The sequence below is a fragment of the Aotus nancymaae genome, unplaced genomic scaffold (assembly GCF_030222135.1).
Source record: "Aotus nancymaae isolate 86718 unplaced genomic scaffold, 86718_ANA_hifiasm-v0.15.2.pri h1tg000041l, whole genome shotgun sequence".
Classification (NCBI taxonomy): Eukaryota; Metazoa; Chordata; class Mammalia; order Primates; family Aotidae; genus Aotus; species Aotus nancymaae.
In genome coordinates this window covers 38,797,978-38,942,156 of record NW_026988455.1, presented here as the reverse complement: position 1 = coordinate 38,942,156, position 144,179 = coordinate 38,797,978, and the positions used below count along the sequence as shown (strand labels likewise).

At 35.3% G+C, this 144,179-nt stretch overlaps 1 pseudogene; it reads left to right on the top strand.

The window, feature by feature from the left end:
- Positions 1-50,060: 50,060 nt before the first annotated feature.
- LOC105718638 (kunitz-type protease inhibitor 2-like) lies at positions 50,061-138,271 on the top strand (annotated as a pseudogene).
- The last annotated feature ends 5,908 nt before the right edge of the window (positions 138,272-144,179 follow it).

Here is a 144,179-nt window from a genome sequence, read left to right as displayed (position 1 = left end):
ATTCAATGCTAATCTCATTTAAAACACCTTCATACACACATCCAGAATAATATTTGAGAAAAAAAAATATGAGTAGTCCATTGCCCAGTCAAATTGACTCATAAAATTAACTATCATGTCATCTGAACTCATAGATGATAGGAAATCCCTTGTCAAATCCAGATGCTCTTTGGTCAATCTGTGCCTAATTCTCCAAGTAGAGTGTGGCCTGTCCTAATCAATGAAGGTAATTTAAGACTTAGTTAACTGATCCCAAAGCATTAAGATTAGGAACCAAGTAGATGGACAATTTCACAGGGTTCAGTACAAAATGCTTCTGTTGGAACAACAGTTAGGTTGAAGGTTTTTAGGCTGCATCTGTCTCCATTTGTCCTGAATCTTCTACACTATGGCTTCTCTAACTTTGGAACCTGTACCAATTCCCTTTCCTTTGCTAAATTCATTGACTAGAGGGTGAGAACATTAGCTGGATTCTGCCCAGTCCTCTTCTTCTGCCATGACTTACATTGCCTCACTTCCCCCTCCCCTTCAGCTTGCAAATTAATTCAACTCTGCTTCCCACTTGCCTACAAACTTCTGCTCAAACTATACTGATCTAGCTTGGGTATTTTGTCTCTTTCACTGCATATCATTTAAGTTTACCTTAGATTTTCTGAGGGAATCACACTCAGAATTTGCACTCTATCAAAGGAATTTATCCAGATACAACATGTAGCATCAGAAATAACAGAAATTTACAGATTTAACCAATAGCAAATTTATAATCTAGCATCCCATGATTGAGTTGAATTAAAGCAAAGAATGAGCAACAGTTGTATTGTAGATGCTGCCAAAGTTACCAATTAGGTGTACTAAAGGATCTCTTAGGACAAGTTTTGTCATTACCAACAAAACTACTGATTGTAAAATTCGAATTATGCTAATATTCTGACAAGTTAAAAAGCTAGGCTAGAGTGTAGGAGTCTCATTATGATATAGAGTCTTGTTTCAAAGTCTTTGGAAAAGAGATCTGCAGCACGAAGCTGTCAGTTTCTCACTCCGGTTTGCAGTTTGAATGCTTCTGGTTATAGCACCAGGAAGTTTGGTGGACTTTCTTGTGTATCCCATACAATAGGCATGACAATCATCACTTAAAATTCATCCAAGTTCAGCCTATAAAATTCTAGAAACAAACAAGTTTCTGTTTTTAATACTTCTATGAAAGAAAGTTGTGTTAGAGAAACCTAGTAATCCAGGATCTAGCCTAGTTTACAAATAGACAATAAAAACTCAAAAACAATGTATAAGGCTACAATCTAATAACAACTATAGTACAGTTTTATTTCAGAAACCTAACTTTTTCTCCATAGTCAATCCAATTTTTACCAAAGAAAATCAGAAAAATACACATTTGTTCATGAAATAAGTTTAATTCTATTTTTTAATTTTTAATTTTTGTTGGTACTTTGTAAGTGTATATATCTATGGGGTACATGAAATGTTTTGATACAGGCATGCAATGCATAATAATGACATCAAGGAGAATGATGTATCTATGTCTTCAAGTATTTATCCATTGTGCTACAATTAATCCAATTATACTATTTTGGTTATTTTTAAATGTAAAATTAAATTATTATTGACCATAGTCACTCTGTTACACTTTCAAATACTAAGTCTTATTCATTCTTTCTATTTTTTTGTACCCATTAACCATCTCTACCTCCCCACCAACATTCCCACTACTCTTTCCAGCCGCTGGTAACTCTCCTTCTACTCTTTATGTCAATGAGTTCAATTGTTTTAGCTTTGAGATTCCACAAATAAGTGGGAACATACAATGTTTGTCTTTCCGTGCCTGACTGATTTCACTTAATATAATGACCTCTAGTTTCATCCATGTTGTTGAAAATGACTGGATCTCATTCTGTTTTATGACTGAATAGTACTCCATTGGGTATATGTACCAAATTTTCTTTCTCCATTCATCTGTTGATGAACACTTAAATTGCTACTAAATCTTGGCTATTGTAAACAGTACTGCAACAAACATGGGAGTGAAGATATCTCTTTGATACATTGATTTTCTTTATTTGGGTTATACATGAAGCCGTAGGAGTGCTGGATCATATGTTAGCTCTATTTTTAGTTTTTAAGGATGCTCTAAACTGTTCTCTACAGTGGTTGTACTAATTTGCCTTCCCACCAACAGTGTAGGACTCACAGTACTCTTTGCAGATACTCCCCAGTATGAATTTGGAGACCAGCAGCTCCACTGGGTGGCTAGATCCAGAAAAGAAATAATAATCACTGCAGTACAGCACTCAGGAAGGAGGAGCTAGGGAGGAATTCCGTAGGACAAAAGTACTCAGGAAGCCCTATTCATCAAGGGAGCATTCCATAGGACAAAAGAATCTGAACAGTAGCCCTTGAGCCCCAAATTTTTCCTCTGACATAGCCTACCCAAATAAGAAAGAACCAGAAAAACAATACTTGCAATAGAAAAAAATAAGGTTTTATAACAACCCAAACAGATCACACTAGGCCACCAGCAATGAATCCAAACCAAGAAGAAATTTCTAACTTACCAGAAAAAATAATTCAGAAGGTCAATTATTAAGCTACATAAGGAGGCACCAGAGAAAGGTAACACCAACTTACAAAATTTTTTTAAGTGGTATGGGATATGGATGAAAAACTTTAGAGAATAGACACCATAAATAAAAAACAATCACACTTCTGGAGATGAAGGACACACTTAGAGAAATGCAAATTACACTGTAAAGTCTCAGCAGTGGAATAGAACAAGTAGAAAAAAGGAATTTCAGAGCTTGAAGACAATGCTTTCGAATTAACCCAATCTGACAAAGACAAAGAAAAGAGAATTTTAAAAAATGAACAAAGCCTCCAAGAAGTTTGTGATTGTGTTAAACAACCAAACCTAAAACAATTTGTGTTCTCAAGGAAGAAGAGATAGCTAAAAGTCTGGAAAACATATTTGAGGAAATAATCAAGGAAAATTCTTCTGGCCTTGCTAGAGATCTAGACATCCAAATACAAGAAGCTCAAAGAACACTTGGAAAATTCATTGCAAAAAGATCACAGCCTAAGCACCTATTCATCAGCATGTGGAACATTTTACAAGATAGGCCACATGATAGGCCACAAAACAAGTATCAAGAAATTTAAGAAAATCAAAATTATATCAAGTATTCTCTCAGATCACAGTGGGATAAAATTAGAAATCAACTCCAAAAAGAATCCTCAAAACCCTGCTAATACATGGAAATTAAATAATCTACTCTTGAATGATTATTGGATCAACAATGAAATCAAGATGGAAATTTTTAAATTCTTTGAACTGAACAGTATTAGTGACACAAACTGTTGAAACCTCTGAGATACAGTGAAAGTGGTGCTAAGAGGAAAGTTTATAGCATTAAATGCCTACAACAAAAAGTCTGAAAGAGCACAAATAGACACCTCAAGAAACTAGAGAAACAAGAACAAACCATACCAAACCCAACAGAAGAAAAATAACAAAGACCAGAGAAGAACTAAATGAAATTGAAACAAACAAAAAAAGCAATACAAAAAATAAATGAAAAAAACTGATTGTAGCAAGATTAACCAAGAATAGGAGAGAGAAGATCCAAATAAGCTCAGTTAGAAACAAAATGGGAGATATTACAACGAATATCACAGAAATACCAAAAGAGCACTCAAGGCTGCTATGAATCCTTTAAGCTCAACAACTGGAAAACCTAGAGGAGATGGATAAATTCCTGGAGATGTATAACCCTCCAAGATTAAATCAGGAAGTAGAAACTCTGAACAGTCCAATAACAAGCAGCAAGACTGAGATTATAATTTTTAAAGTTGCCAACTAATAAAAGTCCAGGAACAGATGGATTCATATCTGAATTATATTAGACATTCAAAAAAGAATTGGTACCAATCCTGTTGACACTATTCCATATGATAGAGAAAAAGGAATTCTCCCTAAATCATTATGTGAAACCAGTATCGCCCTAGTACCAAAACTAGGAAAGGACATGACAAAACAAAAACTACAGACCAGTATTCCTAATGAACATAGATGCAAAAATCCTCAACAAAGTACTAGCTAACTGAATCCAACAGCATATCAAAAAGAGAATCTACCATGATCAAGTGAGTTTCATACAAGGGATACCAGCATGGTTTAACATACCGAGTCAATAAATGCAATACACACATAAACATAAATAAAAACAAAGCATGTGATTATCTCAATAGATGAAGAAAAAGCATTTAACAAAATCCAGCATTGTTCTAGTATTAAAACCCTCAGCAAAGCTGGCATAGAAGGGACCTCCAGTATTTTATACCTCTAGTTAATAAAAGCCTTCTATGACAAACTCACAGCCAATATTATACTGAATGGGGAAAAGTTGAAAATGTTCCCCGTGACAACTGGAACAAGAGAAGGATGCCTATTTTTACCACTGCTATTCTACATAGTAATGGAAGTCCTACACAGAGCAATCGGACAAGAGAAAGAAATAAGTTGCATCCAGACAGGCAAAGAAAATACCAAACTGTTGTTGTTCACTGATGACACAATTGTACACCTAGAAAACCCTAAGGATGAATCCAAAAAGCTCCTAGAACTGATTTTAAAATTCGGCAAACTTTCAAGATACAAAATCAATGTACAAAAATCAGTAGCACTGCTATGCACCAACAGCAACCAAGCAGAGAATCAAATCGAGAACTCAACCCCTTTTACAATGGCTGCAAAAAAAAAAATAATAATCAAATACTTAGGTACATACCAAACTAAGGAAGTGAAAGACCTCTCTAAGGAAACCACAATACAATGCTGAAAAAAATTATAGAAGAAAACCAAATGGAAACACATCCCATGCTCATGGATGGATAGAATCAATGTTGTCAAAATAACCATACTGCCAAAAGCAATCTATGAATTCAATGCAATTCCCATCAAAATACTATCATTATCCTTCTGAGAACTAGAAAAAACAATTCAAAAATTTATATGGAATCAGAAAAGGGCCCGCATAGCCAAAGCAAGATGAGGCAAAAAGAACAAATCTGGAGGCATCACATTACCCAACTTCAAACTACACTACAAGGCTATAGTTACCAAAACAGCATGGTATTGGCATAAAAATAGACACAGAGTCCAATGAAACAGAATAGAGAACCCAGAAATAAAGTCAAATACTTACAGCTAACTGATCTTCAACAAAGCAAACAAAAACATAAAATGGGGAAAGGACACCCTATTAAACAAATGGTGCTAGGATAATTGGCAAGCCACATATAGAAGAATAAAACCAGATCCTCATCTCTCACCTTATATAAAATGTACTCAAGATAGATCAAATACTTAAATCTTAGATCTGAAATTATTAAAATTCTAGAATATAACATTGGAAAAAACCTTCTAGACATTGTCTTAGGCAAAGATTTCATGACTAAGAACCTAAAAGTAAATCTATTATATCTATATCTATATCTGTATCTATATCTATATAAATATAAGGGAATACTATTCAGCCATAAAAAGGAATGAAATAATGGCATTTGTAGCAACCTGGATGGAATTAGAGACCATTTTTCTAAGTAAAGTAACTCAGGAATGGAAACCCAAACATTGTATGTTCTCACTTACAAATGGGAGCTAAGCTATGAGGACACAAAGGTATAGAATGATACAATGGACTTTGGGGACTCAGGGGGAAGTTGGGAGGTTGGGAGGGATAAAAGACTATACACTGGGCACAGTTTACACTGCTTGGGTGATGGGTGCACCAAAATCTCAGAAATCACACCTAAAGAATGTATCCATGTAACCAAACACCACCTGTTTCCCTAAAAACCTATTAAAATACAATTGTTAAATCATTTTTTAAAAAACTGGTGGAAATTTGTTATAATCAGCAACTGACATGAAAATTTGGTTATTTGAGGCATACTGCATAAGAACTAGAATTATGACTGATGACATAAAATTTCAAAGAATTTTGTACAATTTTGGAACATTTATTGTCAATAACATACCCATAAATGTAACAGAAAGATCCAGCATCACTTATCTTTTGATGATGCTTTTTTTACAATTTACCAAATAAGCCTAATTATTTAGTATTTCTACAAGATGAGAGACATATCCCTTGGGGTTTCCAGGGGACCAACTGAACAATCTCCAAGTTAATTCTATCTCAAAATGACTTAATTTAAAATTTTAATTCTAGGAACCTAGTAAAAGACGGCAAAATATTTAAAACACCCAATCAAAACAAAATCATAAGTCACTGTGAAACGATAGCCATTTTTCAAGAGTAACAAAAAAAGATTTTAAAAGCAGTACAGAAAGTTATATAGGCTAAAAAAAATTCTAACTCTTTCAAAGCTCGGTTTTCCTAAGTAATCTAAAAATCTAATAAAGTCAACATGAAACATAGGAAACGACCTTGATAAAATATAAAATCTTTGTTTCTTACACCAGTTACCAAAAGATGAACACACAAACACACATACACGCAAACAACAAAAAAGCGTCTCTTAGAGTATAATTGTGTCCCTTTATGGGAAGCCTGTTTTGACTTCAGGTTTGTATACAAAGCATAACAAAAGTGTAGGTGTGACTTTCGTAAAAATTGTAAACACAAATATATGTTCTTTATTTTTTAAATTGGCTAAATTTAGAGATTATTTCATGTTGTGTAAAATGTGCAAGAGGTTTTGAAGTCAAACCTGATGGAAAGGTACTTGAATTTAATCAGAAAGAAGAAAAGTCTGTGTCCAAGATTTGATTGTACACCATACTGTAAAAGAACATAAACAAGAAAGCCAGGATCTTGAGCAGGAAAGCACATGGCTATTAGTAAAAACATGGGAAATTGCCTTGCTAGTTACCTGGCACAATTCAGACCCATGAATAAAAGCTAAAAGTACAGAATCAAATTATACTGTAGAGAAACATTGTTCTAAACTGGAAGCTGCAGTTCTGATGGTGGATGAAAATTTTTAAAACAGATTTCCAAATAAATCAAAACCTCTTGCACATTTTACACAACTTTTAATAACCTCTAAATTTAGCCAATCTAAAAAATAACATATTTTTGATATTGTTTTTATAATTTTACCAAATATACATGTACTTTTTTAATGCTTTGTATATGAAGTTATATATGAGAATTTTAAACTCTCAGTAACATTAATTTTTAGTGAAAACCTAGAAAGCAAGAAATTTTGAACAGTTTGTCACATATCATTATGTTATAGATGATAACCATTTTATAATTAAAACATGTTTTTCCATTATTTAATTTGTATATGTATTAACAGTCCCAATATAGCCTTTGTACAAAATTTAAGAAACCAAGAACAAACTTATGTTTATTTTTTACCAATTTATGTTTTAGTAATTTACCTCTCAACTCTAGGTCATCTGAGAATGACCTATAACTTCAACGAGTTTTATTGTTGAATTTAACATAAATAACTTAAATTTCAAATTGCATAAATAATTATTAACAAAGGTTTATCCTATATACACGCACTGAATTTATTGATTTTAACAATTATACCTAGATTGCTTATAAAAACTGATATATTAAGCAAAACTAGTCATTATTTCAAGTTATTTTCTGTTAATCATTTTTATAGCCTAAGAATATCAGGTGTTTACCTAAGTAACAGCCTTAAAATTAAATACTTGAGTATTTTGCTGATCATTAAGAAGATACAGTTGTCATCAAAACAACAAGATTAAGTTAGTTTTACTTATCAAAGTATTACATAAACAAAGATTATTCTGGTTTTAATGTGATTTAATAGATTCATAATTTTAAAATATCTACCAGAAATAATAATCCTCTCTGACCAGAAGACCCAGGCAAAAATGTATGTTGACAATTCTGAAGACATTTTTATTCCTATTTTATCAACAAATTTAAAGCCAGCTTATTTATCAAAGATTTACTTAAGTTATGTAAACTAAAAGGTGTCTGAGTTAATTAGCATATGTTTGAACAATTTATATGAGTGCTCACTATTTAAGCTAATCTGAATAGAAATCCTCAAGGAATTCTGGCCCACTATACCAAATTTTATTATGTAGATACAACATACAACATAATACATGTTCATATGTGTGAATACACACTGAAATACATATATACACACACAAAGAATTTGTAATTTTTATTTATACAATTTTAATCATGATACAGTAAAACACAGTAAGATAGAATCACTAGCTTATAAAAATCAGTTGGATTCAAATTATATTTCTGACAAAATGAGACCTGTTGACATGGCTAAATATTTTTTGCCTCGATAGGTAATCTGATGAAGGCTATGGACTGAAATTTTGGATAAAGCAGTTTGGTTTTTATAGAATATATTTTACACTCTTTTTCCTCCTTTTTCAGTTTTAAATGAATTTATGGGTAAATTTTTAAATGTTTGCATTTTAGTTAGAAGTGACTGAATTATAAAGAGAAACAAAAATCTACAAGCAGGCTTGAATTTTAGTAACAAATTTTTCTTTTGTTTGCTGTTTTGATTTGCTTGACTAGTTAACGTGGGCAGGGAAGCATTTTAGAAAAAGTTATTTGTAGCTTTTTAGGGATTTTAGGTTTTTTTTCTTTTTTTTGGCTTTTTCTGGCCATGCATGGCAGACAAAGAAATTTTTGCACTGGACAAAGATGTCATATTATTTCCCTGAGCTCAAAGGTTTGACCTGTTTGACTTGAAAGCCTAACTTCTTAAAAATTTTATTTCATTCTTCTTTTAGAGTATCAATCCTTCAATTAACTGTTTCATCACCCTAAGCAACTGCTAGCTACAGAAACCAAAATTTACATTTTCAAAAAAGATGACCCAGATGACCCAGATGTCTGGATTGCTGGTTATCATGAAGCTGTTGTAATCTGTAAAGCCATTAATATTGTTTCTAGTAGATGTTTTAAAATTATGAAGTTAAGAAATCACATTAAAACCAGAATAATCTTTATGTTAAGCTTACCATGAAGCTATTGTAATCTATAAAGCCACTAATTTGAAAATCTTTTGAGATTTTTTTTTTTAACTTTTGCTGAAATGTCATAAAGTGTGAGTGCATATTAATACCAGCAGAGAAGTCAGCAGATTCAAAGAAAGCAGAAAGAAACAAACAAACGAAAACATAGAAAGAGAACTTAGAAGGCTCCACATGTAATTCTATAGTTGGTTACAGTTTTTAATTCAGTTCTAAGAAAAACGGGCTTGCAGAGTTTGAATGATCCCCTTTAAGGGCAATAAATTAGACTTGGTGTAATTTTTCCATTGATTAAAAATGTATGCAAGAGTAAACCCAAAAATTTGAATGTATAACTGGCAGGAGTCCCAGAGAGGTTTGAATGATTTGGAATTTTGAAGATTTCATTCCATGTCAAATAAAATTCTATGAATCATTTCAAGGAATGTCAGAAATTTGGACCAGTGTTTTGTATGGTAGCCTCCATAGTGGCTTTAATTGACAATTTGGCAGTCACCATTCAGAATGTTTAATTTTTGTTTTTAGAAGATGTTTAGAAACAAGCAAGGGGGGAAAATGTTAAAAAAAAAAAGCCAAATTATTTACAGATGTGCATAATCAAATCAAAATAAACCAAAATAAGACTGCTTGTAAAAATTTCAAGCCAAGAGTGTAAACCAAACACTAAATTAGTTGCATAGAAAGTGAATTCACCAGAAAAGATATGCCTCAGAAGCAGAATATAAATTGTGTGGAAACCAGAGTACTCTCCAAAAGGATACTAACCAGAAAGGGTTGTAAAGTCCCAAGTGGGATGTGAAGTCTGCCAATTAAGGTGGACTTATAAACAAATAAGATCCTGAATAAAATCAAAAAGAAGGAGTTTGAAAATTTGAGAGAAGATTAACCAGGGAAGAAGATTAACAACAGGAACAAAGAGCATAAAAGACTCTGTCGATATCAAATTTGATTCAAGGGTCCACACTTGGTCCAAGACAAGCTTCCTTCAGTCCCACTTCTGACACCATCAACTCAACCTAAATAACAGACAAAGAGAAACTTTCTAAAAGAAAACAATATTTATTCAGAAATGGACATTGCAATGACAGTGTGCATGCTATAGTAAACTATGTCCATATTCAGGCAGGTAAAGGAAGACAAATGTTTTTTTTAAAAAAAATAAGGATTAAATAATTATTTTTAAATAATTATTCTTGGATATAAGGATCGGTAACAAGGGTGGCATCAGTTTGAGTTTAAACAGGTGGTTGTTGGGAAGATATCCTCACAAAAATATTTTGTTTTTGACTGTGTGTATGTGTAAGGTTATGATAGCCTTTGTGCAAGGTTGTGGGTTTTGTAGTCTACTGTGATAGTTTTTGTTATCAGACATTCATATATGAGAACCACCCCACTGCATGGCCTTCCCCAGCTCCATTTGTCAAGATTTTTAACACAAGCAACTCCATTTTGATTCCAACAACTTTAGCAAAACAATACAAATTTATACTACAGTTTCTAGATCAGAAGCTCTATATGATTCTCATTGGCCTAAAATCAAGGTATTGGCAGAACTGCATTCTGGAGGTTGTAAAAGTCAATTTGTTTTCTTAGCTTTTCCAGATTCTAGAGCCTCGTTCCATTCCCTAGTTCATGGCCCCTTCATCCATCTTCAAAGCCAGCAGTAGTATTTCTCTATTCCTTCTTCTAGCCTCACATTTTCTGTGCCCACAGTTGAGAAAATGTTCTTCATTCCAGGAACTCATGTGATTAGATGGATCTCACCCAAATAATCCAAGATAATCTCCCTATCTCAAGTTCCTTAGCCATATTTACATCTGCAAACTTTCTTTTGCCTTGTAAGGTATCATATTTACAAGTTCTTGGAGTGAAATATGAACACTTTTGATGGTCATTATTCTACCCACCAGATGGTGCAAAATAACTCTCGAAATAACTCTAAAAATATAAAAGTACTTTCATATTTTCTTCTGTGCAGAGTAGTTTTTACAATATTAGTTCCTTCAATCAGAAAGAAATTGAAAAACTCTTTATGCTTTCATATAAAACTTGGAACCAAGAATATATTTAAGAAAAAAAAAACACCAAGGTTACAGTATTAACTATATATCCTAATTAATATCCCTTCATAATTACTAATAAAGCCATATTAATTGCAATTGAGATCAATTTGTCTTCTTTTTAAAAATATTTTCTGCACAGTTGTGATAATAAAAACATTTGTGTCCAGGGACTACATCCTTCTAAATCAGAATCATTATTGTCTGGTGAAGTCATTAACATGGATTAATTGGGTAAAAGTGGCATAATAATCTGCAGATGACTTACAGCTTTTAGGAGAGCTCTTAGATGAAAAACAGTTTAGAAACTATTTCTGTTATCTTTAGAGTAATATATAAACTTAAGCTTCAGGAAGTCAGGTGTATCTCCTTTTATTCACTCCTAGGTCAATGTCTATCACAAAGTAGATGTTGAATAAATATTTTTGAAAGAATGCTGTGCAATTGGATGAGTCTATATATTGACCAAGAGGTATTAAAGTATAAGAGAACCTAGAGAAAGCCAAGAAAAAACATGATATGATTTGAATGTTTCACATTATGTTGCCTTTTGTATGTCCCATACGTAAAAGCATGGTGGCCAGTTGGGAACATTTAGTTTGCAACAGATTTTTATCTGCTGTGCATATAGGACTTCTATTGTAGGTCAGTAATGCTTTCTATGTTTACTGACTGCTAATCAGATACATACTAAGTAAAATATTAGGATATCTTAAAAGGCTTCAGAAATAATAAAGCTAACAAATATAATCAGGTCAAATCAAAAGCTATTCTGGTGCTCTTGTGGAAGTTATAAGAAATACAGTTTGCCTTTTTTGAAATGAACAGTTCCCTGTAAGGGAAAGAAAGTTATCTCAAATTCACTGAAGTCAAATGGTTGCTGATTTAGCACTGACGAGCAGAGTAGACTGATAATACTCTTAATAACAGGCTTTCCAATTCCCAAATTTGGCATTACTCTTAACTTACACCACCACCTATCCCTTCCTCTGGAGCAGATCTCATCAAGAGCACAGTCTATCAAGGTCTACAAGAGAACGTGAGGTAGAAATGCCCTGCAAAGCATTTGTTTGCTCCCTGCTTATTCTGCAGCAGCAGTTGCAATGATGTAGCCTTTCTCTTACTCAATAAGATGTGTGTTTATTTTTTATTTTCTTATTCACATTTTGACTGTGAGTGAATCACCTTTTGACTGAATAACATACTTTAGCATTGCATTGTCTGCAAAATTAATATGAATATTTAACACTAAATTCCAGCATGATTAATTTGTACCCTCATTTAAAGTGAAATCCCATTAAAAGAGTAAGCACTTGTTGAAACGTAGAAGCACTCATTCTCCTGTTTTTTGCCACAGTTAAATTATTATTATGTCAAAAATAAGGGAATAGTTGACAAGCAGTGACATAAGTTTTGGTCAAGAAGATGCAGCAATCAGGAACAAATTCAAGTTTGAGGCCATTTCCTTCTTTAACCAAACTATAGGTCCCCAGAAAAGAGGTTGGAAAAGGAATATTACAGAGAAGAGGAAGGAGAGTTGCCTAAGATGAGCACAGGCATGATTTGTCCCATGTGCTTAATGCATTTGGAATCCATAGACTCTTCATTATACTAAATGTCAATAGTAATTCACACAAAAAAGAACTGAAATCCATTTTCCACTGCATGCAGATTTCAGGAAAAGCAGACAATTTTTTTTAACTTTGCCTTACTGAGACTCTTGTATTTCCATATTGATTAAACCATAAGAAGCCCAGAGTGCAAAAATACAAATACTTTTTAAATATTTTTTTGTGTTTTTCTACCAGATGGAAAAACTGCTATTGTCAGCAAAGTAAGTCTTTAGTTTCACTCTATTCTATAAACTTATAGAGACAGAAATCTAACGACGAAGAAAACATGGTAGATATATTGAAATGGATGTAAAGAGACATGAAGGCATGAAAATAATTACCCATTTATGGCTTTTTTCTGTGTTGTTTTACCCATTTCTCTGTGATTTTTCTCTCTGATATGCTGCTTCTGATAACTCACTAACACTAGAGATGAATGTGTTTTGCAAATATAGCTTCCTTTATTCTTAATGCTTCAATATAAAGTACTTGGAAAACTCAAGAGTCAGTTTCCATCAGAAATATTTAGAATGTTTATGTGGTAGAACAACTCCATACTTCAGATTTTAGCATCATTATACATTTTACCTCTTCTAAATCAAATAGTACTCTACATATGCACTCTTAAAAAAAAGTAATAGATATGTATTGAAGTTTGGATTTGGGCAATACCTTGAGTATGTTATTTACACAAGTGTGTATATAGATAATATGACTCAGTAGAAGAAAAGATAAAAGTATAGTATTTTTAAATTTGCTTCTTTCTCCTGTAACCAACCTAGCTGATCGTATTTACATCAAATTTTTTTATTAACAAAAATTCTTTCCAGTGTCTAGGATAATGCTTCACATTTAGAAGTTGCTAAATATACTTAAGTAACTAAAATGCTATTTCTACTCAAACAGAATTGTCTTTTGCTGTCCAATGGGTTTAGTATTTTAGAAATATATTTTGATACATTTTTCATCTCAGAGTCTTTTTTTCTCTCTATCATTCTGCAATTAATAGCAAGCTGGATATCTTATTGTTCCAATAAAGGAGAGAACTAGAATAGACAAAAGTAATTCTGTATGAAGATGCTAGTTTTGCAAACAACCCAATTAAAATGCAGGCAAATGACTTCAACAGATATTTCTCCAAAAAAAGACATATAACTGGCCAATAAGCCCATGAAAAGATGCACAACATCATTAATCATTAGGAAACTGCAAATCAAAACCACAATGAGATGTCTCTTCACACCCATTAGAATGGCTCTTTAAAAACAAACAACAACAATAAACAGAAAATAACTACTGCCAGAAAAGATGCAGAGAAGACTGGAACCCTTGTACATTGTTACTGGGAATGTACACCAGGGTACCCACTGTGAAAAACAGTATAGTGGTTCCTCAAAAATTTAAAAATAAAATTATCTTATGGTCCAGTAATTTAACTTCTAGTTTATACTCAAAGGATTGAAAGCAAAGACTTGAACAGCTAAGCGTACACCAACATTTGCAAATAGCAGCATTATCCACAATAGCCATATGGTGAAAATAATCCAAATGTCAATCAACAAATGCAGTAGTTGGTTTTCTGTCCCTGTGTTAATTCACTTATGATTACAGCCTCCAGTTTCATACATGTTGCTGCAAAGGACATGATTTCATTCTTTTTTATGGTTGTGAGGAATTCCATGGTATATATGTATGTATCACATTTTCTTTATCCAATCCACCATTGACGGTCACCAAGGTTGATTCTATAATATGTCTTTGTAAATGAATAGATTTTAAACTATGGTCTATACATACAATAAAATATTTTTCAGCCTTAATAAAAAGAAATGAAATTCTGATATGTGCTACAACATGAATAAACCTTGAAAGCATTAAGTGAACTAAGCCAGATACAAAGGAATAAATATTTGATGATTCCACTTATAGGAGGTACCCATAGCAGTTAAATTCATAAAGACAAAATAGAATAGTGGTTAGTAGGAGATTGGAGAAGGAGCGAATAGAAAGTTAGTTTTTGATGGGTACAATGTTTCAGTCTGCCATAATGACGAAATTCAAAAATAAGTAAAAATGCAAGTGTTTGTGTGTGTGTGTGTGTGTGTGTGTGTACATCTTTCCTATCCTTGTCCAATGAGAGGGCCTAGAAAGTGTGACATCCCAATACACGAGCAGAACTAGCATCTTGGTTTCTACAAGTCACTCTCCACTGAAAGGGACCAGGATTCTTTGGAGAAATAGCTTCTTCCAGTTCTGGGGCAGGAGAATATAACAGGAGCCTTGTATATCTTACTGTGCCAGACAGTACAGAAGTATTCCGATAACAGCCAAAAAAAAAAGATTGATCAATGAAATTAATAAATAATAAAAGCAGACAGCAGCTTGAAACAGCTCCCAGAATTCAGGCACCACTTTAACATGAAACTGAACAAAGATAATAGGAGTTTATGACACATTTTAAAAGATAGAAATCCATGAGTCCCTGCTGATAGAAATAAATTAATTAAAAGTTTCACAAATGACATGATATTTATATAGTCTCAAAGTGCCTTGCCACAAAAATTATTAATTACAAAGAGAAAAAGTATAACTACATGATGGAGAAGGCTGGCAGACACCACTTTGAACAAGGGATCAAATTTAATATCACTAGAACAAATGAGAATCATGTACCACATGATAGAATGGAATGAGGAAATATCAGACAAACCCAACCTTAGGGTTGTCCTACAAAATAACTCAGCTCTAACCTTCAAAAGTCTTAACATATGAAAGTTATGGTAGGTTGAATAATGTCCCTAAACATGCCTCCTATATCCTAATCCCTGGAACTTTATATGGCAAAGGGACTTTGCAGATGATACCAAGTTGAGGATATTAAAAAAGGAATATTTCCCTGGATTATCCCATGGGTTCAATGCAATCACAACAGTTTTTATAAGAGATACCTAAGAGATTGCAGAGGCAGAGGTGAGGACAATGTGATAACAGAAGCAGAGATTGGGGTGATGCACTTGGAAGAGGTAGCCAAGGAATACAGGCCACCACACAAAGCTGAAAAAGTGAAGGAAACAGATTCTCCCCACAGAACCTCCAGCCCTGCCAGCAGCTTGATTTGTCCCCTTTGAAACTGATTTCAGGATGCTGAATTCTAGAATCATAACAGACTAAATTCATATTTTTTAAGTCACTCAGTTTGTGGTAATTTGTTCTGACAGCAGTAAGAAACTAATATGAAAAGCAAGAAATGACTGAGCAACTAGGTCCTTTTCTATAAAAGACATTATTGAGACAACTATAAAACTAGAATGGCATCGAAAGAATACTGTTAATGTGAATTTCTTAATTTTGATGATTATATATTATGGTTACATGGGAGAACAGGCTTATTTATAGGAAATAGACAAAGTTTTTGTGAGTAATGGAGCATCAGATTGGCAACATACGTTAAAATGGTTCCGAAAAATAACATTAGATTTTTAAAATAAGGAAATAGAGTTTGGTGTTTTGCCAGATAAGGTTCCCACAAAAAATAAGGCAAAACATTTGAGGATATATCCAAAGGAGGGCCTAAAATGAATGACTATGCAAGTAAAAGTGGCTAAGAGAGTAAATGAAGATTGAACGGTGAGAGGCGGTGGTAAGGAGAATGACAGAGTGGAAAACCGACGTAGAGAGGGAGCTGAAAAACAATGTATGGTGGTAGAGAGGCATGTTTTAAGCTGAGATGAGGTGGGGAGCGTTACTGGTAATGACATGATCTAGAGTCTCCCATGAGAATAATTACTAAATGAAATAAGGTAGAGCACAAATTGTAGAACAATTAAAAGAATTGAAAGAGAAGATTGTGAAGAGATTCTACATGGACATTGATATAAGTGAAAATCAAAACCAGAGTGGTATTGGAGACAATGACCATAAAACTAGCCAAATCTTCAACAATGAGAGGAAATGACTTGGGAATTGGTAGATGACCACAACAAGACAAAATAGGGTCATATATTCTAATGATGTGAGATTTTAAATTGTGGTGGATTTGGGGAGTGTTTTTTGGAAGAAAGTGAAGTAGAATGATCTAAAAGTAGGAATAGAGGTTCTAGGTTCTTTTACTGATATTGGTCCAGTCCAACAAAAGGAGATGAAGAGAAAACAGGCTCTACTAAAGATTGTTAGAAGAGAATGATGTCCTCTATGAAAAGTCAAGTTTCACATAGAGAAAATATAAACAAATAAAGCAATATTCAGAGGAGAGTTTGAGTCTACAAAAATTTTTGATATTTAAGAGATACCAGTTCCAGTGGACACTGCAGAACAATTTTAAACACTGATAAGGGGTGAGAGAGGCTATCAGAAAAAGGGAGGTCATGAGCCATATATGGAGGAGAGCCTGGGGTGTAAGAATTGCCTTCAATGGAAATCACCAGCATGAGAAAATTATTTTCATATAATATGGAGATACAGTAAGTGAAAAGAGCAGGGTAATGAATTATAGGTATATAATACCAGCTGTTTATACGTGTATATGAGTATGAATTTCAGTATGTGTACAGAAATATTATAACCAACATATCTAAATCAAATGTGTGGGAAATTGAATCTTAATTTTGCTATCAGAAATCAATTCCTGGCCTGGCACAGTGGCTCACATATGTAATCCCAGCACTTTAGGAAGGCAAGGAGGATGGATCACTCGAGGTCAGGAGTTCGAGACCAGCCTGGTCAACATGGTGAAACCCCGTCTCTACTAAAAATGCAAAAATTAGCTAGGCATGGTGAAGCGCCTGTAATCCCAGCTACTCAGGAGGCTGAGGTAGGAAAATGGCTTGAACCCGGGAGGCCAAGGTTGCAGTGAGCCAACATCATACCTGGGTGAAAGAGTGAGATGCTGCTTCAGAAAAATGAAATCAATTCTGATATTGTTATCACTCCTAGTTTAAAATGTTGTCTCTTTCAAATAAATCTTTATTATAACTCGGCTATTGTTATCTCAGTTATTATTTGGCACTCCTTCTCTAACCTTCCTCCCACTGCCAATGATATCCTTCCTCAATGTGTCTGAGACTTTTTTCCAACATAATGACATATAATTTGAATAATCAAAACAAATGTTAAACAGATCGGAATACTTGCCCTAATTATCTTACTAAATTGTTATAGGGAATACAAAATGTGATGAAGGTTAAAACTTTGGAAAACTGTAATGCGTGCTAAAAATGTATTCTCATACTAAACAGTTGTTTCAATTTTGAATTATATTTTAAAGACTGTGTTGATCAATACAGTATGTGTTTGGCTCTATGTGTGGAAATCTGCTTTTGCAAAGAAAAGTACATCACTCTGTATGACCAGTTGGAAAAATGTGAAATTTGCCTCATGGAATGGCTAAATCAAAAATTCTCTGGAGAAAGGAGACAGGATCTTATGCATAGTTTGGAAATGATTACAAGGTAATACTGATATATGTCTCATCTCCCCTATCCACCTAGATTATGAGTCACTTCTCTCTGTTATGTACATTTTATTATTGTATCAAATTAGATCACCAGAAAGAAACATGATTGAACTGTATTATCTCATCTTTGTAGACGTGTCTTTACTACTTATGATTTCATCTCATATGACTGTTTGCGCTAATATAGAGATATTTCTGCAACTGGTGCAAAACCGCTAAATACCTTGCCCATGACTTTACTCAATGCCTTTTACTATAAAAGTACAAATGGTAGTCTTTTTCCCCTAGAATTTAACACCAAAAACGTTTATCTTTGCTGAAGAGCCAGCCCTCTTCCATTTATCAGACATTGTTAGCTAGGTAATCTATCATTTTTCCCTCTTTACTTTGACTTCCAGAGGTCAGATTAAATTTCAGGCTCGATTACAGAAGTGTCTCATGATTCCTTTTTCTCTCTCTGTATATGTTTCCCCTTAGATATTTTATATCATTTTTAACTTTTTAATTTTCATTTAGCTAACTAGTGTGATGAGCATTTTTCAAGAGACTTTTGCAGTAGATACAGTATTAATTATAACTGAAAATTAGGAAAGATTGAGGCAAAGAAAATCTTGGTCAAATAAGTGAAGTAAGAGAGAAGCAAAACGGAGCCTGAGTCCTGGCAACAGCAGATGAGGGGCCACCTGAGGAGCGAGGCAGGGATGAGGACTAGATCCTTTCATCAATAGAGGGCAAGGAGGAAAGGAGAGAAAGTGAGCAAAGATTGAAAATGGAATTTATAGGATAAATTTTGACTCAGTAACATAGACAACTTAATTCCCAATAAACTATAAATGAAAGCAGAGTGCAAGAGGATAGTTAATTCAGAAATAATGTTGAAATTTTCCACCAGGCGCGGTGGCTCACGCCTGTAATCCCAGCACTTTGGGAGGCCGAGGCGGGTGGATCACGAGGTCAAGAGATCGAGACCATCCTGGTCAACATGGTGAAACCCCGTCTCTACTAAAAATACAAAAAAATTAGCTGGGCATGGTGGCACGTGCCTGTAATCCCAGCTACTCAGGAGGCTGAGGCAGGAGAATTGCCTGAACCCAGGAGGCAGAGGTTGCGGTAAGCCGAGATCACGCCATTGCACTCCAGCCTGGGTAACAAGAGCGAAACTCCGTCTCAAAAAAAAAAAAAAAAGAAAAAGAAATTTTCCTAGAGAGAAAAGTTATTTCAGTAAAGACAGCAGTTTTCATCTGCAACTCAATACATTGCAGGCAGTGTTCCTTGGAGGATAAGGGAGTCTGTCTATTATACAGAGACCTCTCCCAAACAACCCATATTGCTTACATACTTAGAATAATAAAGGACTTTACAAGCAAGTTGCTTCTTAGTTGAGCTATATGAAACTATCAGTCTGGTAACAAATAACTGTGGAAGTCCATTTAAAGAACTCAGAAATGTGTAGAAAAGAAGTAGACTCCTTTCTGTGTAATCAGAAGTCTGTTTGCTCTTTCTTAAATCCTAGAGTAATTGTAAATTTTTAAAGGCTGAATAAGTCCGTTTTATATATGCCAAAGTTTCTTTATCGTTTTATCCATTGATAGACACAAGGCTTTTTCTATATCTTAGCTATTGTGAATAATGCTGCAATGAACATGGAAATGCAGATAGCTTTACAAAGTGGTTATTTTATGTCCTTTGGGTGTATAGCCAGAAGAAGAATTTCCAGGTCAGATACTAATTCTATTTTGAGTTTCTTTAGAAACCCCCATACTGTCTTCCACAATGGGTGTAACCAATCTACATTCCCATTAACAATCTTCAAGGTTTTCCTTTCCTTCACAGCTTTGCCAACACTTGTTATCTCTTATCTTTTTCATATTAGCTATTTTAGCAGATGTAAGCTGTTATCTCACAGAGTTTTTGATTTTGATTTCCATTTTCCTGATGATTAGTGGTATTGAGCACCCTTTTATGTACCTGTTTGCCATTTTTATGTCATCTTTGAAGAACCATTTATTCAAGTTATTTGCTCACATTTTAAATAAGGCTATATGTTTTCTTGCTATTGAATTGTATGAGTTCTTTATAAATGTTGAATAATAACTTTTATCTGATATATGGTTTGCAAATATTTCTTTCCAATCTGTAGGGTGCCCTTCCATTTTGTGGATTGTTTCCTTTACTGTGTGAAAGCTTTTAGGCTTGATGAAGTGTCGTTTAATTATTTTTGCTTTTATAGCCTGAGTTTTGGTATGACAAACAAAAAATATCATTGCCAAAGCCAGTATCCAGGAGCTTTTCCCCTATGTTTTTTCTAGGAGTTGTATAGTTTCAGGTTTTACATTTGGGTGTTTTATTCATTTTGATTTTAATCTCATGTACAGTATAAGATAAGGGTCCAATTTCATTTTTCTTTAATGTGGAAACAGTTTTTCCAGCATCATTTATTGAAAAGACTATACTTTTCCCATTGTGTCTTCCTGGCGGTCTTGTCAAAAATTAGTTGACCATATATGTTTGGATTTATTTCTGAGGTCTATATTCTGTCCCATTGGTCTGGCTGTCTGCTTTTATGCCAGTATCATACAGTTTTGATCACTATAGCTTTGTAATAAATGAGGAAGTGTGATGCTTCCAGCTTTTTTTCCCCTCAGAATTGCTTTGGCTATTTGGAGAGTTTTCCGATTCCATATAAATTTTGCTATTGCTTTTTCTATTTCTGTGAAAAATGCCACTGGAGTTTTGATAGTAATTACACTGAATCTTCACACTGCTTTAGGTACTATGGATAGTTTAACAATATTGATTCTTGTAATCCTGAGCACAAAATACATTACCATTTATGTGTGTCCACTTTTTAAATAAATATTCCATAGTTTTCAGTGTACATGTCCTCCATATACTTGGTTAAATTTATTCTTAAGTATGTTTTTATGCTATAGTAAGATTTATTTTTATTTCTTTTTCAACTAGGTCATTATTTGTGTATAGAAATCCTATGAATTTTTGTATGCTGAATTTATATTCTGTAACTTAATTCATTTATTAGACCTACCCATCTTTAGGTGGCATCTTTTACATATAGGATCATGCTATCTGAAAATAGAGATAACTTTACTTCTTCCTTTCTGAGTTTGATAACTTTTGCTTTATTTTCTCATATGAATGCTCTTCTAGTATTTCCAGTACTATGTAGAATACAAGTGGCAAAAGTGGTTATCCTTGTTTTGTATCTTAGAGAAAAAACTTCCAGATTCTCCTCATTGCTTAAGACATTAGTTATGGAGTTTTCATAAATGGACCCTATTATGTTGAAGAACATTCCTTCTATACCTACATTGTTAAGAGTTTTTAATCAAGAAAGAATCTTGAACTTTATTGAATGCTTTTTGTTTTTTAATTGATATCATTTCATTTTCAGTCTGCTAATGTGATCTATCACACTGATTGATTTGCATGTATTAAACCAACCTTGCATGGCAGGGATAAATCACACTTGATGATAATACATAATGTTCTTGATATGTTGTTGAATTCCATTTGCCAATATTTTATTGAAGATTTTTGCATCAATATTTTTCAGAAATGTTGTCCTGTAGTTTTTTTCTCTTGGGGTATCTTTGTCTGGCTTTAGTATCAAGGTAATATTGGCCTTGTAAAATGTATTAGGAAATATTCTCTCCAGTTCTATTTTTTTGAAGACTTTAAGAAGTTTTGATATTAATTCTTCTTTGAAAGTTTGGTAGAATTCAACTTTAAAGGCATCAGGTTTGAGACTTTGCTCTGTTGGGAGGTTTTCAGTTACCACTTTAGTTTCTTTGTTTTTGGTCTGTTTAGGCTTTCTATTTCTTCCTGATCCCACCTTGTAGGTTGTATTTTTCTAGAAATTTATGCATTCTTTAGGTTGTCAGATTTGTTGGCATTAAATTGTTCGTAATAGTCCCTTATGATCCTTTTTGTTCCTGAGTCATCTGTCGTCATTTCTCCACTTTTGTTTCCTGATTTTTTTGATACCACAGTTTCCTTTGGGTTGGTTTAATAGTGCTCTGAATTTGGCAGATCTCTCTGACTAACCTTAATGATTTATTTTTGTCTACAATACCTGTGGCCTTAATATGGAAATAATTATTAAATGATTATTAGTTTTCATTACCTGTATTTCTTAAAAGAGATTGAATAACTATTAGGAGATGATAGATATGCAATGCTCACAAGTACTCAATTCCTGAGAGTGAACTCTAAAATACCATGAAAGTTTTATACAAAACTCTAGCAATAAATAGATTTATAATGACCTCTCACTATGCTACCTTGTTCACTTTAGACAGAGCTTCTCGTTTCAAAAATTCTCATTGTCATTTCCTGTAACTCTAGACCACCAAAAAGTCCTCTGAGCATTATACTTGTTTTATTAATTTTTATTTTTTAAAATAAATAAAACTTTGTACATTAATATGCTCCTAAAATTATTTGTATAGCATGCTTTGCCTTAAGCAAGAGAAAGTTTCTTATTTTGTAGCCAAGACCATTGACAAAGAGGAAACCAAGGCAGTGATACACAATATATATTTAGAAATTGACCAGAAATAATGACAAGTTTTAGAGGTGGCAGGGACACTGCCTTTCTTAGCATTTTTTGGATATGTCTTATTGTTAGTAAATAAAAGCAAAAAAGAGAGAGAGAAGTAGCTGTGCTAAAACACAAACAAATATTTGCTTTAAAAACACAAAACTAACAACACAAAAAAATAGATTTTATAATTTTAGGTACATGCATATCTGGTTTTGTTTTAAAGTTTGGTAGGACTATTGTTGCAATTACGGAATGCAGATATAACTCAATGAAACTGCATAGGAAACCCTTATTCAACACTTTGCTTTGCTCTCCCCTTTCTTTGAGTAAATCTGACATTATAAGCATAACTGGTTCTCTGTGGACCTCTTAAATAATTTAAAGATGCTGAGCTTCATATTCTACAGCCCAAAGATGCTGACATTATTTTAAATTAGGTTTTTACACTTAAAATGTATTGAAGTACATTTGGGGGAGATGAAGTTTTGCTACCTGTGCTCTTTTTCTGTAAGAACAGCGTTCAGCAGACAGAGTCAGAATAAAATAATATCTCCATGGTTTGTTTTTAAATCTTCAATCAAATGACATGAGCTATGATAACACATACATGACAACCTGGTAATTTCTGAATAAATTCTGAATGCAAAGTGACTTGTTCATATCAAGTGAAAATAGAAATTCTTAAATATTTTCTAAAAAGAGCAACAGACTGCTCTTATGATGCACCTCCCTGTTCAATAGATTTGAGGGATGTTTGTGGTACTCTAAGCTACATGAAAGAGATTTTTGAAAAGCCAAAATTTGGCCATTACCTAACTCTGTGTCACCAATATTAACAGATTCCAGCTCTACTTGAATAATATGAAAGCTAAGAGACGTGCTCTTCTTTGTCGGCACCTTCATCTCTTTCTGCACTTAGGCAGAAAGTCAGTTTCATCCCATTTCCACATATAACTGCCACATGTGGTTTTTAAGTCCCTGGGTTGAACGTATCTGGGTCAGAGGCAAAGCTCAAAGTTGAACTAGGACTTAGTACATTGCTTGGCCTCAATCAGAATTTTCTTTTTGTGATCAGGCATGTTCCCAGTTGCCATGCAATTCAAGTTGGCAAGGGAGAAGGGGAGCAAAAAAAAAAAAAAATCAGGAATTGGGCTCCTTGCCAAGTTTTCATAGAGTAAAAAATTGGAGCCCTCAGAGAAGCAAATGTTTGGAACTGCTAACCCTTCTGCCCTATCACATTCCAAGTCAGTCAGATGGTCATAGCCATCTCTGCCAGAATACACCATGTTATTGAGCACGAAGACAGGTTTCTAACCTCACAAGATATGGTATTGTGTGCTGGCGATTCATGAGTTTATATGAAAGATTCTTTTTCACTTGTACCTTATTCTTAGGTTTATAAAACTTCCATTTTCCTTTTTCTTGTCCTGTCTCTCTTGTAGATTTCATTTTCCTCTGGAATCCTATATTCTGTGCTTTTCTTTTTCTAGTAATTATATTTTCCTTGTGAGTAAAATTCATAGTCACTAATCATAGTTTAATATCCAAGGTGCAAAATTGTTCAAGTATAGAAAAGAGAGATATTTCTTTCAATAGGAAGGAAAAAAATACAGAAAAAGATCTCAGACATGCTCAATTTCTATGTTTTCACCTTGGTGGATGCGGCTGGCAATCACTTTGGAAAAAATCTAAGTCAGCCAGAAGTGGTGGAAGAACATTGAATTAAGATTTTTTTATTTAAATGAAATTAGCACATCAAAGAGATATACTCTTATATTTATTACACCGTTATTCACAATAGCCATGATACACACTCAAGCTAAGTGTCCATCAATGAATGAATGAATTTTTAAAAATGGTATATACAAATAATGGAATACTATTCAGCCTTAAAAAAAGAAATTATTTTATTTGCAATAACATGGATAAACCTGGAGGAAACTATGTTAAGTGAAATAAAGCAGGTGCATGAAAACAAATACCACATGATCTCACTTATATGTAGCTTCTAATAAAGTAGAATTCATAAAAGCAGAGAGTAAAATGGTGATTACCAGGAACTAAGGAGAGGGGTAACACTTGGGGAGGTGTTGATCAAAGGAAACAGAATTTCACTTAAAAAGAATAAGTTGAAGAGATCTATTGTACAACATAAAATTAGTGAAAATATATTGTATTCTTGAAAATTGCTAAGAGAGTAGATTTTAAGTATTAATATCACCAAAACATATAAGGTAATTCATGTGTTAATTAGACCCATTTAGCCATTTCACAAAGTATACATATCTCAAAAACATTATGTTGTAGAAGAGCTGGTACCATTCCTACTGAAACTATTCCAAAAAATGGAAGAGGGACTCCTCCCTAACTGATCCTATGAAGCCAGCATCATTTTGATACCAAAACCTTGCAGAGATACAACAACAACAAAAAAAAATGAAAACTTCAGGTCGGCCAGCTGCAGTGGCTCATGCCTATAATCCCAGCACTTTGGGAGTCCGAGGTGGGTGGATCACGAGGTCAAGAGATCGAGACCATCCTGGTCAACAAGGTGAAACCCCGTCTCTACTAAAAATACAAAAATTAGCTGGGCATGGTGGCGTGTGCCTGTAATCCCAGCTACTAGGGAGGCTGAGGCAGGAGAATTGCTTGAACCCAGGAGGCGGAGGTTGCGGTGAGCCGAGATCACGCCATTGCACTCCAGTCTGGGTAACAACAGCAAAAACTCCGTCTCAAAAAAAAAAAAAGAAAACTTCAGGTCAATATCCTCAATAAACATTGATTTCAAAAACCCTCAACAAAATACTAGCAAACCGAATTCTGCAGCATGTCAAAAAGCTTATCTGCCATGATCAAGTAGGCTTCATCCCCAGGATGCAAGGCTTGTTCAACACATGCAAATCAACAAATGTGATTCATCACATAGACAGAACTGAAAAAAAAAAATCACATGATTATCTCAACAAATGCAGAAAAGACTTTCAATAAAATTCAACACCCCTTCATGTTAAAAAGTCTCAGTAAACTAGGTATTAAAGGAACATACCTCAAAATAATAAAAAAGATATATGACAAACACACAGACATCATTATACTGAAAGGGCAAAAACTGAAAGCATTCCCTTGAAAGCCTGCACAAGATAAGGATGTCCTCTCTCACCACTCCTATTCAATATAGTGTTGGAAGTTCTAGCCAGGGCAATCAGGCAAGAGAAAGAAATAAAAGGCATTCAAATAGAAAGAAAGAAAGTTCTAGTATCCCTGTTTGCAGATGACGTGATCCTCTATCTAGAAAACCCCATCATCTCAGCCTCAAAACTTAAGTTAGTAAACAAATTCAGCAAGGTCTCTGGATACAAAATCAATGCACAAAATTGCTAGCATTCCTGTACAACAGCAACAGGCAAGCCAAGAGCTAAATCACAAATAAACTCCCATTCACAATTCCTACAAAAAGAATAAAATATCTAGGAATACAACTAACAAGGGAAGTGAAAGGTTTCTATAAAAAGAACTACAAACCACTGCTCAAAGAAATCAGAGATGACAAAAACAAAAGAAAAAACATTCCATGCTCATGGGTAGGAAGAATCACTATTCATGACTGATTAAAATGGCCATACTTTCCAAAGCTATTTACATATTAAATGCTATTCCTATTAAACTACCATTGAGATTCTTCACGGAACTAGGAAAAAAAAAACTATTTTAAAATTCATATGAAACCAAAAAAAGCCTGAAGAATCAAGTCAATTCTAAGCAAAAGAACAAGGCTGGAGGCATTATGCTACCTGACTTCAAACTATATTACAGGGCTGCAGTAACCAAAACAGCATGGTACAAAAACAGACACATAGACTAATGGAACAGAATAGAGAACCCAGAAATAAGACTGCACACCTGAAATCATGTGACCTTCAACAAAACCTGGCAATAAACAAGCAATTGGGAAAGGATTCCCTATTCAATAAATGGTACTGAGATAACTGGCAAGCTGTATGCAGAAAATTGAAACTGGACCTCTTCCTTACATCATATACAAAAGTTAACTCAAGATGAATTAGAGACTTAAATGTAAAACCCAAAACTTTAAAAACATCAGAAGACAACCTAGGCAATACCACCCAGGATGTAGGCAAGGACAAGGATTTCATGACAAATCCTTGAAAAAGCAATTACAACAAAAGCAAAAATTGACAAATGGGATGTAATTAAACTAAAGAGTTCCTGCACAGCAAAAGAAATATCAACAGAGTAAACAGACAACCTACAGAGTGGGACAAAATATTTATTTGCAAATCATTCATCTAACAAAAGTCTAATATCTAGCATCTAAAAGGAACTTAAACAAATTTACAAGTAAAAAACAAACCCCATTAAAAAGTGGGCAAAGGACATGAACAGACATTACTCAAAAGAAAACATACATGCAGCCAACAATCACATGAAAAAAAACTACAACATCAATGATCATTGGAGAAATGCAAATCAAAACCACGATGGGATATCATCTCATACTAGTCAGAATGGCTATAATTAAAAAGTAAAAAATTACAGATGCTAGCAAGGATGTGGAGAAAAAGCAACATTATATACTGTTGATGGGTGTAAATTAGTTGAACCATTGTGGAAGACAGCATAGTGTTTCCTCAAAGACCTAAAGACAGAAATACCATTTGACCCAGCAATCCCATATCTGGGCATGTACCCAAGGGAATACAAATCATTCTACTATTAAGACGCATACACATGTAGGTCCATTGCAGCACTATTCACAATAGCAAAGACATGGAATCAACCTAAATGCCCATCAACAAAAGCCTGGATAAAGAAAATGTACAGATACACCACGGAAAATTATATAGCCATAAAAAAGAACGTGATCATATCCTTTGCAGGAACATGGATGAAGCTGGAGGCATTATCCTCAGTAAACTAATGCAGGAACAGAAAACTTAACACTGCATGTTCTTACTTAAAAGTGGAAGCTAAATGATGAGACTACATGGACATATAGAAGGGAACAACACACACTGGGGCCTAGCAGAGGGTGGAAGGTAGGAGGAGGGAGAGAATCGGGAAAAATAACTAATGAGCACTAGGCTTAATACCTGGGTGACAAAATAAACTGTACAACAAACCCCCATGACACAAGTTTACCTATGTAACAAACCTACACATGTACCCCTGAAATTAAAAGTTAAATGAAAAAAAATTATGTTGTATGCAATAAATATACACAATTTTTATTTGTTCATTTAAAATATTAATTAAAAATAAAGTATGCATTCTATAGGAAGCAGAAAATAATGATTTTCTATTTGATAGGAATATGAATTTGGCAAAACCAGTTACTCTATCAGGACCTATTTATCTGCTGTTCTGTATTTTAATGGTTGATGTGTTTATATTACAAGATTGTTAGAAGGATCTACTGAGATGGCCTATATAAGAAAGCATATTTTGGAAATATCAAACAATGTTTGAAGGTAAAGGATTATCATCTGCTTTTTCCAATGGGCCCTCAAAAGGTGTGGAATTGCCATTCCTTTCAGGGGCAATTATCCACAGACTAGTACATCAGATGTTTGACTTAAAACCTGCAACAATAAGTAATCTGTGGTGTTTTAAAGATTATATTTTAATAATTTTATTGACATATAATTCACATACCATTGAAATAACCCACTTAGAAGGTATAAATGAATATTTTTTCACATATTCATAGGGTTGTATAACCATCACCACAATTTAATTTTAGGATATTTTTGTCCACTGTAAAGAAAAAAAATGTAATCATGCATCATTGCCTCCCAACAATCCCCTACCATCCAGACCTAGGCAACCCAATTTGTCTCTTTTGGACATTTCATATAGACAGAAGCATACAATATGTGGCCCTTTAAGACTGGCTGCTTTCACTTAATGCTTTCAAGGTTCCAAGGTATAGTGTGTATGAATTCTTGATTCCTTTTTATGGCTTGATAATATTCCACTGCATGGATATACCACTTGCATTTATCCATTCATCAGTTGATGGGCATTTGGGTTATTTCATCATTTTGGTTATTATGAATAATGTTGCTATGAATATTGATGCACAACTTTTTGTGTGGACATATGCTTTTATTTCTCTTCAGTATATACCTAGGTGCAAAGGTGCTGAGCCACATAGTAACTTTATATTTAAGGCTCTGAGGAACTTTCAGACTTTTCTAATCAGCTACATTTGTTTTAAATTCCCACCAGCAAAATACAAGCATTCCAATTTTTACATATCCTCTGAGCACTTATGATTATCTGGCTTTTTAATTATAGCCATCCTAGTAGGTGTAAAATACTGTTATCAGGATTTTGATTTGTATTTTTCCTAATAATGTTTGGCATCTTTTTATTTGTTTATTGACAATTTGCATATCTTTTTTGGAGAAATTTCTATTCAGACTATCCAGTCAATTATTAATTGGGTTATTTGCCATTTTAAAAATTTTTGTTGTAACAGTTCTTTATATATTTTGGATAAAGTCCCTTATCAGATATTATTAATAAATATTATCTCCCATTTCATCGATTGCTCTGTTTCTTTCTTCATAATATTTATAGCAAAAACATTTGTTAATTCTGATGTAGTTCAAATTATTTTTTCTTTTGTTTCCTGTGCTTTTGAAGTTGAATCTAAGAAACCAGTACCTAATTCAAGATCAAGAATATTTACCCTTGGGTGGTTTTATTCTAATAGTTTTATAGTTCTAGCCTTTACATTTAGGTCTGTGATACATTTTGAGTTATTTTTTATTTAAGATTTGAGAAAGGCATTCAATTTTATTATTTTGCACATGGATATCCAATTCTTCCTGCCTATTTGTTGAAAAGATTATTTTTTCTATTTTTATTAATATTTCTTCCTTGAATTGTCTTGGCACCTTTGCGAAAAATCAATTGATCATTAACTTGTGGATTTATTTCTAGACTCTTAATTCTATCATATAAGTCTATGCGTACATTTTTTGCCATTACTACACCGTCTTGATTACTGTAGATTTGTAGTAAGTCTTGAAATTGGAACTGTAAATCCTCTAACATTGTTTTTCTTTTTAAAAATTATTTGAACTATTCTGGCTTCTTTAAATTTCTATGTGAATTTTAGGATCAGCGTGTCAATTTTTGCAAGAAAGGTGGGATATTTTTAGAATTTGTATTGAATCTGTAGATCAATTTGGAGACGTTGCCATCTTAACAATATTAAATCTTCCAATTCCTGAACATGAAATGAAATGTCTGTTTGTTTATTTATAACTTTAATTATTTCAACAATGTTTGATAGTTTTTAGCGTACAACGCTTGCACTTTTTTGTTAAATTTATACCTAAGCATTTAAATCTTTTAATGCTATCATAAGTGGAATTGTTTGCTCAGTCTCATTTTTGGAGTTTTTAGTGATAGTACACAGAAGTACAATTTTTTTTTTATGTTCATCTTGCATACTAAACTGGAATGAATCTATTTATAGCTTAAATAGATTCCTTAGGATATTCTGTATATAAGATCATGTCATCTACAAATGGAGATAAAATTATTTTTTCATTTCCAATCTCAAATGTTTTTTATTTCTTTGCTTCCATAATTGCCCTGGCTAGAACCTCCAACAACTGGTGTTTAATATAAGTCAGAGGCTATATAGCTTCAACTGGCTACTTTTGGAAAAGAAAATAGGCCAAAAGAAATAACAGTAATGACAAACACATCGTAATAAGTATATTAATTTATTTTTGCATCTGTTTTGTTATGATTTTTTCAATGAATTGCAGATTTCAGTTGTCTCATTGTTAATTTGTATTCATTTAAAATATGAAATCTTCTTGTAATTTATTTGTAGGGTTTCTTGTTGTTTTAGAAAGTTGTTTTTTTATTTGCACCTGACTTTATTTCCATATAGATTTTGGGGGGCCTAATTAGCTAACTATAGAAGCGAGGGAAGCAATGCTGCAGCCCTTATCTGACTTTCAGTTTGTTTGGGTTGTCAAAACTGTCCAGGGCCACTCTTGTTTTATAGCTGCTTTAATTAAATGGTCCACCAAAATCTGTTGCCTGGAAAAATAAGTGTATTTTTCAACACAGAATATTTCTTCAACTAAATGAGGAAAACTGGATCCCAATAATTTCACAAGTTTATAGAAATACTAATAAGCAGAAAAAATATTTTTTCAATAAGTAAAAATTGAAAATGCCATGTTTTAATCATTAATTAATATTTTGTCACATACTTCATGTTGTGGGTTTTCACTTGGCTTTCACTAGTTCAGCTCTGTAGATAAATCACTGTTGATAACTGCACGTTTTGCTCAAAAAAAGTCCTAAAATTTGTCTTAATTGTAAACTCAGTTTATTTGCAGATAACTGATCAAATATCTCTAGAGTAACGGTCTCCATTTACTTTATTTTTCTTTAATAAATGTATATTCAGAATAGAAATATATGATCATTGTAATAAGTTGGACAAAATTAACACTAAGGAATAAAATTATTCTCACCCACCTCGCCCTTCCAATTACTGACCTTCTTCTCCTGCCCCGTGACAAGTAATTTCTGACAGTAGCCTAGTATGAAACTTTATGCAGTCATATAAACTCTTACCAATATATATGCACATACAGCAGTCTTTGTTTACACATTTGGGTTTTTATAAACAAAACTGGAATAATCAAATGCACATATTTCAAATTGCATTTGTATTTGAGTAGTATAACATGAACATTCTACAGTCCAAAACAGCTAACTTTAACTCATTCTTTTCTCTCCTTTTGTCAGAAACAGTTGTATATTTAATAGCCTACCATTCCCCAATGATGAATGTTCAGCTTGCTACCAATGTTTTAGCCACTTCAAATAATACTGCAAAAATCACCTTCAAAGAACATCACAAAAATCATTTTTATACATGCATCTCTTTTGAATTTTTTTTCTAAAATTGTCTTGTCATATATTTTGTCTATCATTTTGGTTTTTTCCCTACAATTATTACTTTGCAGTAATTATTTATATAATGAAGATATTTACAATGTGCCTGTCACATACATTTCATTTCTCCTCAGTATATTCATTGGTTAGCTTTTGGCATTTTAAAATTACATCTTCACCCAGGCAATTTTTAATAATTGTTTACATATTCAATTGTATTTTCTCTTTTATGCTTTCTGTGTTTCTTGCTTAATATAAAAATATAGATAAATAAATGATAGAGGTAGATAGATGGATGAATACACATTTATGCTGATGAAGCATAGAATCTTTTTGGAAGGTACTATGGATTTAATGTTTGTATCTCCTTCTAATTCATGTGTTGATCTCCTCATCCCCAATGTAATAATATTAATATATTAATTATATTTTATTAATATAATATTCTAATTATACCAATTATATTATATTGTATTAATAATATAATAATATTAGGACTTAGGACCTTTAGGAGGTTAAAAAAAAAAAGGGAGGATATACAAAATCTCTCTCCCTTGGGATAAAACCAAGTAGAAGGCCCTCACCAGACATTGAAACTGCTGGCACCTTGATCTTGGACTTCTCAGCCTGCAACTGTGAGAAATAAACATCTGTTTTCAAAATATCATCTGGTCTGTGGTATTTTTTTAATAGCAGCCCAAACTGAAAAAGACCAAAAAAAAAAAAAAAAAACCTAAAACCCTGGAATTTGGAATCCGTGGTTGCTCTGCGGAGAGGAGCTAGAAGGAAGCTAATTTTCCCTGTGTGCCTCCTTTTGCCATGTGAATTCCTAGCATACTTAAATTGTGTTATATAATGGCAAAGGGCATAATCTACAGAGCCAGTGTTCAAATCTCTGGCGTGGGTTCAAATCTCTGTTCTGACACTTAGTAGCTATGGGACATTGATCAGCATCCATTTATCTTCATATCTTTGTAAATGGATTTAATAATAGCATGAACATTAGAATGTTATTAGTACTGAAATAAATATATGTAAAGCACTTAGAATATCAAGAGGCATATTATGAGCACTATTATGTTAGCTATTTTTGTGTTTTCAAATCAATACATTTTTAAATGAATACTAAAATGAGAATAAAGACATAGCTACACATTCGAAAAAGATCTTTTAATTGTGTTTTTATATATTAATTATATGGATTATGGGTCAGTGTATGAGAAATTCTAGAGTGCACTGAATTCTAACCAAACATAAGCCACCCAAAAAAAGGTATAACACTTATCAGAAAAACAGCAGAGCTAGCAGCAAACACAACCAACAACAACATAAATTTTAGAGAGGGATTCATAACTATGCATTTAAACATGAAAACGTCTCCAAGATGTATTGTTTTAATGAAAAGAAAGATGTTGAAAAGTGTGTATAAAGTGCTAAAATTTGTTTATTATCTATAGAAACTGCAAATATCTCTTTTATGCCTTGCCTTTATTTCTCTTAATGATAACTTTGGACCAAGAGAGTAGTTAATTTTCATATAGTTCAATTTATTAATAGTTTCTTTTATTATTAATGCTTTTTGGTGTCCTGTTTGAGAACTCCTTCTTAAATCTTCAAATAATGAAGATGTTGTCTTGTATTATCTTCTAATAGGTATAGTTTAATTTTTCACATACACTTGAAATTTATTTTTATGAATGATGTGAGGCACAGATCCAGTTAACATTTTCCCCTGAGGATACAAAATTTTCCTGATATCTCTTATTGAAACATTTTCCTTGCTCCACTGCTCTGTAATATCAGGTTGTTATAATCAAGTGTCCATAATGTTTTCATATTTTGGGGGCTCCCTATTTTGCTGCAAAGATTTCTTTATCTATCCATATGCTAATACCATTTATGTGATTATAATAGTTCTTAATATTAGATAAAGGAAATCTCATACCTTTTTCTTCTTTTAGAGGTCTGCAATATTACTGGTATTTTGTATTTCCAATTAATCATGAAATTAGTTTGAAAACTTATTTGTAAAAACAAAACTGTAAAGATTTTGATTGAGATTACATTAGCTATATAATTATGGGAACATCTTTATAAAACTGAGGTACTTATTTAGCTGTTATTTCTCTCAACAAAACTTATAAATTTATCCTAAAACATCAGTGTTTATTTTTGCTATATTTGTTACTGGTAATTTTTTAAATTATTATAAATTGTATCTTTTGAAATTGTACTTTCTAGTTTTTAATAATATATATAATAAAATTGACTTTTATGTGTGGTTTTTACATATTAATTCTAATAATTTATCAATATATTTTATGGGTTTTACTTACACAATTATATCATTTTGCTCAGTATGACATTTTCATTTGTTTCCTTTTTTTCCAATCTAAATCCATCATTTCCTTCTTATGTCTTACTAGATTGGTTATGTTCCATGCTCAATAAAAGTTTTTTTTTGTGTTTTTGTTTTCATAGTGGATATCCTTTTCTCTGAAAAAAAGCTTTAAACACTGCACTACTAAGTTTAATCATTATTTCAATCTTTCCTTTTTATTATTTGTTCCCTAAGATTTTTAACAATGAATGTTGAGTTTTATCAAATGCTGTACAGCATAGACTAATGTGGTCACATGATTTTTTTTTCTTGCAATCTGTTAATGGGGTGAATTACAATAACTAATTTTCTAATGTTAAATTAACTTTGCTGTCTTGGAATAAATCCAACTAAGTGATGATAAACAGATAAAATGGAGCTAGAGATTGTTAAGCAATAAAATTTCAACAAATTTAGTTTAAATATCTAATTGGCTTTTTAGAGGAGCATGAATCAGGGCAGTATCTCATCTGAAGATTTAGGTAACGTACTCCAATGGGCATGACAGAGCAGTTGGTTTTTATAACGTAGTTTGAGCAGCAATGAGGAAACAGCAGAATACAAAAACTGAGCTGGTTAACATCTAATTACTTAACGTTTCTTTCCTTGTAAGAGTTAAAACAGAGTGAACTTCCTTATCATGCCAGCTAAAAGTGGCTGATTTAGAAATTTGGCCATCAGCTCTATCCTGATTTCTTAGAAGTTTGAATAAACAACTTAGTTTCAGTTTGGAGACACGAAACTTTAGCATGAGTCACTCCATTTTGGTTTGTCCTATTGGGGCCTCCAGCTCAGTTCAAACTTTGGTGTCCCATAAATTTTACTTAAAAAGATAGAAAGGTATATAATCACTGGATTTAATTTGCTAATATTTTATTTAGGAATTTTATATCCATGTCAGTAAATAAAGTTGTCCTATAATATTCTTTTCACAATTTGTCTTATAATTTGGCATCCCAATTACGCTATCCTCCAGACTATTAGTAGGAGAATAGAACTCATGTTTTTGTTGTTTGTTGGAAGAGTTTGTATAGCCGAGAATTTTTGTTTCATTAAATATCTACTTTAACTCTCTAGTGAAATCATATGAGCCTAGGATTTTTGTTGTGAATTATGGAAAGATTTTAAGTTATTTTCTCAATTTCTTTAATGGTGACAGTTTTATTCAGTTTTTAAAAAGCAGGCCAGGAATGGGTGTCTCAGGCCTGTAATCCTAGCACTTTGGGAACCAAGCAGGGAGGATCACTTAAGGCCAGGAGTTTCAGACCAGCCTGGGCAGCACAGCAAAACCAAATGTGTGGTGGTGCACGCTTTTCGTCTTACCTATTCAGGAGGCTGAGGTGGGAGAATCACTTGAGCTCAGTAGTTTGAGGCGGCAATAAGCTATGATGACGCCGCTGCACTCCAGTGTGGGTGACAGAGCAAGACTGAGGCTCAAAAAAAATTGTTTTTCTTAGAAACATTTTGGGAATTTTCCCAGTTTATCTAAATTTTCAAAATGTATAGGTAATAAAGTTGTTTCTAAAATCTTCTTTTAATTTTTTAATGTCTCTAGTTTCTGTAGTGATAGCACTTTTCTTGATACTGGTTATTTATGAATTGTTTCTTTTTTATAAATCTGTCTTACCAGATGTTTTTCAATGTTTGAATCATTTTCACATTGTGTTTCTTTTACTGTATTTTTCTTTTTTCTTTAAGAAATTTATCTTCTTATCTTTATTATATTCTTTTTTCCACTCTTGGGGCTTTATTCTGCTTATTCTCTAATTTCCTAAAACAGATATTAAATTGTTAAATTTCTGTCAGTCTTCCCTTTTAATATACACAGTTCCTTAGAACATATTTTAGCTACATTCCACCAATTTTGAAATGTGATCTTTTCATCATCTATTACTTAGAAGTGTTTTCCAATTTATCTTATCTTTCCTATTTCTGTGGTTTTGACTAAATGTAAGTTAGTCCTTCTCTGTTTTGAAAGTTTTGTATCTCTATTATATTTAGTCATTTCTTGGTATCCTGAAGGAATTGGTTCCAGAACCACCACCTCATGAATACAAAAATCTGAAGATGCCCATGTTCTTTATATAAAATGACATGCTATTTGCATATAACCTATGCATAGCTTCCACATATTTTAAATCATCTCTAGAATATTCATAATACCTAACACAGTGTAAATGCTATATAAACAGTTTTTATACCACATTTTAAGGAAATAATAACAAGAAAATAAAAATCTGTACGTGTTCAGTACAGATTCTTTTTTTAAAATTTTTCATCCACAGTTGCTGAATCCATGAGTGCAGAACCCACACGTATGATGAACCAACTATACATATATTTTTAAATTTCTCTGTACTGTACATCTTATGTTCAAATTTCTATTTTATTTATTCTGTCTTCTGTTGTGGTAGGCAGCACAACAGAAGCTGCCTATCATATCCATTGAATTTTAAGTTTCATATATGATCATCTTCATTTCTACAAGTTTTACTTAAATCTTTATCAAAAAACTATGTCCCTTTTTATAGATTTCCTGTTCTGTATAGAAACTCTCACATTTTTAGATCATTTCTTTAAACATATTAAGCAATATTTTAATAATCTGGATATAATAATTCTAATATCTGAAGTCTGAGACAGACTATCAGTCTGTTTACTGTTTTTACTGGTTCTTGTTCATGGACTCTGTTTCCCTAACATGTCTGGACTTCCTCCGGGCCCCCACACTTCAAGTAGCAAGTATGGGTCTGAGTGAACACTCCTCTTAGGAAATGGGGACTCCAAGCCAAGGAACTATTATCAAAGCTAACCTGCAACTCGTTAAACCTGCGGAAACCAATATCAAACCCTCCCATAGGGGAGCGGTTCCCAACCTTTTTGACACCAGGTACTAGTTTCATGGAAGACAATTTTTCCAGGGACCAGAGGAGGGGGATGGCTTCCAAATGAAACTGTTCCACCTCAGATCAGCAGGCATTAGATTCTCATAAGGAGTGCACTACCTAGATCCCTCTCATGCACAGTTCACATTAGGGTTCAGGGGCTCCTACAAGAATCTAATGCCCCTGCTGATCTGACAGGAGGCGGAGCACAGGTGGTAATGCTGGCTCACCTGAGCTCACCTCCTGCTGTGCGGCCCAGTTCCTAAGAGGCCACAGATACAGCCTAGGGGTTGGGACCCCGTCTGTAAGGCACAAAGGATAGCCATTGCAAATGTCCTCCTCCTCCAAGTTGAATTTAGAGACAAAAATAACAAATCACAGTAAGAAACCAGTCAGCCGGCCTAACAAATGAAGATTGGATATTTCAAGAACTTGGATAACAGAACAAACTGAAGGATATTTTATAAAAAGTCTTTTAAAATTTAGAGAGCTGAAGGAAGAAATAGAAACTTAAGCAAGTAAAAAGACATGTCATAAAAAAATAACAAGGTATTCTGAAAAAAAGCAAGGACAAGTTTCAGTAATGTCCAATGTAATCATTGACAATGTGCAGGCTCATGTGTGAATTTTACATCCTGATTCAAGCAAATCAAATACAAAATTACATTAACGAAATAATCAAGGAATTTTAACAGACTGATTAAGGAATTGTTCATTTTAAGTATGAGAATGGTGTTGTGCATGTCATTTTTTAAGAGAGGTCTTAGAACATTCAAAATATATTTTGAAATATTAACAAACAAAATTCTATGATTCTTTGGTTTGCTTTAAAATACCCTAGTGAAGGAAAAAAGGAATCACACCTGAAGAATTCCACCTAAAGACCTTGAATCGAAGCTGGGCTGTTTTTAGAAATAAACCTGGAACAGAGGTCATGAAAGAGAGAGTGGAGGCAGGAAGGATGGATGTTATGTTTCTCGGGTTGGCAGTTAGTACTTCACAAAGGTGAAAGAGGGGTTGCGTAGATGAGAAAAACATGGAAACTTCATCCGAAAACTAAATCCACCACAGCAAGGTATAAGGCAACAAAATCGATAGGAGATATTGTCTGTAATTGATGGTAGCATGGAACAAGGACAGCACGGTGACAAATTATGTGTTAAGACCAAGGCACAGGTAATAATACACAAACCCGGAATCTAGTTTCTCCAAGTATTTTTCTCTGTGAAATAGCATGGGCAACTAATACAAATAGTGAAGAATGTGTTTTGTGAACATATGTCATAAGATAGAGTTTTCATTATAACAGTGAAAGACCTGTTAAGTCTTCAAAGAAGTCAGCTAATGGATAAGTAAGACCCCATATACCATAGAGTCTTCTGTTCCACCATTTCAGCCAGGCCAACTGGTGAATCAAAGAAAGCTTTTAAGTCAGTAAGGATACTTTTGGCTGGAAGCAACAGAAAATAAAAATGACTAGTAGCTTGAATAACGAGTGCAATGTTTATTTTATATGACAAAGTATAAGGTAGGTTGGGGCAGGTTAGCTAGGCAGCATGGCGCCACTAGGAATCTGGTGGTTTCTATTGTCTATGCTGCCATCTTTAGCAAGTGAGTTTTACCCTCCATGTTTTCCTCTCGTGGTCAGCAAATAGCTACTGCCATTCCAAGCAACACATCCTCACTTTACAATGTCAAAAAATGAAAAAGTAGGAGAGGGGCCAATTCTTCTCACATGTCTCTCTTTTTTCATCAGAGAGAAAAATGTTTCCCAGAAGCCTCTCAGACTACCCTGTAAGTATCTCAGATGGCTCTACAGAATTCCTCATACAGCCATCTCTGTACCATTTCACTGGCAAAAGGGAATAGAATTAATTTACTTGGCCCAGATCAGCTATGGTTATTCTTTAGGACTAGAGAGGTTGATTTTCTGGGACCACATTTTTTTGTTGTTGTTACTTTCACTTCAAGGATACAAGTGCAGAACATATATATTTGTTATATAGCTTTATGTGTGCCATGGTGGTTTGCTGTACCATCAACCCATTATCTAGGTTTTAAGCCCTGCATCCATTAGCTATTTGTCCTCATGCTCTCCCTCCTCTTGCCCCTCACCCGAGACTGGCCCCAGTGCATGTTGTTCTTCTCCCTGTGTCCATATCTAGGAACATATTTCTAAGGCCATGATCCCTTGACATAATTGGCATTCTGTTCAATAAGAAGAGGGGAATAACTTTTGGTTAGGAAACCAACATTGTCTGCCCCTATCTGATACTTATTTAAACATTTGCAATTTCTAATTTTCTCTGACAAGTCCATTTACCTTTTGGGGTGAGGATGAGATTGTTCTAGGATGACAATGAGAATAAAACCTTGGATCTCTATGATAGGGACATTTCTATCTGAGCCCCAATATGCCTTATACTACCTCTTAAGTGAGATTTGCATATAATCAACATATAGCATATAAATGAAAAGAATGTCTCCAGGTGGATAGTGTCAGAAAAATTACTTAAAAATAAAGAAACAAAAAAGAATGTGCAAATTTTATATTGGTGAAATGACACAGACAAAGTAGGAAATCCATTATTGTAGAACATTTTTGGGACAAAGGCTGAAGTATTGAGGTGATATTGCTTACATTTTGAAGAATTTTGTAATATATAGATATTATATGATTTCTTTTATCTTTCCAATGAGATAAAATTCATTTAAAAAATGAATTTAGTAGAAGCATTTCAGGTTTTGACAGCAACCTGATAACTGTCCAAATTATAATGCTTGAGAGTTAATATAACAGTAAACGAAATTCTGGTGACAAATCATGAGCATACTAAAGATAATCACTTTATTAAAGTAATGTGTCACCGTAGGTTTCCTGTCTTCTGCTCTCCACATGTAATCACAGGAAAGTGTAATATTCAGAAACTTAAAAAAGTTGATTTAACAAGTCACAGTTAGAGAAGTTTCAGTGGGTTTTTTTGTTTTTGATTTTGTTTTTGTTTTTCAGCAAAAAACTCATTTGAGAACTAGAATCTACTATTAAGAAAAAAACAAAATGCTTTAAGCTAACTGCAGTCTCTAACTCCTTAAGGGAGGTGTGTGTGTGTGTTTTCATTTTGCTGTGGTCTGAGTCAGATGATTCTTCTCAAAGGTCATGGAGCCTCAAAGGTAGAACAAGATTAAAATATCCTCAATATTATCTATTCACTACTTCAATAAACATGCCAGATAGTCCCCACTCCTTCTCAATTTAATAATCCTTATCCACAGAGAGATGATTAAGAACAAACATACAGTAAATGATTAAGAACAGTCATTTGTTCTATCTTTCATGAATGCTGCATGAACAAATAGGGGTAAAAATCCAAATTCCAGGCCTAACCTTGCTATATTGTCTTTTGAGTCTCATGACAAATTTAGAGTTAGCTAAATTTTCTTGCTTTGTTGAGGTATGTGACAGTTCAAGAGTACCTTCATCTTAAGGAGATTGCATCATCTTAAAGTATCAAGTTTTTATTTCTCAGAACTGTCCAAACCACAAATGTAAGCCCCACTCATATCTTCAACAGAACATAATGACCCTAATCGCAACAAAGCTTACCCAAGTCCAGTCAGCACATTTCCAACCCTTCCCTCACAGGAAGCGCTCATACAACACACTTCCTCAACTGTGTCCTTTTACAAAGCCTTAGGCTGTAAGAGAAGTTAGCTCCTGACCCTGCCAGCCAGATGCCCTTCTCAGGTTTACTCTCAATAAACCTGTCTCAACTGTTGAGCCGCCTTCTAGTCTCTCCCTTCCTTTCATCTCTCTATCCTAACAGTATGTAATAAAGAAATAGATTTTCAGATGTAGGGGAAAATAGAACAGGTGGCCGTTGTTTCTAAAGCTACAAAACGTGTAGGCTGTAGATGGAGTTCAAGCAGAGGATGTCACTTGGAATGTGAGGTATGATTTGGGGAAAACTACAGGGGTACCTATGCATATGGCAAGTAGTCAAGTGCATTTGTGGAACTGCTACAGGGCATCCATAATTCCACTTTGCCAAGGTTTCGTGGATTCAGCTCTATAAAAATATAAGTTGAGTAAAAATGCTTTTTTGTTTTTCTGGAAGATTCCAATTTGGCTGTTTTCAGTTATCTCTGTAGTCAAACAACAATTAATTGTAAATTTATTTGGAATGTGTTCCCATATGATCACATTCATCATTTAGAAAAAAAAACCTCCCTGACCATGTACAAATATTTGGAGAAATGGAAGAATGCCTTAGATGTGAAGGGTACCTTATAGTTTTGGAAAGAGTTAAAAAATAAACTAAAAACTAGGAGTTGCATGTCCATCATCTTTGATCCTTACAACAGTCTTTTGTAAAAGAGGAAAATGGGGTTGAGAATGCTTCATTGACTTTTTTCCAAGGTTATAACTAAGAAATTTTCAAGTCAGGGACTAGATCATCAGGCTACTTTTTAGTTTAAAGGTCTTTCAACCTCGGGTTCGATGCACTTTTATATAACACTGTGAGGTTGGTATTTTAAGATACACATTTTGGAAAAGTGCACAGGTTAAACATACAGAGCCAGAAAAATGGCACCATGTGTTTTCTAAGTTGAATCTCCCCACTCCTAGGTAAAGGGGCCAGGTGGGCAAGAGCCCTTCTGTCTCTCTCTTTATCTCTTAGTAATTCAATCTCTTCTCTCCCTTTTGCTATTAATTTTAATTTTTTCAAGAAAAACACTAACATTTAACTGAATTTCTGCATGTGCATACTAATATTCAGGAAGACAATGACCTCTGTTCACTTTAAAGTGGTGAGTGTTACCATTTGTTTTGTTTGGAATGTCCATATCTTCCCTCATCTCATCAGAGCAAGACCCAGACTAAAGTCCTTGTGTCTTTGGAGACTTTCTATTTTAAAAAAATAAACAAAGAAAAGCTATAATCAAATTTTATGTTTTCATTAAAGAAATACTCAAAGAGGTAAATATCCAAAACTCCAAAAGAGGTGACAATCAGGAATTTTTAAATGATTTTTTAGACATAAACTGGTTGCTAAATAGTAAAACATTTAGAAAAGTTAGAACCCTACTTTGGTCTTCTTATTTCAGTTTTTTTTTCAAGGATTAGGTTCATTAAGTGTTTCATACACTGTTACAGATTTTGTGTTCAAACAAAAGAGTTTCAATGAAAAATGCTTTACAATCATGAAAATTTCCCTCATTTCATATTCATAAACCTTACACCCAACAGAGCCTATTTCACAGTGTCAGGGACACATTCCAAGGGTGTCTAGTGAAAAAAAGGAAATGACACAGTCACCAAGCCTTCAAATGGAAATTTTAACACAAAATAAAGACACATCTTGAAATTATTTAGGAAGGCAAATTAGTCCTTCAAAAGGCACAAGCAAATATTGGGGTATCTTCTCAGAGAGTAAAGAGCATTCCTCATCTTGGTAAAGAGAATAATGTAACCTGACCTCAGGACCCAAAAACAAAATTGTTAAAAGGTGAACCTAGTCTCTTCTTGAAAGTTTCCTTTACCTTTTATAAGGGGACAATGTGCCCTGTCTGTGCAGAGAACAGCAGGGTAACTACATGCTCCTTGTCAAGCAACCAGACAGGTACCTATGCTTTGTTAAAGACGCTGAAATCTCAAGAAAGCTGGAGGACTGAGGACCAATTTCAGGGAAGCCAAGGAGCAAAGGTGGTTAAATCGTGGATTAGGGCACAACAGACTGTGTTGAGGACTGTTGTGAGTTATGCCACAAGTCATTGGTAACTAGATAGAAGTAACTTACCTGCTTACAATACATTACAGGCATTTGAGGTTATCCCTATAGAAAGAGTTCTCTCACTCTTTTTCATTCCATTTGCTTTCTAAACAGGCACAGAAATGGGTGGAACAACAGCTAGCTCCCTGGATGTTTCTGTATTTAGGAAACTACTGTCCCTGGTGCTGGAAGTGTTCGTACAGACACAAGCACACGCACAGGCAAGCACACGTTGAACACTCCCCAGCCCAGGCCAAGCTCCTTTGAGACAATGAAGTGCAAGGTAGCCACCTGCGGAGAATAAGGCCTCAATTAAAGGAGGAGGAGGAGAAAGAAGGAAAAAAGTCTCAATGGTATGATTTCATAAAAGCCAAGGGACCCACTGCCTCCATTTATCTTCTATTGCCACTCTCAAGTGGAAGTACACAGCCTCATTTCCAAAATTCTAGTAAGTAATAATAATCTTAGCAAACCCTAGGACTTGAAGATAGTTGGGGAGAGAGTAAGGGTGAAACATTGCAAAGACATCACAGGGCTGAGGGAAGAGAGGAGAGGAGAGAAGCAAAGGCTTCTCATAGGCTTGACTCTACAGAGGAAGAGGCTGGAGGAGGAAGGTATTAGAGCATGGTGGTGGAGAAACAGAATGTGATCTAGGGAATAATGGGTATATTGTCCAGAACTTACAGTATAATCTTCCATACCCCATTAAAAGAGCAGGAAGAGAGGTGTTAATAATTACTGGAATAAAAATATACAGATAAGAGGCCCTCAAATTAAAACAGAAAAATTGGAACAAACAGAATCTTGAGGAGGCCAATAATTGAGAAAAAGGAAAAGGAAATGAGCAATCTAAAACATCAAAAATTTAAAAAAAGATGAAACAAAAACACTAACAGACTAGATCCTTGGATGCATTTTTAGCCTAAATACAGTCAGGATAAAAGGCACGAACCAGCGGCATGCCATTTACAAGAAACGCTTCAAACGACATGAAAAAAGCAGTGAGCAAAGAGACATTAGACAAATGTAAGCCAAAAGGAAGTATTCTGTTTAGGATTTTTTAAATGAGTTTCTCATTCTTTTGTATAATACAACAATGTTTGTTTTTGTTGTATTTTGTCATGAATATAATTGATTAAAATGAGGACTCTGAGATAGTGACTCAAAGATATAACAAACTGTGATTCTCATATCTGGGAACTTGTGAAAAATGGAATTTCTAGGACCCCACTCTAAACCTTAAAATCATAGACTTCAAGCTGAGGCCAGTTAACCTGTTTTTAATAAGACCTCCAGGTAATCGCGTTCATTTTAGGGTTTATGTGAGCCTAAAGATGTACTAGTAGCTTTGGTAGCCTAAGGGCAGTCGTCTGCCAAAGCAGGATGCTGTGTTGACTCCCGTGAGGGAAAACATGCCAGGATCTGATGCACCAGAAGGAAACGGTAAAGAAACGTCACAGGATGTGGATAAGCCACATCTGCGATAGCTCAAAGAACAAACTTTAAGAGCTTTAGCAAGAGAGAAAGAGAAACAGAAGAACACATGAGATACACACACCCATACTCACAAGAACATTGAAGTTTCACTGGCTCAAGAAAATTGCCTAATACTTTGGGGTCAAACAGTTTTGGATTTGAATCCAAGCTCTGTCATTTATAAGTCGGAAGGGCATAAAGTAAGTGATTCAATTTCTTTAAGCCTCAGTTCCTTCATCTGTAAAATTGAGAAAATAATCTTATCTCAGAAAGCTTTTGTGAGAATAAGATGAAATAAAGGAATAAAGCATTTAGCATATCATTAGTACTTAGCGCCTCAACAAGTGGTAGTTATTATAATAATAATAAACATGATGGCAGCTTCTCTAGACTTAGCTTCTCTATGTGCTTTATAGGTTTTGATTTTAAAATCCTCAAAACAATCTCATGAGACATATACCATTATCATTCCCTTTTTACAGGTAGGAGAACTGAGGCATAGAAACACTGGCTGAAGGTTAACAGCTGGTAAGCAGCAGAGCCTAGATCTAACTCAAGCAGGCTGGCGCTGAAGCCTCCAAAGTAACCACTGTGCTGTGTGCCTCTCCAGGATGATGCTAATAACAATTATATGGCTCCTCTTATTATTATGACCACTCAAGATATCTAAATTCTATTTTTCCACTTTGCTTTCCACCCGTACATCATTCAAGGTTTGTGCAGAAATAGAGGACATGCCATCTTTCTGAGAAGGACGATCCCTCCCCTCAACATCTTTCAGGCCAGGATTCCTAATTCCCTTTTAGCATTGCTCGTCCATGCCACTAACCCCACAAAAATTCATACTTGAGTAAATTCTTCACCCTGCCTATACTAGTGCCATTGAGAACTGGTGGAAAATGACAAACCTATTATGGGACAATTCATAAAAAGCACTCAGCACACTAGCAATCACATGAGTGCACAAGAGAAAATTCCAGCTATTATTATTATTAGTCAATTTTCTTTCACTCTTAATAATGACTGTTGCAGACACTCTCTGTTCTCCTCCAGGCCAATGACTCCTGCAACTCCCTCAGCTTCTTGCCACTAAACCAATAGGCTAATTGGCATCCATATCCACAATTGTGATTTCCCTCACTTATAGAAGGAGATGTTCCTTTTCCTACTGTGAACTTTCCATGGACATTCAACAATTCTGGACCCCTCCTGCCTTTTCAGGACCTCCTTCATTTAGTCATTCTTCTCTACTCCTATAGTGTCAATCTTTTTCTGAAAATATTTTCTACAGTCAGCAGAAAAATGTTCTAGGACTTCACCACCACTCACTGTTCAACCCATTGAAAACTGCCTTTTAGTTTCTAACACCCCCTTTCAATTCATCTTACCAAAGCCACCAATTTTTACACAATGTCATTATGTAGTAGGGGAATTTATCTTTTTAAAAACTCCCCCCAAAATGGAAAACACAACAATCACGAGACATTCATTGGAAACTCTTTTATGCAAAAAGTTAAAAGTAAACAAGATGTCCACAGTTTAGAGATTGTTAAATAAATTATAGTGCATCTACCTGATTGGAAACTATGCAATTTTTGAAATGGATAATTATAAATCAACGTGGCAACACATAAAAATCCTTCTTAAGCTAACTTTAGTAAGAAGGAACGAAGTTGTTATGAGTACATTATGATTGCAATAATGGAAGACCATTTGAATGAAAAACAAAAGGAAGGGAAACCACAAATATTGAAAATATTGCATTTGGTTTAATGTTTGAGTGTTGAAATTATGATTGATATCTTCCCTTTATTTGCCAAACTTTTTGTAATGTTGTGACATTGTTTTCATAATTTAAAAAACAAAAAAAAAAAAACTTTTTTTCATAGACCAGACAATTCTTATGTAAGTTATGCCATGTCAGTAAACCTGCTAAGTTTTTGCAGCCTTTCTCACATTTAATGAATATATTGAGGGACTGTGTATCTTTAGCCTGAAGACGCCTGAGGGGTAAATAATTTTTTCATTCTCAGCTGATCTCTTAAGCTTCTTCTGTTTGCAGAACACTCTATTAAGCTTGGAACTAGTCAAAAAATGAACTGAAGTTGACTTTGATTGGCATAAATACCATATTTATGTTCTCAGATATGTAATCAGGAGACAGCTGTCTGGCCACACTTGATTACTAGCATATCTAAGGCTAATGCAATATCCAAGTTTATAATCTTGAGTATTAGAGATAAAATCTGAAGCCCTCAGAGAAAGCATGCCTTACTTACCTTGCCCTCATCTTTTACAAAGAGGCTGTAATGCATTTGTTCATTAATTAGTATCAGAGAAAATTTAAAGAAAAATGAATTACATTCATCACTGTAACTGAAGAAGTCTTTTTTAAAAAGTATACGCACCATGCGGAATTAGGAATATTCTGACCGATCAAGTAGTTAAGAGAGGTCAAAATGAATGGCCGGGCACAGTGGCTTAACGCCTGTAATCCCTGGCCAAATGGCAAAACCCCATCTCTACTAAAAACACAAAAATTAGCTGGGCACGAGGGCATTTGCCCGTAGTACCAGCTACTTGGGAGGCTGAGGCAGGAGAATCCCTGGAACCCAGGCAGTGGAGGTTGTAGTAAGCCGAGATGGTACCACTGCACTCCAGCCTGGGTGACAGAGCGAGACTCCGTCTCAAAATAAGTAAATAAATAAAAAGAACTACTCATTCAAGGCCAACCACAATCTAACATTAATCTTCTTTTCTGTACTTATTTTCTGCTATTAGTATGTGAGCAAATATGTGTTCATGCTTCTCAAATTCAGGTCACATACATCCAGGGATGGGGGCCACTCCTATGACACAAGACTGTGGCATTTTCCTGAAAATAATTTAAGATGTTTTTATGTAAAAACAAATGTATTTGTATAATGGAATAAAATGCAAACTTGGTATGATTTAAAAAAAAAAAGTCCAGCTTTAAAGAAACGTAAAACTCACAACCATTCTCTGTTTATCCTATGAAGTTTCTCTTGACTATTATTACACCCCAGAGGAGGTTTTAAGAAGCACTTTTCTGTGAAAGTTCCTAGCTCTGCTCGTATCAACTACGGGGAATATTATTGTTTTACTGCCTTTCATCTCTTGTGCAATACTAACCCTTCCCATATATACTCTGTCCCTTACTGCCTCCTCCTCTGAATGTGCCTCTGCCGTTGCTTCCCAAAAAAGACCTGTCCCCCTGAAAACACATTCTGAAATCCCATCTATCCTTCAAGTCTCAGATTTAAAGCTGACTTTTCTCTACAGGTTTCCTTAATCGCATATACTCCCCTCTCACCCTTTCTAAGAAGTAATCCTTGGCTTCTTCCTCTAGCAGGACACATATTACTTTATCCTGTTAAATGAATCTTAAGCATTAACATATATGAGAGCAAGATCTGTATCTAAATAAAGTGCTCTTCCCTGCTTCTCCAATCATGCATCAAATAATAGGTGCTCAATAAATAAATAGTTGAATGACAGAATGATGGAGTAAAGCATCGATTTGTGTCCAGGTGCTATCACCAAATTACTATTGCTTTGTTTTACAAACCTAAAAAATAAATTTGTTTTGAGACCATATAAAATATATGCTCACCTCTACTCACAGTAGCAGATGATGGCCCAATCTGAATCACTGAAAAGTGACTCTCATGTAGGTCAACAATTATAGAGCTAGAGGTCCCATTTCAATTGCCAATATTCTACTCGTCAAAGGAAAATGTTAAGCTTTCAATGGCATTATTAAAAGGTGGCTATACCTAATATAAACAAAATATTAAAATATTTGCTATAGCTTGAGTCTTATACATGGATAAAGGAGAGTATTAATGTAGTGTCTTTGCAGCACAGCTGCTAGGTCATTTCAGAAAATATGGGTCTGACAGATGGAGAGAAACTAGAATTAAACCTGCAGGTATTTCATGTTCTTTCTCAAGTCATGTTTATTTTAATTAAATTAGGGAAAAGAGAGTCTCATTTCTTAAAAGGAGAAGTCTTAAAGGACTTTCATCTCCCTACCATTTCTTTCCCTAGGGAATTCTGAATGGGGGCAGGGTGAGGTGGGGGAGGAGAAAGCCTGTGGCATTTTATGATTGGAATGAATAACTTTCAAAGGGAATGATACATTTCTTTTTCCAGGAATGTTTAACAGATTATGCTGTATAAGCTGTTAAGGTAAGGAGTCTTCAATTTGGAGGTAAAACGCAAAGAGAGAAACATAAAACCCAATTAGGTATCAAACTAATTAGAATCAATTAGTTCTTGCCAATAAATCCTGCATTTGTGTCTGATTCACTATAACCACATGTTATTTTTAAAAGGGAATTATCTAATTATCCAGCAAGATATGAATTTAGAGCCACTTTGACCCACTTGTGAAAAAATGGATTTATAAACATCCATTTCCTCTGCTGTCAGGAAACTTAATCTTACCAATTCAAAGTAAATTTAGTTTCTTCTAGTGTTAATTCCAGTCCATCTAGGTAAATATGCTGTCAATTCAATATTTCTCCTCCACCTTATTCTTTCTGTCCCAACAGGGAGACAGGATGAGAGAGGGTGACCTACATTTCCCATGTCCTGGTGTTCTCATCAATAATCATTGTCATCAATAATCACTTTTGTAATAACAGTATGCACCAGAAACTGTTTAAATTATTTTTAAAATTGTCTGCCCACTTTAAAGATTAGGAAACTAGAGGACAGAAAGATTAAGTGACGTACCAGATCCCAGAGCTGGTAAGAATGTAAACTTAGGTACATTAGGACAAAGGCCTTTGATTCCCCATCACTGAGCATCCCTGTACCTGATTACTGTTGTCAGAAGCCATCTTGGCCCTTTGGGACCCATACTGGCCACACCTGCACTGAAGCTTCAGACACTCCCTCTGCTGGCTGGTGAGAAGTTCTGCGCAGGGCATTGAGAACCTGCTCTAGCTGTCTAAAATAAGAAAGCTTTTCAATAAATGACTAATAAGATTTGTGGTTGAATAGTAGGTTCAGACATTAAAATCTCAATCTGTGTGATCCTTTTCCTCACACACACAATGTATTTTTATTATCATTACACATTAAAGCAAGTAATCTGCTCTCGAGGGGGTAGGATTTCCGTATTTTGAGGAATGATAATTATAGAAATTGCAAGTCTGTCTGTATTTTTCCCCTCAAATGGCTACACCATTCAGAAACGTAGAAGTACCAGCTGGGTGCAGTGGCTCACACCTGTAATCCTAGCACTTTGGGAGGTCAAAGTGGGCGGATCACGAGGTCAAGAGATCAAGACCATCCTGGCCAACATGGTGAAATCCCATCTCTACTAAACATACAAACATTAGCCTGGCATGATGGCGCACACCTGCAATCCCAGCTACTCAGGAGGCTGAGGCAGGAGTATCACTTGAACTTGGGAGGCAGAAGTTGCAGTGAGCAGAGATCAAGCCATTGAACTCCAGTCTGGGCAACAGAGCAAGACTCCATCTCAAAAAAAAAAAAAAAAATAGGAAGGAAATGTAGAAGTACCCTGAATAGAGGCAGGGAGTTCAGGAAAGGCAGAATAGGCACTGGGTTACATGAGAAAGAGAATTTTTGTGCTGTGCTTAGGAGGTGACAAGATTTGAGAAAAGTGTTTCAAACTAGTGTGGCCACAGACAGCCTTTCAGGGAGCTCCAGGTTACAAGCATGACATGGAAAGAACAGAAGAGGCCAGGACTGAAGAGGCCATGTGGGCGGGAGCAAGGAACATCTCAGCAGTTGTCAAAGCAGACAGATGACTGTGATGACTACCAGGCTCTCACTACTAATGTCTTCTCTCTGCAAAAGGCCCCGGATTAATGGCCCTCACCCCAGTGGAGACAGGAAAACCCCAAGAAAGGGAGAAAGAAGTCAAGCTTCCCATCATCCTAGCAGGAAGAGTCCTTGGAAGTTGGCTTTTATTTGATTCCCTAGAAAATAAAGAGGTGAAATATCAGGTGGACAGTTCAGTGTGTAGACTGAATCACTGCTGCTACCAATCATTACTATTTCTGAATTTGAAAGTGAGCATGTGTATGTAACTGCCAAGAAAATACAGAAAGAGCACTTATGAAGATTGGTAATTTTTAGAGATAAAAGCTCATTTTCTTCAGTACATGCAAATCTTGGTGAATTAAGAAACATATTTGAAGACGTGGATTGTTTTTCTCACATTATGCATACAACACCTATTAGCTAGAGTCACGGTCAAGCAAGTTCCGTATTACTGGTCTAAGGATATAATGCAAGAATTGCTTAACTGAGAGTAAGTTCTGACTTAACAATCAATAGTTACACGTTCCAGGAATACTTAGAAATTGTTTTGGATTTGTCAGAAATTGTCTCTTTGTGAACATACTCTCATATTCTGAATTCTCTCCAATATGAATAAGTAAATTAAATCAAACTGGATCATGCATCATTTGGCCTGAAGACACAGATGCTAGAACTCTACTCTGCCTGGCAGAGATAGCTGGCTCACTTCTGTACGATGAGCTCCACGTTGTTCTTTAGACAGGTGTTTCCTGGAAATTGACATCAAGAGTGTCAAAACAAAATCACAATAACAGGCTTAATCGGGGACACCAAAACACACATAGAAAAAAATAATGTTATCTTACAAGTGATAGAAATTTCAAAGCAAGATAGAAAAAAAAAAAACAAATTTAGTGAAATATTTTAAATGTTGTCCTTCACACATAACAGAAATGACTAAACAATTCCAAGCTCCTTACAGGATGATATTTTCAATATCTGAGATCCAAAGAAACATTCTGGAAACTAGAATAAGGTGTATAACATTATTGATTTGTGAATGTAGATGCTTAAAGCATGGCATTTTGCCCCAAAGACCATGATGATGTTGCTAGTCATGGATCATGGCTTCAGTTCAGTTGAAATCATCTCACATGCTCTCCATCTGAATAGACAACAAATTTTGTTAGGGAAAGATTGTTCTTCAAGGTAGTTAGAAAGAAATACATAAATGAATGTTAAGATTTCTTATGAATGCAGAAGTTGATTTGGGACATATGGCTAGATATAGTCAGAGGGACAATTCAGCCTTAAGGAACTAGGTGTCCTCACAGGCTGGTTACCGGACCTGGGATAGCCTGGGACATAAAAGCTGCCCAGATTGGCCCTTTCATTAGTACACACGGAGGAAATTGCAGGTTGAAATTAGTGGGCAGGAGGCTCTTGGGGAATCAACACCTACGGAAGCAAAAGGAAAGCTATAAACAGAGGAAGAAGCTGAGCTGTGATGTGGTCTCAACGAGAGCCTCAGCCAAATTCAAGTGAGGTTCTGAAGGTGAAATTAATTTCGATAGCCCAGAAACAGAAAGTCAAATGCCACAAGTTCTAACTTATAAGTGGTAGCTAAACAATGAGTACACATGGACATACAAAATAGAATAATAGACGTTGAAGACTCCATTGGGTAGGAGGGTGGGACGGGGGTGAGAAATGAAATGCTGTTGATTGGGTACAATGTCCACTACTCGGGTGATGGTTACAATAAAAATCCAGACTCCACCACTGCACAGTATATCCATGTAACACAACTGTATTTGTCCTACTAAATCTATGAAGATAAAAAGCTAAAAAAGAAATTAATTTTGAAGCTGACCCAAGTCAGGGTGTGATGCCAGGCTTTTATGAGTTCCCACTTCCTGCTGCCACTCACATCTACCCCAGAACAGAACTGTGGCCCTATCAGCTTTCTTTGGGTTGGCACAGGGGGTTCTTTGAAGGGGATCACAGCAGAGGGCTACTGCTCTGCCAGCCCATCACGGAGACATAATTCTATCTGTGGTCATGAATGGCTTTCTTAGTTTCTTCTCTCTTTTGTTTTAACTTATTTTACATATTATCAAGGACTTATCATTGAGTGACTTTTTGATAGTGTAGTCATGGCAAAAGCCCCACTTCATTCATTTAATCAATTAATCAACAATGCTGCTTCAGCAAACCGGACAATTGCAGCCTTTGAAGGTGCCTACGTGACATCATCAATATGAAGAAAGCATCATTACTGATCACAAGCAGTTCCACTCCATTCACTGGAAATTACCTGATACATACATTTCATTGGCAGTATTATTAAAAATATATCTGTATTATCGTATGTCAGAAGATTCACTGAAAGCAGATTCAAACAACCCTCACAAACACTAACATAGACTATAGGAGAATACCTTCAATGTCTGTAGACAGAGAGACCAAGGATCAAGAAATCGAATATTACCTCAAGTGGAATTTATTACGGATTAGAAGAAACGAGCATTCCTTACTTCCTATTCTAAGTCCAATGTCATCATGTTTCTTTTGTGTAGAATTCTTACCCCTATTTAGGGACAAGAAAACATGTAGACAAAAATAATCATAAGAATATAACTATCAGAAGTTGTATCTTTGGAACCCAGGTACTTTATTATCAAAGTTTTGTTTTTTATTACTTCCGTCGAACCCTGAATTATTATCCACAGTCAATAAGCCAGAGTGATATAATTGTAGCAAACAAGAAAAAATATTATTTAATTAGCATTACAGCTCTCTCATGCTAGCAAATGTATGACTTCTGTTAGGCTTTTGACATCTTAAGGAAAAAAAAGAGCAACTCTAGGTTTATCCTAGCTACTCTCAAGATACTTAGAATGAAAATTACTGGATCAGACACATCTAAGAAGAAAATATATTTTATGGCAAAATCATATCAGACTTGCCTCTTTCTTTTTAGTTTATTTCAGTAGCCTTCATGAATCCTTCATAAATAAATTAACCTATTTAGCTAACTGTTATCAGAAAAAAAAATTTTTGAACATACATTAATCCAAAAATTTTCTCAGCCAATTCGGTTCTGAATTGAGTATTAAAGAAAACTCATTAAAATAATAGTAATTTTTAAATTAAAAAACCTCAAGTTTCATTTTACTCCTTGGTCCCCAGGCTCTAAATATTGCAGCAAGCTCTGTCTATGTGCAAAGGTTTAGGATGGAGAGTTCGCACACCAGACTGTAGACGAAATGAACAATGGAAACAAGCAGAGATGACATGTTTTGCTCGAATTGCTTCAATTAAAGTTAGACCCTATGCCCAGAGGTTCAGTGGCTTTGCTCCCTGTTATAAAAAACGTCCTTCTTTTAACATCAGCATTTTGTTTCCTAGCAGAAGCATTCCACTGAGATTTTATGCATCTCATCAACACTGTTCCATCTCCTATGCTAAACGTCCTATTACGAAAGGTTTGCAGTGTCTGGAAGCTGGAAGGGGCTGTGCCCAGGCTATTCCAGCAGCTTAGCTATTGCATTGGCACATCTCCAGCTTCTCTGCTAAATACATAATTAAATCTCACGGTCGACATGGTGTGATTCATTCCCATAAAGTGTGAAAACAAACAACTGTGCATGCGCTGTCCCCAATTTCAAATTCAAAACAAAAATATCCTGGAATCTTCTATTTCCCTTAAGTTCCAAATGTAATTAGACCGTTTTTAAAGGCAAGTAGTCTTCCCGTTTCCATGTGTTAAATCCAATCTGTCAGTTACAAATGGGGGGTGGGGGGGACAAACGACTGCAAAATGTAACATCTTGGTTTCCTCTCTTTATAATCAAGTGCTCAAATTGACTTATTTTCCCCTAGAATTACCAAAATGTCATTGCTCTCTCATGCAGAGCCTTTGTTTATTTACCAGTTTACAGCCAAGAGCAAATGTTCACAAGTAAGTAATCAGACCCTCCAAGTGCTGTTGACTAATGCAAACTTACAAACTGCAACAATGTGACTAGGGCAGCCGTGATGCTGGTTTTGGCTCAGTTCCATAGCCCTAAGTCACAAGGAATTTAAACAAGATGCCCAGCACCTCTCTGCAGACGTCACTACCAAGTTCTTCTGTAGGGCAACAATTCTTTTCATTTTTCCAAATAAACTTCACATATAATGAACTAGATTCTTCCAGCTGCCTCCTAGGAAAAATTCAATATACGAGGAGCTAAAGTAAAATTTTCTGTTCGTAAATATATCTCCAGTATATTTGTATTGATGAAATGCAAAACAAATCAGAAAAATATTTCTGGAAGAGAGCAAGTCATAAGACTACATTTTTCTTTTCAATAAATACCAATTTTGTAGCACAAGTCTACAATTAAAATTTAAGTAACTAAATAGGGATTTTAGCTAATCTATGAATGTAAGTCTACAAAAGTTAAATAAATTTTATGCAAATGTGTGTCAAATACAAACATACACAAATATACTGCTCTTTAATGACTAACAGTATTCTTACATTGTCTTTCATTTTTCTTGTCTTATTATCTTCCATTATACTTACATAGTTCTTGAATCTACACTACACATATAAATATACAACTATACTTCCTTATACTACTTATATATATATATATTTCCTCTACACTTTAGCTATACTAGATAATATGTTCTCAAACATGGTTTATGCATCCCTGACTCTATAATTCTGCTAATTGTTTCCTCCACTGAGAATTCTGTTCCACAAACTGTCAAAACATTTCCCTGATATTTCTCCACCCAATTCAAATGCCATTGAGCTAAATATTTGTCTCCTCCTAACCCCTTATAATATTTTATTTGTGCTTCTCTAACTTTTTAAAAATATTAGTAGATACATCATATTACTCTACATCTACAAAATTATAAAGACTGATGACAAGAACTATGTCTCATTCATTTTTAATCTTTTTTTAAAGCCAAGAGCAACATTTTAAAGATAGTCCCTGCTCAAAAAAATGCACTGATGGAACAAAGAAATGAATTAGCTAATGTCTTTAGCATGCTTACTGTATAGAAAACTTTTTAAAGTGCAGAGGAGTAAAAATAAGAATCTTTTAAAGCATTCATAATTCATGCATATGTCTTTTGTACACCTTGTATGTTCAAATAAAATATCTGTGCAATTTGTATTTGCAAAAATATCATTAGTCTATTTTGGAATGTACCACATTGACTTAGCATTACTGTATATCATGATTAAATGTGTCATTATGATATTTTTCTACATACATTTTATATAGTAATTCATTATGTGGTCACAACATAATTTTAGATAATCTACTGCTAAATATTTTGATTGCTTCTCATTTTTCTGGCTTCATCTCTCCTACTATGTTCTAATTGTTTTAGTAATATAAATAATTATCTACCTCTACTGCTAACTTCATTGCTAAGAATTGCCTACTTTATCAATGTCCCACACCTGAAACATTGCACCAGCCTGCTAATTGGTCTGCTAGTTTTCACTCTCAGCCTTCTCTAAGACATTCTCAACCAAGCACATAGGGTGATGCTATCATCTTTCAGATCATTCTCTCCTATTTACACAGAATATTCCAATGTCTGTTTGTTTTATGCAGAGTAAAAGTCAAAGTCCTAGTAACAGAAACTAGAAGATTCTGTTTGAAACTCTACTTCCATCCTCCACCTCATTATTCTTCTGGTCCAATTTATTGTTTTTCCCTCTCCACCCTGCTCCAGACACATTGGTCTCCATGCTCTCCCTCAAACAGACTGATTCTTCTGCCTCAGGGCCTTTGCACTTGCTGCCCCTCTAGATGGTTAACCAATCTCCACACCTAGTGAAATCAAAACTGTCTCCTTTGAACCCAATTGCATCTGGTTTGTATTAAAGCCATTCAAGTATGTTTACACTCTCCTCTCTTTTGCATCTTCACAGAAATATGAACTCAGTAAGGCCTTCAAATCACAGATCCTATCTCAAACACCACTTCGCCTTTGCCATAGACTTTTCACTATATTTCATATTTAATTTGTTTAATGTCTTTCTACTTTAAAGACTTTATGTTTCATAAGAGGAGAGATTTATATCTGCTCTATTTATATTGTATCCCCAGCTGCCAGAACTATGTATCTGACACATAGTGGGTACTTAATAAATATTGGTTGAATAAGTAGATGTTGTGATGAATAGACTTCAGCTAAATCTGTGCCTATATTCAAGATGACTAAGAAGAAAGTGCTCTTTTCTCAACTTAACTATTTATAGTCAAAATAGAAGTCTCTGAAACTGATAAATCCAAGCTTGTCCTTCCATCTCTAAAACATCCGTACGCTTTGGCACATTGTATGCTCACAGTTAGCAGACTACTCACAAGTATATCCACACGTCTGCTCCCACTCGTTGTGTTGTATGTTTAATAGAATCAGTTGTGTTTGTTCCCAAAACTCTCCCTGTCAGTTGTACTTGTTATATTGTAATTGTACAACTTAATTAAATATTAGTAAACCAATAGACCATGGATCTGCAAATAGAATTATAGTACTATGAAAACGCTATTGAATGTTTCAGTAAGACTCAGTAAAGGCACGTGACTAACAAACTTCAAATACGGTAACAATAAAATTTTTGAAAAATAACAATTAAAAATATAGAAAAGAGATATACCCATTGCTTTAAAAATTTAAGTACCTATTCTCCCCCTGCCAAATAAAACCCTAGAAATTATAGATGATTCAATATGGGTCTGATTTACATTAAAAAATATCATAGGGAACTTCAATCATCAAAAATAAATGCAAATGTAAGGCCTTAGCCCATGTCAGAATATATACTTACATGTTTAAAGTTAAAATCTTGAGGCACACACACATATATATGTACATCACACACAAACACATCTTTCTAAATAATTCTATTTTACTAACTTACCACAAATTCTAACAGTAATAACAGATTTATGCAATCTTTCTGCCCCTCAGTTATTTTATCAACAAGGTGAAGAAAATACAAATTGTGCTGCCTACAACAAAGATCTATTAAGAGTAAAACAAAGTTATATATCACAAAGTGCCCTGAAAAGCTATTACAGATGTGTAAGCTGGTGTTATAATTAAATGGATTTAAGGAAAAGCTGAAAGTAATAAAAGACACCTTTACTTCTTCATTCCCCTTAGACATATTCTTTTCTGGAATTATCGAGGCATTTTCACATAATACTGTTCTAAACTTGAAAATTCAAATGCATCAGGCATTCCAAGCATAACTGGAACAAATTCAAATGAACATCAGATTTCCATTTAAATCCAATTTTACTCACTTTCGCCTTCCTCTGTTTCAAGTCTCAGAACACTCTCCTTTCTTATAACTGAGCTCATTTCTCAAGAGTCAAAGAACTCACCTGGGTCAACTTTCTACCTGGGGCACCAACCATCTTCAAGAACTTCATCTGTGCCTGCATACCAAAGAGATGCTTACACCAGAGCCTTGGCAATGAGTCCTGAAGTGCTCCACGAATGTAAATGACCTGAAACAAGAGGACTGCAGATAAGTAGGGAGGCCAGGTTTCCATGAGTCCAACCATTCCAACCTTTCTTTGCATCACCTGAAACCTACACAGGTGGCAACCAGACCCCATCTGACTATGTAGCTGCTCTGCTCTCCTTCCTGCGGGGGAGCCATTTCATCGGCAGTATGACAATAATGCCGTACATCTATTTAGGTTCTGCTTTGAGAAAATGAAAAGGGCTTCACAATTGCAAAGGGTTCAACAGGAAGGGCATTAGAATTGGTGTTCGGGGCATGTGTTTTGGGTTTAAATCCTTACACTTAGCATGTTGTGATTTTGTGCAAGTTATTTAAATTCTCTTAGCCTCAGTTTCCATGTTGTTAAAAATAGGCATAAAATGTCTATACTAGATTGAATAATTTAGGATTTTAGAAATAATTTAAAATAACATGTTTAAAGCACCTATTTACCAGGACAAGTAAACTGGGAAGCTATTACTGTTATGTTTTTAAACTACATAATTTAAAGCTAAGATAGAATGTTGTCATATTTCAGTAAGACAGGTAAACAGAATCCAGCTGTTACAGAAATATTTGTATAATAGAAGAGCAACAAAAATGAATGATAGACATAAAAATTTCATTTCCATGACCTTCTTTCTATCCTCAGCATTCCACAGGCCTCAGATGTTCAATTTAGTCTCAGAGAGATTTGTTTTCTAGATCTTTCTTTGGACTAAAGACGTATACATAAAGGTTTGAATAAAACAACCCCCAGAATTTCAAGACACTTTATTCAAGAAACCGTACTTCAAGACACCTGATTTGTGTATTATAAATAAGATATTTTTTAGTAATTGAAATGAAACATTTTCTAAATGTCTGTTTCTAAATTACCTCTAAATATATGTCAATGAAGTTATCTTTAAAACAATAATAATAAATCATTGTAACACGACATAGTAAGAATATATAATACCATAATTATACACACAATCCTGATACATTTTCTAAGTTGCTTTAAATAGATTTCTGTTTTAAAAAAAAGACATTTACCTTCTATTTTTAGATGACTGATTGAATAAAAAAACTTACCACATTACCTCTCCCCCAAGAGACAAAAACTGTTACCAAAAATACGTTCCAAGAAGAGAAACTTTTCTTGGAGTAGAAGTTTAATTTAAAAAAAAAAAAAGACTCAAGCAAATCATATGCCAAGTAAGAAAAAGAAATGGTAGATTCAAAGGACTTTTGTGTTTTGCATCTGATATCTAATAGACATTTTTGTGCTAAGCTGAAGATAATCATTTCTCGTCATCTTTATCAGAAACTCCAGAAGGCTTAGCCACATGCAGAACTGGTAATTAAGCTGTTAAATTGGGAGGTGGTCATCCCTTCAGGTGAATTCATCTGTTGTCATATCCTCCAATCCTTCCCTCCCCTCTAGGTTCCTAAATTTCCTCTGACATGTTCCTCTTTTGTATCTCATGTGTTGAGAATCTTAAGAGCAGCTCTGGTTTTCAACTAGCTAAAAACTGCATTATACCCTTGGTTAGACACAAGAGGACATTCTATAAATATTCTATAAATATAAATGATATATAAAAAGAAACTAAAGAGTTTAGGAAAGTAAACTTGTAGACATACTAGCAAAGTCTTCTTGCATTTTGCACGAGGAAGAATTCAAACACCAAGTAAAGTTAACTAGAAAGCTAATGAGAAAGGCCAGCCGTGATGGCTCATGCCTATAATCCCAGCACTCTGGGAGGCCAAGGCAGGTGGATCACTTGAGGTCAGGGGTTCAAGACCAGCCTGGTCAACATGGTGAAACCCCATCTCTACTAAAAATACAAAAATTAGCTGGGAGTAGTGGCATGTGCCTGTAACCCTAACTACTCAGGAGGCTGAGGCAGGAGAATCGCTTGAACCCAATAGGCAGAAGTTGCAGTGAACAGAGATCATGCCACTGCACTCCAGCCTGGGCCACAGAGTGAGACACTGTCTCAGACAAAAAAAAAAAAAAAAAAAAAGAAAGAAAGAAAGCTAATGAGAAGAACATGAATCCCCTCAAACAAATTTATAGTTCTATCAATTATAATGCTTTTCAATTATTTTGCATAATTCTTTACACAAATTTTGAGTCTTTCTTTTATAAAGTTAAAAGTTATAAGAATTTCTTCAGAGAAAATGTACAATCAGTCTCAAATCTTCTAAAGGGAAAAGCTAAGCTCTGATAGTTTGAACTGCTGTTTTCTGGGAAATGCTGAGTAAAAGACTGGCTGGCATAAGTAACTACAGACTTGATTTTAAAGACCATTGCACCATCTCTGAGAAGTAAGATACTTCGTACGGTGAGTTTAGAGAAAATTATTGTTTTCCTTCAGGATAGTCAGATCAAAGACAGAGAATTCAACCCGGCTGAATATATTATTATCTCATAGCCTCAGTAGCCAGCATTGCATGGCAGATGCAATAACATATAAAATAATATATTTAAAGTACCTATTTACCAGGACATGTAAAGTGGGTATAATCTAAGTGATGCTTAAAATATCATTTTAAGTATCATTTTAAATATTATTTTTTATTCTTTCCAGGTCCAGCTCAAATGGCAGTTCCTCCAAAAAGCCTTTCCTGATAGAAATCATCTTATCCCCATTGTATCTCATATATCATATATATATATATGATATATATATATATCTTTGTTTTTCATGCTATTACTTATCGATCACTTGCTAAGCAAGTACCTGCTACTCATCAAAAATCAAACCTACATGAAAACAAAGCATGGATGAAATTATACTGAAAATATATTTCAGTTTGCATACACATTTTTAGAAATACAGAGAAAACATTATACACCATATGTAACAGCAAACATTAGGTGCTTTCATTTATCTTAAAGTAGAGATATATTACTGTTTTTTAATGATCCAAGGGAAAAGTTCATAACTTTGCAGTGAAAGCATTCAATTTCATAGCAAATCTGAGTGTTCAAAATCCCACAAGGCTACACTTCATGAAGGCTGACATAATTTGCTTAAGTACTGTTGGATCCTCAGTGTCTTATAGAGCCAAATAATAGGTGTTCAATTTATTTTTATTAGAAGACTAAAGTATTATATTATCTCACTTAAACTTATTTAAAAGAAATTGAAATCATTTTCATTATCATTTTACAGATGAAACAATAGAAATCAAGAGGGTGAGGGTAAGTAATTTGTTCAGAAACATACAGTTTAAGGAAAATACAGGAATCGAGGAGATTCAGCATGAGTCTTCCTGACTCCAAACCTTGCTTTTAACTACTCCATTATACCTCCTATTACAGTACTCAGAGGATTTTCTTCTTTCCTTCTTTGTACTGGAGTTAAATGACAGCATGGGAGCAGGGGTCATGTCTTTATAACCCTAATCTATGAGACCTTGTACCTTATAAGTATCCATAAATATTTGCTAAATTAGTGTTGGAATTAATGAGTCAAACTATACTAATGCATTCAATTACAATGTGTTAGTACTATAGAGCAAATAACACTAAAAATAACTAATATTTGGTCAGGTGCTGTGGCTCATGCCTGTAATCCCAGCACTTTAGGAGGTGGAGGTGGGTGGATCATCTGAGGTCAAGAGTTCAAGAGCAGCCTGGCCAACATGGTGAAACCGTGTCTCTACTAAAAACACAAAAATTAGTCGGGCGTGGTGGCACACGCCTGTAATCCCAGCTACTCAGGAGGCTGAGGCTAGACAATCACTTGAACCTGGCAGGCAGAGGTTGTGGTGAGCCAAGATCAAGCAATTGCACTCCAGCCTGGGAGACAAGTGTGAAACTCCATCTCAAAACAAACAAACAAACAAACAAAAACCTAATATCTGATAAGCTCCAACTATCTGCCAGGCTTCTTTTTTTTTTTGTAATTATATCTCTTATGTTGATATCATTGTAAATCTACATGCAGTTATAGGCTTGAGAAATATAATATTAATATTTCTCAAAATTAATTTTGAGAAATCTTGTAATGCCATTACCCAGTTTCCCACAAGGGTAACATCTTGCAAAACTTTAGTGCAATATAACAAACAGGATATTGACATTAACATAGGCAATGTTTTTAAGAAATTGATCATAAGAGTTTGGTCAAAGATTTGACTAACATTAAAGATGATAGCCTCTAAAATTATTTTTGACTCAGATTTTTGTTCTTCCTCTTTGAATGTTGAAACTGATGTTAATAGAGAGGTACCAGCTCATTTAAAAAATTATAATAATTCATAAAATTCACATGCAATTTGGTTACTTGGTATTTTTTTTAATTCACCTAAAATATATGATCATTTTCTCAAACGGAAAGCTTCTTTTCCAGAAAAATTTGCTATGTGTTTTAAATCATTTTAGTAGAGCTATTTACCAATGCCCTGAGAGCACTACTGTGTTATGGATTTTAAATATCGATGCTATAATTGAAAGTTTTTTTTCTGGAAATCCAGCAATATAGCTTCGAATAAAACAAAAGCTATGAAATAATAACAGATACAGCGGGAACATTCTTAGAGGGACATTAACAATTTATTCCATATAGGAGAAAAGAAGAAAGATATAAAGCTAATAATCTATGCTTATATCTTAAGAAGTGAAGAGGAAAAAAAGCAAATTAAATATAAAGTAAACGGAACAAAATGGGAGAAAACAAAAAATAAAGAAATTACTGAAATGAACAAACAATATAAAAAGTAATCAGTTGATTCTTTGAAAAGATTACAAAAATTCATAAAAATTCTCACAAAAATCATCAAGAAAAAAAGAGCAAACTACAAACTTTCAATACCAACATTGAACGAAGGATTGTAACCACAGATTTTACAGATCTTGTTATTATAAAATATTATCATGAACACTTTATCCCGATAAATGCAGCAATACGGATGAGATGCACAAATTCCTTGAAACATGCAATTTACCAAAACTGACACAATAAAAACTAGATTATGATAACATATCAAGGTGGAGTAAATAAATCAGATTTGTGATATAAAACGTTAAAGCAAGCCCGGATGTCATCACTGGTGAATTCTATCAAACATTTACGGAATATATGACACATCACTTCTAAACAGATTGGTTCAGAAAGCAGAAGAGGAAAGAACATTTATCAGCACATTTTATGAGGCCAGAATAATTCTGATACAAAAGTCAGACAAGAACATCATCAGAAAAGAAACTTACAGATCAATATCCCTACACACATAGGCACAAAACTCCTTAATTAAATATTGGAAAATCAAATCTGGAAATATATTTTAAAATATTAAAATATAATATGTAATGTAATAATATATGTAATATATTACATAATGGGTAATATATAACGGAAAAATGACATTTATCCTAAAAATTCAAGGTTGGTTTAACTTTTGAAAATCAGCAAATATAATTTATAAATATAATTTATGACATCCATAGATTAAAAGGGAAAATATTATATACTATAGCTGCCGAATAAGCATTTGACAAAATTCAATTTCCATTTACAATTAAAATAAAACTTCACAGCAAGCTGGGGATAGAATAAATCTTCTTCAGCCTGATAAAAGTCATCTATACAGAACGTACATTCCCTGTCATATTTAATGATTAAATTTTGAAAGCTTTCTCTTTATGATCTGGAATAAGATAGGAATGCTTTCCCTCACAACTTTTATTCAACATTGTACTGGAAGCCCTAGTGAGTACAATATGGTAGTAAATTAAATTCATGGTTTAAAATTGGAAAGAAAGAAAGAAAACTGTCTTTATTTAAAGATAGCATGATTATGTAGGATGTTATGAAGAATTTACAAAAAAAAAAAATTGCCACAACTATTAAGTAAATTTAACAAAGTCACAGGATACAAAGTTAATGAAAAAATATCAAGTGCATTTCTTTATACTAACAATAAATGACTGGATAATGAAATTAAAATTACTGTATAATAATATTTACAATTGCCCACCAAAATACAAAAGACATGTAGTACATCTGAATGAAAACTATAAAACATTGCTGAGAGAAATCTTAAAAGACTTAGAAATGTAATAATACAGAAATTATAATTGCTGTATAATAATATTTACAATTGCTCACCAAAATATAGAATAGTCAGGATAAGTTTAACAAAAGACATGTAGTGTCTCTGAATGAAAACTATAAAACATTGCTTAGAGAAATTTTAAAGGGCTTAGAATTGTAGCGATATACCATATTTAAGGATTTGGAAAACTCAATATGCTAGAATGTCAATTGTCACCAAATTCATCTACAGATTCAATGCATTTCTGAGCAAAATTTCATCCAAAAACCTACTGTAGTATGGACAATCTTACTTTAAAATTTATTTGGAAGTGCAGAGAACTTAAAATAGCCAAATTTATCTTAGAAAAGAAGGATGATATTAGAAGAATATCTGCCTTCAAGACTTACTTTAAAGCTATAGAAATAAAGAGAGTGTGATATTGGCAAAATAACAGAAATATATCAATAGAACTGAATAGAAAATTCAGAAATAAACCCACTCATATATGGTAAAAGGGTATACACTAACAGAGCCCAAGCAATTCAATGGGGAAATGTAAGTCTTTTTAACAAATGATTTTGAAAAACCTGTATATCCATATATTCACACTGACCTCACACCATCCACAAAAATTAGTTTTATCTATATCTTGGATCTAAATGTAAAACTAAATCTATGCAGCTTTCAGAAAAAAATAGAGAATATATTTATAATTTGGGGGTAGGCAAAGATTTCTTAGAGAAGAAATGAAAAACTCTAATCATAAAGGAAAGAAATGATAAATTTGAATTCATCAAAATTTAAAACTTCTGCTCATCAAAAGAAATAAAACATTGAGTAAATATATACACTGTATGAAACAAAATATTTGTGTCCTATATATCTGATTCGACTCTAGAATATACAAAGAACTAACTCCTACAACTTATTAATAACAAGAAAAACAACTTCTCCACCAAAGAAATGGAAAAATGACTTGAACAGACACTTCACAAAATAAGATATATGAATTGCACATATATGTATGAAAAAGTAATCAACAGTATTTGCCATCATTGAAATTCAAATTAATGAGATATCATTATAGTGTTATTAGAAGCTAAAGAGAAAAGACAACATTAGTTGTTGGTGAAGATGTGGAACAATCAGAGTCCTATTTTCAATGGGAAGGTAAACTAGAAAAATCTCTTTGGAAATCTAGTACTTTCTTAAAATGTTAAACATACATCTACCCTAAGAACCAACAATTCTACTCTTGCATATATATCTAGACAAATGAAAATATATAACCACAAAAAGCTTTGTATAGGAATGTTTTTAGCAGCTTCTGTTTCTGTTATAATAACTCCAAACTTGAAACAGCCTGATTTTTATGAATAGAAGAACTGACAATTCTTTGGCCTATTCATACAGTGGAATACTACTCAGCAATAAAAATGAAAGAATTGCAAATATGAGCAATTACATGTATAAGTCTCACAAAACATTTTGCTGAGTGAATAGAAGACATATAAAAGAATTCATTGCATATTGCATAATGATTCTATCTACAGAAAGATCTACAACAGGCAAAACTACACAGTGATGGTAAGAAGTAGACCACTGTTTCTGGAGGCTGGAGATTAACTGGAAAAGATGCTGAGTGAACTGATGGAAATATTTCATTACTCGATAGTGGTACAAGTTAATGAACATGTGCATTTGTCAATACTCATGAAATTGTACACTTAAGATCAGCACACCTTACAATATGTAAACTAAACTTCAGTTTAAAAAATTTGTTTGCCTCGTATGATGATCAATTGGCATTCAACAAAAAAACATGAGTTAAAACTAATTATAAGAGCGTACATTAGCCTAAAACTTATTTGCTGAAAGAAAATCAGGCTTCTTAGTTTTTTCTTTTTTTTTGCATTTGCACACCCAATTTTATTCAGTCTTTTAAATTAACCTTTTAAAATATATATAAACATATTTAAAATATTAAAAATAATTTTCAGAAATTAATAAAATAATTAATTATCAGAAATAATATTAAAAATAATTCTCAGAAATAAGTTTTAAAAGATTAGAACAAATGATTCCAAATGGGGTTGAAGTTAAAAAGCAGATACTCCAGTCATAGATATCTAAACAATTATTAAATTTAAGTTATAAATTTGATTTTGAAATTCTTTGTCACCCAACTAAAAAGAGAAGAAACACAGTAAATTATATAACCCTCAATATTTAGCTTTAACATGTCTAGTTTCACAGCAGGATAAAAGCTTTTTCTAGCACTTAATCTTGTAAGATGAAGGCAAAAGGACAAAAAGATGAAGACTCCTGGGTCTTGTAAGAAACTTACCACTAAGTTTATGTAGATTTGCTCTAAAATTATAAGACAGGTGAACACAGTAATTTCCCAATAGGGAAAGATATAAAATAAATACAACTTGACTGGAGAAAGAAAAGGAAGGTGAAATGAGTTTCAGGTATGCACTGCAAATGCACAACAATTCCACCACTTCCAGATCCTGTTTGCCCAAGAACGCAGTCAGTCTAGTGTCTTTTTGGTCCAGGCCAGGTACAGTGGCTCACCCTTTAATCCCACCACTTTGGGAGGTTAAGGCAGGTGGATCACCTGAAGTCAGGAGTTTGAGACCACCCTGGTCAACATGGTGAAACCCCATCTCTACTAAAAATACAAAAATCAGCCCAGTGTGGTGGTGGACACCTGTAATCCCAGCTACTCGGGAGGTTGAGGAAGGAAAATCACTTAAACCTGGGAGGCTGGAGTGAACTGAGATCACACCATTGCACTACAGCCTGGGCGACAAGAGCAAGACTTCATCTCAAAAAAGAATTATTGTGGTTCAAATTTTATATTTATAGGAGTAAAACTTTTTCTTGAGTCATATGGAATATGCATATATGCCATATTTTATATAATAAAATGTATATATATATTTACATATGTAAATGTATATATATTCTATATAATTGAAAATTACATATAATTAAATATATTAAAATTAATGCATTCAATTTAATACATTTAATATTTTATGTATTTAATATTTAGTAATTTACTCTTAAATTACATGTATTACATATTGCATAAATTGTATTACATATTGCATAAACTATATTACATATAGGTAAATATCCATATAATTATAGTGCAAATAAATATATTACATACTATTACATATAATTAGTATGCATATAAAAATAATTATAAATAATAAATTATATATAGTTCATATAATACATATTATATATCACACATAATTAAATAAATATATTACATGTAATATAATTATATTACATATAGCTAAAAATTCAAGCAATGCAAAAGGTAGGCCAGTTTAGGTGCTGGGTCAGGAATCAAGGGCTTATGGTTTAAAAAGAAAATCACCAAATGATTTACATATGCAAGTCTAGTAAATACAAGTGAACTACACTAGTGATTTGCAAAATTGGTATATTTCGTTCCTCTGGAGCTTCTTTACATTCAGATTCTGAATGGCCCAGAAATGGGAGGCCCCCGAATCTACAAACTTAGTGAACACTTCAGGTGACTGTGATGGAACTGGCACTGAGGCCACACTTAGAACAAAAACAACTTAGAGGGTCACAAGTTCAAGTGCTGCAGAGAATAGTCAAGTCATGCCAATGACTGAAGCTGGTCTCACAGGACAATTTAGAGTTGGGGTGGACAGAGAGGAAATGTGGCCTGGAGTCCATGTACCGCGCCTAAAGAGGGCAGGAACTAGACACCAGTGGCTGAATGCAGGGATGTAGGTTCAGTGTGCTGGAACTTCTGAGTTTTGAAGAGACACTTAAATCTGAACTTTTCTGTAAAATATCCTGACTTTTTTTTTTTGAGACGGAGTTTCGCTCTTGTTACCCAGGCTGGAGTGCAATGGCGCGATCTTGGCTCACCGCAACCTCCGCCTCCTGGGTTCAGGCAATTCTCCTGCCTCAGCCTCCTGAGTAGCTGGGATTACAGGCACGCACCACCGTGCCCAGCTAATTTTTTGTATTTTTAGTGGAGACGGGATTTCACCATGTTGACCGGGATGGTCTCGATCTCATGACCTCGTGATCCACCCGCCTCGGCCTCCCAAAGTGCTGGGATTACAGGCGTGAGCCACTGCACCCGGCATATCCTGACTTTTTTAAATGTAGGCTCTAAAATGTGTAAGGCAAAACAAAGCATGTGAGTGTGGTCAAAACAGCTTTCTACCAAATACAGCCTATGGCCATCTGTTTGCAAACTCAGCTCTTGACATTGGTAGGGTTTCATAAAGTCTGGCTGAATCATAGTCAGTAAGATTTTCCATTCTGGTGATAGGAGAATTGCCACTGTATTTTACTTAATGAAGAAGAGCCAAGCCATTTGATGCCTGATCATTCAGTGGCATGTCCAGTTTTTTAATGTATTCAAAATATGATCCTCAGTAACTTCCAACCAGGAAGATCACTAACCTCTACATGGAAATGGGTAGCATGAATGCCAGTAGGCAGGGCCAGTTTTTTTCAAAAGAAAAGGAAAAGAAAAAAAATCTGCTTAAACATGTAAACAAGGACTTGGTGGGGACCCAAGCTTTCTATTGTAGAGGGTTTGAAAGAGAGGATTTGACTGGGACAAATTTCAGGACAGTGAAGGTATTTGCATTCAGTCAACTAGTCCTTGAAGAAAGTTCATTGTGAATCCATGGAATGTCTGACTTTGGGTAAACTGTCTCCTGCTGAGCCTCATTTACATGATTAGTGGTAAAAATGTAATCTAACTACTTTCTCCAATGTTGACAGGAATATTTTGATGTAAACTTTTAGAAAACATTCATAACTTAGGCTTACTCTACAAATGTTAGGGGAAAATATGACAAAAAATTACATTGCTCCTAATTTCACAATAAAATAAAACAAAATATGTAATTACCACAATGATATGGTTATATGTAAAACTCACTCTCCAAAAGTGGGTTACAAATTCTATTAACAATGGCTAAAACCAAATAATAAAGACCAATTGGATCAAAAGTTCATCTTGAAAATAAAATATAAAAATAAAAGACAAAGAAAGTCAAAACATTAAAGCTTATTTTTATTATTTTTTCTTACTATGAATTAACAGTTTTGCAATTATTAATAGTTCATTAAATTGTCTTCCAAGCAGTCTATATAATTTGAAGAAATATAGGCAAGTGATTGATCAATTTAAGCTATTTTCTCCTTACAGTAAGTGCCAATAATCTATAATTATATTAATTTTTCTTCCTATTCAGTATCTAGTATTTTGTTTCACTTGATGTGGCAATGGAAGTAGAAATTATACTTTTGGCTGGTGGCATCATTGAACCTGAAAGCCCAACCATATAGAACATTTATGCAGTGGTCAGTATAAATTTGAGGATCTCAGAGGAAAGTCACAATATAAGGATTTTAGACATTTAGAGAAGACTGAGTCACGTAAAGGAGATTTCAAGTTGGAGATCTCATTCATTTTATAAGGCAGCTGTCTTTGACCAGGTTAAAACAAAAAATAGTTTTGCTCTTTTCTAAGATCAATCTCCATGAGGACTTATTTACCCTCTCACAAGAAATAACCTCATATCTGCACCATTATCTTATAAAGTTACAAACAAATATGCATACTTACAGTTTTACCTATTTACAAAGGGCTTTCAAACTGAAATGTTTCTTCTGTTCTTTGAAAAACCATTATATAAGCCTAGACAATCAGCTACAGTTTGCCTACCTCAGAATTCTATATATAAGAGACTTCCCATAACACCAAGACAATAACATAGTTTAGTTGTTTTGGTCTGTAATACACTCTTATGGAAATTTCCTTGATATATATGCTGCACTTTGTAAAATTTATGGAAGATAGGGCAAGAGAAATTGAGAGGACATGCAACACAGTGGTAAAATTAGGTATTTTTTTCTTTTTAATTTTTTTTCACGTCCTCATGGACCTAACTAAATGTCACCTTTATTGCCTGACTTTGAATCTGTTAATGTCCATTACTAATATAGCAAAATATCATTATATTATTAGTATTAAAAAATATGCCTGTACTCTAGGCTTTCAATGATATAAGGTCATCTTTACTACATGTCAATAGTACAAGAGAAAATTGTTTAAGCAGTTTATAAATTTATTTACAGAATAGGATAAAAAGATTATTTGATAATTTATACAGAAAAAAATTATTGAGGTCTTAGTAGTCTTAGTATATTGTGGGAAAGATCAGCAATACTCACCAGATATTCTATGTGGTCCCCTCTGCTTCCCTTCCAGACTCTCACTTAAGTTGTATCAATACACTAGTTTCAACCAGAACATATGTCACCCCGGGGGTTAGGGCAGTTAAGAATCAGCTTACATCAACCATACTTTTTTCCCCTTGGACACCACCTGTTCCTGGCAGCAGAGCTTTACATATGCAAGTCTGGTAAATATGAGTGAACTACACTATTGGTTTGCAAAATTTGGTATATTTCATTCCTCTGGAGCTTCTTTACATTCAGATTCCATAATGGCCCAGAAATGGGAGGCCCCCAAATCTACAAACTTAGTGAACAAACACACTTAGTGAAACTTAGGCTTTATTACGTAAGGCACAGAAATTGCAGAGTATATCATTGCCACTATACAATTCAATTTTCATTAACACAGGAATAATATAAACTGAGGAAGATACAGAGAATAAAATGATATATAAGACAAGCAGCAGAAAATGAAGGAAATAATATACAAGCTGTCATCTGTGAAAGACTTAGGGTCAAAAATCAGAGAAGTCAAAATTTACCACCAGTTCTACGATGCTGGGAGGTCAGGACCTAACTGGTAGTAAAAAGAAAGTGAAGAGTAAGGTGATAAATAAATGAATTGAATAAATTTTCTGGAACTTGCCTGCAATGATGGCACTTTTCACCAGAGAGGCTTCAGGGTTACGAAAGTGGGTTGGGCTCCTTTCAAGATACAAGCTTAAAAAAATTAAATCATGAGCTGAAGAAGAGGACTAGGAGATTATTCTGTTATGGAAGCCAGACTACATGTCCAAATACATAAGAAGTGGACCATTGGGAGGCCATGAAAGACTTAGCCAAGTTTGAAGTTTGACTAAAACATACCAGAGTCATGGAGCATCCAACAAACTGTACATAGAACAGAATATGCGGAAGCATGGACTCTGGTGCCACATTACCCAAGTTCGAATCCCAGCTCCCTCATTAACTCTTTGTGTGAGCTTGAACACATTCAATCTCTAGCCTTATGTTCACCACCTGCAAAATGGTATTTCTAACAGTACCTGCATTACGAGGCTGTTATGGGGACTAAAATAATTAATTTGCATGAAGCACTAGCACAGTGCCTGGCACACATCAAGTGCGGTGCAAGTGTTCCCTATTATATTCCTATCAATCTTGATAAAATTACTTTTAAAAAACCACCAAATTCAGCAGAACACAAATTCTTAACATCAAGTTTTATGACATTCTACACAAGTATAGCATTAAAATTTAAGAACAATTCACTGTGTTTAAGTCATGATTTAGTATTTTAAATTGAATGAAGTACTTTCTTAAGTACTGAGGCCCCAGAAATTTATGTTCTTCATTAAGTTCGCAAATCACTACTTACAGATGTCTTTATTTTTTTTAAGGAGAGAGAAAGAGGAATGTCTAATTCATTCTGATTTCATGACTTAAATATCTTAAGATCAAAATTTAAATTATTGTACTATAGTAGCAATTACTTGGAATAAAATATTACTTAGATTTGGGAGCTATTACTCAACTTTAGCTCAGTGGTATTAGATGTTTTTATTCCAATATGGAGAATGTAAGACAGTGATAAATGATTATCCAATCTGATTTCCATGTTGAATTTGTAAGATAATTTGACAACAATGAGCTCGACATGAATAAAGCATACATCAAAATAAGAAAATCTGCAATATGTATTCCATTTTTCATGCACATCAAATTATCCTTGACATAAACTTGAGTTTGTTATGTTTTCCTTCTACCATGGTGATTATTCTATTTTGGCATTGTTCATCTTAAAAATAATAGCTAGATATATTAAGAAGCTAAGGGAGGTAGGGGGTAAGCATTCTCTCAATTGTTACAGATTTTATTTCTCTTTCCATTAATTAATGATAAGGATGTTTAAGATCTCAGTTAACAATGACTAGAAACTGCAGTATCTTATTTAGAAGATGCATCATTCAAATTACAAATTGATATAATGAATTCTAATGAATACTTTCCTCCTACATTGAAGCTTAATCCCTATTCAAAGTGGATTAGTTAGTATTTAAATTTATCATAGGATCAAGGGTGATTAGCAGCCTGTCATAAAAAAAAAGAATCCCATGAAATTCCGGGATCTTTATCACATTTAATACTGACGGTGAGCTATTTGAAAAGTTCTGAGGATGGTCCATTCTACTAAAAATCTTGCAAATGGTGCCTTTTCCTGAGGTGTTCTGCAGTAAATGCAGCCCAGAAAGAATGCGGTCTACTTGTACGAAAAATTATTCTCTAAGAAGTGAAGCAGCTGCATGCTAATGGTTTGCTAAGTTCTTATTATCTGCATTCCCATTGACTGTTCAGCCTCACAATGTGTGACTCTAAGTCTCCTTTACTTGAAAGATTCTCTAAGGAGCTTTTGAAAACATTAAAGCTCCTGAAAGACTTAGCTAAGTTAGAAGTTTCACTAAAATGAATGTACCAGAGATACAGCTTAGTAATGAAAATTGTCATTTTCCTGTGATTGTGTTTACGTCCTCTCAGGATACATGTAAGACTAAATCAGATGTGAGGTTACATATTGCAAACTCAGAAGTTTCAGAATAATCACAACAATAATGACATCCAAATGTTGTACTTGTTTAGAACTACATTCTGTTTGGGGGATTCTAAGTGATAAAAAAATTGAGGTAGATCAGAAGTGGTTTTCAGTGTCTCATTACAAAAAGTCAAAGGTGTCCTGTAAGACATCTTTGGTTTTCTTTAATAAACAGAAAAGAAATATCTTCCCCTGAACTCACAGAAACCCAACACGGAGGTACCTTTAGGTTCAAACAATTTACTAGTTTTTAAACTAGATCCATCTTTTCTAGAAAAACACAAAATGTTAACAAGTGTATTTTTAGTAAGTTTGTTTGATAGTATGACATGGTAGAAGTTGTCTTTCTCATGTATCTTACACATTTTGTTTGCTTTAGAAGGCTGTTTATGTCTTTTGAACTAGAAAATCTTTATTCTTCAGGTTGCAAAACACCTATCTTCCGCTTTCAAACCGAATTTTCTGATTTGAGCTAAAAATTATTCTTCTTTCCAGATAAATAGGTCTTATGTTTCTTTCTAATGTACTGATTAATTTAAAATTTTTTACTTACATAGTTTTATACATATTTTTATTATGAGAATCTAAACATATGCTTTCTTTTTTCCAATTATTGTTACTACTATTATACTAATTTTATGGAAAATATGGAAGTCCTAGAATTTTTATTTTGCACACATTTTTTAAAAATGTGATTGCATGTATAGTGTAAAACTTAGTATATACATTTTTCAACTTACTTTTTTCAAGTTAAATGGATACATCCTTGCTTAAGATATTAATGAATTGGCTGGATATGGTGGCTCATGCCTCTAATCCTAGCACTTTGAAAGGCCAAGGCAGGCAGATCACCTGAGGTTGGGAGTTCAAGACCAGCCTGACCAACATGGAGAAACCCCATCTCTACTAAAAATACAAAATGAGCCAGGCATGGTGGCGCATGCCTGTAATCCCAGCTACTCAGGAGGCTGAGGCAGGAGAATCGCTGGAACCCCGGAGGCGGAGGCTGTGGTAAGCTGAGATCGCACCATTGCACTCCAGCCTGGGAAACAAGAGTAAAACTCCAACTCAAAAAAAAAAAAAAGAAAGAAAGATACTCATGAATTGAGACTAAACCTAACTTCCCTTTATCTATGCTGTCCATGAGTTTATAAACATTACCTGTATCTACTCTTAGCATTTATTCTGCAACTGCTGGGTCACCCATGTACAGTGTTAAGTTATTTTTTAACATTGGCACTATTGACATTTTAGACCATACATTTTAGAGGGGTGTCCTGTGACTTGTGGAATATTTAGCAGCAGTCCTGGCTTCTACCCACTAGATGCCAGTAGCACCTTTCCAGTTGTGATGATCAAAAACGTCTTCAGACATTGCCAATTGTCACTTAGGGGGTGTCTTAGTCTATATTGTGCTGCTATAGCAGAATACTTGAGGCTGGTTAATATATGAAGGGCAGAAATTTTTGGCTCATAGTTCTTCAGGCTAAGGAGTTCAAGATCAAAAAGTCAAATATGATGAGGGCCTTCTTGCTGTATCATAACATGGAGAAAGGCATCACATGTCAAGACAGAGAAGGAAGGGGGCAAAACTCATGCATTATAAGAACTCCAATATCTTGATACTGAACCCACTCCCACAATAACAGCATTAATTTATTCATGATGGCAGAGTTCATATTCACCTCTTAAAAGTCCCACTTCTCCACACTGTTGCATTAGGGATTAAGTTTTCAACACAGAAACTGTGGGAGAGACATTCAAACCATTGCTGGAAACAAAATAATGTCCAGCTGAAAGCCACTAGTATAGCAGTCCAATTACAAAATTGTTTTATATGTATTATCAAGTGTGATTCAAGCATCGCTTACTTAATACAAGCAGTGCAAAGATTAGTATTCCATTTTGAAGATGGTCAACTAAAGCTAATAGAAAGCCTATTCCACCCAGCACAGAGTGTGCATTGTTCTCAAGAGCACACAGAACATTCTCCAAGATAGACCATATGCTAGGCTATAAAACAAACCTTAATGAATTTAAAAGAATAATATAAACAAAGTGTACTCTGACCACAATGAAATGAAATTAGAAACCAATAGCAGAAAGAACACTGGAAAATTAACGAATGTGTAGAAATTAAACAATGCACATAAATATCCAATAGGTCAAGAAAAATATCAAGAGGGAAATAAAATACTTTGAGTGAATGAAAATAAAAACACAGCATATCAAAAATTATGAAATGCAGGTAAAACAGTGCTTAAAGGAAAATGTCTGGCTACAAATGCCTACTTTAAGAAAGAAGAAAGATCTCAAATAAAAAAAAACTACACCAATACAAGTAAAAGGAGAGTAAATTATATCTAAAGCAAGAATTTTTTTTTTTTTTGAGACGGAGTTTCACTCTTGTTACTCAGGCTGGAGTGCAATGGCGTGATCTCGGCTCACAGCAACCTCCGCCTCCTGGGTTCAGGCAATTCTCCTCCCTCAGCCTCCTGAGTAGCTGGGATTACAGGCACGTGCCACCATGCCCAGCTAATTTTTGTATTTTTAGTAGAGACGGGGTTTCATCGTGTTGACCAGGATGGTCTCGATCTCTTGACCTCGTGATCCACCCGCCTTGGCCTCCCAAAGTGCTGGGATTACAGGCGTGAGCCACCGCGCCTGGCCAGCAAGATCGTTTTAAAGGAAATAATAAAGATGAAAGTAGAAGAATGAAATAAAGAAGAGACGAAAAATTGAGAAAGCCAATAAAACCAAAGTGTGGTTCTTTGAAAAGATCAGCAAAATTGAGTGACTTTTAGCTAGATTCACACACACACACAAAGAGAAAGAGAGAGAATAGACTCAAATTACAAGACTCAGAAATGAAAAAGAGACATGACTGACCTTATAGAAATCAAAAGGATTATAAAGGAATATATGAACAATTGTATGCCAACTAATTAGATAATTTAGATGAAATGGACAAATTCTTAGAAAGAAGAAAATCACTAAAACAAACTCAAGAAGAAATAGACAATCTGAATCGACCTATAACAAGTAAAGAGCCTGAATTGGTAATCAAAAATTACCCATAAAGGAAAGCCCAAGCAAAGATGGATGACTTCAATGGTAAATTTGAAAAAAATAATTATTGATATAGAAGTAATGCTAATTATTTACTAATTCTTCCAAAAAGTAGAAGAGGAGAATACAATTCTTAATTCATTTTATAAGCCCAGTATGACCCTGATACTAAAACCAAAGATATTACAAGAAAGAAAAACTACAGATCAATAATTCTTAGAATAGGGATGCAAAAATCCTAATAAAATACTAGCAAACTACATCCAACAACATATAAAAAGAATTATAAACCATGAATAAGTGTAATTTATTCCCTCAATGCAGGGTTGATTTAATATCAAAAAATAAATTAATGCAATGTATCACATACCAGTTAGAATAGAAAAGAGAAATAAAAGGATTATATCATAGATGCAGAAAAAGCAGTTGATCAAAAAATCCAGCACCCTTTCATAATAAAAACACTCAGCAAACTAAGAATGGAACTTCCTCACATGATAAAGGGCATCTATCAAAAACCTCACAGGAAAAACGTATTTAATGGTGAAAGACAGGAAGTTTTCCCTAAGATCAAGAATAAAACATAGACGTTCACTGTCATCACTTTTATTCAATATTGTTTTGGAAGTTTTAGCCAGAGTAATTAAGCCAGAAATGAAATGAAAATGAAGTGTTCATTCACTCGGCATTATGGAATCTAATGTTCCATAAACATGGGAAAGGAAGAAGTAAAAGTCTCTCTATTCACAGAAGATATAATCTCATAGATAAAAAACCTTAAGGAATCCACTAAAAGAAAGAAGAACCAAAAAAGAGTTTAGCGTGTTTGCAGGATACAAGATGAGATGCAATAATCTATTAGATTTCTATTGTAATTTTTACTGACAGTAAAAATTTCTGAACATGAAAAGAAAGTTTCATTGACAATAGCATCAAAATGGATGAAGTACTTAAAAATAAAATTAACAAAATACATATAGAACTTACACTCTGAAAACTACAAAATATTGTTTAAATAAATTTAAAAAGATGTAAATAAATGAAAAATCATTCCATATTCATGGATGGGAAGAGTTGACAGTGTTAGGATGTCAATACTCCCCAGATTGATCTATACATTTGATATAATCCCTATCTGAATTTCAGCTGACTCAGAAATTGGCAGGCTGATTCCAAAATTCACATAGATACCCCAAATACAAAAATAATTTTGAAAAAGAAGAACAAAGTAAGAACTCTCACACTTTCCAGTTTCAAAACTTAGTATAAAGCAATGGTAATCAAGATAGTGTCATATTGGCAAAAGGACAGACATACAGACCAATGGAACAGAGTCCAGAAATAAACCCTTATATATAAATTTCAACAAATGGTTCTGAAATAATTAGATAACCATATGCAAAAGACTGAAGTTGGACTTTTAACTTATACCATTACTAAAATTATCTCAAAATGTATCAAAGACCTAAACAAAAGAGCTAAAACAATAGAATTCTTAGAAGAAAATACAAGAGTAAATCTTCATGACTTTGAATTTGGCAAAGAGTTCTCAGACATCACACCAGAAGAATGAGCATCAAAAGAAAAAATAGATAAATTGGATTTCATCAGATTAAAAACTTCTATGTTTAAAGGATGGCATCAAGAATGTGGAAAAGACAACTCACAGAATAGGGAGAAAATTGCAAATCATATATCTGATAAAGAAAGTGTATTTAGAATACATAAAGAACTCCTACAACTCAATAGTAAAAAATGAAAAAACTAATTTATAAGCGGGAGAAGGATCTAAATAGAAATTTCTCCAGGGAAGATATAAAATGGTCAATAAGCACAAGAAAGGTTACTCAACACCATTAGTCATCGGAAAAATGCAAAGCAAAAACACAAGGAAATACCCACTATGATGACTAAATCAAAAATTCAAATAATAACTGGTTTTGGTGAGGATGTGGAAAAATCAGAGTCCTCATATACTGCTAGTAGGAATGCAAACTGGTACTGCCACTTTGGAAAACAGTCTTGCAGTTCCCCAAATAATTAAACACAGAGTTGCCATATGGCCCATTATATTCCACTCCCAAAGAAATAAAAATATATATCCGCACAAAAACGTATGCACAAATGTTTATAGCAGCATTAATAATAATAGCCAAAAAGAAAAAGCAATCCAAATATCTATTATCTGATGAAAGGATAAATGAACTGTTCATACAATAGAATATTAATGGCCATAATAAAGACTGGAGTATTGTTACATGCTACAACTTGAATGGACTTTAAAATATATATATTTAAGTTAAAGAAGGTAGTCACAAAAGACCACTTATTATATGATTCATTCACATGAAAGTCCAAAATAGGGAAATCTATAGATAGTTGTTGCTTAGGGGTGACAGGGATGGGAGATGAGGAGTGATAGCTAAAGGGTATGGTTTCTTTTTCAAGTGATTTAAAAAATCTTCTAAAATTGACTGTGGTGATTGTTGGATATATCTGTGAATATACTAAAAGCACCACCTTAAATGGGTGAATAGAATAGTAAATGAACTATATCTCAATAAAGTTGTTAAGATAATGGAGTGTTTTCTCCTCTTCTTGAATGTCTTTGGTTTCAGATTTTTAAAAAATCGGGCATCTCCTGTTTTTCTTCTAATAATGTTCCTGAATATGCTCAATAATCTACTTACCCTTAAAGCCAAAAGAAATTACTAGCCAAATAATTCATAGAATTGTTTGTAATGTTTTGATTCTGTTCTTGACCTGAAATGGTTAGTTATAAGCTCATTTATATATATATCAATATATCTATATATAGATATAGATATAGATATAGATACAGATATAGATTTGAGACAGAGTCTCACTCTGTCACCCAGGCTGGAGTGCAATGGCACCATCTCAGCTCACTGTAATCTCTGCCTCCTGGGTTAAAGCAATTCTCCTGACTCAGCTTCCTGAGTAGCTGGGATTATCAGTGTGTGCCACCACGCCCAGCTAATTTTTGTATTTGTAGTAGAGACAGGGTTTCACCATGTTGGCCAGGCTGGTCTCAAACTCCTGACCTCAAGTGAGCCACCTGCCTCTGCCTCCTAAAGTGCTGAGATTACAGGTGTGAGCCACCATGCCCAGAATAAGCTCAGTAATTTTTATTCTACTTTTCCCCAGAGTAAGGCATGTTTACTGGTTTTCCCATTTATTCAACAACTTTGTATCAGTTACTGTGCTAAGTGTTGGGAATATAATGATAAAACACAAGATAATTTCCCTCAAGGAGATTTCACTTTAGCAAAATGAAGGATGGGTGAGATTTATACAGGTAAAAGAATCACTGAGGAGGGACTGAGGTTGGAGAGAAAGTTTCAAGCACAGCAAGCAGTACATACAAAGTTTCTGGTTCAAGAGAAAGAAAACAAATAAGAAAGACTTAAAGTAGGTTTATATGCTGGGATACAGTGTTTAGGAAGGGAATTATATTTATCAATGAGATTAGAGAAGCTTATCAAGACCAAGCATGTTATATGCTGTTGAGGACTCAGGTAGGATAAAGAGTGAAAAGTGTCCATTGTTCCGGTATGGCAACAAAATAAACGATGGTGGCCTTGATGAGAGGAATTCTAGTTGATTTTTTTATGTCAATTTGGCTGGGCCACAGGGTGCCCAGATATTTGTTCAAACATTATGAGTGTGTTTGCGAGGGTGTTTCTGGATGAGATTAACATTTGAATTGGTAGACTGATTAAATCAGATTGCCTTTCCTAATGTGGATGGGCCTCGTCTAATCTGTTAGAGGCCTAAATAGAACAAAAGAGCTGAATAAAAGAAAATTCCTTTTTCCTGACTGCCTTGAGCTTGGATGTCAGTGGTTATTTTTTCCCTTCCTTCAGATTTGAACTGAAACCTTGGCTCTTCCAGTGTCTGGCGCCCGCAGGCTCTCAGAATGGAGATACATCATTGGCTCTCCTGATTCTCAGACTTTTGAACTGAGACTGGAACTACACCTTTGGATTTTCTGGCTTACCAGATTGCAGATCTTAGGACTTGTCAACCTCCATAATTATGTGAGCCAATTCTTTGTAATAAATCTCTTTATATATGTAGATACATATATTAGATAGATAGATAGATAGATCCCATTGGTTCTGTTTCTCTAAAGAAGCTTGACTAATAAAACTGTTCAAAGTAAAAGCTTTATTTCACAGATTGTAGAATAGGAAATAAAACACTGAATTCAATGCTTGTGTTGCTGCTGTAACAAATTGCCACAAACAGTGACTTAATACAACACATATTTATCATCTTACAGTTCTGGAGGTCAGACATTGGCAAGGAGTCTACCTGAGCTAAAGTCAGAGTGTTAGTAAAGCTGTGTTTCTTTCTGAAAGCTCTAAGGAAGAATCATTTGCTTGCATTCTCCAGCTTCTTGAAGTTGGCTGCATTCCTTGGCTCACGATGCTCTTCTATCATCAAAACCAGCAGTAGTTGTTGAGTCTTGGTCACATCGCATCCCTCTGACCCTGACTTTTTTTCCTTCCTCTTCCAAATTTGAGAAACCCTTGTGATTACATTGGGCCATCTAAATAATACAGGATAATCGCCTTATCTTAAAGTCAGCTGATTTGCAACTTCAATTTCATCTACAACCTTAATGTAAAATAACATATTACCTATTTCAGGGACTAGGACGAAGATATCTTTAAGGGATGATTATCCTGCCTACCATAGTCAGCAAGTGTAAAACAAGTCTTTCAAGGAGCCTGTTTCTGATGGGGCAAAGATAGACTAGCAGATAAGACAGTAATAAGCTCAATGGAGTGATTGATTTTCAAAGACAAGGGAGACTTGAGGGCATTTTATGGGAGAGAAAGAAATAATCAACAGCAATGAGCTTTCTGAGGAAGAGTCACAAGAAGCAGAGGAGCAGAAGATATCCTGAACAGAGGTAGAAATAATACCTTCAGAGGAGAGAGAAGGAGAAACAAGGAAGAATGAGTGTCCAGATTGCTATAGGCCTGATGGCAAGAAATTAAAGTTCACTTCTTGTGGCTTCTCTGTGATAGGAGAGAATATCATCCGCTGAAAAGGAGGGATGGGTGATAAGATTGGATGTTTTATGAGAAAGAAGACTATGAGCATATGGAAATCTGAACTAACTATGGACATAGGGAGGAAGATCTAATAATGTATAGAGCCCACTTGACTGTGGAATCCAGGGATGTCCTGTGGCACTGATGTAGGTAGTTTTATGATTTTCACAGGCAATACAAAGCATCTCTGGGGGAATAAAAGAATGTATCCATTTGGATTAATTGAGAGATTCACTTATATACACCTGGAAGATGCTCCTAGCATTTGTATCTGTAAAGTATTGTTATCATTTAATGAACTCAAAACTGCATTCCAAAGCACACTCTGCCTGAGAACAAAAGCACTCTCTTACCAGGTTATGTCAAAAGATTAAAGGGACATAAAGCTTATAGCCATTATGTCTCATAAAGGCAGGAACTATGGAAAAACATTTGATGTAAGTTGAACCTATGATCAAAAGTGAATTGTGGGTGACTTTAAACCAATTTACCTGCACTAAGAAAATGTGACAACATAGCCCTACTCATAATAGTAGATATTTATAGGAAAATAGGAATGTAAAGAAAAAACTATTTTTAAATAAGATTAACAAACTTTTCTCATTTAGGTTTGCTGTAACATATATTGAAAGAAATCTCAAGCACACCATAAAAAACTCTTGCAGCAGATTCTGTAAATGACACATCTGTATCCACACAGTCCCACATTCAGTGGATATACCAGTTTTCCAACTTCTCAATACCAACTCCTGAATTCCTCCTGAATTTCTTTTCCAGAAGAGCTTTCTCCAGCTGCTGAAACCCTCTTTGCTACAAGCTCAGGAGGCAAGAAGTGATACCCACCTCCAGCAGCCATCAATGACTGACATGGGTTGGTGTTCAGACATCCCACAAACTCTATTAACTTTCTTTCCTTCGTGACTTCCCTCTTCTCTATCGGCATTTCTTGCACTTTCTGGGTAAGCTACTTGCACTTGATCTAGAGGTTTGCTTTGGAAGGAAGACAGTTATGCTTTACAAGACAACTTAAAACACTGCTTAGCTAAACACAAGGCAAAACAAGCAAACAAACCAAAACAATCTTCTAAGACTAATAAAATGCTATAGATTATGAAATCATCTTTGGCAGTTTTGCAGATGTGTTCTGGGAATCATGTGGTACATCCAGGTAAGTCATGCCGAAGAAGCAGCACAGGAAGTATCTAGCCCGCTGCCTGAGATCCCTGCCCCACTGCAGAGTAGAACCAACTACAAGGAGAAAGTGAGAAACCAGAAAACAGAGCAGCACTATGGTTTCTTCCTAAGATTCATTTTTCTGCATTGAAAGAAAAACAGTCCAAAAAGCTCTAATGTTAATGGGCTTCAGGGGTTGCACATGCCCCTAGAATTGTATGCAAAAATTGTGTGCTAGTGAATGTGTGGATTTTTATGGGACTAACATTTGCAGTTTCTAAAAAGTATCTAGATTGTCCTGTGGAATAAAAAAAAAAAAGAAAAGAAAAAATTATGAACCTATGTTCCCACGAGCTGGGAGTTGGAGGAGATGCTTTTATCCTGGATAAAAATGATAAAAATGTTTAATATGTCCTTCTGTTGCTAGATTTGCAGAAATAAAATACTATTATGTTAATGTCAGTCCCAGCTATGGCTCCCCGAAAGGTGTACTTAAGAAAATAGACACATGCCAGAAATATGAATAATGGACTAAAATGTTAATGTAGATCATTAAACCACATTCTGCAGAGTGAGAGCTTCATTCTTAGATCCCCTCTTAAATCACAGAATTATAAATTATAGGAGTTGGAAGAGCCCTTGGAAACTATCCACTCACCCTACACACACCCTCATTTCACCATCATTTAGACAGAAGCTCACATCCCCCCAACAAAGACCTCAAAGAATCCAGAAGTCTTTGCCTTCTACTTTTGCTTGTTTATTTTTTAAAAATCTAATTAATAAAAATCTCTTTCTTTTTTAACATTTTAACCTTCATTTTTAATATAATTTGTTTACTTATGGGTTTACATCATTTAGTTTTTTTTATAATTTTAAAATATTTTATTCTTAATTGATAAATAATGATTGTATTATTTATGGGGCACAATGTGATGTTTCTATATGTGTTTACATTGTGAAATGATTAAGCTAAAATATGTCTTTCTTTTGTTTAGTGGCTCTGCCCTCTAGAACAATAGAAAATACATTGAAACTCACTCAAGACTGGTAATTCTGATTCTTAAATGTTACTTTTGTGATCTTCTTTCTTCCAAGATAAATACCCCACTTCTCTCAACCAAAGTTACCATGGCACAGTCTCTAGGTTCATCATGCCCCCTTCTTCCATAGGCTTTCATCTATCTTTTTTTTCCTTTTCTTTTTGAGATGGAGTCTTGCTCTGTTGCCCAAGCTAGAGTGCTGTGGCACAGTCTCAGCTCACTGCAACCTCTGCCCCACCAGGTTCAAGCGATTCTCCTGCCTCAGCCTCCTGAGTAGCTGGGATTATAGGTGCACACCACCACAGCTGGCTAATTTTTGTATTTTCAGTAGAGATGGGGCTTCACCACGTTGGTCAGGTTGGTCTTGAACTACTGACCTCATGATCTGCCCACCTCAGCCTCCCAAAGTGCTGGGATTATAGGTGTGAGTCACCACACCCAGCCTCATCTATCATTTTAATGCAAGATTGACAGGTATCCAAAAGACAGGCAATGACAAATGCTGGGGAGGATGTGGAGAAAAGAAAATCCTTGTATCCTCTTGGTGGGAATGTAAATTAGTACAACGGCTTTGAAGAATAGTTTGCAGCTTCCTCAAAAAACAAAAAATGGAGCTACCATATGATCCAGCAATTCCACTGCTGGACATCTATTTTTAAAAAACCATTATATCTAAGAGATATTTACATTCCCATGTTTGTTGTGACACTGTCCACAATAGCTAAGATTTGGGAGCAATCTCAGTGTCCATCATCAGATGAATGAATAAAGAAAATGTAGTACATATACACAATGGAGTACTATTCAGTCATCAAAAAGAATGAGATCCTGTCATTTGTAACATGTATGGAACTGGAGGTTATTATGTTAAGTTAAATAAGCCAGAAACAGAAAGACAAACATTGCATGTTCTCACTTATTTGTGGGATAGAAAAATCAAAACAATCAAACTCATGGACACAGAGAGTAGAAGGATGGTTACCTTCTACTACCTTCCCAGAGTCTAGTAACCAGATTCTGGAAAGGGCAGAGGGAGTCTTGGGAGAGAGGAGGTGGGGATGGTTAATAGATACAAAAAGATAGAAAGAATAAATAAGATCTGTTTGATAGCACAAGAAGCAACTATAGTTAATAAAAACTTAATTGTACATTTTAAAATAACTAAAGAGTGTAACTGGATTATTTGTAACACAAAGGATAAATGCTTGAGAGGATAGATAGCCCATTCTCTATGATGTGATTATTTCACATTCCATGCTTGTATCAAAACATCTCATGCATCCCATAAATATATATACCTACTATGTACCTACAGAAATTTCAAATTAAAAAATTTTTTGAAGAGACTGACAGATAAGCTGGAGTGTAATATGACGTTTACGGATTTGGTCACTATGCATCTAAGTGACAGAAGAAATCATCTGATTGCAAAGTGTATGGCAAACTGTTTTCCATCGTAGGTTCTTTCACCTAAGCCATGTTAGTTATAAACTCAACATAATCAACTAGCTTGTGCATTCTCCTTGATAAGATTTTGTAAGACTTAGAGAAACATACAGAATATGCTTAAGAAAGCAAATTTTGATTCATCAAGGAAGGCGAGAAGTCTGTTCTCTTGTAAGTTAACAAACTAACTCGTATATTATCTGGCAACTAAATATGACATGGAGCCAGATCACTTCAGGGTGCTAGAGTTTGGTTTGTTGCTATATCCTAGTTAGAAGAAATCATCAGAAGAATGTGAATGAGGCTGGTGCCCTGAACTGCATTAGCAGGTTTCTACCGCATTCCTGAAATACAAAAACATGGTGATATGGTTTAACTGTGTACCTACCCACATCTCATCTTGAATTGTAGTTCCCATAATCCCTGTGTGTCCTGGGAGGGACCAGGTGGAGATAACTGAATCATGGAGGTGGTTTCCCCCATACTGTTCTCATGGTAGTAAATAAGTCCCACAAGATCCAGTGGTTTTATAAGGAGAAACCACTTTCACTTGACTCTCATTCTGTCATCTGCCACTGTGTAAGACATGCTTTTTGCCTTCCACCATGATTGTGAGGCCTCCCCAGCCACATGGAACTGTGAGTCCGTTAAACCTCTTTTTCTTTACAAATTACCCAGTCTTGCCAGGCGCTGTGGCTCATGCCTATAATCCCAGCTCTTAGGCAGAGGCAGGAGGATAGCTTGAGCCCAGGAGTTCAAGACCTGCCTGGGCAATATAGCGAGACCCTGTTCTCCACAAAAAGGAAAAAAACAAAAAGACAAATTACCCAGTCTCCAGTGAGTCTTTACCAGCAGCATAAAAACGGACTCGAACACATGTTATTGTAACTCTATGTGTCTGCCAAAAAGAAGTCAGAGCAAAAGGCAAAGTACTATGTTAAATTCTCCTTCAACTTCCAGTTAGCCTAATTAACATGGGAAACTCGTCCTTCTCATTTGTTCCAATTTTTTTATGGGGGTTGGAGGTGGGCCATTTATGGGAGATAGAACCATGATAGAAGCTCTGAGGCCACTGAACGTCAACATGCAGGGAAGTCAGAAGATCAAGAGATTTTTTTGTTTGGTTGGTTTTTTTTGTTGTGTTTGTTTGTCTGCTTGCTTGTTTTAAGCAAAGAGGACACTATAGAGTAGGACAATAGTCATACATTCACTGTGGAAAGAGTAAAGAAATGCGCTTTGATCCAGAACAAGTCAGCATAGAACAGGAATCAAAACTTCAAAGGCAGAGAACGCATCACAGCTCTGCTTCTATATGCATTTCTGGTTATAAAATTGTGGGTTGATTTGATAGTTGAAAAAATCCTCCACATCATCTTGTTGCATGAAACTTAACCAATACCACATCTGCACCGCACTCCAACAGGTCACAAAAATAGATTACACTTGCAGAGGTTCTTAATCTGAGACAGAATGCAGAAGGGCCAAATTCTTAGATGGGGAAAAAAATTTTCACTTTTATTTTGACTAACCTCTAACACATATCATTTTCTTCAATTATGCCTGTGACAAGCAATAAATCACAGTTGTGTTAGGGGATCCCTGCACTTCACCAGGCTGCCACACAAATCTATGACACACCAAAGGTTAAGCACAGCACATATGGTAAATTTCAGTGGGAAACCATGCCCCAGACCTTAGGCTGGATGCAGGTTTTAGAACAAATTTACTTTAGCACAGCTTTAAAAAGAAGAACTACAGAATCACTAATAATTCCAGTCAATGTTTACTGGAGTTATTTCTTCTGATGTTCTAACCAAGTGATAATAATATTCAAATATTATTAAAGAATTAAATAATACCATAAAATTATATTAGCTCTGGAACTTGCTCTATTTGGCGTCTAGCTACTTGACTCCTATAATCTAATTGTAAACCAAAACTGGACAAAAAATTTCCCTAAAGTCTCTAACTATCAGGCTTTGCAAATCTTCTTCTGAAGAGTAAGCCTTAATCCTTTTGAGTCTTTTTACTAAATACCTCAGTCACCATTCCTTTAATAAGAGCATAAAGCATCACTTGTCCAACTTTCCAAAATGAATGCTCTTTGTTGCTAGAGCTGTATCTTGGGTTCCTCCGGGAGTGTGAAGCCTGGGCCACCTCACCCACAAGTTACCATCTATCCTGCAAACCAAGTCATGGGGATCCCGCACCTATTTTAAGTATCTCAGAAAGAGCTAGTGCATGTCTTCTATTTCCCCCTGAAAAGCTAGTAAAGTGTCAGAATCCTTTGCTTTGGGCCGGAATTACATCAACTCCATCATCAGATAGTCACTTTAGCAGTTATGTTATGGCTATGATTTTTTTAATGGTAAAATACGTTAGTTAACACTCAACATATGCAGATTTTTGTGAGGTGCATGGAAAATTTGAGTGATTAAATGGTTGAGAAGTAGCATCCTATATAGATTTTCAGGAATTTCAAGTAACACTAATACAATTTCACCTTCATATTGCTACATTTTAACTAAAAATTTAGCCATGATAAAAAAAAATGTGGAAGGGGCGATGCATTTTTTTTTTAGAAAACAATGTCTGCATCAGAAATCTGAGAGCAGTTGGTGGTATAGAGGCAAGGTAGAGCAGGGTTCTGGAAGGATCCTGGGACACTGGAGTGTGGGAAGAGGTAGGAAGGAGAGAAGATGCAGAGCAGAAATGGCAGGAGAATAAAAGCCAGCTGTGATCACGTGACAATGCTGCAGGGGGCCAATCCTGCAGGTGGGGGTTAAAGCAATCATCTCACTCCTGGTTGAGCAAGCAGGTTTCCTTTGCAGATGTATCATACTAGTTTGCATAAATTACTTCAGCCTGATTACATAGTAACACCTTGGCCCCACAGCTGGCTGTGCTGCTGCTAGAAGATGTTATGGATTATGATGTCTTTTGACCAGGTAATAATAGAGCTCTCCTCAGCAACCCACAAGTGATTAATGAGATGAGAAGATAAAATGCCCCACCTGCTCCAGCAGCCTGAAAATGGAATTAATGAGACAGAAGAGAGAAAAAGAGAGAGAGAGAAAGTCCTGAAGCAGCTTTGGTATACTGTACCAGGCAGATTTGGCTTGACTTCTAATGATCTTGTTTGTGAATGAGTTAGTGCCTTCTGAATTAGTGCACTAGCAGCAGCCAATTTACAAGAAATTATATACTCCTCAAATAATTACCATGTACACCAAGAAATTTTTACCTGACTGTAGGACTATAATCTTATGAGGGGGAGGGGAAGGAAACCTTATCCTCATTACTCCATATTTAAGCAAAATAAATTAACTATAACAGTTAAAAAGAAGCATCACAGCTGTGAGAGTGCATTGAAGAGGGATTCTCTTGATGCAGATCATGGCCAAGTTATGCATCCTGGGCTACAGGCATTCACATTTAGGTTTTGTGACATTTCCAGAAAATGAAGCCAATGAACACTACCGGAGTATAGTTACTGGTTCTGTGTCAGTGGAGGAGTTCAGTCCAAATAGGAAGAATTTCTTTGTGCTACATGGACAATAAGTATTCTCCTGAAAATGGCAATGCATAATTTCTTGTGCAGCAGGTGAAGAGTAGGGGGCAGTTCGCTTTTTCCACATTACTTCTAACTCTGAGAGTCTCCATCTCTCCAATACATTGGCTCTATCTCAAGAAGAAGTTGCAAATATCCAGTTATGGCATTATATGATCATGCTTAGTGGTGGGCAAAATCACTGCCATAAAACTTCTCTCTACGTTTTCTCTCACCTGTGTTATAGGTAGGGCACACTCACCACTGGCAACACCATGGCCAGTTGAGTAAAGATAAGGATAACATTAGCAGTTGACTGGATGTGAAAAATATATAGTATATATATGCCATGGAATACTATGCAGCCATAAAAAACAATGAATCATATCCCTTGCAGCAACATGGACGGAGCTAAGACCATTATCCTAGTGAAATAACTCAGAAACAGAAAATCAAATGCCACGTGTTCTCACTTATAAGTGGACTCTGCAATAGGTATACATGGACATAAAGATGGAAATAATAGACACCAAGAGTTCCAAAAGCAGGGAGGGTAAAGGAGAAGCGAAGGTTGCAAAATTACCTGTGGGGTACAGTGTTCACTATTTGGGTAATGAGTACACTAGAGGCTGTATTCCCACCAATATGCAATATACCCAGGTATTAAACAAGCACATGTACCCACACATCTAAAACTTAAAAATAAATCCATTGATAAATAAATGAAAAGATAAAGATAAAAGGAGAGCTTCTTTATAAGTCAGGTGCTCTAGGCCAACTCTGACACATATGTCTGCTTTGAGATACTAAGAAGTACTCTGGGCCAAGCAAGGTGGCTCATGCCTGTAATCCCAGCACTTTGGGAGGCCAAGGCAGACGGATCATGAGGTCAGGAGTTCAAGACCAGCCTGACCAACATGGTGAAACCCTGTCTCTACTAAAAATACAAAAATTAGCCGCATATGGTGGTGTGCACCTGTAATCCCAGCTACTCAGGAGGCTGAGGCAGGGGAATCACTTGAACCCGAGAGGTGGAATTTTCAGTGAGCCAAGATTGTGCCACTGCACTCCAGCCTGAGTGACAGAGTGAGACTCCGTCTCAAAAAAAAAAGTTACTCTGAATTATTATTATTATTATTATTATTATTGGAGATGGAGTTTCGCTCTTTTTACCCAGGCTGGAGTGCAGTGGCGCAATCTCGGCTCACCACAACCTCCACCTCCTGGGTTCAGGCAATTCTCCTGCCTCAGCCTCCTGAGTAACTGGGATTACAGGCACGCGCCACCATGCTCAGCTAATCTTTTGTATTTTTAGTAGAGACGGAGTTTCACCATGTTGACCAGGATGGTCTCGATCTCTTGACCTCGTGATCCACCCGCCTCGGCTTCCCGAAGTGCTGGGATTACAGGCGTGAGCCACCGCGCCCAGCCTGAATTATTTTTTAAATGAAACTAACCCATTACACATTTTATTTATTTGCTTGCTAGAATGTAAGCTACATAACAAAGCATTTCTGTCTCTTTTGTTCACCACAACATCCCTAGCACTTTAGTACAGGGCCTGGCCTGCTTGTTGATACTTAATGAAAAATATTGAATGAATTATACTTTGATTTCTAATCACATTATACCTTAGATGAACAGTTGCCCTAGAAACACCACAGAAAACAGGCAGAAGTCCAGAAAAGGATTTAGATACATCTGGGTTACCTGACTATGCAATCACCTTGAGAGAACCAAAATCTAAGTTACTCCATTAATATTTATGTTTTACCAAAATTGGTAAGACAGAAAATCAGTGATATGTTATGATGTTTAAAGGACATGGGAAATATGTAATATGAACTAAATTGTGAACATTTTATTTTTGGTTTAAGGTACTTTGACTCAGTCAATAAAAACTTAATAATATCTAAAATAGTATGTCACAATTCAAGTTAAGATAGAACATAAATACCTCCTTCCAGGTCAGGCCCCTTGGCTCACACCTGTAATCCTAGCACTTTGGGAGGCCGAGGTGGGCAGATCACAAGTTCAGGAGATCGAGACCATTATGGCTAACACGGTGAAACTCCATCTCAACTAAAAATAGAAAAAAAAAAATTTGCTGGGCATGGTGGTGGGCACCTGTAGTCCCAGCTACTAGGGAGGCTGAGGCAGCACAATCACCTGAACCCAGGAGGTGGAGGTCGCTGTGAGCCGAGATCATGCCACTACCCTCCAGCCTGGGTGACAGAGCAAGACTCCACCTCAAAAATAAAATAAAATAAAAATAAAATAAATAAATACCTCCATCTAGCCTAGTACCTTTTGGCAGAAGTTCCACAAAGACCTTTCTCTAACTGACTCCTATAAACTTAATACAGCCAGCTCATTTTCATGATTTTTAAGGGATATGTAGGACTGATGGGGACAAAAACACATGTTTCCATTATAAAAGAGAAAATGGATGGATCTTCAGCTGTGTTTTATTCCTAATGAGACTTCTGTCCTTTACCAAAACTACTCAGGGGAAAATTTTGTTTCCTTTTATAAAATGTCACTTGTTTAAGTTGTAAGTCAAATTCTTTTGATTATAATCTAAAAATAAAATATTCAGCACCATCAATTAGCAATTCTTTGTGGCTATGTGTGTTGTGTTTTGGAATGCATTGCCTTTGAAATGAGAAAATGGTCCTTCTAGTGATGTTTCTATTTGTTTGCTTAATTAAGCCAATTATAAACTAATTGTACAATACAAAACACTTATACTTTAATTAGTTTCTCAGACAAGGAGGAGTCAATATTGCCCAATTTCACCAACAAAAAAGGCGAAAAATGTAGTCCAAGTTTCTATTTAAACATCTTCTAGGCCAGGCGCAGTGGCTCACACCTGTAATCCCAGGACTTTGGGAGGCCAAGGTGGGCAGATCATGAGGTCAAGAGATCAAGACCATCCTGGCCAACATGGTGAAACCCTGTGTCTACTAAAAATATAAAAATTAGCTGGGTGTGGTGGCATATGCCTGTAGTCCCAGCTACTCAGGAAGCTGAGGCAGGAGAATTACTTGAACCTGGGAGGTGGAGATTGCAGAGTGCCGAGATCGTGCCACTGCGCTCCAGCCTGGTGACACAGTGAGACTCCCCTCTCTCCAAAAAAAAAGAAAAAAGAAAAAGAAAAAAATCTTCTAGTAAAACAGGAGAGCATTACCTTTTCTTTCTAGTGCTAGTTCATAATATTTCTGAGATATACTTCTTTAGGTATTCTACACTTTCATTGTTAAATCAATGCAAAGTATTTCTTGGACCACTTTCTGTATTCTTTTATGTATTTACCAATATTCATTCATACTTTAGCTTAATGTAGCCAAACTTGGAGTATTGAAGGATTATATAAGATTTAGCATACAAAATTCACTGCTGGATGTATTGTAAAGAAGGTACTGCAGGTATATTTCTCTCTATTATGGAATGTCTTCTTTGTGAAAAACCCGTAGCAGACACTGCTCCAGGTCCCAAAGACAATTACACTTCCTTGAAGCAACTCACTTGTGTGTTTAGAACTAGGTGTCTTTTAATACCAATAACATCATTGCCCTGAACACTGAGGAACTTAGAACTAAATGTTGGCTCTTTGAGTACAGGATTGTATAGTCTGCATTTAGTGTAGTGACCCTAACTTTGTCTTTCACACAGTACTGTGGAAAAAAGGGAGAGTCCAAATTAGTAACTGGAATGAAAAATGCTGCTTAAAAAAACGCTGCTTAAAATGATAGTCCCCTAATCATTCCTGGTTGGTTATAATTTAGTAATTACAAAAGTCTCACCAATTAGCAATAAACAATGATTCTCAGCTCCTGGTGTTCATAATAAACCTTAATTAGGAAAATAGAATTATATGAAAAAATGAGAACTAGATAAAATGTATTCTTATCATTTGAAAAACAGGACTAGAGATTTCCAATTTTCTTATTGCAATTACCTACTATTTCCTATGAATTTGTATCTTTTAGAGTTTTCAGGCTCTTATTTTGCCAAATCTCTCAAGAGTAAACATAAAAGTTATGATGTAAAGACAAAGTTCAATAAATAACACAATGGGCCAAATTGTGTTTACACCTCCAGGGTCACTTCTCTATCCATTCTCTGCTCATTCTTTCTTCCTATAACACATCTGAGTTTTCCAAAATTTGACCCTTTTCCATCATCCAAAATGCCATTGGAATGGAAGACTGGTTTTCACCACCCTAACACTGACTACAAAGTATGAATCAGTCTTGCAAACTTTTCACCCTTTCCTCACAGCCCTCAAAAGCAATTATGCAGGCAAGCCCTTTTGGTTAAGCAATATAGTGTAGATACACAGACCCAGATAGGGTTACACAAATTATAATCATGGAAAGATCTTGTACAAGTTATGTTTTTCATCTTTAATTTTCTATTCCTTTCTCTTTTAAATAGTACTGTGAAAACTGCACCATTAAAAAATAAAACTTGGGCAAAATACTAAAAGTTAAATCTTCTTAAATTAGTAGTTGACTCTACCTACGAGCTCTTGACCATAATTAGCAAAAGTGTGCCACTGAGAGTTGACTCTCTATGGTTGCCTGTCAATGGCTTTACTGCTCTTATTCCCATGTAAACAAGGAGCTTTAATCAACTAAAGCAAGGGAAAGATTTCATAAAGTCCTTCTCTCCTCATGTTAACAGAAGAATAGTACCCAACTTCTGCCCACCCCTAAGAGTTATCAGGCCAAAGAAAATAATGTATTTTGTTACTTTTCAGGCATCTTTCTTCTATTCAATTTGTACTGCATGAGAAAGAGAAGACAATTCAAAATGGAATTTATCTTGGTTTTTTTCCCAAGGCTTTCAAGAATATCAAAAGTTCTAGCCTGCTGTTACATAACGGAGTGATACAAAGCCCAGAATTCTGGGTTTATGAATAAACCACATTCAAAACCAAGGCATTTAAAAGAAACTGGTAATCCTGGTAGACATCTGCCAACAGCTTTATGATGGTGTTTTCGTAGGAGCTGTCTTAATCTTCTTCTTACTGCTAATAAAAGAATACTTGAGATCAGATAATTTATAAAGAAAAAAATTCTATTTGGCTTATGGCTCTGGAAATTAGGAAGTCCAAGATTAAGGGGCTTCTTCTAGTGAGGGTGTCCTTGCTCTGTCATTCCATGGCAGAAATTAAGAGGTCAATAGAACATGAGCAAGCAAGAGATTGAAGTCCATTCATGAGGGTGGAGCCCTTATAACCTAACACTTCCCGTTAGGCTTCACCTTACAATACTGTTGCATCGGGGATTAGGTTTCTGACACATGCTTTCTTGGGAGACACATTCAAACCATACCAGGAGCTTTGGTCTGCAGTTATTCTCTTCATTCTTTGGCTGACAAAGAGCTTCTTCTATGAGGACAGGCTCAATATTGGTCACAGATGTTTAAGGTCCAAATTAAAGTGGAAAATTGTTACTTCTTTCTCTGTATTTAATCATTCAAACCAAATAATTCTCCATCTAGGTTTCTTGTTAGAGCTCAATAGATGAGATTCAAACAGTCATACTCCTCTATGAAATTCTTTCTATAATTCCATTGAGATATCATTTTTCATGCTTTCACTCTTTCAGCAAATACTATTATCCACTATGCATCAGGCAATGGCCGCATTACTAAATGGAATCAACACAGTTCCTGCTTTATAGAGGTCATAACTCAGAAAGGGATCCAAACAATAAATCCAAATCATATACAGGTAATCAAACATTGAAATCAGTGCTAGGATGAAAGTAAAATAAATGCTGTAAGAGAAAATAAGAGGACCTAAGTATGACAATAAAGGTAAACATTTTTTGATCAGTTATAAACGATGAGAAAATACCAGAATTTCTTGGAGGGAGGGAGCTCCAGGAAGACAAGACAAGGTGAGAAAAGATCCTAAAGCAAGGAAGAAGTTGATGTATTTGAAAAACCAAAAGGAGTCCAAGGGTGCACGAAAAGAGTAAATGAGGAGAAAAACAAGGCTGGAGATGAAGTTAAAGATGTAGAACAAGGTCAGTTCATGCACTGCATCATAGAACATTGGCCAGAGGATGGCTTTTTAGTGTAACTGGAAGGAGATGAAGCCTTGAACAAGTTGGGCAGCAATGAAGATGAAGAGAAATCATTTTCTATGAAATCCACAGGTCATACTGGTCAAATGAATGAGGAAGATTCATTGCATAGAGGACAAAAGAAAGAATAAATAAAGATGATTCTCAAATAATCTGGTTTTGTTAATTGGATAGGACCATTTTCTAAGATGAGGAATGTAATGAAAAAAATATTATTTGAAAAAGAAAACCACAGGCTAAATTTTTGAGATTTGGAGTTTGAGGTGCTCGAGAGATATTTAAGTGATGTTGTGAAGAATTTAGTCATGTATTTAAGGCTTGAAGCTCAGAGGTATTCTCTTAGCTGGAGATGGGGATTTTAGAGTCATCAAGAATTCTGGCAATTAATGAAAACTTTTAGGGAGACTATAAAGAAAGGAAACATCCCCCTAAAATATGGGCCTGAAGATTGTCAACAAATAGAAGTACTCTTTCCAAAAGGAGCCATACTAAGAAACAAACAACAAAATAACAGTAAATTTTCAGAAGAAAGTATCAACTGTGCCAAGTAGAATAAGCAGATAAGTGTCTGTTGGTTTGATTTCCTTAAATGGAGTTTACTGGTTACTTGACATAAGCAGTCTCAGTGGATAGTCGGTGGAAGAAGCCAAACTAGGGCACAGGAAATAATAATTGGGAAATGAGGAAGCAGAGTCAGTGCAGTTAGGAAACCTGTGAAATGGAATGGAAAAATAAAGCAGCTAAAAGATATTGACAGAACATTGAGAGTTGTTTTGCTTTTTTGTGTGACTTTAAATTCATGATCATGTTTGTCTGGTGACAGGAGTAGTGCAGAGGCAGAGATTGTCAGTGATGGTGTGAATTTTTTTTTTTGAAATAAAAAGAGAAATCTTGAGAAAGTGAGAGATGTTGCATTCCAGAAGGCATTAGCCTTTAAGAGAATGAAGAACAGTGGCACAAGGATAGAAGGGAAGCCAGATGCAGACATGGATTCATACAAGACTCTCTCGGGAAGATGGCAGAGCTCAGAGTTGTTGGTTTCTTTTTTCCCAGCACTATTGAATGCTGTGAGGAAGCAAGCAGGGATTTTGAAATAACCATTGCACAGAGTAGCAGACAAACTTAGTAGAGAAGGGCTGGATGATACTGGATGTTTGCTTGAGGCTAGTGATTTTAACTTATTCTGATACAAGTCTGCTAGTTGCCATGGTTATCTCCAGTAATACTGACCTGCAAAGGGATCAGATATAGAAGACATTCGCTGATTGAGGTTGATCTAGGATTGAGGTTTGTCGGGGAGAATAGAGAAAGACTAGGAAGTGAAGAAAACTAGTAAGGAAGTGACTTTCATTATGAACCTTAGGACATAAGCTACATAAAGAAGTGCAGGTCAACAGAGGCTTTTACAGAGAGGATCCATACAGTGGACAATTTTATAAAGTCAACGAATTTTACCAATGGTTTAATCAAATGTCTCTATTAAGATAGTACATCTTGTTAAGAAAAGGTTCATACCTCTTATTTTTGTATCAAAGCTTAAGTATGAGTACAAAGGTGCTTATGGATGCTGAGTACCTTAAGAAGTGGACTGCACTCAGGAGTGTCTGCTGAGTTCATCCCTATATTTCTATAATCTCCTGTGTATACCAGGGCTGGAGGCTTGCATGCCACATTTCTAAAACCCCCTTGCCAATTGAACTCCTAATGACTTCTGTCAATGGAAGACAATAGCAGAAGGTTTGAAATAAGAGAGAAGAAAGATGACATTTACCTTTCCTTTCGGCCAATTCATTGGTAGTACCAGCCACAGGCAACTAAAGGCAACGACAGGTGACTGAGCTCTAGCTGTGTGGGTGGCCATTTCAGCAGCATCAGTGAGAGTCTAGCCTCCTGGAAGAGTCCAGCTCAGTGACATCAGTGTGATTCCAATTACAGAAGAGGCAACAGCATCGCCTCCAGCAACTCAGTGTGGAGGGCAAGGTGGCTCTAGCCTAGCAGCTTTAAGAACATGAACTGAGAAAACAAGACCAAAAATGTCCTTTGGTTTGTTCCAGTTCCTCTCTACCTTCTCCTATTTGCTTTCTGACTTTCCAATACCTTTTACACAATTCCCTGAATCAAATCTCTGCTTAAAATATCTTGAAATATTTCTGATTGCCTAATTGAACACTGGCTGAAAATAGGAAGGAAGCAAAGAGGATGAGTGGGAAACATTACTACTGTGGCCAGAAGCCAGATGTCAAATAACATCCAGAAAAATTAGAAACACATGTGTACCAGAGTTCAGGACAAGCAGAGAGCTCGGATATATGTTACACCCACAGGAACCTATGAATTCACAAAGTGTGGCCAAATTAGGAGTGCACAATTCAGTTACCATTTAATAATTCAGTAATTTCCTGTGGTTTTATAGGACCAACAGTCCATGAGGATGCTTTACACGTTAGAAGTTTTATAGAAAATAAATTGGAGAAATGATCAAATTAATTTCTGTCTCTTATTCCTTTTCCAAGTATGTTGGTGAATTGAAGGTTCTGAAAAATCTTGAAGGAATAAATCTGTTTAACTTCATTTAATTCAAATGTTTCTCATATATGTATATGATATGAGTATGTAAATCTCACGCTCTGCTTTTATCTCTATCTCTGTTTCTTTCTCATAACACCTAGTAACATCCCATTTAACACCCCTCGAAACAAGTATTCTGCTGAATGCACTTTGGGAAACTCTACTGTGAGGGAAGCTGCCCATCTGGTCCGTCTATTCTGGACTCTCAAATCTCAACTGCAGTTGGCAGTGCAGCACACTTTGACCAGATATCTATATATATAAATGTTCCAAAAACTTTGAAGGCAACAAAAAGATTAGTGGAAATGATTAAACCAACATTGTAAAACAAATAATTTTCAGTTTAATAGTTGTTCTCATTCTAAATATATATGTGCAGGTTTACATGCACACATATATACACAAATGACAAACTCCATAGGGGCAAGCAGTGAGTTCTGGTGTTATTAACCTCTTCTGAGAAATCATTAATGAAAATGTTACCTGATAAATGACTGAATAAATGAATGACCTAGAAACCGAGGAAGTTCTCGACCTAACCAGATGGGCTGTTCATTAATTCATCCTTTCCTGCACTTTTTTACTCAATTCATCTTTTTTACTCAATAAACACCTAACTCTGTCCTTCCTATGAAGGAGATCCAGCAATATTTTAGAAATATAAGGACAAATAGGACAGAGCCCCTGTCCTCAAGAAGTACAGGCTCAGGAAGTGGGAAAGACAAACACATAAAGAGATGACTCTGAAAACAGCATGCTTAGGGAACAGCATTTTGTGCAGTGGCGGGGAACAATAGAAACAGCAAAGCCAGATCCAGATGCCTGACACATCTTTGTGTCTATGTGTGTGTGTGTGCGTGTGTTTATAGAAGTGTGAAAGAACAAAGAGAGAAGTGGAGGAAGCAAGTGTAAGTAGGAGCTTAGGAGTAAGGGAAAGCTCTCTTGCAATGTGGTTTGTGGTGGCAAAGGCAAACCAGGTAGGAGCAGGAAAATCATCTCTGGGAGCTGCTGTGTTCGTTTACTGTATTGAAATAGAAACTAGGAAGTTACAATAAGAATAAAGCCTGAGGGTTATACAAAGGTGACTCTGAGTTATGAAAAAGGGCACACTTCCTGGGCAATCCTCACCTTTAATAAAGGACACAGTTTAATTCAAAGATATGAATACTTTATCAAAGAGTTTCAGATCTTCACTACCTTCCCCCACCCCATTCAAGACACACTAGGTAAGCCCTGACTTACATCTTGTGCTTCTGGCTGAACACGAGTGTCACACTCAAGGCTCCCAGACAAAAACACAGCACTAAAAGGATGAGGATCCCGTGAGAAGAAAAGAAGAGCAGCACATAAATTATTCTCTGAGAGCCATAGCCTTTCTTTGCATTTTTCTTGTAAAGCTTCCTCCCTTCTTTACCCCTAGACCTCAGCCAGCTAGTTCAGATATTTCTGGCGTCATCTGACAATTCCCTCTCATTTCTTGCTCATGCAGCAGGAGGCATTTCCTATCCTACTTAAAGAATCCAAAAGGAAATTAAGAGGTTCATAAAAGCTCATTTTAACAGACAATGTAATATGAATATTGATATTCATATTAAATAGTGCAATAAGTAAACACTGGCAAAAGTTCTCATCAGTGAATAAAGGTTTCTCAAATCCTTCTCACTAGAAACTAGTAATCCTGATCTATAGAATCACATCACCAGAAACTGACTTGTCTCCAGGGGAGCAGAGGCAGGTGGCCAAAAGCTTTGCTTGTATATCTATTACCAGTGTAACATCTCAGATATTAAACCTCTTGCAAAGATCACAGACATATGATGAATAAATAGATTTCATAAAAGCAACTCAACAATAAATATGTTGACCACAGTGACCTTCACTAATAACAATTGAAGAAGTCTTGTCAAGTGAACAATCTGTCAAAAAAGCAAACAATTATGTGTAATATGGCACCTATAAAAATGGCAGTAATTCACCATAAGCAGCCAGGAGTATGGGTTGTGATTTGTAGTATGTAAAGTACAAATGTAAATTCTATGTAAATTTGGGTAGAGGTTTTAGGGATTACCTAATTCAACTTCTTTTTTATTTGACATGTGTACTACTGAAGGCCAGAGAGATGAGTCCCCTGCTGAAGGTCATTGGCAGTATACAAATTAGAACTCATGTTTGAGTCTCTTCACGGATTATACCGGGCTGCCTTATATATTCTTCAGAGGTGTCATACTGTTGATACGACATATCACTTCTCCGCACAAAGCAACAATCAGACACTCTAATCCCACTTCTCTTTTACACAGATATTACCATTTCAATGTGTGGCTTCTCATTTTGCTGAGAGGTTTTTCTTCCTCACCCACCCCCTCCTTAAATCAGGCAAAGAGACAAGTAACTGACTTCGGTTTTCAAAAATGTAACCCACAAGTGCATAATTCTTCCTGTCAGATTTCCTTTTCTGTAAGTTGGTGAGTTTATTGTGGTAGCACTCAAAAGGCTGAGCCTGAAAAGTTCTATAACATATGGCATACATTTAACATGGCTTGTGAATTAAAAATAACAGCCTGCCATCTGCCTCTGCAAGTTGATTTTATCAAAGTCTAAATGAGAAGCTCAGAGACGTGAATGTTGTCAATTAAAATAAGAAATACTCAAGTTCAATACAGAGTGACCAGTCCATGCTTTTTTTCTTCTGCACTGGACTAAAGTTACCCATCCCTTTCACTCCTGCAAATTGAAAGAGCTGCCTAATTTTCAATCTACAGAACTATTTGCAACCGTACATCTAATTTCTTTCCTATCTTCCCCGAAAAACTTTGTCACAAATTTAGCTTCCAAAGTTACCTTCTTCTAGGAATATGTTATGTGTATTTCTTTTTGAGATTAGTAGACTCCTAAACAATTGATTACAGTTTATAAAATCTTTCCTCCACATAATATTAAAGTTCTTTTCTCCTAAACTAGACAACCAATTAAGTAATAGATGTCAGAGGGAGGGGTTTGATGATTTTTTCATCATCATACATTCTCACATCCTGTAGAAATTTCTGGAAATGATCTAAAATGCCAAAGTGTGACTTGGAAGCCCACACATCAATTTAGTTGGATTAGCATTTATCAAGCCACTATATCAGAGACATCCCTGCAGAGGTGGTGGTCATGTGAAGGGTTTAAGGCAAATTGCTGCCTTCAGAAAGCTGGTGCCAATAGGTGAGAAGATAAGATTTATACCTAAGAAATGATTTGAGATGAAGCCTGTCTTTGTATAGCCAAGTGCTTACCTGAGTATACTGACAATAAATACAATAATAGTTCTGAGAAAAGAGAGTTCTCTTCCTGAGTACCTGTCATTGTTAATCTAAGGGCAGGAGATTTAACCTGTGTATTTTCCCATTTTATTGCTGCATAAACACTTTGTGTGCAGAACAATAAAAACTATGATCATATAAAGTGCTAAATTCGTAAGCATTTTACAAAAGCCAAAGGGATAACTATAGAGAATATAAAGTATGCTTATTAAGTAATCTAGGTAAAGCACCCAAGTCCACAAGAGTATCTTGATTGAAATTTAACTAGGAAACACATAATTTCTTGACTAAGATTAAAAAACAAGTAATTCAAAATACAATACAGAAATTCCAGGAATCAGGTGCCATGCATATCAACATTGGGGAGTAAATTTTGCAATGGATAAGTGGATGTGTTCTAAATATGAAGATCTGGGCTATCTGGCCCAATCATGCAGGTCTCATGTGGCACAAATCTCAGGGGAGCCCTTCATGTGAACGACAGTATGCATATTGTATTCATTTCCCAAGACTGCTGGAACAAATTATCAGAAATGTGGTGGCTTAGCACACAGGAATTTATTCTCTCTCAGTTATGAAAGCCAGAAGTCCAAAACCAAGGTGTCAGGAGAGTCATGCTTCCTTGGAAGGCTCTAGGAAAAAATTCTTCCTTGCCTCTTCCAGCTTCTGGTAGCTGGCATTCTGGCTCCTCACTCCAGGCCTCCTGGCTATGGCAGTGTAACTCAGTCTCTGCCTCCATCTACACATTGCGTTTGTCCCGGTGTGTGTCAAATCTCAGTCTCCTCTCTTCTAAGGATAACAATCATTGGATTCAGGTCCATTCCTAAATCCAGGGTGAACTCGTCTCTAGATCCGTAATTTAACTTTATGTGCAACAGCCCTATGTCCCAAATAAAGTCATAGTCACAGGTACTTAAATTAAGACGTGAACATATCTTTTGAGGAATACAAGTTACTGTGAGTGTGTAAGTGTCACTTGCTTCCAAATTATGGATTCTAGAAATTTGTACTAGGCAGTGGGAATCTTATTTACCAAACCTTTGTCTCTAGAACTTTCAATAAGTATATCTGGTTGACTATATTCCTCCCTCCTTCTGTACCAAACCACCTATATATATACACACACACACAGAGTATACATTCGTATGTTGTGTATGCATACATTTTTTTTCTGAGTCAGATTTTCTAATAAGCAGCGATTCACTTAGTACAATGACTCCACAGAATCATAGTTCAAAACGAGTTTTAAAATGCAACTCAGCACTTAGGAAGAACCAATGTGAGTTGTTTCTACTCCTTTTAGTTTAAAACTTAAACAACCCTTTGATTATAAATCTGCTTCCAACTCTCAAATAGGGGTCTGAAGAAACTGGCAATCACTGATATCAAGTAGAAGAAACATCTAAATGTCAATAATGTTCATTAAGTACCCCCACAAAATCCAGAAAAACATCCAATGATTCCTATCTTATTCCTTCAAGGATAATAAATGTTTACCTAATCAAGGAAAGCCTTTTGGAAGAATGTATGTTTAAAATCCCATTTATGTCAATGCAAGAGAAGAGCCCAAATGATGAACTGTATACATTTTAAAGTGAAAACTCACACCACAGGAATGCCCACATATCAAATAAATCAATGCAAGCAATCTATCATCTTAATGAAAGCCTATGGCAGCAGGTATAAATTCCACTGTAATCCCTTACACTTACAAGAAGAAAACCCTGATTCTGAGGCCAGGCGTGGGAGCTCACGCCTGTAATCTCAGCATTTTGGGAGCCCAAGGCGGGCAGATCATGAGGTCAGGAGTTCGAGACCAGTCTGACTAACATGGTGAAACCCCAGCTCTACTAAAAATATAAAAATTAGCCGGCCGTGGTGGAACGTGCCTGTAATCCCAGCTGCTCAGGAGGCTGAGGCAGGAGAATCACTTGAACGTGCCTGTAATCCCAGCTGCTCAGGAGGCTGAAGCAGGAGAATCACTTGAACCCGGAGGCAGAGGTTGCAGTGAGCCGAGATCGTGTATTCCAGCCTGGGTGACAGAGTGAACCTCCGTCTCAAAAAAAAAAAAAAAAAAAAGAAAAGAAAAAGAAAACCCTGATTCTGGATATAAACAATTTACTGTGGTTACATACACATCAACCTCAATAGCAAGAGCTAATAGCAAACATGATTGAACTTGGTTAAACATCTACAGTCTCCTCATTTATCTTTCAAAAATAGAGGACCAGGTGCCATAGCTCATGCCTATACTTCTAGCACTTTGGGAGGCCTAGTTGAGCAGAGCACCTGAGGTCAGAAGTTTGAGACCAGCCTAGCCAACATACTGAAACACAATCTCTACTAAAAGTACAAAAATTAGCTGGGCGTGGTGGTACACACCTATAATCCTAGCTACTTGGAGAACCGCTTGAACCCAGGAGACAGAGGCTGCAGTGAGTTGAGATTGTGCCACTGTGCTCCAGCCTGGGTGACAGAGCGAGACTCCATCTCAAAAAAAAAAAATAGAGGAGGAGCTAGAGGGATTATACTGCCAGTAATTAGACACTTTTCCTCTAAAATGGCTGTTTCAAACAAAACACTGCCTTCCATTTGCATCACTGAAGTTGAAAGGAAAGAAAAATTAGAATATAAGCATGGCAAAATGGTTCTTGAGATAGCCAAGTGTCCAAGTTTGAGCCCAAATTCTAGATCTTTCACATCTAATAGAACAATAACTTATTCAATGGTTAAGAAGGAAGTATCAATTGCATGAATTGCACGTCTTCTACCAACTCTGATGGGTCATATGCAGTTTTATTTATGTAGACATTGGGTTGTGGCTAGCGCTACACTGGACTAACGGTGTGGTGATCTTCATCATGTAAGTGTTCACCTTTTTACTTGGGATAGGTGTGAAGGATCATTTAACCATAACTGGGCTAAATTGTGATCATCGATAAACTCTTTCAGTTACCCTAAACCTCTCATTTTGCAAAACTGACTGCAAATATCAGCAATACCAACAATTAAAATTTCAACTGGTAAATCATATCTGAGGTTTTCTGGTTTTTCATCAGTGCTACTTGGTGACTTCACCCACAAAAAAGCATCAGGAGATATACCCATCACCCCCTATATATGTGGAAGACTCACATGGCACTGACAAAAACATTTTAGCAGCACATTATAATTTAAGCAATCAACTCAGCTAAAGAGTGGATGGATCTATCACACTATAGTTTGATGTTATGCTGATGAAACAATTCAAACTTTTATTTTTATCTAGTTACCTCAGATGTGTTATCTCACTCGCCTAATATAAACTCCTACCTTAAAAATGGATATTTTACCTTCGGTTTCTAGTGTTCCAACCATTCATGTATTTTTATGTCATTTGAGGAACTTTATTTAGGCTGGGTAGAAAACATGGATTGAAACATGAAAGGAATTCATGCTTCATCTATTTCAGTGTGGCATTAACACTTAAATATAGAAATAAATTCTATAAATCTACCCTCTGCATTTCCAAGACTATTCTTTGCCTCTTCAATCTCAGTTCACAGACTTTCCATTTATTCCAAGAATAATGAAACTGTCAACCAATTACCTTCTGTTAATGACTGTTCAATTATTTACACAAAGAGCCAAAATAAGCAGCAGTTACTACAAAACACTGTGTGTAATTCAAATCAGAGACAGAGTACTTTAAAAGTCTCTTAATATGGCAAGGGCAGGGGAAGTGCTACACTGACTGAAGGAGCCCCATAAAAATGAAACAGGAGGGAAAGAAGATGCAACCAGAAAGGAAAGAATGAGATTTCAAAAAGCAGTCTTCACTGAGAAAGCTAAGCTGACAAATACATGAAGATTACAGTTGGCTGCTTTGAGCCCTCTGTTTCTTTTGGGAATACTTCACTTGGCCCAATATTCCCTGAGGGTTGGTCCTTGAGAAGTAAAATGCCTCAAGGAATGTCTCCAGGCATGAAAGTGATTGTTCTTCCCTATTGAGTCTCCTGGCTCCAAAATTGGCAACAGTTCAAAATGCTTTTTTACACAGTCATAATCTCAGCCAGATAAATTTTGTCCAGATAAGAAAAGATGCAAAACAAATGACACAAAAACTTTGCATCTAGAAGGCCATGTCAGTTGCAAACAAAAAAATTAAGGTTGTAGGTTCAACGTAAGCAACAGTGATATCTGAAGATGGCAATCACAGAAATGAACTCCGCAGACCTAAACATGTTACTGATGGAAGAGATCCAAATTACCCTGAGTTATAGGCGGCAAATCTGTACATGTCTGCAGCAACTTCAGCCCTTGCCTCCTCAAAAGAAAGAATTCAACTGAAGGGCATAAAGCAGAAAAAGAGACCCAGACAAGTTCCAGAACGGGTATGGAAGTTTATTTTAAAAGGCCTTAGTACAGGAAAGAAAGGAAAGATCTCTTGGAAGAGACATAAGTGGGCACCTGAATGTCAAAGAGAGAAAAAGACCTTTAATTTTGGTCCTGGGACTTCAAAGGCTCATCTCTTTCCCATGATTCTTCTTAGGGTAGGATTTCCACATGCACAGTGCCCTCTTTATCCTGGGGAACTGAGCACAGGCAGTGTGTTTAGGGAGTTACACACATGCCCATCTGAGGCTTTTTTCTTTTCTGGAAGATCATACTTGGTCATTTTTGTCTCCTAATCTGTATGCTCAGGTAGTTGCTTCTCCCTGGGGACAAGATTCCATTAACATTTTCATGTGGACCATCAGGAAATGGCCTGTCTCTGGCAAGAGCTGCCAATTTATCACTTTTAGAAAGGCAATGTGATAATTGCCAAACCATCACTGGACGTTTCTAGCGAGTAGGGGGAAGAGCCCTCTCCTGCCCTGCTCATGCCTAACTACCTGTAAAAATCCCAGGAAGGACATACAGTTTTTAAAGAGCCACAGAAGTAAGAAGGGGTTTAATTCTTAGAGATCTCTTGAAATTAACCATCAACCAAAAAATAAAAATAAAAATAAATGATGACCCAAAACAATGCCAAAACTAGAAAAGGTGTTTGCAAATTATTTCTGAAATACAGTACTTTAGTAAATACAAATTTGGCTTTGCAGGCCATACAATCTCTGTTGAAACAACTTTGTTTTTATGGTACTATATACATGAATAAATATGGCCATGTTCCAGTAAAAAAAACTTTATTTGCCAAAATAGAATGTGGACCAGATTTACCAATCCAGCTATAGTTTGCCAACTCTTTAACTAGAATGTAAACTTACTTTTTTTGTGTATATCTGTTCTCTACTAATTAAGTACATTGGATTTTTGTTTCCTTAAATTTGTAAGCTTTATCAAATAAAAGACTATATTTTGCCTTTTATTATCAGTATTATAAGTAATTATTACAATTATTGTATCTAAACCGTAGTTCCACTCTTTATTCATTATAAGCACTCTATAAATATTTTATTTAACTTTAATTTCCCATCAGTAAAATATTACTATTTTTAACTTTTAGTGACGTTCTTCATTAATTGAGTCTTGCAGCCAAAGATTTAATACGATAATTAATTTTGAAGTGGTGTGGGGGTCTTTATCCCCAGATGAAATATAGTAGCTTTTGGCAAACCGATAGGTACATTAAAAATATTTTTCAATTCTGTATTGAAAATAAAAACAAAACCTGTTTATAAGCATCAGATAGCTGTCCAGGATGCCAGTACTTAAGGGGCAGACATTTCAAAGAGAAGGAAATAACAGAGAGGTAAGCTGATATGTCCTATGAGCTACTTTTCTGCTCAAGGCATTTCTGTATTTTTGGTGCAGATGAGAGGTTGAAAATCTAGGAAGGAAGACATTGCTAAGAGGCAGAAAAGCTGGAAGAGCTTTTGAAATTCTCATAAGGCTGAGGAGATAAAGTTCAGGTCTTTCAGGCAGCTGGGATGTAAGAAGCAAAAATTCAGAAAAAAAGAGGAGGTGCAATGAATTGAGCCTACCATTCAATAGTGTTTCACTTGAGTATTTCTTGAACTTTTCAACTGCATAAAGAAAGAAGCTAAGAAGCCAAATGGAAAGGCTCTGAAAAGCAAAGATAATTTTCAGCAGTCTCATCGTGATAAGAAAAAGAAAACTTGAGTTAAGAATAGAAACAATATTAAACATGCCAGTCCCAAAGTTTAGAATTCAAGACTATATCTTAGGAGGTGAGACAATGCAGAGGTAGATCAAAGTTTATAAAGACTATAACTTGGTCCCTACTCAGCTCAATCTCTGACTGAAATAAGTTGATGTAGCCTGATTCAAGCTCTTTATGATAGGACAGGGTGAATGCTCTGTAATAGAAAAATCATCATCTAGAACTTCCATAATTTTATTTAAGATATCTAGTAATAAATTAAAAGTTACAAGGCATGTCACAACAAAGGGCCAAGAGAAAAGCTAGACAATAGAAACAGATCCATACATAATTTAAATATTAGAGTTATAAAACATGGACCTTAAATGTGATTAATATGTCTGAGAACATAAACAGCAAAATGTAAAAATTAGAAACAACTACAAACTATACAAAGCAATCAAATATACACCCAGTGACTGAAGTTAACAAATAAACAGATGGACTTAATACAGAAGGGACACATCAAAAAACAATGATTGTAATACAGAAGACGGGATAATAGAAAATAATCTGGGTAAAGCATAAAGAACAAAAGATATAGAAAATACGTAAAAAATAATATGAATTACATATGAGATAGGGTGAAATGGTCCAAGATACATTTAATTGCAAATACAGAAGCTGAGGAGAGAAAATAAGAGGCAGAGGCAATATTTGAAGCAATAATAAATAAGAATAGTCCAGATTTATAGGAGAATCAAAGCACAGATTTGAAAAACAAAATTCTAAGCAGGATAAAGGAAAAGAAAATCACAACTATGAATGACACAATAAAACTCCCAAAGATAATGAAAAATGTTGCCAAAGTAAAAAGACATATTACATCAAAGAAAAAATAATAAAACTGACAGCTGACCACTCAACAAAAACAATGGAAACAGAACATAAGTCAATGGTACACTTTAAATGTTGAGAGAAAATAACTGCCAGCATTGAGTTCTACACTCTGCAAAAATACCATTTAGATGTGAAGTGAATAAAAAAATTTGTGTGATGTATAGCAAAGAAGCAAATAGTAATATATCTGATATAACCTGACATGTCAATTGTATTTGTGTAATTATTCTTATAAATTAGACAGTCCAATTAGAAGATTTAGATTGTAGGAGAGAGAGATCCAAGATGGCTGATCACTAGCAGCTCGGGCTCGTAGTTCCCAGTGAAAGCGCAGAGAACGAGAGGACGCCACATTTTCAGACGAATATTTGTTGCTCATGGACCAGGAGATTCCCAGCAGAGGAGCCCCACGTGTCGCCAGGGCGACTCTTGTGGCCAGCGCGGAGGTTTTGCTGGTGCCTTAGCACGCCAGTTTTTGGTGCAGAGTCCGGAGATTCCTGGGCAGAAAAGCACCATCCATCTTAACACTGCTGTTTTGGCCGGCGCAGTGGTTTGCTCAGATTTCGGCGCTGGGAATCAACAAGTTGGACGTCTGCTCAGAGACCTAGTTAGAAAGTCGGTATTACAAAGACGACAGATGGATAAATATATAATGAAGGGAAGAAACCAGCGTAAAAAGGCAGAGAATACTCAAAATCAGAATGCCTCTTCCTCTACAGGGGATCGCAATTCCTCATCAGCAACGGAACAAGGCTTAATAGATTACGAGTGTGTTCCAATAACAGAAGCAGGTTTCAAAACGTGGGTGATAAGAAACTTCCATGAATTAAAAGAACTTGTTCTAACCCAATGCAAAGAGACTAAGAACCTTGAAAAAAGGTTTGATGAAATGTTAACGAGAATGGACAATTTAGAGAGGAATATAAGTGAATTGATGGAGCTGAAAAACACAACACGAGAACTTAGCAAAGTATGCACAAGTTTAAACAGTCGAATAGATCAAGTAGAAGAAAGAATATCAGAAGTCAAGAACCAGCTCAGTGAAATGAAAGGAGAAGACAAGATTGGAGAAAAAAGGATGAAAAGGAATGAGCAAAGTCTTGAGGAAATATGGGACTATGTGAAAAGACCTAATTTACGTTTGATAGGTGTACCTGAATGTGATGAAGAGAATGAATCCAAGTTGGAAAATACTCTTCAGGATATCATTCAGGAAAACTTTCCCAACCTGGCAAGGCAGCGTAATACTCAACTCCAGGTAATACAGAGAACACCACAAAGATATTCTTCAAGAAGACCAACCCCAAGGCACATAATTGCCAGATTTATTAGGGTTGAAATGAAGGAGAAAATACTAAGGGCAGCCAGAGAGAAAGGTCAGGTTACCCATAAAGGGAAACCTATCAGACTTACAGCAGATCTCTCAGCAGAAACCCTACAAGCCAGAAAAGAGCGGAGACCAATATTTAACATCCTTAAAGAAAAGAACTTTCAACCCAGAATTTCCTATCCAGCCAAACTAAGCTTTATAATTGAAGGAAAAATTAAATCCTTTGCAAACAAACAAGTACTTAGAGAGTTCACCACCACCAGGCCTGCTTTACAAGAGCTTCTGAAAGAAGCACTATACATATAAAGGAACAACCAATATCAGCCTTTCCAAAAATATATCAAAAAGAAAAGAACATTAACACAACGAAAAATTTACACTAACTAATGGACAAAACAGCCAGGTAGCATCAAATGCCAGTATTAAAGTTATATATATTCTAATAGGATAAAAAGCCAAAACCCATAGGTATGCTGCATCCAGACCCATCTCACATGCAACGATACACAAAGACTCAAAACAAAGAGAAGGAGGAAGATTTATCAACCAATCAGAGAGTAAAAATAAACAAATAAATAAAAAGCAGGAGATGCAATTCTCGCCTCTGATAAAGTAGACTTTAAAGCAACAAAGAGCAAAAGGGCAAAGAAGGACATTACATAATGGCAAAAGGATCAATGTAACAAGAAGAGCTAACGATTTTATAGATCAACAAGACAGAAAATTAACAAGGACATCCAGGACTTGAACTCAGACCCGGAACAAGTAAACTTAATAAACATTTATAGAACTCTCCACTTCAAATACATAAAACATACATTACCACCTCACACCTATTCCAAAAGTGACTACATAATTGGAAGTAAATCACTCCTCAGTAATCGCATAGCATTTCATAGGTTTAAATGAAATATTGGTTGGCTGCTCGTTTGTTATTTTCTTCCCTTATTCCTTCCTGTTTACATCAAGTATAATTATTGGTATAAAAGAGGTTTTCAGTACCCATTACTAAACTGCATTCTAGCCTGGGCAAAAAAGCAATACTCCTATTCTCTCTCTCTCTTTCTTTTCCTTTTTCCTCCTCTTCTTTATTCTTTTTCTTTCTTTCTTTCTTTCAAAAAAAAAAAAGAAGATTTAGATTGTAAAACTGAGGTGGAAAGCAAAACCTAATTATTTGCAGTTTACAATAGACAAACCTTAAATGTATGACCACAGAAAAATTAAAACACTGGAAAAATATGCCATGTAAACACTTCACAAAGGAAAGCTTGTATAAGGACGCTAACATTGGTTAAAGTAGACTTAATGCAAGAAGCATTACTACAGAAAGAGAAAATTACTTCATAATAAAAAGGTCAATTTTGAAGAAGATTTTAAAATGCCAAATTTCTTGAGGAATACAATTAATATATACTGAGAATTTGCTAAGGGAAATTTTAGATGCTCTTAACACACCACACACACACACACACACACACACACACAGACATACACATAAAAGTCAACAAAAGAAAGTGTTAGATTTGCAAATTTGACTATAGTAATCATTTTACTATGTATATGTATGTAGCAAAACATCATGTTCTACAGTGTAAATATATACAATAAAATAAATTTTAAAATGCTAAATTTATATGCATGAAAAATATAGCTATAAACATAAAGCAAAAAACTAACAGAGCTAAAAGGAGAAACAGACAAATACAATCATAGTAAAAAGCTTTAATTTATCTTTTTGAATAACTGATAAACCAAGTTGACATGAAATCAGTCAGTATATAAACTCAGCTAATTGACATATATGGACATATACAGAGCACTTCACACAACTGCAGATTTCTTTTCATGAACCAAATTGAACTACACATTGGGCCACAAAACAAGTCAAATCAAATTACAAAAGATTAAAATCATATATATTATGTTCTCCCACCACAGTGAAATTAAGCTTGAAATAAATAAAAAGATAACTAGAAAACTCACATATTTAAAAATAAAGCAATACACTTCTAAATAATCTGTAGGTCAAAGAAAAACTTGCAACAAAAGTTGGAAAACATTTTTAACTGAATGAAAATGAAAATATGACATATAAAAATTTATTAAATGCAGCAAAAGAATGGCCAAGAAGGGAGTTTATAGTGTTAACTGCATAAATAGAAAAGCTAGAAATAAATTATATAAATAGCAGTATCCAACATTAGAAAAATAACTGTAAATTAAACCCAAATAAAGTTAAAGGAATAAATTAACAATAAGGATAAAAATTAATAAAATAGAAAACAAAGGTATAATTAAGACAAATCAATGAAGCCAAAGATTGGCTCTCTAAAAAGACTAACAAAATTAATAAATCTCTAGGAAGACTAATAAGAAAAAAAGGCAAAAGTTACCAAATCATAAATGAATGCACCTACAGATGTTTGCAGCAATAAATTCTTCTAAATAGAGAAAATAGAAAAAATGTCAATCTTACTAAATTATTTTAGCAAAGAAGAAAATAGTGGTCATTTCCCAGCTCATTCTATGAAGCCAACCTATAAAAAACAAAAAACCTGATAAAGACATAGTAAAAATAGATAATTATAGGCACCCTTTAAAAATAAATACAAGTGGCTGGGCACGGTGGCTCACACCTGTAATCCCAGCACTTTCAGAAGCCAATTTGGATGGATCACCTGAAGTCAGAAGTTTGAGACCAGCCTGACCAGTGTGCTGAAACCCTGTCTCTACTAAAAATACAAAAAGTAGCTGAGCGTGGTGGTGTGCACCTGTAATCCCAGCTTCTTGGGAGGCTGAGACAGGAGAATCGTTTGAACCTGAGAGGCAGATGTTGTAGTGAGCTGAGATCGCGACATTGCACTTTAGCCTGGGCAACAAAGTGAGACTCTGTCCCGGTCTCGATCTCTTGACCTCGTGATCCATCCGCCTCGGCCTCCCAAAGTGCTGGGATTACAGGCTTGAGCCACCGCGCCCGGCCCGTATTTATTCTATAATGCAAAGTTGATTTAATCTTTAAGAAGAAACCAATATATTTCATAAATCAATATGCAAAACAAATTTTGGATATCTCGATAAATGCAAAAAACAGTATGTGACAAAATACCCATTCATAATTTAAAACTTACTAGAGTAAAAATAGAAAGGGGATTCTTAGGATTTTTAAAAGTTTTATATCTAATGTAAACATTATACATAAAGGAATATTAAAATATTTCCCAAGATTGGGACAAAGGCAAAGACGACCTCCATCACTACTTTTCATCAAAATTTTACTGCAGAAGGTCCTTAACCTTCATTCTACTATCTGAGATTCAGATACAATGGCTGGAGTTCTGGAAGCTGTTTTAGGCAAAGTCCACACTGTAGCAGTAGCAGAGCCAAAACACTGAAGCCCCTGCGCTGCATAACTCTGGACTTGTTTTACATAAGAAACGTTAAATGTCAGTCAGGCGCTGTGCTCACGCCTGTAACCCCAGCACTTTCGGAGGTGGAGGCAGGCGGATCACGAGTTCAGGAGATCGAGACCAACCTGGCTAACACCATGAAACCCGTCTCTCCTAAAAAAAATACAAAAAAAATTAGCCAGGCGTCGTGGTATGTGCTTGTAGTCCCAGCTACTAGGGAGGCTGAGGCAGGAGAATCGCTTCAACCCGGGAGGCAGAGGTTGCTGTGAGCCGAGATCACGCCACCGCACTCCAGCCTGGGTGACAGAGTGAGACACAGTCTCAAAAAAAAAAAAAAAAAAGAAAAGAAAAGAAAGTAAGTAAGAAAGAAAAAGAAAGAAACATTAAACGTCTATCTTGTTTAAGCCTTTGGTATATGGGGTTTCCTACCATTTGTGGCAACACATTTCCCTAGCTGATACATCACCTGTTTGTAAAAATACAGTTCTGAACTTCTATGACCAAAGCTTTAACAGAATGTTCTCTAACCAAGGTTGGTTGGCAGCACAGTTGCTTACTACATGTTTTTTGTTTTTTGTTTTTTATAATACTACACCCCACAGAAGAAAGAGAAAATTTTTCCCATAGATTTTTTCCTAAGTATTAAGCCACCAGGTTAAGATAATCAAGAGTAGAACTAAAATTATTTCATTTAAGTGAATATATAGAAGCAATCCTCTTTTTTTTTTTTCAGAGGCTCCAGATGGGACCCTTTCCTGGCATTCAAGTCCCATAAGAGATTAGTTCTGCCACAGGGTATGTAAAATAAATAAAGGTTAAAAGATCATAAAAATGAGACCATATGTCCAAACATACTGCATACATGTTGGCAGGAAGAATATAAGTGTTAAGACAGATCATTTTCTGCTTGCCAGGAAATTATATAAAAATCAGAATAAAATAACTCATCATTTTAGTTGGGCAGCTTGACAGCACTTTCCCCTAAAGCTTAAAAAGTAAATTTGGCCAATACATCAAAATACCTTCTTATCCCTACATATAACCTTTTACACCCCAATGGCCAGAAACAGGAAGTCCAAAACCTTGAAAACAAAAAACTATTTGTTTACAAGCATAGATTCTAAAATTCCTAAAAATATATAATAGAACTTTTTTGTTTGATCCTGATGAGCCATTTTTCAAAAATAATACTTGGTCACTGTGGAGAATGATCTAAGGATTCTATCAGATTTTAAATAGGCTTCCATAGCTCTTACTATTTGCCTCATCACTCAGGGCTGTTCCTTGCCATTGTGTGGTATACCACAATATTTCAGTCAAATGGGCCTAATAGAAAATGAGTTTACCTAAACTAAGGCTTCCTGAACCAAGGCTTTAGCAGTGGAACTGTAAAGTGAGAAAAGGCATAATTCTCAAGGATTTTTAGTAAAAGAAAGAGAGATCAACAAATGACTAGATCAAGAATTGGGTTTTCTGGGAGATAACGTCCCTTGTGGTCTTACTTTTCAATGAATAAAGGGTCAAAGAAGAAATTACTTTTAAAAATAGGTGTGAATACAGCCAGACTTCTCAATCGGGCAAAGGTGTTTCTAAGGAAGTAATTTATTTTCAGTAATAACCGACAGAGGTTCAAACAAGAGGACATTGGCATAATATCAGGAGAATTATCAAGGTGGCCTTGAAGCTCAGCAACTCACCCTTCTGACACTCTAATCATCCTAAGAGTAGCATTTAGATGACACACAAAAGATAGTAATGGATCAATCTTGACTTCCCATAATGTCTTTCTTGGGAAACAAGACTGATTTGAAAGGAGAACCACCTCTTTAATAAAAACCATGTCTTCTGAGAAAGTAAAATATTCTAAGCAAACAATGTAACAAAATAAAATTAAGATTAGTCCTCCTTAAAAACAAAATTTCTTTTTAGAGAAATTTCGTCCTGAACCTCTAGTTCGTTCTCTAGAGATGATTACTATTAACAAATTCTATTTCTTAATATTCTGGTAGTTACCAATGTAACTATATCTTGACATAGCCACTTTAAACAGTACAAATTGACAGTCTTTTTTTTTTTTAATTTTTTTTTTAGGAGGTTGATCGTTTTATTGTTTTTCTCAGGGCAGATATTGTGAACTCATGCAGCATGTAATCTTCAGTTACCTCAGTTGCTACATAGGAGCAAGTTTCTCTCTAACCCTTTATAGAACTATAAACAGCAGGAAGGCATGATTTACAGATCAAGAGGCATTGTAAGGATGGGATTTGCCAGCAATTCATAGTCCCCCTCTCATTGTGGATACACTGCCCATCTCTTGGAAGGAACACTGAAACATTGGCCAGAGCCTGTTAATCCCTTTTACTTTCATGGATTGATGTCAAGGGTATCAGGTCCATAGAGATTTTCAAAATTCTACAAAATGGGTTCAGTGGAAGATGTGGCTCAGTTCAGAGTAATCCTTTGGGCCAGGAGTTTTCATAGGCACCAGCAATCATCTGAGCCTGCTTTGTAAGGCTTGCTTCTCTTGCTTCCTATTTATACACAGCAACGAGGTCTCTGATAAGAAGGTTTCTTTTACAGTTGTGGGTTTTACCCAAATCTCTGGGCTCTTCTATAATTAAATTTTGATTGCTATGTAGTTATTTGAACTCCTGTGAATATCCTTTCTACACAACAGTAATAATGTCTGTTAACATTATTAATTTGGCTATGGATATAGGTAGGTAGGTAGGTAGGTAGATAGATAGATAGATAGATAGATAGATAGATAGATAGATAGATAGCAAGCCTATGAAAACATGTATATATATATATATATGTTTCTTATGTTCTTTTTTTATTGCATTTTAGGTTTGGGGGTACATGTGAAGAACATGCAAGATTGTTGCTTAGGTACACACATTGCAGTGTGATGTGCTTCTCTTCAGATCATATAAATCTTTTGCCTTTTTAAAATTTTTTATTTCCTTAGGTTTTTGGGGAATAGGTGGTATTTGGTCACATGAGTAAGTTCTTCAGCAGTGATTTCTGAGATTTTGGTGCACCCATTGTCAAAGCAGTATACTCTGAACCCAATTTGTAGTCTTTTATCCATCACCCCACTTCCACTCTTTCCCTCCAGTCCCCAAAGACCATTGTATCATTCTTATGCCTTTCCATCCTCACAGCTCATTTCCCACTTAGGAGTGAGAACATACAATATTTAGTTTTCCATTCTTAAGTTACTTTGCTTAGAATAATAGTCTCCAGTTCCATTCAGGTTGCTGCGAATGCCATTAATTCATTCCTTTTTATGGCTGAGTAGTATTCTATCACACATATATACCACAGTTTCTTTTTTTTTAAATTTATTTGTTATACTTTAAGTTCTGGCATACATGTGTAGATCATGCAGGTTTGTTATATGGGTATACACATGCCATGATGGTAGTTTGCTGCATCCATCACCCTGTCATCTACATTAGGATATACCACAATTTCTTTATCTACTTGTTGATTGATGGGCATTTGGGTTGGCTCCATATATTTGCAATTGCAAATTGTGCTGCTATAAACATACATGTGCAAGTTGACAGTCCTTTAAAAGCTAAAACATGTAGTACATATACACCACTCCTCCACTTCTTCCTCTAATTCCTCATTGTTTGTTTATATTGTAATTGTTTGTTTATAACATATAATAATACATTTAGACTTCTATTACTTGATTAAATAAGCTTAGGAAAAATCTATTGGCCCCTTACTTAGAAAAATAAGTATTGTGTAACACTCTTAAACTTCCTTCCACCAGTCTTCCTTTTCTCCAAAAGTGTTACTTATAATATTATTTTTAAATTGTCAAGATTTATGTTTATACTCTATCCTGTAACAATAACTGCCTTTCTATTCTGTATATTATAAATCTTAAAATTAAAAACTGACTTATTTCATAACATTATGACTATACGAATTTTTCAAATGTATATATACACTCAAAAATAAATATAATACATCTATGATAATTATATAAAAAGCTAAAACAATTGAAATAATATGGCAATGTAATGGAACTCAAGATATAGATCAGTGGAACAGAAGAGAAAGTCAAGAAACATGCCAAATATTTAAACATATTTTAAATATAATTAAATATATATATATATATATGCCTAAGTATAGTAGACTATAAAGCGGCACAACTTAAGACTACAAGAAAAATGGAGATTGTATATACAGCTAATCATTTAAAAAATACAATAAATTGCATTCCTACATCATACTGTAAACTACAATCCAGATAGGTTAGAAACATAAACATGAAAAATAAAAGTGTAAAATTACTTAAACATATAAAAACATACATAAATTTCAACCATATTATAGCCACTAAGAATTGCTAGTTATATAACAATGCATTTATATAAGATTTTAAATATTTAAAAATATACAGTACCACTTCACTACAAGGACAAGACAAATACACACAAATTTCAGTGAAGTGATTGTATATAGGTTGGGGAGCATCAACCTATGTACAATGAAAGATGGGCATCAAAAGTGCCAAGACAGATTCAAGTCTAACCATAGCTCTTAAAGTTAGGACATCCTAAATGAATTTGGTACAACATTAAATTAAGATTTGACCAAATGGAGTAGTGGCTACACAGGTGTTCATCATAATTTCTGTATGTCTCTTAACATGTGTAATAATTCAAATTAAAAAATGCTCTAAGAAAATCAGATAATAAAAATAGCTGGTGTTAAGTTTTTCAATATACCCATTAGTACTCTAACTACTTTGCCTGCATTTTGTCACTGTCTGTCATTAAGGTAGAAGCTATAATCATGCACAGATTTAAATATGAAGAAATTATAGAATAGATAGATTAAGTCACTTGCTCAAGTGTAAACAGTCTCTTGATGGCATCTGATACCAGAAGATGCATTATGAAACACTCCCTTAAATGGCCTTTCTATGAAATGTTCAGGGAAAGCTTTTCTAGATATGACACAAAACTCGAAAGCTGTGAAAGAAAGATTGATATATTTTGACTGTGTAGAAATTTGAATTTCTGTATGTCAAAATTACTGCAAACAAATGATTAGAGGAAAAAGATTATCCTTTTAAAAAAAAATCAGCTTTATTGAGGTATAAGCTACACACTTTCAAATGCTCCAATTTTAAGTATGTGTAGTCCAATGAGTTTTGTCAAGCTATGAATATTGCAACCACGACTATATTCTAGACATAGTTTCATCCTCCAAAACGTTCCCTTATGCCCATTCCCAGTTAATCATCTCCCCATCCTGGTGTCATCCCTTGACCCTGGCCACTATTAATCTGCTTTTTGATACTATAAATCAGATTAACCTTTTCTAGATGTTCATATATGGAATCACATATTATATATTCTTTTATGTCTGGCTTCTGAATTTTTGAAATTCATCCATCTTATGTTTATCAGTAGTTCATTTATTTTTATTGCAGATAATATTTTACTATTATATTTTATTTATCCATTCACCTAATGATGGACATTAGGGTTGTTTGAAGTTTTCAGACATTGTAAGTAAAACTTAGAAACATTCCTGTATAAGTCTTTGTGTGGACATATTTTTTTGTTTATTTTAGGTAAACATCTGGGAAGAAGAATTGCTAGGTTATGTATTAGGAATATGATCAACTTTATGAAAAATAATCTAACCTATTTAAGTTATTGCATAACTGGACATTTTCACCAGCAATATATGAGAGTTCTGGTTATTATACAAACTAACCAACACTTGATATTGTTAGTCTTTCTAATTTTAGTCATGTTAATGTGTAGGTAGTAATATCTCACTATCTTGTCACTTTATTTTGCATTTTCTTGATAGCTAATGATGTTGAACATAACTTTATGTACTTATTGTCCATTAATATATTTCTTTTCTGAAGTGCCTGTTTTAAGATGTTTGACAATTTTTCTACTGAGTGATTTGTCTTCTTGTTATTGAGTGGCAAGTGTTCTTCATATATTCTGGATATAACTCCTTTGTCAGTACATGTATGGTGAATATGCTTTCACAGTCTAGGGCTTTGCTTTTCATTTTCTTAACGATGTATTTCAAAAGACACAATATTTCTTTTTTCTTTTTTTTAGACAGAGTCTTGCTCTGTCATCCAGGCTGGAGTACAGTGGTGTGATCTAGGCTCACTGCAACCTCCACCTCCCAGGTTCAAGCAATTATCCTGCCTCAACCTCCCACGTAGCTGGGATTACAGACACCTGCCACCACATCCAGCTAATTTTTGTATTTTTAGTAGAAACAGGGTTTCACTATGTTGGCCAAGTTGGTCTGGAACCTCCAGACCTCAGGTGATCCACCTGCCTCAGACTCCCAAAGTGCTGGGATTACAAGCATGAGTCCCCGCACCTGGCCCAGAAGTTTTTAACTGTGATGAATTTCAATCAACTTTTGTTTTAAACTTCAAAGTTCTCATAAGATATTTGTGTACCATAAAAGTTTGCCTACCATTTGGGTTGCAACATGCTCACCTATGTAATTCTCTAAAATTTGTGTAGTTTGGGCTTTGAAGTTTAGATCTGTGGTCATTTTGAGTTTGTGTTTGTGGGTGACATAAGGTAAGGTCTCCATTCTTTTTCCCTCCACATATATAATCAGTTTTTCCAGCATAATTTTTGAAAGACTCTTCATTCTCCCATTGAACTATCTCGGCATTTTGTTGAATATCACTTAACCATATGTATATGGGTCTATTTGTAGACTATATTCTGTTCAATTGATATATATTACTATTTGTATGCCATTACCACACTTTCTTGATACTGCAGCTTTACAGTAAGTCTTGAAATCAAAATTTGCTATTTTTTGAAATTCATCGGGCTCTTCTAGATTTTTTGCTTTTGCACATAAGTTTTAGAATTAGGTTTTCATTTTACATTTGTTTTAAAAGCCTGTTGAGACTTTGTTTAAGACTGATTGACTCTATAGATCAATTAGGGCACATCAACATTTAACAGTATGGAGCCTTCTGATCCATTAGCAAAATATATCACTCCATTTACTTAAGCCTTCTTTAATTTTACTCAGTAATGATTTGTAGTTTTCAGTGTATAGATATTGAACATATTTATTAAATTTGTTCTTAGGAATTTTATTTTTAATATCACAAACTACATTTTTTGAATTTCTTTTTCCAATTGTTGCTACTCTGCAACTTATTTTTATATTGATCTTGTGTCTATGAATTTGCATATTTACTTATTAGTTTTAGTAACTTTGGGAAGATTTCTTAGAATGACCTTTGGTAGAAAGTTTTAGAGAAGAATGGGTATTCTCATCTTGTTCCCAGTCTTGGGGAGAAAGTATTCAATATCTCACCCTTCAATACAATGTTAACTGTTTTTACAGATGCCCTTAACAAAGTTGAGGAAGCTCACTTCTAATATTTGTTTGCAGAGAGTTTTATCACTATTTGGTGTAAAGTTTTGCCAAATGCTTTTCTTTCATCTCTTGGAATAAGTATATGGTTTTTATCTCTCTTTAATTATTATAATATGATAAATTTATTTTGAATGTTAAAGCAATCCTACATTCCTGGGACAAACCCTACCTAGTCATAATGTATTAAGCAGTAAAAGGTCTTAAAAATATTTTAAAATGAGAATAAAAATCTTTATGTTTATGTTTGCCCATTTATTTCCATGTAAGATATTCTTCATTCCCTTATATAGACTGAAATTTCAATCTGGTATCATTTAACATTAACCTAGCTTAGCTACTAGAAATAAATCTGCCCAGCTCTCATTTTTCTGAAAAGCCTTTTTATTGCCATCATTTTTAATAACAATTTCCCTAGATATAGAATTCTAGATTGACAAGTTTTTCTTTAACAACTTTAAAATTGTCATTTTATATTCTGGAAGTCAGAGTTTCTGAAAAGAAATATGCAGTCAATCTTATGTTTGTTCCTCTGTACACATGTTTTTGTTTTTTATTTTTCCTGAATGATTTTCTTTTCATCATTGGCTCTTAGAAATTTGATTTTGATGTGCCTTAGTGTGTATTTTCTTTTCATTTATCATTCCTGGGATTTGTGAAGTTCTTAGATTTATTGTTTTTATCAAATTTGAAAAGTTTTTAAACTATTATTTACTCAAGCATTGTTTTCTGCCTTTCTCTCTCTCTTTTCTCTAAGACTATAATTGCAACTGTGTCTTCCACATATTGTCCAGCAGGTTAATGAACATTTGCTAATACTTATTAACTGTCAAGTATTTTTAATCATTTTTATACGTACTTTAGTTAGCATAGACTCTATTGTTATTTCCCCAAATGTGTTGATATTTGTTCTGTAGTTTCTAACTTGTTGCTATTCTCATCTGGTAAAATTGTCATTTCAAATTGTTTTTTGTAATTTCTACAGGTTTCATTGAGTTCTTTTTGATGTATCCATTATATTCATGTTTTCCTTTAAATGCTTAAACATATGAGCATATTTTTAATAAGTGTTGTAAGGTCTTTACTAATTCCACTGTTTTGTCATTTATAGATCTCTTTCTATTGAATGATTCTTCTACTGTCTAATAGACATGTGTTTGTATGTCTCATATTTTTGTTCAGATGCTGAAATTTGCAGTCATATGCTCTTGTGGGTTTGGATTTTGTTGTCTTTCTGTAAATGCTATTAAAATTCATTTTGGAAGGCAGATAAATCACAGTTCAGTCTGCTCTTTTCAAGCCTTATTTTTCAGCTTTGTTAGCATGCTCTGAAGTAGACTTTCTTCTAGGGATAACTTAGGCCTTCTACTAATGTGTCACTCTAACACGGTCACTACTTAATTCTCTCTGTATAGAATGAGGACTATTTACTCTGGGTAACTGGAGATTAATCATTTCACCATTCTGCATGAGTTCTGGGAATTGTACAGCTTATAGTTCCTTAGTCAGTCCCTTATAGTTCTTTTGCTCAGCTTCACACAGTTTAGTATTAGCATTAATCAAAGACTGAAAAAGAAATCTCTATCCAGATTACTAAAGCTCTTTTTCTTAGCAGCTTCTTCCTTCTAAAACTTCAAATTTGAATGCCCCAGCCATCCTTAGTTACAAACTCCACCTCTTCACCTCAGCAAGCCTGCCATGCTCTGTTGAGTGAGTCTTCTTCAGGAGAAAGGATACAGAATGTGTCACTAGACTGAAAAAAAGGGGTGATCATAGGATTACTTCACTTGTTTCTCTTCTTCTAGGGATAACAACTATTCAATATCTGAAAATAGTTGTTTCTTATACTTTGTCCAATTTTCTAATTGGTTGTAGAGGGAATATGTCAATACCCTGTTATTCTACCATGGTCAAAAACATGTCTTTTTTCTACCAATCAACAATAAAAGATGACAGTCTCAAAAAGAAAAGAAGCCAACAGATGAATAAGCAATAGATTTACTTTTTCTCAAAAAAGAGCAAATGGTCAATAGATTTATGATCTCGTTAGTAATTTAGGAAATTAAATGATACACAATATAATCTGTCCACTTATCAGATTACCAAAGATTTTAAATGTAATACCTACTATTCTGCAAGAATCAAAAACTTAGTATTTAAAGTCTGTTTAGCTTGCAATAAGGAAAGCTTTTCTGATCTCTTTGAAAGTCATTTTACCACTAGATACAATTCTTTCAAATTCCTATTCTCTACTACTTGCAAAGATTAAAATTTGATTCTACTGAAAATAAAATATTGCAATACATTTTGTGGTTATCTATTTCTTATAATTTAGGATCTCTGTTATTATTGAAAGTTAGCAAGTATGCAGAATTACCATTAAATCTAGGGTAGCCATACTAATCTGGATTTTGTCTTTATACGTGAAAACCACAAGTCCAAACATAGTTAAGGACTGAAGGGATAAGAAAGCATGTCTCTTTCAGCATTTAACCTCTGAAGGATATTTTATGTTCTACTGAACTCCTTCCCTATAGAGACCAGATTTCAAGTGTTACTTCTTTCTTTTCTTTTCCTCTATCCTTCAGACATCAAATATGTTGAAATCACTTATACCACTGAAACATAATTTACCATGATTTGTCCACTGGCTTACTCTCTTGAACAAGTCTATCAAGAAAAGTTGCCATACTGGAATTAACACTGGGTCTGTAAAGCAATCCAAACCATAATGCAATTGTTCCAACCTGGGACTTTGACAATACACAGGTCTCTTTGTTCTTTTCATCTGAGCCTTATTTTTCTTCCCTACATCATCTGCAAGCACTTCTATTTCCCCTGTTATACTCCAAATTTCTTTAAGTCTGGGAACAGTATCTTAGGGATTTTCATACTCCTAAGGTATACAACGTCTTCTAAAAGGATATATGAAAAATAGGAGTCTATGAACAAGCTTATCCTGCCAATGATGTTTAAACAAAGTTCATAAAATTTATAGGAATTCAAGATTATTTTTATCTATAAATAATACACATTAGAAAATCCAGATGCAAGTTTACTTGTAAAATTTCAAGTCACAGTAAGATTTACAAAACTAACCAACAAAATTTCAGATTAAAATTGTAGGGAATCCATGAGCCCCATACGTTGCTGCCAGAGTATAGGGATTCATGAGCCCCACGTTGGCACCAGAATGTAGGGAACCAGCCCTTCATCACCCGTGGGTACCCCAAGTTCGGTGGCAACAAAAGAATGAGAAAAAGATTAAGAGAGAGAGTAGGACCAGGGGGCTATCACTTATTACTCTCGAGGAGGCAGTGAAGGCCCTGAACTCTGATCATCCACTCTATTTATTGGTTACAATCACTTTGATCTACAGGGTAGGGGTGGAGTAGTGGTGAAGTGAGGGTGATGGTGGCATGAACCAGTGAGTCAGAACTGAATTAGTGAACCGGAACTGATATATCCTCCTAAGGACTGATAACAGTTGGGGAGTTTCACAAAACAAGAACATGTGGTTATCTTTAGCTTATTATCTATGTACAGCTGATAGAAAGCAGACCTTACAAGAAGGCTACAAGTCTGGTACGTCATAGTGCTATGAAGGGGTTTTATGTTCTTGAGCACAATGTTTATGATAATAGAGCCAAGGTCACCCTGCAGAACATGAGGCATGGAGAGGACTTCCTCCTCAGAGGCCTCCTGTGGCCTGCCGCAGTTTGTTGTTCCTTGTTTATGTGTTACTCATAACCAATTTATGTAGGCACTCTAAGTCCTTTCTCTTTTGCTGCTTTTCCTAACAAAAATCAAATAAATTTCCAAATACAAAGAGTGAGAAAGGATAGTTTAATTTGAATATCCCATAAAATCATGTATTCACAGATATAAAATATATTTATGTCAAGGGTTTTTTTAAACTACATCTAGTTTTATAAATGTTAAAGTTAATCAAATTGTGCTTCTAATTTACTTTGTGAAAAAAACATTTATAAATAACAATAATTCAATTGTTCTTTAAGTCTTACTTAGTATCACTTGATTGGGTAATATATCGTAACTGTTTTTGGACCAGGGATACTTGCTAAAATGTTAGATTAGTCTAAATACTATATTCCAATATTGATATCAATTATAGCCAAAGTGTAACATTTTTCTCACAACTAACACCCTACAAATTCGAGGTGGTTATAAAAGATCCCTGTATGATGAATACTAGGTTGTTTCTATTTCTTCACATTCTCTCATTCTTCACAGGCATTCCATTGATGTTTCAAATCTGAATCTGGCAGAATACACCAAAAATTATTTTCATCATATCAAAGAGGTACTCAAATACTTAGTACTATGTTCACTGATCTCATACTGTCTTTGGAGGATACTAAGAATAAGAATTACCAAGAACCCTTTATTTTTATAGGAAAGAGCCTGATTAAATAAACCCAAGTCTTTTTCTGAGTGTTTCAATGAAATCCAACTGTCCATTAAAAAGCTGGTTAACTGTATTGTCTTGGTTAACTGTGTTGTCTTAAAATCCCATTAAACCTGTTGATATTCCATTTCAATTGAGAAGTATTCCCCAGGACAATGAGCAATCACTGGCTTCAGAGAACAGAGCTTTTGTTTTGTATAGCTATATAATGAGCCAGAGAAGGCTTTGTGACTCCCACAATATATGGGGACAAGATGTTCTCATAAAGGAGGATGGTGGTAAGGTAAGTCCATAAAAAGGTCCATAAAAAACTAATTTTAGGCAAGTTTTTAGAAATTTTGTTTCTGATTCTGAGACTCTGTTTTATCTTTGTAAAGATAATTATGACCTCATTTCTAAAGAGTTTAAAGGATAAAAGTTTCTAAAAGATAAGAGAAATTACAATATCAGGTTGAAAACAATACATATCAATACAGATCTGAACTAAGTATAAGAGCAAGAATAGAATGTGAGGATCAACAAAGGCCTGGGAAAAATTTCTAAGGCAACAGCTATGATGAAAGCAGAAGGTAGGGCCACAAAGACGCGATATTAATTGAATAATAGAATTACTGAACTTCTGTTTTTATTCTGTCTTCCCATCAAAAATTACCTTTAAACTGAAAAGTGTGGAGCACATTTCATTTCCTGAGCAATGCTTCTGCTGAAAATAACAAGTTGAATAAGACATAGAAAACACACACACATCTGTGTCACACACACAGATATCTGTGTCAAAAACTAAGAGCAAACAGGAATTCAGAGAGATGAGCAGATGCCATAGAAGACCACTTGCTGACTAAAATGAGGGGATTTGCTGAACTCGAATGAACTTTTCACAGTCCTCAAGGCATGGGGAAAAAGCATGTAAAGGTGGAAGTCAAATAGGAAACACAGACATACACTTATATTCAAATTTCCCAGATCTCAAAGCCCTCAGACAATTGTAAATAAAAAGTACAACCACTGGCACTGCATTCAATAGGGGACCATACAGAAAATTGCATATCTTGGTGCTGGGTGAAGAGGGGACACACTGTAAGTGAGAAGCTGTGGAACAAATAGAATAATATCTTCAAGGAAGGGGGAGTTAGTAGGGCAGTATTTTTCTATGGGGCAGGGAAGGAGATGGAATTGGCAAGGGTAACCGAAGAACTTAATGGTTAATGGAAATATTCTTATGCTCAAAGCACACTTATGCATATAGATCTTTTTATGTCATTTTCTCTAAAACGAACACATATTTTATAATGGTTCTTTTTTATTTAATTAGTATTTAATTTTTTTTTAATTTTTAAAATGTCAGGGCATACATCAATAAAAAGAAATCAAGGATTAGTTTGTAACGGAGCACAAACAACTTTACATGCAGAATTAAGTCCATTACATTTATATGCCAAGCTATTAAGCATTTGTGCATATCATCTCTAAAATATTATAATACTTGAGAATTCATGAACAGGTGAGGTCCAAGAAAAGTCCTGATTTTCAACAACATTCTAAATGAAAAATTATCAATAATTTATGAATTTGTATCAATTCCTGGCAAAATTCTAGACTAAGTTACTAAAGAATAGATTAGTGAGTTCATAAGGAAGAAAGAAGAGATCTCTTTCCTTTACTAAGGAATTTGCTAAGGATAAAGCATTTTACAATAACCTCCTTTTCTTTTTCTATAGAGTTACCAGATCTTAAACAGCTTCTTAATTCCAGTAAGGCAACTGCAAAAGGGCCTTCATACAATGTTTTTGGGCAAGGAAGAAAACATAATATGTGTGAATACACAATCCAGCATAAACATGCATGATTCAACAACAGTTCCAATATATCTTGGTTAATTAATTTTCAGTCTAGAACTAGATCCAATAGAATGACACAGGTTTGTTCTCTGTTGTTTTTTTGATTCATTTTGGTTTTGTCCCTGTCCTGTTGAGTACTTCTAACAATATTCTGAACAAGGGCACAGAAAGCATTCTGAGAATTAACAACTTCACCAGTCAAAAAGCAGTAGACAATGTACTGATTAAATGAAAGAATTAGGACTCAAAAATAATCCTGAGAAGTTTGTACCCTGATTAAACTACACAAGATAAAACATAAGAGAAAATGTAAGACCTAGTTTGACTACAGTTTATATAAATAATATAAAACAAACAGATAAATAACATGGTTGTTAATAGAGAAAAATGCATTTGATCCCCAGCTCTGGCCTGATCAGATAACATCTGAAGCATTTTATCTAGTTAATAAGCAATTCAGTCTAGGAAAAAAGTGAAAAGCACATTGTTCTGGGAGAGAGGAGACTTTTTGTGTGACATGGAATAGTTTGCATTGCTTGTCTGGGCCCCGTTTCTAATTTGTAAAATGTGGATGTTCCTTTTATTTCTAAAATTCTTTATATCTATCAGCTCTGCTATGTTCTACTCACCTTGTAATACACATTAAAATACACCTAGATATCCTAGGTTGTGTGTGCGGAAAGAAAGCCAGGACAGAGAGGAATCTGGAAATCTCGTCACAGAAGAAATCTACACTTTGTAGTCCTAAAAAGGTGACTTGGTATGGGGAGGATGCAATAGTTAAATGTTTTTTCTTGTTTTGTTTTGTCTTCTCCATTTACCTGAAGAGATGTCTTTAGAACAGAGATTCACAAAAAAAAAAAAAAATTTACTGTAGAAACTACCTAGAGGGAGATTTTTACTTTTCACTACTGTCACTACTGAAAAGCTTATACACAATGCCTAGAAATATACAAGCAAGAATGGTGATTTTCTGTCAAGAATATTATAAAAAGGAGACTATGAGGGAAAGATAGGATGGACTCGATGCTCTAAGGTCTCTTCAAATTCTTTGGTTCTACACTGGATTTAGGTAACATAAAATAACCTAAAATATTGGATCAAGAGATATAGCTCCCAAGTTAGTCATGAATATCAACAGGAAGGTATTTTTATGTTGTTGCTTTACGTTAAATGGCGACAGACTGTGAGTCACTGCAAATAGAATAGCATAAAGTCTCCAACTATATGACATATAAGTCATATTCTATCAGGTCAATGTCCTGAGACAGATATTTAAAGGGTAAGGACCTTTAACCTGTAAAGGATGTCTATTCCCTGCCCCTATATCCTTCGTCTTCTCACAGACATTTTGGTCAGGAAGCTGGTGTCTGCCATCCTATAATCAAAACAAACAGCTGGTACAGTTACAGTAAAGATAGACCTAGTAGAGAGAGAAAAGAGACAATTCCCTCAAATTGACAAATCTAAGCTGAAATAAAAGCATGCCAGAGCATTACTCTTCCAGAGCGGATGCCAAACAAATCAGTTTGCCTTCATCTCGCTTGATTGATCTGATGTTCTTCTCTGTTCCATGCCTTCTTTTACCTTGTCTTAGCAAATTGCATTTTAAACAAAGAGGTAAAAGATAATTTTGGCATTTGGTCTGTGTGACACTGTTGAAAGGGGCTTCTGGAAGAAAACTTGTGTTGTTCCAACAGGCTGCAGTCATTTTGATGTGAATAGCTCATGATTAAGAGGTCATTTCTTACCAACAGCAGCAGATGTTGTTGGCGTTTTCTGGGTAGACTGTTTGCTGTCTGCAAACAAAGTTCCCATTAAGAGAAAAATTCTAAGTGTATCTTTCCTAGAGGATTACACTCATTTAAATTTGTCTCCTGGCTTGTTTCCATGAGATTTGGGGTTGCTGCAAAAATGTGCTATGGAAATTTTCTCCTCCCAGCAGATGCCATCATTAAGTTGGATAAGAATTTCTAGATTTAAGGAGAGATTGGGTCATGGCATACAATCGAGTCTTGTTACTTGGCTCTGTAAACAATCAGCCTTCTTTATTACTTAATCAAGAGGAGTTTTTTCCTTTTGTGTAAATGAAGATGAACCTTAGAATAACACATTGCATCTCTAATAAGACTGAAAATGTTACACTTTAATCCTTTGTAAAATGTAACTAAAATAAACCTTAACACAACCTCTTCAGCATAAACAGTAGGAACCAGAATATTAAAATATTGTGGTTTTGTAACACATGAGCCTTAATGAAAGTGTGTACTGCATGCTTGATTACTTACTAGTCTCTGTCCCCTGATTATGCTCTCTGACCTCTTCTGGAAATAAATGCCTCCCTCTGCTCCTTCAGTTTTCCATATGACATGAATGTCAAGATAGCTAGAAAAATTAAAAACAATTAATGCGATGTGAGAAAAAATGGAATAGTCTCATTAAGGGTCGCATATTTGGAAAAATTCTTTTTCTCTCTTTCCCTCGCTGTTTCCTAAAATGCATGAAAAGAATAAAATAAGGATGAAATTAAAGGACCAGGCCTAGAAGTTTAAGGTCTCTCTCTGAAGATTTCTTGGCAATGTTTTATCTCATCTAGAACCAATACAGCAGCAAAGCCATTACAATGGTTGCACTTAGGACGTGAGTGAGGATAGGAAACCAGACTGGGGTCGGGTAGAATGAAGAATAAAATTCTCAAAGGTGTTATTTTATAATATGACAGTAAGGAAATGAAAGATTACAATTCAGCCAGGGGCAGTGGCTCACGCCTGTAATCTCAGCACTTTGGGAGGCCAAGGCGGATGGATCACCTGAGGTCAGGAGTCCAAGACCAGCCTGGCCAACATGGCGAAACTCTGTCTCTACTAAAAATACAAAACTCAGGCCAGCGTAGTGGCATGCATCTGTAATCCCAGCTACTCAGGATGCTGAGACAGGAGAATCACTTGAACTCAGGAGGCAGAGGTTGCAGTGAGCCAAGATCACGCCATTGCACTCCAGCCTGGGTGACAGAGCAAGACTCCATCTCCAAAAAAAAACAGAAAGATAGCCAGGCATGGTGGCTCACACCTATAATCCCTGCACTTTGGTTGGCCGAGACAGGCAGATTACCTGAGATCAGGAGTTCGGGACCAGCCTGGCCAACATGGTGAAATCTGTCTCTATTAAAAACCCCAAAAATTAGCTGGGCATAGTGGCGGGAGCCTGTAACCCCAGCTAGTCAAGAGGCAGAGACAGGAGAATCGTTTGAACCCAGGAGGTGGAGATTGCAGTGAGTTGAGCTTGCACCATTGTACTCCAGCCTGGGCAACAAGACTGAAAATCCATCTCAAAAAAAAAAAAAAGAAAAACAGAAAGATTACTATTCAGTAAGTAGTTTTGTGGCAGGATCCCCTCATGTCCTCTCTTTACCTGTAAGAGATAATGAAAATGAAATCAGGTTTTACAGGCAGAGCAAATGAGTACGTTCTTTAGCCCTTAGTTGAGTGCTAGAATTTGAATTTGGAAATCAACTGGGACAACACTTGATTTATACGAGGAAACTGAGACACCTATAAAAGTTAAGTGGTTTTCTTGACTCATGCAGTTGATATAATCAGTACTCTGGAGCAAGTATTTCAAATATAACTTAAATTATTTAGCAAGTAGACATGTTCTTCATGATCAAAACACATTTATTGGCAATTATTTAAGCATGGCATTGACCAACACAAGTTAAACTGAACCTTGTCTTCCCCATCAAAAGTATGTTCTGCTTCTCACCTAGAACAGAAAAGACTCACTATGATAAGGACTTAGACCATTCAAAGCTGTTTTTTAAAACATGAAAATGAAACAGTGATGTGCCTATCATTTAATTTTCGTAGATCGTACCTGTTTAGCCTGAGTTCAGTATGCTACATTTCTGAAAGTTTATACCATTATATTGATTCATTTTTACCTTATATTTATAGCATACGAATTCTATATTGTTTTCAAAAGTTTTTACAAAAGATCTTAAGCAGGAAGGATAAGCTTACTCTTAAGCATTTATATAATCCAGTTCTTACCACACTCTCTGCTGAAGTCATTAATATTTTTCACTGCCTTTGCATAGAGTATAAATTAGGATGCTGATTTCTTATTTTAAAATTTTTGCTATTAAGAGTCCAAGTCTGATGGTGAAGAGGCTCCGATCTGATACTAATTAGCGATATGACTTTGAGCAAATTATTTAATGGCTATGTGCCTTGATTTCCTCCTCTATAAAATGAACCATAGTAATATCTCTCTCCTTATCTGTGAGAATCAAAGATATCATTAGTATGAAACTGCTTAGCAGAGTTAATAGCACTTTTGACTGTAAAATGGTGGTGATGATGATAATGATTAGTGTAACATGGGCAGGTCTTGGAAATTATTTCTCTAGTAAAGGAAGAGAGTGACTTGCCCTTATCATTACCTGAGTCACATTTGACTCACACCTAGGATTTATATGTTGCTTCTTGATTGTTAAGGGCTAGAACCTTCCTTAACTACTAAATTTCTGTGATCATGGAGTTATAGCTCCCCACCACCCCTCAAAAACGTTTTTAAAACATGTGAACCCTGCTTTAAAGGTGTTTTAAAACATGTTTTAAAACATGCTTTAAAACATGTCACCTGCTTTAGCCTAAGCTAAAGCATGGTAGTACCTAAGAATGGTAGTCTAGAAGGTTTCTATGGATACAGTCAAATATCTTATACTACTCCATTTATGTTTTGCTTTTGGGCAAACAATCATACAAGATTTACTTCTCTTCCTAACTGTTGCTGAACAGTTGCTGAAGTAAGAGATGACATAAAGGTGGCTTTTGTTCCACAGGACTCCCAAGTGTTTCTTTTGAAGAGACTGACTCACCCATTTGTATTTGCTGAAATAACTAAAATTATAAACAAAAGTATCTGTCACATACAAGCTAGTAATATTTGTAGGAATAAAAGCTCCAGAAGGCAGGAATAATCTGTAACATGAAAACCTCATGACCAAAAAGGAATTTTAGGTCATGAGTCCATAAATTCAAGACCAAGAGAAAACTGATCAAGCTTTGACCTTAAAAATATGTTTTGTATTTTCCTCTTCCTTGACTTTACACCCACATAATGTGGCAATAACTATTTATTCAAATGCTTAATATCATCATTAAGTATAAGACAATGATACCCTGGATGGGTCAAATGGCATTTGAATAAAGACATGAGGTTCTTTCCCAGAATCACTAGTGAGCTCATGGTTGAATTTGCCTAAATAATTAACCTCTTTTCCTTCATAAACAAGTTCTCCACTTCAAAGTCCAAAGTGATTTGAAGAGCTGGTCTTTTCTCCAACAATTCCCAGATTAAGAGCATTAGGCTAGAGTGAGCTGGGGGTGCTGTCCAGCACAGTTGTCAAATCAGCGTGTCTACAGCTTGGTTTCATTTCCACTTTGCCCTATAAAATTTGATCACCGTGGAAGATAAAACTGCTCTTCCAAGGCTTCTACCCTATCACTCAGGATTTTGAAAACTGTGAGGTCGTATTTGCGTAGATTTTTGATTGACACAACGTAGGAAGCTGAGCAACTCTGCTTGGAGGCCACCGTGCTCTTTCAGGTAATTTCTAGGATCTCGAGGACCCTGAGTAATTTGTAAATACTGTCACAACAACTAGCTCATTATAGATTATTGTACTACCTCTGAAGCAAGACAAGTTTTTCAGTTTGCTACTTTGCTCCTACCAACCGAAAAACATCTTTCTCGTATATTTTCTCCCAAATGCGTTGAGCATAGCTTAAATTTACATTATCCTTCTAAATAAATTTAACCAAACACAAATTATCTTTTATTTAAACAATGAGTTCCCCACTTTCATCTATAATTTTCTAATTCTATATTGAGTGTTTCTTTTTTTTTTTGAGACGGAGTTTCGCTCTTTACCCAGGCTGGAGTGCAATGGAGCGATCTCGGCTCACCGCAACCTCCGCCTCCTGGGTTCAAGCAATTCTCCTGCCTCAGCCTCCTGAGTAGCTGGGATTACAGGCACACGCCACGGTGCCCAGCTAATTTTTTTGTATTTTTAGTAGAGACGGGGTTTCACCATGTTGACTAGGATGGTCTCGATCTCTTGACCTCGTGACCCACCCGCCTCGGCCTCCCAAAGTGCTGGGATTACAGTATTGAGTGTTTCTTTTTTCACCTTGTCTTCTGCCCAGCCCAGCCCAGGATTGCCAGCCTCTCTATAAGAGCAAATTTCTCCCCATCTCCTCTGCTTTCCTCCTGTACTTACTACTTCCTACCATCAAGGATTAAAAACTCATCAACAACTGATCAGGAAAGTAAATCCTACTTGAAGGTCTCCAAGTGGCTTTTCTTCAGAAGTACAATGAATTTCCAACGTTAGTCACACTACAGAGACTAATATAAATATTTATGCAGTGGCTTTACTTATAAATGGAGGGTCATGCTCATATTCGTCCCGAGTTTTCTTACAGATAATTATCTGTATCATCGTCTCACTAACTAAACATACTGCATCAACTAATGCTACCTACTCCAGGAACTAAAATCCTTCGTGGATGGGAACTTTGACGTTTAAATAAAGCATGCAATACTGCGTAAAAAAATTTTGACCAAGGGGAGAAAATTTAAAAAAAAAAAAAAAGGAATTTGTAGCACTTTGGGAGGCCGAGGCAGACAGATCACAAGGTCAGGAGTTTGAGAGTAGTCTGACCAACATGGTAAAATGCTGTCTCTACTAAAAATGCAAAAATTAGCCAGCATAGTAGTACATGACTGTAATCCCAGCTACTCAGGAGGTTGAGCCAGGAGAACCACTCGAACTCGGGAGGTAGATGTTGCAGTGACCCGAGATCACGCCACCGCACTCCAGCCTGGGCGCTGGAGCAAGACTCCGTCTCAAAAAAAAAAAAGGAAATGTGTAAAAAGTAAATTATAGCCCTTGTGGTTAAAAACAGTTCATAACAGTACTACATAAAATAGATTTAACAATTTTATATTAGTGAAAAAGCTCAAGCCTGTGGGTGGAGAAGTAGGTGGATAATTAACGTTTTTAAAAAATCATCCTTTACATCAACAAAGGGTGAAGTCTGTTAATCGTTGTGCGTGACAACTTTTGTGTGTCTATTTAATTAGATATAAATGGATCACCCTCTCAAGCTACTATTTATTATTTGCACTCAAGTGAATTTTGACCCAATGGGTTATAATTACGTCAGCCATGGTGAATACAATAGGAAACATTTCATTTTACTTGTGTTCACAAGAACATAGTGGTTTCCTTATGTGAGTATAAATTTGTGTTTCCTTTAGTACACAAACTATGGAAGATACCAGTGTCACTGATACCCAGCTCCTCACTGGCCCTGTAGAATTTTTTATAATTCTATCAACCAAGTCACTTGAAAGAAACTAAAAGCTCTTTTTTTTTTTTGTCTCAATCATAAATGTAGCAGGAACAAGATTTCTTAATATATTAATGTTCTCAGTCTTCCTTCATCCTGTAAACCATGTCCACTAAAGACAATGTTACTAACAGAGGGCTCTTCCCTTAATGTCACTTATGTGAATTACAGTCTTTGGACAATGCTATAAATATACTACTCACCACCCTGGCTTATCTGTGAAATTATTGGGAATCCTTTTGCCCAGCGTTGTCCTTTCAAGCTATCTGTCTCCTTCTGTATTAGATATGTCTTCTTTAAACTGCATAGAGTTGAATTTATTTTAAAAAAAAATCTGATTCTACAATTGGAGCATCTCATCTATTTACATTTTGTTGTATTCTTGACTTAATCAAGTCTAATAGGTATTATGTGACTCTATGTGAGCAGTGCAAGTGTTTCTGTCTCCTTTAATTCCTTTGCAGAATGAAATGTATTTAAGTGTATTTTCATTTTATTTATATATATGATACAATAAATATAACATTAACATTATTATTTATATAGGCTATGTTCATTTAGATTAATCCATGGATGTACAATTTGCCTTGCCCTGCATCTCTACCACCATCACTTTATTTCCTTCTGGAATAATTTTTCTCCCACCTAAAAGCACCCTCTAGTATTTTCTTCAGTGTAGGATTGCAGGTGATAAATCTACTTCAATCTACTCCAACAAATATAATATTTAAAATGTCTTTATTTCACCTTCATTTTTTATTTTATTTTAAGTTCCAGGGTACATGTGCAGGATGTGCAGGTTTGTTACATAGGTAAACATGTGCCATGATGGTTTGCTGCACCTATCAACCCATCACCAAAGTTTGAGCCCAGCATGCATTAGCTATTTTTCCTGATGCTCTCCCTCCTCCTCCCTACTCTGACAGGTCCCAGTGTGTGTTGTTCTTCTCCCTGTGTCTATGTGTTCAGATTGTTCAGCTTCCACTTATAAGTGAGAACATACACTGTTTGGTTTTCTGTTCCTGTAGAGGTTTGCTGAAGATAATGGCTTCTAGCTCCATCCGTGTCCCTGCAAAGAACATGATCTCATTCCTTTTTATTGCTGCACAGTATTCCATGCTATATATGTACCACATTTTCTTTATCCAGTCTGTTACTGATGGGCATTTGGGTTGATTTCATGACTTGGCTATTGTGACTAGTGCTGCAATTAACATACATATGCATGTATGATAAGATGATTTATAGTCCTTTGGGTATATGCCCAGTAATGGGATTGCTGGATCAAATGGTATTTCTTGTTCAAGGTCTTTGAGGAATTCCCACACTGTCTTCCACAAGGATTATTTCACCTTCGTTTTGAAGAATATTTTTAGTGAATATAGAATTCTCTATTGGAAATTATTTTCTTTCAGTTATATAAAAGCATCACTTAATTTTCTTCTGGCTTTTATTCTTTCTTTGGAAAAGTCAGCGATTGTTTAAGAATTGCTCCTTTAAAGACCATCTCTCTGTTTCTGCTTGCTTTTAAGATTTTTTTTCTTCTTCATCTTTGATCTTTAGCAATTTTATTATTATAACAAGCCTAATCATGAATTTCTCTCCCCACTTCAGCTTCATATAGTTTCTTGAATCTATGTCTAGATATCTGTGATTAGTCTTGGAAAATTCTTGGTCATTAACTCTTCCAAAAATGCATCTGGCTCATTTTTTCTGTCTTCTTCTTTGACTCCAAATAATCAATGTTATTCCTTCTCTCTACATCACGTTTTATTTTGTATCTTAATTATTGGAGCTCTCATTGCTTCCACTTAGATATTTTTTCTCACTTATCTTTCAGATTACTAATTCTTCTGTGTCTAATTTGCTATTAAATCTATTCACTGGGGTCTCAATTTTGATCACTAAGTTTTTCCATTCAAGAATTTTCATTTGATTCTCTGCTAAAATTTTGAATCTTTACTTTTTAACTTAATAATCCTGGTTATTTTAATGTTTATGTATAAATAACTCTTAAGAATTATTTAGATTTTATCTTAATTTGACTTCATCAGTTATTTATTTCATCTGCAGTATATTCTGGCTTTTCTTCATGTGAATTTGTCTTCTCAAACACCTGATTATTTTTATTTTATACCAAATATTTTATTTATGAGTCATTTGTAAAAATCATTTGAGAGTTGGAACATTATCTTTCTCCAGAGAGGATTTATCTTTGCTTTTGCCAACTACTAATGGGCATTAAGTCTCTGGGAAAATCTTTGTACAAGTTCACTGGTAGCATAATAGTTCATCTTTACTCCTATGACGCAGCCTATTTGGGTTCCTAAGCTGAGTTTTTCTGCCTATAGGTCCTGGGCTTCAATAATTGCCCATTTAGTGCTCTTCAGCCCCTCCTCCTCTCAGCCACACCTTCTGGAATTGACAAGTACCTATTTCAACTTGCTTTTCCAAGGGGAATACAAATGTAAATACCATGGCTACTTCTTTGGATCTTTATGTTTTCCTGGTTCCTTCTTGATAAGTCTTCATAATTTTGTTAATAGTTTGATTCCTTTAAAAATACTTTTTTTAGCACATGACCAACAAGCATATGAAAAAACTATCAATATCACTAATCCTTAGGGAAAAACAAATCAAACCTACAATGAGATACCATCTCATACTGGTCAGAATGGCTATTAGTAACAAGTCAAAAAATAACAGATGCTGGTAAGGTTGCAGAGAATAGGGAACACTTATACACTGCTGGTAGGAATGTAAATTAGTTCAGCCACTGTGAAATGCAGTCAGCAGATTTCTCAAGGAACTTAACACAGTATTACCATTCAACCCAGTAATCCCATTACTGGATATACACCCAAAGGAATATAAATTTTTCTACCATAAAAACACATGAATGTACATGTTCATTACAACACTATTCACAATAGCAACAACATGGAATCAATCTAGATGCCCATCAATGATAGATTTGGTAAAGAAAATGTGGTACATATATGCTATGGAATACTACACAGCCATAAAAAATAATGAGATAATGTCCTTTGCAGCAACATGGACAGAGCTGGAGGCCATCTTTCTAAGCAAATTAATCTAGGAACAGAAAACCAAATACTGCATGTTCACACTTAAAAATGTGAGCTCAACATTGAATACTCATGGATACAAACAAGAGAATAATAGACACCAGGGTCTACTTAAGGGTGGAGAGTGTGAGGACAGTGAAGATTAAAAAACTACTTATCAGGTATTATGCTGATTATCTGGGTGACAAAATTATCTGTACACCAAATCTTTGCAACATCCAGTTTACCCATGTAACAAGCCTGCTCATATACTACTTGAACCTAAAATAAAAGTTGGATAAAAAAGGCACATACATACACATATACATCAGATACACATAGAGAGAGATACGTTTGTTTAAGTATATAAGAAAAAATAAGATTTTGGGTTTAGTCAGACTACAATTTACTGAGATGAAATCAATATTCTTGGCCATTTCTTAATCTATCTAAATAATTTGGTCTAAATATAAAGATAATCACATATAACAAATTAAAGCTATGGTTTCTAATAAATAAACACTTTTTAAAGATTTAAGCAGTTTTTAAAGTTGTCCTTATAAGAAAGTTTTGTTTAAATTACTTAGTTCACCATCATTAGATGGAAATCCTAACTCTAACCATCTTTTAAAGTCCAGTTCAAATTTAATCTCGTCCACAAAGCTCCTTCTGCCACTCTTTCTGCTAGGCAGAATTAAATCCTATTTCTTCTCTGTTCCCATACCTGCCATTTTAAGCCAAAGATTAGAAAACTTCTATCTGTCATTATGGTTATCTATGTTTCCCTTTATGAGAAGGGATAATATATTTTTGATATCTTTGTCAAGAAACAAACAAAAAAAAAAATGAACACTGTACATAATTTCTTAGCTATTCCAACACTTTTGCACTGACCTTGTACTATTTTAGCACTCTCAACAAACATGCCCTGAAAATCCAAATAAAATAAAATGAAAAATTATAAAGAAAAATGGTGTTATTCCCATGTTTAGTAAGGTTTCCAAATCAAACTTATACTGTATACAGAATATCACGTAGTATTCAAAATTAGATAGAGATAATTATGCTGCTGTAATTTAGCTTCAAGACTATCACCACTGTCTGCTAAATTATTGGAAGTACAACTTTCATCAACAAAGTGAAAACTCATTGAGTAAATTCTGGGGAATGTAAATTTAAATCTTTCAAGATAAGGAGAAAACACAGCTTCAATTCAAATACATGAGACAATCCAATGGGACGGAAAAAAACTTGAAATATTTCTAATAATTTGGGAAATAAAGAGATCCTGGTCTGTCCCCAAGTTATCAAATTACCTGTGTCTTAAAATATAATGGAAATATATATATGTGTGTGTGTGTGTGTGTGTGTGTGTGTGTGTGTAATAAAAGGTAAATAGATACTTTATATATATTTATATAGAGAGAGAGAATATATGATTGAATATATATAATCTGAGATATATATATATATATATATATTTAAGGAATTTAAGGCAAGTAAAAAATCACATGCTTGCCTGGACAAAAGTAAAATATCCATAAAGTACCCATAAAATGCTAAGCTTTCAACAGTGCTATTTTCTGGTGTACCCTCCAAGATAAACTGCGAGTGAATATGCACCAAAATAACTAAATTAGGTAATTGATTGTATGCAGTTGTTATTTATAGACCAATTAAAAATAAAGAATGGCTTCCAAAAATACTTCAGTTTTAGAATAATTTCTCTGTACCTCCTTTTGGCAATAATCAGCAAATAATCTGAAAGCGCGGAGGGGCGTTGAGGGTCGCAGGCGGCGAAGGCGTGAGTGAGGAGCAGACCCAGGCATCGCGCGCGGAGGTCGGGCGTCCCCTCACGGAAGGCCCGGAAGGCGAGGCGCTCCAGTGCGCGTGCGCGGCGAGGGGCTTCCGGCACCTGATCGCGATACCCCAACGGCTGGCGCTTGGCGGCGTCGCCTGAGCGTCTCGGCGGAGCGGGCCGTGGCGCAGCTGTGTGGGCCGAGGCGAGGCCGGGCGCTCCTTGACCTGCCGCCATCGCTGCTCCTCGCGGCCGACGGAGAACGCGGCATCTACGCTCCCAGACGGCAGGACTCTGAGGACCACTCCAGCGATATGGTCAACTATGAAGAATACAGCGCCGCCAAGGCAGTCCCTGGGACTTACCGCGCGGCCTTCCCCCTTCCCACGCTGGTACTTTGACGTGGAGAGGAAATCCTGCGACAGCTTCATCTGTGGAGAGTGCGGGGACAATAAGAACAGCTGCCTCTCTGAGGGGGTGATCGTGCGCCGCCGCTTCCGCAAGCAGGTGGATTGTTCCCCGCCGCTTGGCACAAAGGTGGTTCTGGCGGGGCTGTTCGTGATGGTGCTGATCCTCTTTCTGGAGCCGCCATGGTCTACCTGATCCGGGTGGCGCGGAGGAACCAGGAGCGGGGGAACCAGGCGCGGAGGAACCAGGAGCGGGCGAACCTGGCGCGGGCGAACCTGGCGCGGGCGAACCTGGCGCGGGCGAACCTGGCGCGGGCGAACCAGGAGCGGGCCCTGCGCACCATCTGCAGATCCGGACGAGCTCCAGGATTGATGATTCAGGCCACTAGTAGCATGAGATAATAAAGCTATGCTGTCTTTATATACTAAAATATTTGCCTTTTTTGTGCCAGTTTTGCCTTTTTTTCTTAAAAGTAAAATAAGCTAATATTTATTGAGCACTGTACTTACTTAAATCTCTTGGCATCAATGAAGTAGACACTATCTTCAAAATGTTAAATGACAGTAAAGTTAGGGGGTTTGTCCAAGTTATGCAGTTGTAAGTGGTAGATCTGGAATAATGAGGAGGCCTGAATTTTGTGAATCTAAAAATGCATTAGAATTACTAGGAAACCAGACAGAGAACTGCCCAGAATTTCTGCTTTGCACAGACTCAGGATGTCTAAGTTCAAGGTCATATATGAGGGAGGTACAAAGTCTGTTTACCTTTTTCTCAGGCTGTGCTTATTTTATGAGACAAAGCCTATCAGTGTCATGAGGTGAAGACATCACAATTTTTTTTTCATAATCCACCTCCATCTGCTTCGTAGTAAATGAAAATCCCACTCATATTTTAGCATTGGGCTGCTGGTAGTATTGTTAGTTTTAGCCCGTGTCTCTGTTTTTGTCTGTGCCCCAATGAAAACTTGGATGACAGTATGTCAAGTATTACTAATTAGAGGCAATTTTAAATTGAAAGTATTGTTTCATGGATTTTTAAAGTGTACTCGTATATGATTATTTACTTTTTCTCGTATTTCTCAATTCTTAATGCTTTTAAGGCTGAAATTCTAGTTTTATGCATTATAACTTTCAGTACCCTGCTCCTCCCCCACCCATACACATTCCATATATAGCACAAGCCCACAACACCCACATCCACACACACACACACGAGAGCCATACACCGTGCATACCATACCATCAAACACATTCACATACACCTGCTTGCTTTTTTTTATACCTTGCAGTAGTCACACACAACTGAGCAGGACAAGAGGGCACAAAATATGGCGCTTTGTACTCCTGGAGGTGCAGCCTTCTGATGTTGAATAACATAAGTAAAAGAGAAACATGGAAAGCCAGCTTAGCAGTGCCTATAGATACCTAAAGATTTTCAAGTCATTTGTCAGTTCAGAGTATCAGAGACACAGACTTGTCTGCGTCAACATATCCTCTCTCGGGCACACTATGGGCAATGTGGTCCTAGGGACAGTTGTATTCTGTAGTTAGGTTTCCTGGTTTTTAGTATTTTCCCCATAGCATCTTAAAAGTGCCTTGTAGCTAACCTAGACTAGCCAAACATAGATGCATTCGTGTCTACCCATATTAGATTTGTTTTTATTACAAATAGGTCATAAGCATCAACATTTACAATTAAGGAACTTTTGCAAAAGTGCATCCTGAATTTTAGATGACAAGAATGTATGACATCAATGCTATATTTGGAAAAAAAAATTGAAGAATATAACCCAGAATAGAATGGATTAGAAAGGATTCAAGTTAAAAAAGCAAAAAAAAACCTCAGACATATATATATATGTTTATTTTTTTTATTCTTTTAAAACTGACATATAACCAATATGCCAAAGTACATTACTTTGTAGAAATGGTGATGAGATTATTTTGGGATAAATGAAGAAGAAAAGAGGTAGAAGCTACAGAGGAAGAAATGGAGTTTGATTCTTACCTTTAGTTAGGCTCAGTGACTTCGTGGAAAACCATGGGCCAGAGACAGTGGAACATAATAGGCTTTCGAGTCAGACAGAGCTGAGTGGAACACAGCTTAGTCTGTGACACTGGGCATGTTACTTCACTTCTCTGATTCTTGGATTCTTTGGAAAAAGTGGGCACAATAACATCATAACATCAGCCTCACTGAAAGAATAAGAAACAGGTATAAAGTTTCCAATTCAGGGCCAGACAAGGCTCCCAGTAGATGATCACTAGATGGCAACTAATAAGGCAGGATGATTCATTCAAAATCATCTTCTTTTATTTCTGTTTAGGAGAGGATGGGAAATGGTAGTTTGCATCATGGCTTCACTTTACAGCGGGTGGCAGATGACTTTAGGTAAAGTATGTTAGTGGTCCGTAAACTGCTGCACAAGGCCAATCCCCTACGAGTCTTTCTCCAGTTTTGAAAAGTCACCCCTCCCAAGCTCTCATTTGCCTTTGAAATCTGTCTTGATCAATAGCTAGCTTCCATGAGGTCTAGTCTTATCTGCCTTCCTTATTCATATTCAGAGTGCAGGGGCCATGTTTTATAAAATTTAATAGTAGCACAAAATCATACATTTTACTTTTTCCTAATGACATACTTTTTTTAATGCAACCTTGTCAGCCAGGGCAATGAAAGATCAGCCTGATGCCCTAGTTCTTTTTCAGTTTTATTCCTTGAACTGCTTGCCCTGGGTGACTAGTGAGAAAGACAGCACTTTTTGAACACATACTCTATGTAAAACATCCTGTTCAGCAAATTATACATGAAGGGGGAACACCTCAGGTGTTCATCAGGTGGGTAATACATAAAGCTCTCTTTTCTGGAATTGAAATTACTCTCTACCTTGAACTCCCAGCTCACTGGGTTATACCCATGAAGAAATAAAAATAAAATTCTAAGCCCCCAACCAACTGAATGGACCATCTCTTGGTTAAGGGGATGCCAGAGAAAACTTGGAAGCTGAGCCCCTGGCCATGACAGGATGGTAGGCTGGACATGTCCCGTTATGTCCCCTCCCTTGCTAACCATCCTTAAACTTTCTTCCCTAAGGGTTAAACAGAAACAATCCCTTTGGAAAAACATTACTGCTGATTTCACCCAACTGGCTGACTGCCACCCCTCCCTTTTGCAGTTTCTGCACAACCAATCAGCATTCCTTCCTGATAAGAAACCACTGATCACGAAGTCGTTCTGGCCAGTCTTCCAAGAATGAGCAGTGAGGGTTTTGTTGTCCTCTTCTTCATCTTTTGATGTCAGAGGGCTGAAAACTTCACTGTTAGATCATGCTAATGCTGCCATATTTGAACATGGGTCACATGGAGAATCATGAACTCAATTGCACCTGCGCCTGTTTCTCTTTTCATAACTATTCATGACTGCTCCTACAGCTTATTGAATATGTACATTCAGCCCACCTTATTCAGCATATATCTCTGTCTTATTCTTCCCACCCTTGAAATGTCTGTTTCTGGTTTCTGGCAGGAGGCTATGTTTCCCAGCCTGTCAGAATGGCCACCCTCCAGGCTGCAATCCTTTATGAGAAATAAAGCTCCACTATACAAATGTATGAACCTTTTCATTCATCAGTTGGCACTACTTAATCAAATAGGGGCTCTTTATCTTTTTTAATTTCATGCTTTGTATTTTCATTCAGGGGTCTTAGAAAGTGCTAGGATTTGGTCCTAATTCCTGGTAACTTCATCTATCAGTGCCAGTGTTCACTGAAATATTATCATACAGGTCTGATCCTGAGAGTTTGGTCTATGCAGCTCACCACCTAGACTGCCTTCATTACTCCCAGTAAAACCTCTCAGTCTGAGTGCAAGCCCTTGACATTTCCAGGCTCTCAGGACATATTCAGCTGCTCCTTTATAACTCCAGAGACAGAGCTCTGCTTTCATGGGCTTCTCTGAATCCTGGGCTCTTCCCTTTACTGCCATTCAATCCTCCCAAACCTGGAAGCAAAGGTTTAATTAAATCCTTTTGTAAGGAAACTGAGGCTCAGAGAAGTTCAGGAACTTGTCCACTGTCATATATGTCACATGTGGAGGAGTCTACTTTCAGAGCAAAGTTTAACTAAATTCATGATTCTAGTTTATCCCATTATGCTGGACTGCCTCAATTATTTTAGTTAAAGTCTTGGGTCTTTTTAATTCTTATGCTAAAACCTATCCTCTAGTACTAATTTTTAATAGTTTAACTCTTATTTTTAGTTTAATGTCACCTTGGAAGATAAAAACTGGAGCTTTAAAGGCATGTTTCTCAAAATATGGTCTACATCAGAATTACCTGGACTACTTGTTAAAATATTTATTCTTAGGCCCAATCATAGCCCTACAGAATCATTATCTCTATTGGGCTGTGGAATCAGTATTATTAATAAGTTCACCTAATAATTACTATTCATGCCAGATTTAGTAGGTTATTTCTTTAACAGGTGTAGACAAGTTTATTTTGATCTTAGTAAGGAGAGTGAGAAATAATTGAAATATAAGGTGCTAAGATTTTGAATTGGTTGATCAGGTTAGCTAACTATTGAAAATTTTGGATATGGAGGAATCACTTTAATATTGGGAAAAGAAGAAGAAAACAGAAGATCAGCAGATGGGTTCCTGAAACCTGAGACAAATTTCCTCTCCTTCCTGATTTTGCCTGCAGGTAGTTCTGTGTGAGAGTGGATGAACTGGTGAGAAAATGTATTTGAAATTTAAACCTACAGTAACTTTTGGGTTAGGAACTATATTCCCAAATGAAATAACTTCGTTATTATTTTTAACTCCCCCTGCCCAAATACCTTAAGGGCTTAAGCTGCTTGATATAGCAGTCTCGGTGCCCACTTTCAGAACCAAGAAAGCTTTTCTATTTTATTCTTCACATCACAGTAAAACTGTTAGATGAGCTGAATGCCTGGGTTCAAACTTTCAGAAATTTGCACCTAAATTGCACCTGTAAAATATGTCCTCACACATGTAAGTGAGTCATTTTACTTGCAAATTATTGTTTTGCATATGCAATTACTTGCTTGCATCTGGATATACATTTTGTGGGACAATTAAGTGTTTCTGTGAGAAAATTAGATCACTAATTTTATGTTCATTTTATAAGACTTAGAACTTAAACTACCAGAATGTTTTTAAACAGAAAGATCAATAATGCATATGGTCTAAATTGTGAGGAAGGGGTACATTCTTTCATCTATTCATTTGTTAATTTGACAAATATATTCTGAATGCTTACTGTGGGTCAACTGCTGTACTAGATGCTAAAGTTACAATGATAAACAAATAGTCCTGCATCTGGACATGGATATTAACACTATGTTCAGTTGGGTTTAGAGAGACCAGAAAGTTGTCAATGTCTTGTTTGATAACTTCAAAATGTGCAGTTTTCATTAAATCTCAGGTTATTTTCTAATATGTACCATATCAAGTAGAAAATTGACAGTTGTCATTTCTCACTACTTTCACTGATGGAGTGAATAATAAAATGTGGATCATTTTTGGTTTGATTTTGCTTTCCTCCTAATTCACAAATTAGTAGGGTAAGTTTGTATGTCTTTTGTGGAATCACTGAACTCTAGATCAGATAGTATGTGTATGATTAATAAAAGCATAATTTGGTGAAAATTAAAGGTTGATGATGGTCTTTGAATGAATGCCTTTCCTTTGGGAAGATATTCAGAGGTTTTGCAACACTGATACTTGTATACTTTTCTCTGGGTAAAAACTATATATAGTTTGTTGGGATACTGACTTCAATATTAGAAAGACATTGCATTATACACCTACACGTTTCTTCATAAATAGAAATATATCAATATACCTGCACACGTATGTATCTTGTATCTAAAAGGCTGTGTAAAACACTGGTCTTTTAAATCTATCAGTTTGTCATTCAGAAACTAATTATAATAATACATTTATAGATATTTTGGGTTGAAAGAAACTTGAAGGTATTTTTTATTTAGTTCCCTTACTTTACAAATGAGTAAACTGAGGCCTGGGGAGGTTAAATGAATTCTAGATATTACACAGAAGCTAAGGCAGAGTAAAGACTAACATCTGGTATATAGACATTCATTGTTTTCTGAAAAAATACCTTTTGTGAAGAAACGTATTGGAAACCAACTAACAAAGATCAAAGTGTCATACTCAGGTATTACCATGAACTGCAATCTGGAGCTGTCTAACATGTGCACTGGCCTATGTAACATGTACATAGGAGCTTGCAGATCCTATGGTGATGTTGAATGTGGCTCTTCTTTAAATA